This window comes from Odocoileus virginianus, unplaced genomic scaffold (assembly GCF_023699985.2).
Source record: "Odocoileus virginianus isolate 20LAN1187 ecotype Illinois unplaced genomic scaffold, Ovbor_1.2 Unplaced_Scaffold_3, whole genome shotgun sequence".
Taxonomy (NCBI): Eukaryota; Metazoa; Chordata; class Mammalia; order Artiodactyla; family Cervidae; genus Odocoileus; species Odocoileus virginianus.
The window spans coordinates 3,400,034-3,544,212 of record NW_027224265.1 but is presented as its reverse complement, the minus strand read 5'-3'; the positions used below and the strand labels follow the sequence as shown (position 1 = coordinate 3,544,212).

At 39.5% G+C, this 144,179-nt stretch overlaps 2 protein-coding genes across 4 annotated transcripts; both read left to right on the top strand.

Moving 5' to 3' along the window:
- Positions 1-55,466: 55,466 nt before the first annotated feature.
- Positions 55,467-85,201, top strand: CCDC112 (coiled-coil domain containing 112). Of its 2 annotated transcripts, XR_011485945.1 has the most exons (11): positions 55,467-55,747; positions 65,019-65,140; positions 69,836-69,957; positions 73,907-73,996; positions 76,228-76,303; positions 76,704-77,094; positions 80,499-80,909; positions 82,276-82,371; positions 83,284-83,402; positions 83,635-83,801; positions 84,293-85,201. XR_011485945.1 is itself a non-coding variant. In XM_070462350.1 (10 exons), exons 1-10 carry the CDS (start codon positions 55,634-55,636, stop codon positions 83,663-83,665), a joined length of 1,572 nt encoding a protein of 523 aa, XP_070318451.1. In that variant the 5' UTR covers positions 55,467-55,633; the 3' UTR covers positions 83,666-85,201. The 2 variants fall into 2 exon arrangements, 1 of the variants encoding a protein (XP_070318451.1); XM_070462350.1 differs by having other exon boundaries at positions 83,635-85,201.
- On the top strand, positions 85,041-141,819 carry PGGT1B (protein geranylgeranyltransferase type I subunit beta). 2 transcript variants are annotated; one of them, XM_070462352.1, is made up of 10 exons: positions 85,041-85,113; positions 85,290-85,401; positions 99,543-99,661; positions 114,003-114,070; positions 118,713-118,864; positions 120,214-120,346; positions 127,676-127,721; positions 132,526-132,710; positions 137,299-137,407; positions 140,422-141,819. In XM_070462352.1, exons 3-10 carry the CDS (start codon positions 99,580-99,582, stop codon positions 140,601-140,603), a joined length of 957 nt encoding a protein of 318 aa, XP_070318453.1. In that variant the 5' UTR covers positions 85,041-85,113; positions 85,290-85,401; positions 99,543-99,579; the 3' UTR covers positions 140,604-141,819. The 2 variants fall into 2 exon arrangements, with proteins under 2 accessions (XP_070318453.1, XP_070318452.1); XM_070462351.1 differs by lacking the exons at positions 85,041-85,113; positions 85,290-85,401 and adding an exon at positions 88,692-88,858.
- The last annotated feature ends 2,360 nt before the right edge of the window (positions 141,820-144,179 follow it).

The window sequence follows — 144,179 nt, the reverse complement described above, 5'->3', positions numbered from 1 at the left end:
GGTTCATGCAAAAGTTAGAAGCAGAGGTAGAGATATTAGCAAAAATGTGTGCGTAAGCCAGAAACATTTTTTCTCCCTTGATATCTGTGAGAAGTGAAATTGTTTTTTTCTGCAAGAAAGATATGTTGTTCAAAGAGATTAGAAGCTCTTCTTGGAAATTTCATTGTACTTCTGAAATGATCATCTGTATGATCATGATGATGAATGACGAATGATGATCATTTCACTTAGGTGAAAGCAGGAAAATGGAAAGTCACTGAAACAGGTTGAGGCAGAGTTGATGGAGGGTTCAAGGAACCAGTATCTACCTTGGAAAAAAATCAAGTGGGTCAATTTTTTACTTTCAAAGACAATGCTGACTATGCAAGTCCAATCTCACTAGGCTCATGACTGCCTACCAACTTGGAGACGTAGGTCTGAATTTGTAATTGTGGAAGCTGCTTTCCTAGTAAATTACAAGACAGGGTAGAAAGAGAGTAGATCTCAAAACCTGAAAGTACAAGCTTTGCGTCTCAACTTAACACTTGTATCAGTTTGAACCAGGTCAGATGTGTTCTTCTGAGCCTCCATGTTCTCATTTATGAAGTAACAGTAACACCTGGCTTGCAGAGTTTGTGTGAATTCTCTCGCTTTCTCTCTCTCTCTCTCGCTGTCTCACACACACTCAGAGAACATTCTGTTTCTGCAGCCAGGCTTCTGCAAACACGAGTGAGCTCATACGTGGCTGGTACAGAGTGGAGCAGTGGTGGCCTCACGTGGAAGTCCTGATGGACTTCACCAGCACACTGTTTTCCTCCGCGGGTGCCAGCACCTCATCACAGGGTGTTTCTGTACAGCTAAACATGGCAAGTGTGAAGAATACAGCATTGTCCACGATGTCTAGTCACCCCTTATTTGGGGGGCTCCGTTCAATCCACTGCTCTGTTCCTAAAGTGTCCATAGTGTGGTTTTCCCCAGTCTTTGGACATGTTGCCCTTGCTGCCGTAACCCAGCAGCCTGAAATTCCCTTGTATCCCTTCCATCAAGAAGGGCAGTTCACTTTTCAGTTATTTTTAGGTAAAATTTTTAGATTTATTTTAGTACCTACCTGGTGGCTCAGATGGTAAAGCGTCTGCCTGCAGTGCGGGAGACCAGGTTCGATCCCTGGGTTGGGAAGATCCCCTGGAGAAGGAAATGGCAACCCACTCCAGTACTCTTGCTTGGAAAATTCCATGGACTGAGGAGCCTGGTGGCTACAGTCCATGGGGTCACAAAGAGTCGGACATGACTTAGCGACTTCACTTTCTTTATGAGGACTTTAACTTTTTTGCTGTACTTTTTATTAGGATTGTTATTATTTTTGTTAATAACCCCAGTTACAAATTTGTACAGATTTTAAGAGGGAGGCTCCTAATACTATTTTTCCTATAAGTTGTGTTAGTTTTAATATGAGTGCTAATTTTAGTATTAATTTTATAGAATGCTAGATTTATCAGGAAGGCAAATATTGCAATTAAGCAGAAATTATGTAATGTACCAGGGAAAAAGAGGAGAGAGGATAAATCTGGAGATTGGTATTGACATATACATGCTGCTAGACATAAAATATATAACTAATAAGAACCTACTGTGTAGAAGAAGGAATGCTACTCAATACTCTAGTGGCCTGTATGGGAAAATAATCTTAAAAAGTGGATATATGTACATGTATAACTAACTTTGCTATACCCCTGAAACTGACACATTATGGTAAATCAACTATACTCCAATAAAAATTAAAAATGAAATAAATGACCAAAAAGGAAAGGAATGGCATAATGCATGTATACACACATATACACTCATATAAATGTATATACACGTTTGGGTTCCTGGTAGCAGTGGTGAGCTCTTGTCACTCATTTTAATTTAAACTTCTGTTTTTTGGAGAAGTCACTCTTACCCTTATGACTTCGATGGGGACAAGGATTACCTGTCAGTATTGTGTCTGAAAACACTGGTAACTCATTTGCTCAGCCCCCTTGCAGCACAGACAAAGGCCCATCAGAGCCCAGCTATGCCAGGACTCTGATGTGAGAGGTAGTGACACTAAAACCCAGAGGCCAGGTGTGCTTGGTCATTTTTTGTGGCAATGATGTCAGTGATTTCCTCCTCAGAAGGGTCTTGGGCCATAGCTTTTGTCTTCTTAATTCCTGCTTAGCCTGGAGCTAGGTCTTCAGGGGTTCATATGAGACATGAGTTACCCACTGTGCTTTCAAAACACTTATCTGCTTAACTCAGTCAGAATTAGCTTCTGTTTATCACTATGAAAAACTCTAGCTGATATAGTAGTTGTTATTATAAGAATATGATTTTTTAAAAACATTTCCCACATTTACTATGCCTGAAGTGATACCCAAATCATCAAATTACCTCTCTGTTCCAGGTGTCTATTGTTGCATTTGGCACACCACCCTGAAATCTTAGTAGCTTAAAACAATAGTTTATCTTACATGATTCTACGGGTTGACTGGTCCCAGGCAGGGCATTCAGTCTTGAAGTCTCTTACGTAGCTGTAATGAGAAAATGGCTGGCACCGGGGTTATTTTCTGAAGGATGGCCTGAGGTAATTGCCCAGGATGGTCTCTTCATTTGCATGTCTGGTTCCTTGTCCTCTTTTTACATGGTATCTCATCCTCTGAGGCCTCTCCTGGTGGTCTGGGGCTTTTCGCAGCATATTAATCTCAGAGCAGTTATGCTTGGTAGCTGGATTTCAAGAAGCAGTAAGTTAGCACTTTAAGGGTAACACTTGGAATTGACATGATGTCACTTAGTATTCTGTTGAAGTAGTCACAGGGCCTACCCAGGTCCAGGGGGGTGGAGAAATGGAAAAGTGAACTCTAGTTCTTTTTTTTCATTCATTTTTATTAGTTGGAGGCTAATTACTTTATAATATTGTAATGGTTTTTGCCATACATTGACATGAATCAGCCATGGATTTACATGTGTTCCCCATCCTGAACTCCCCTCCCGCCTCCCTCCCCATCCCATCCCTCTGGGTCATCCCAGTGCACCAGCCCTGAGCACTTGTCTCATGCATCCAACCTGGACTGGCGATCTGTTTCACACTTGATAGTATTCTTGTTTCAATGCTATTCTCTCAGATCATCCCACCCTTGCCTTCTCCCATAGAGTCCAAAAGTATGCTCTATACATCTGTTATTGTGAAACCCTTTCTCTTTTAACAATAGGGTTATTGTTACCATCTTTCTAAATTCCACATATATGCGTTAGTATACTGTGTTGGTGTTTATCTTTCTGGCTTACTTCACTGTGTATAATGGGCTCCAGTTTCATCCATCTCATGTTCTAATCAGTTCTATGATTCAAATGTATTCTTTTTAATGGCTGAGTAATATTCCATTGTGTATATGTACCACGGCTTTCTTATCCATTCATCTGCTAATGGGCATCTAGGTTGCTTCCATGTCCTGGCTATTATAAACAGTGCTGTGATGAACATTGGTGGACACATGTCTCTTTCAGTTCTAGTATCCTCGGTGTATATGCCCAGGAGCGGGATTGCTGGGTCATATTGCAGTTTTATTTTCAGTTTTTTAGGGAATCTCCACACTGTTCCCCATAGTGGCTGTACTAGTTTGCATTCCCACCAACAGTGTAAGAGGGTTCCCTTTTCTCCGCATCCTCTCCAGCATTTATTGCTTGTAGACTTTTGGATAGCAGCCATTCTGACTGGCATGTAATGGTACCTCATTGAGGTTTTGATTTGCATTTCTCTGATAATGAGTGATGTTGAGCATCTTTTCATGTGTTTGTTAGCCATCTGTATGTCTTCTTTGGAGAAATGTCTGTTTAGATCTTTGGCCCATTTTTTGATTGGGTCATTTATTTTTCTGGAATTGAGCTGCAGGAGTTGCTTGTATATTTTTGAGATTAATCCTTTGTCTGTTGCTTCGTTTGCTATTATTTTCTCCCATTCTGAAGGCTGTCTTTTCACTTTGCTTGTAGTATCCTTTGTTGTGCAGAAGCTTTTAAGTTTAATTAGGTCCCATTTGTTTATTTTTGCTTTTGTTTCCAATATTCTTGGAGGTGGGTATAGAGGATCTTGCTGTGATTTATGTCAGAGAGTGTTTTGTCTATGTTCTCCTCTAGGAGTTTTATAGTTTCTGGTCTTACATTTAGATCTTTAATCCATTTTGAGTTTATTTTTGTGTACGGTGTTAGAAAGTGTTCTAGTTTCATTCTTTTACAGGTGGTTGACCAGTTTTCCCAGAACCACTTGTTAAAGAGATTGTCTTTTCTCCATTGTACATTCTTGCTTCCTTTGTCAAAGATAAGGTGTCCATAGGTATGTGGATTTATCTCTGGGCTTTCTATTTTGTTCCATTGATCTATATGTCTGTCTTTGTGGCAGTACCATACTGTTGCTTTGGCTATTCGAGGTTTTTTGTATTTCCATACAAATTGTGAAATTATTTGTTCTAGTTCTCTGAAAAATATCGTTGGTAGCTTGATAGGGATTGCATTGAATCTATAGATTGCTTTGGGTAGTATACTCATTTTCACTATATTGATTCTTCCAATTCATGAACACGGTATATTTCTCCATCTATTTGTGTCCTCTTTGATTTCTTTCATCAGTGTTTTATAGTTTTCTATATATAGGTCTTTTGTTTCTTTAGGTAGATATACTCCTAAGTATTTTATTCTTTTTGTTGCAATGGTGAATGGTATTGTTTCCTTAATTTCTCTTTCTGTTTTCTCATTGTTAGTGTATAGGAATGCAAGGGATTTCTGTGTGTTAATTTTATATCCTGCAACTTTACTATATTCATTGACTAGCTCTAGTAATTTTCTGGTAGAGTCTTTAGGGTTTTCTATGTAGAGGATCATGCCATCTGCAAACAATGAGAGTTTTACTTCTTCTTTTCCAATCTGGATTCCTTTTATTTCTTTTTCTGCTCTGATTGCTGTGGCCAACACTTCCAAAACTATGTTGAATAGTAGTGGTGAGAGTGGGCACCCTTGTCTTGTTCCTGATTTTAGGGGAAATGCTTTCAATTTTTTACCATTGAGGATAATGTTTGCTGTGGGTTTGTCATATATAGCTTTTATTATGTTGAGGTATGTTCCTTCTATTCCTGCTTTCTGGAGAGTTTTTATCATAAATGGATGTTGAATTTTGTCAAAGGCTTTTTCTGCATTTACTGAGATAATCATATGGTTTTTATCTTTCAATTTGTTAATGTGGTGTATTACATTGATTGATTTGCAGATATTAAAGAATCCTTGCATTCCTGGGATAAAGCCCACTTGGTCATGATGTATGATCTTTTTTTTTTTTATTGTCCCATCATTTTATTTTTTTTTTTCCATTTATTTTTATTAGTTGGAGGCTAATTACTTTACAACATTGCAGTGGTTTTTGTCATACATTGAAATGAATTAGCCATGGATTTACATGTATTCCCCATCCTGGTCCCCCCTCCCACCTCCCTCTCCACCCGATCCCTCTGGGTCTTCCCAGTGCACCAGGCCAGAGCACTTGTCTCATGCATCCAACCTGGGCTGGTGATCTGTTTCACCCTAGATAATATACATGTTTTGATGCTGTTCTCTTGGAACATCCCACCCTCGCCTTCTCCCACAGATGATCTTTTTAATATGTTGTTGGATTTTGTTTGCTAGAATTTTGTTAAGGATTTTTGCATCTATGTTCATCAGTGATATTGGCCTGTAGTTTTCTCTTTTTGTGGCATGTTTGTCTAGTTTTGGTATTAGGGTGATCGTGGCCTCATAGAATGAGTTTGGAAGTTTACCTTCTTTTGCAATTTTCTGGAAGAATTTGAGTAAGGTGGGTGTTAGCTCTTCTCTAAATTTTTGGTAGAATTCAGCTGTGAAGCCATCTGGTCCTGGGCTTTTGTTTGCTGGAAGATTTCTGATTACAGTTTCGATTTCCTTGCTTGTGATGGGTCTGTTAAGATCTTCTGTTTCTTCCTGGTTCAGTTTTGAAAAGTTATACTTTTCTAAGAATTTGTCCATTTCTTCCAAGTTGTCCATTTTATTGGCATAGAGCTGCTGGTAGTAGTCTCTTCATGATCCTTTGTATTTCAGTGTTGTCTGTTGTGATCTCTCCCATTTTCATTTCTAACTTTGTTGATTTGATTCTTCTCCTTTTGTTTCTTGATGAGTCTGGCTAACGGTTTGTCAGTTTTATTTATCTTTTAAAAAAACCCAGCTTTTAGCTTTGTTGATTTTTGCTATGGTCTCTTTTGTTTCTTTTGCATTTATTTCTGCCCTAATTTTTAAGATTTCTTTCCTTCTGCTAACACTGGGGTTCTTCATTTTTTCCTTGTCTAGTTGCTTTAGATGTAGAGTTAGGTTATTTATTTGACTTTTTTCTTGTTTCTTGAGGTAAGCCTGTATTGCTATGAACCTTCCCCTTAGCACTGCTTTTACAGTGTCCCATAGATTTGGGGTTGTTGTGTTTTCATTTTTATTCATTTCTATGCATATTTTGATTTCTTTTTTGATTTCTTCTATGATTTGTTGGTTATTCAGAAGCGTGTTATTTAGCCTCCATATGTTTGAATTTCGTTAATAGTTTTTTTCCTGTAATTGAGATCTAATCTTACTGCATTGTGGTCAGAAAAGATGACTGGAATGATTTCAGTTTTTTTGAATTTCCCAAGGCTAGATTTATGGCCCAGGATGTGATCTATTCTGGAGAAGGTTCCGTGTGCACTTGAGAAAAAGGTGAAATTGATTGTTTTGGGGTGAAATGTCCTATAGATATCAATTAGGTCTAGCTGGTCCATTGTGTCCTTTAAAGTTTGTGTTTCCTTGTTAATTTTCTGTTTAGTTGATCTATCCATAGGTGTGAGTGGGATATTAAAGTCTCCCGCTATTATTGTGTTATTTTTAATTTCCCCTTTCATACTTGTTAGCATTTTCCTTACATATTGTGGTGCTCCTGTGTTGGGTGCATATATATTTATAATTGTTATATCTTCTTCTTGGATTGATCCTTTGATCATTATGTAATGTCTTTCTTTGTCTCTTTTCACAGCCTTTATTTTAAAGTCTATTTTATCTGATATGAGTATTGTGACTCCTGCTTTCTTTTGGTCTCCGTTTGCGTGAAGTATTTTTTCCAGCCCTTCACTTTCAGTCTGTATGTGTCCTTTGTTTTGAGGTGGGTCTCTTGTAGACAACATATATAGGGGTCTTGTTTTTGTATCCATTCAGCCAGTCTTTGTCTTTTGGTTGGGGCATTCAACCCATTTACATTTAAGGTAATTATTGATAAGAATGGTCCCGTTGTCATTTACTTTGTTGTTTTGGGTTCACGTTTATACAACCTTTCTGCATTTCCTGTCTAGAGAAGATCCTTTAGCATTTGTTGAAGAGCTGGTTTGGTGGTGCTGAATTCTCTCAGCTTTTGCTTGTCTGTAAAGCTTTTGAATTCTCCTTCATATCTGAATGAGATCCTTGCTGGGTACAGTAATCTGGGTTGTAGGTTATTCTCTTTCATTACTTTAAGTATGTCTTGCCATTCCCTTCTGGCCTGAAGAGTTTCTATTGAAAGATCAGCTGTTATCCTTATGGGAATCCCCTTGTGTGTTATTTGTTGTTTCTCCCTTGCTGCTTTTAATATTTGTTCTTTGTGTTTGATCTTTGTTAATTTGACTAATATGTGTCTTGGGGTGTTTCACCTTGGGTTTATCCTGTTTGGGACTCTGGGTTTCTTGGACTTGTGTGACTGTTTCCTTTCCCATGAACTCTAGTTCTTAAAGTGAGGCTGGCAAGGTCAGGATGCTATGGCTGGGGATATTTTTGTGGTCATCTTTAGAAAGTGCAGTCTGTCATGCTACATGCAAGGGAATAGTTACTGTCCAGAGAATAATCTGGAAAACAGTCAGCAGTATGTTTTTTTTTTTTTTCATTGATGTATAGTTGATCTATGATGTCTTAAGTCTACAGGAACGTGACTCAGTTATACATTTGCTGTTGCTTTTAGTCACAAGTCATGTCCAACTCTTTAGAGGAGCCTGGCAGACTACAGTCCATGGGGATGCATAAGAGTCAGACATGACTGAATGACTGTCCATGCGCAACCAGTAATGTTGAGAATCTTGTTGGCCATCTGTGTGTCTTCTTTGCAAAAGTACCTGTTTAGGTCTTCTGCCCATTTTTAATTGGGTTATGTTTCTTTGATATTGAGGTGCATGAGCTGTTTGTGTCAACAGTGTGGTTTTTAAAAGGTAAAGCACCCTTTCTTAAGGGGTAATACTGTGCTGTGCTTAGTCGCTCAGTCATATCCACCTCTTTGTGACCGCATGGACTGTAGCCTGCCAGGCTCCTCTGTCCATGGGGATTCTCCAGACAAGAACACTGGAGTGGGTTGCCATGCCCTCCTCCAGGGAATCTTCCCAACCCAGGGGTCAAGCCTAGGTCTTCCACATTGCAGGTGGATTGTTTACTGTCTGAGCCACCAGGGGGTAATAGTAGCTGTGAATAACACAGAAAATATGCAGTAGTGTCGTCTTTAAAGAAAGTATTAACTTCCCAGTGGAGAGAGCCCCCCTGTCCATTTCACATGAGGTACTGCTCTTTATTTCATGGCCAATAATATGGTGTAATTTGGAGACCTTTTAGAGTTTCAGAATTTAACAGAAAAGCACTCTTCCAGTTATTGACTCGTTTCATTACTTGGGAAAATCTATCAGGTGAAGAAATTGGTCAGTAGTCTTCTAGCTAGTAAAGCTTTGGAATTGAGTGTTTAAACAAAAAGTAAATGAAAGAGATGGTAAACAAACTGCTGAGTGGCAAGCATTTTCCTAGGGTGCCTGATACATGAGTGTGCCGTTAAGGCAGAGGGACAGCACTTCTGATTTCACTCTGATGGGCAGAAGCTGAGAATGTGTCTAAACACAACTTGATTTACCATAATGCTGCCCAGATAGTAGTCTGTTTACCTTCATGCTAAGCAGTCTCTCCTTATGGCTGTGCTTCAGGGATATATAATAAAGCGTTCATTGTCTCTGATCTCTAATACGTCTGACTCTTACAGATAGTTTTTCCGATTTACTATTTTGACATCATTGCTTAGGGCAACATACATGCTTAGTAGCAAGTACCTAACAGAAATAAAGGTTCATACAGTCAAAGCTATGGTTCTTCTAGTAGTCATGTGTGGATATGAGAGTTGGATCATAAAGAAAGCTGAGTGCCAAAGAATTGATGTTTTTGAATTGTGCTCCTGTACACGACTCTTGAGTCCCTTGGACTGCAAGGAGATCAAACCAGTCAATCCTAAAGGAAATCAGTCCTGAATATTCATTGGAAGGACTGATGCTGAAGCTGAAGTTCCAATACTTTGGCCACCTGATGTGAAGAGCCAACTCATTGGAAAAGACCCTGATGCTGGGAAAGATTGAAGGCAGGAGGAGAAGGGGGTGACAGAGGATGAGATGGTTGGATGGCATCACCGACTCAATGGACATGAGTTTGAGCAAACTCTGGGAGATAGTGAAGGACAGGGAAGCCTGGCGTGCTGCAGTCCATGGGATTGGAAAGAGTCAGACATGACTTAGTGACTTAAAAACAACAGAAATACCACTCATGGTTGCACAAAGCTTCTGAGTCTAGCTTTAAAAAAATAATAGTTTATTCATCCTGGGGCTTTTCCAAGCTTGACTAGGAAAGTGTCCTGCTGTTCTGGAGCATTAAGGTCTGATGTGTAGTTTCTATTTCATAGACCTCATTGGGACTAAGGTTCTTTCCATTTGATTAACAGAATGAGCCAAAAGTTCTCAGTGGTGTTTCCCTGGATCTTGGTTCACTAATTTCTGCTTTGCTTCTGTCAAGATTATATATAACAAGGTTCCTATCAGGTCCGTAGAGTCTTAAGTTCGAATATTATGCTCCTCCTTCACATAAAGTTTCATGGTCTTCTTCCCATTGTTGTTGTTCAGTTGCTCAGTCATGTCCAGCTCTTCATGACCCCATGAACTGCAGCACGCCAGGCTTCCCTGTCCATCACCAACTCCTGGAGCTTGCTTAAACTCATGTCCATCGAGTCAGTGATGCCATCCAACCATCTCATCCTCTGTCATCCTTTTCTCCTGCCTTTAGTCTCTCTCAGCATCAGGGCCTTTTCCAGTGAGTCAGAGCTATGCATCAGGTGGCCAAAGTATTAGAGCTTCAGCTTCAGCACCAGTCCTTCCAATGAATATTCAGGGTTGATTTCCTTTAGGATTGACTGCTTTGATCCCCTTGCAAGGGACTCTCAAGAGTCTTCGCTAGCAGCACAGTTTGAAAACATCAGTTCTTCAGTGCTCAGTGTGGTTTATGGTCCAACTCTTACATTCATACATGACTATTGGAAAAAACATAGCTTTGACTATACGAAACTTTGTCAGCAAAGTAATGTCTCTGCTTTTAAATGCACTGTCTAGGTTGGTCATAGCTTTCCTTCCAAGGAGCAAATGTCTTTTAATTTCATGGCTGCAGTCACCATCTGCAGTGATTTTGGAGCCCAAGAAAATAAAGTCTGTCACTGTTTCCATTGTTTCTCCATCTATTTGCCATGAAGTGATGGGACCAGATGCCATGATCTTAGTTTTTTGAATGCTGAGTTTTAAGCCAGCTTTTTCACTCTCCTCTTTCACCTTTATCAAGAGGCTCTTTAGTTCCTCTTCACTTTCTGCCATAAGGGTGGTGTCATCTGCATATCTGAGGTTATTGATATTTCTCCTGGCAATCTTGATTCCAGCTTGTGCTTCATCCAGCCTGGCATTTCACATGATGTACTCTGCATATAAGTTAAATAAGCAGAGTGACAATATATAGCCTTGATGTACTCCTTTCCCAATTTTGAACCAGTCTGTTGTTCTCCCTATTATCTTTGCCTTTACATTATTATCAGCACTATCCTTTGTATGAGTTAGTTGTTTCTTAGTTTCAAGTGACATAGGACCAAACTTAATTTGGCTTATGGCTTCCCTGGTAGCTCAGCTGGTGAAGAATCTGCCTGCAATGCAGGAGACCCTGGTTCAATTCCTGGGTCAGGAAGATCCCCTGGAGAAGGGATAGGCTACCCACTCCAGTATTCTTGGGCTTCCCTGGTAGCTCAGACAGTAAAGAATCTGCCTGTAATGTGGGAGACCTGGGTTCAATCCTGGGTCAGGAAGATCCCCTGGAGGCAGGCATGGCAACCCACTCCAGTATTCTTGCCTGGAGAATCCCCATGGACAGAGGAGCCTGGTGGGCCACAGTCCATGGGGTTGCAGAGTCAGACACAACTGAGTGACTAAGTACATTTAGTACTAATAAAGTACATTTATTTGCGCAGGAAGGTCAGAGGCCCAGGGGCTGTGCTGATTTCAGACAAGGCTGGATTTAAGGACTCAGTTTCTGTCTGTTTCTTTACTTTGCTACCTACTATTCTGACTTTTAAGTCTGAATTTGGCAATAAGGAGTTCATGATCTGAGCCACAGTCAGTTCCCAGTCTTGTTTTTGCTGACTGTATAGAGCTTCTCCATCTTTGGCTGCAAAGAATATAATCAATCTGATTTTGGTGTTGGCCATCTGGTGATATCCATGTGTAGAGTCTTCTCTTGTGTTGTTGGAAGAGGGTGTTTGCTATGACCAGTGTGTTCTCTTGGCAAAATTCTGTTAGCCTTTGCCCTGCTTCATTCCGTACTCCAAGGCCAAATTTGCCTGTTACTCCAGGTGTTTCTTGACTTCCTACTTTTGCATTCCAGTCCCCTGTAATGAAAAGGACATTTTTTTGGGTGTTAGTTCTAAAAGATCTTGTAGATCTTCATAGAACCGCTCAACTTCAGCTTCTTCAGCATTACTGGTTGGGGCACAGACTTGGATTACCATGATATTGAATGGTTTGCCTTGGAAACGAACAGATCATTCTGTTGTTTTTGAGACTGCATCCAAGTACTGCATTTCAGACTCTTTTGTTGACTGTGATGGCTACTCCATTTCTTCTAAGGGATTCCTGCCCACAGTAGTAGATATAATGGTCATCTGAGTTAAATTCACCCATTCCAGTCCATTTTAGTTTGCTGATTCCTAGAATGTCAACATTCACTCTTGCCATCTCCTGTTTGACCACTTCCAATTTGCCTTGATTCACGGACATAACATTCCAGGTTCCTATGCAGTAAGCATTGGACCTTGCTTCTATCACCAGTCCCATCCACAACTGGGTATTGTTTTTGCTTTGGCTCCATCCCTTCCTTCTTTCTGGAGTTATTTCTCCACTGATCTCCAGTAGCATATCGGGGACCTACCGACCTGGGGAGTTCCTCTTTCAGTATCCTATGATTTTGCCTTCTCATACTGTTCATGGGGTTCTCAAGGAAAGAATACTGAAGTGGTTTGCCATTCCCTTCTCCAGTGGACCACATTCTGTCAGACCTCTCCACCATGACCCGACCGTCTTGGGTGGCCCCACACGGCATGGCTTAGTTTCAGTGAGTTAGACAAGGCTGTGGTCCGTGTGATCAGATTGGCTAGTTTTCTGTGATTATGGTTTTAGTGTGTCTGCCCTCTGATGCCCTCTCACAACACCTAACCGTCTTACTTGGGTTTCTCTTACCTTGGACATGGGGTATCTCTTCACGGCTGCTCCAGCAAAGCACAGCCGCTGCTCCTTACCTTGGACGAGGGGTATCTTCTCACGGCCACCCCTCCTGACCTTGAACATGGAGTAGCTCCTCTCAGCCCTGTGAATTATTGCCAAATTCAGACTTAAACTGAAGAGAGTAGGGATAACCACTAGACCATTCAGGTATGACCTAAATCAAATCCCTTATGAATATACAGTGGAAGTGAGAAATAGATTTAAGGGACTAGATCTGATAGACAGAGTGCCTGATGAACTATGGACGGAGGTTTGTGACACTGTACAGGAGACAGGGATCAAGACCATCCCCATGGAAAAGAAATGCAAAAAGGCAAAATGGTTGTCTGAGGAGGTCTTACAAATAGCTGTGAAAAGAAGAGAAGCAAAAAGCAAAGGAGAAAAGGAAAGATATTCCCATTTGAATGCAGAGTTCCAAAGAATAGCCATAGCCAGGAGAGATAAAAAAGCCTTTCTCAGTGATCAATGCAAAGAAATAGAGGAAAACAACAGAATGGGAAAGACTAGAGATCTCTTCAAGAAAATTAGAGATACCAAGGGAACATTTCATGCAAAAATGGGCTCAATTAAGGACAGAAATGGTATGGACCTAACAGAAGCAGAAGATATTAAGAAGAGGTGGCAAGAAAACACAGAACTGTACAAAACAGATATTCATGACCCAGATAATCACAATGGTGTGATCACTCACCTAGAGCCAGACATCCTGGAATGTGAAGTCAAGTGGCCCTTAGAAACAATCACTACGAACAAAGCTAGTGGATGTGATGGAATTCCAGTTGAGCTATTTCAAATCCTGAAAGATGATGCTGTGAAAGTGCTGCACTCAATATGCTAGTAAATTTGGAAAACTCAGCAGTGGCCACAGGACTGGAAAAGGTCTGTTTTCATTCCAGTCCCTAAGAAAGGCAATCCCAAAGAATGCTCAAACTACCGCACAATTGCACTCATCTCACACACTAGTAAAGTAATGCTCAAAATTCTCCAAGCCAGGCTTCAGCAATATGTGAACTGTGAACTTCCAGATGTTCAAGCTGGATTTAGAAAAGGCAGAGGAACCAGAGATCAAATTGCCAACATCCGCTGGATCATCAAAAAAGCAAGAGAGTTCCAGAAAAACATCTATTTCTGCTTTATTGACTACGCCAAAGCCTTCGACTGTGTGGATCACAATAAACTGTAGAAAATTCTGAAGGAGATGGGAATACCAGACCACCTGACCTGCCTCTTGAGAAACCTGTATGCAGGTCAGGAAGCAATAGTTAGAACTGGACATGGAACAACAGACTGGTTCCAAATAGGAAAAGGAGTATGTCAAGGCTGTATATTGTCACCCTGCTTATTTAACTTATATGCAGAGTACATCATGAGAAACGCTGGGCTGGAAGAAGCACAAGCTGGAATTAAGATTGCCAGGAGAAATATCAATAACCTCAGACATGCAGATGACACCACCCTTATGGCAGAAAGTGAAGAGGAACTGAAAAGCCTCTTGATGAAAGTGAAAGAGGAGAGTGAAAAAATTGGCTTAAAGCTCAACATTCAGAAAACTAAGATCATGGCATCTGGTCCCATCACCTTATGGGAAATAAATGGGGAGACAGTGGAAGCAGTGTCAGACTTTATTTTTTTGGGCTCCAAAATCACTGCAGATGGTGATTGCAGCCATGAAATTAAAAGATGCTTACTCCTTGGAAGGAAAGTTATGACCAACCTAGATAGCATATTAAAAAGCAGAGACATTACTTTGCCAACAAAGGTCCATCTGGTCAAGGCTATGGTTTTTCCAGTGGTCATGTATGGATGTGAGAGTTGGACTGTGAAGAAAGCTGAGCGCCCGAAAAATTGATGCTTTTGAAAGGTGGTGTTGGAGAAGACTCTTGAGAGTCCCTTGGACTGCAAGGAGATCCAACCAGTCCATCCTAAAGGAGATCAGTCATGGGTGTTCACTGAAAGGACTGATGCTGAAGCTGAAACTCCTATACTTTGGCCACCTCATGCGAAGAGTTGACTCATTGGAAAAGACCCTGATGCTTGGAGGGTTTGGGGGCAGGAGGAGAAGGGGACGACAGAGGATGAGATGGCTGGATGGCATCAGTGACTCGATGGGCATGAGTTTGAGTAAACTCCGAGAGTTTGTGATGGACAGGAACGCCTGGCGTGGTGTGATTCATGGGGTCGCAAAGAGTCAGACACGACTGAGCGACTGAACTGAACTGAAGTGAACTGATTCTGACTTTATCCTCAGACACTGTTTAGCTCCAGGCTAAATAGTGACAAGATTGCTAGGGCAGCTCTAGCTTACATTTTCTCAGGTTCAAGTCCAGCTCCAAAGAGATCTTTTACAGTAGTTTCTGAATGAGTCTGGAAATGTGTTCCAGTTGGACCAGTTTAGGTCACGTGCTCATTGTGACAGAGGAATCGTTGTGGACAGAGGGATATGCAGTATATTCAGTGGCTTACGCTTCATCATGCATTCTGTCCTTAGAACCAAGGGAAGGGAGCTCACTGGGGAGGGGGCAGATCTGCAGTGGGAGTCAGGAGCTATTGTTGGAGGAGGCAAAATGAATTCTAGGGAGGTAATCCACAGCTGTGTATGTTCTATTATTAGCATAATTATTTTTAAGCTACCATTATTTATACTGTCGGTTTGGTCCCTAGTGCCTGGCACAGTAGCTGCATAATCCACGTTGAAGGAATGAGTTCTTTACTAGTGACAAACATGACGTCAGCCACCAGTCAGACGAGACAGGGCTGCTGAGAGTCAGGGGCATAAGTGGAGAGAACATTCTTCCCTTGAAGCATCAATAGTGTATCAGACTTTAAAGCAGTTCTTCAGATCTTTGTCATTAGATTGTTTTGATTACATAGGCAGCATTTGCACATGTTATAAAGTGAAGTACATGGTATATTGCTATATTTATATAGCGATGAATGGCTTTAAGTCTCTCCCTAAGTGAGTGAGTCTGATACACTTCACTTTCAGCCAGGTTGAAATGCATCCAAAACGTGCTTGCAGATGTTGCAAAGGCACCTCCATTCTGCTGCCTCCCTGTCTGAGCAAATGCCTTCCCACCCCTTGGATGGGGGAGGGCGGAGGCAGAAGAGAGAGGAGGAAATTGCCAAGTCAGCTTCAGCAGTGCAGAGGGATGGTTCTTTCTTTTGCATCTTTCCACTCCTACTGCTTGCTTTTTCTACCCTCTAAGCAGAGAAAGGCAGGACCAAGACTTTTGGTGGAGGACAGGACACAGAAGATTATGTAACAATTTCTAAATTCTCCCAAGAGTGGTACTGAAAATGACATATAGCTAGTACCATTGTGTATGCATAGAGATGAGGTAATTCATTACTAGCACCATTGTGTATGCATAGAACAGAATTCTTTCATTACATATAATGCATGTTTTAGAGCAGTAGAGAATAATTCTCTCATAGAACTCTGCTTGAGAAAGGCTGAGTTAGATCTTGGTAAATCATCATCTTTGTTTTATTTGAGCCCCCTATTGTCTGTTAAAGAAAAGGAGGTTCATTATTTCTCTGGCCATGAACAAGAATGCAAACTGGGAACTGCTAAGTACACACACATAGACACATGTATATATGTGTGCACATAGAGTATATAGGTACAATCCATATCGTGTTCAATATATATAACATATATAATATATATATATATATTATATATATAATATATATAACATATATATATAACATATATAATATATATCCAGTATCCAATATCCATTATACATTTCAAAATATATGAGTATATATATGTAATGTGTATACATACATGTGCACACACACGCGAGGTTCTTTTTCCACCTTGGGAAGGAAGGAGCAGTATGGCATCCTGAGTGTGAAGGAGAGAAAACCCCTCCTCAGTACCCAGGGATCCCCTTCAGAGATGCAGAAATTGCTGTTGAGGAGCCTCCCAGTGGCCCAGTGTTAGCAGGAACCTTCACCCCGCCCCGTCCGTGGACCCCCAGGTCTGCTCTGCGAAGGGCGGGTGTCTTCCCCTGGACAGCACTGTGTGGGCGCCCTGGGCTTTGGTCGCTGTGGTCGTGTCTCTGCTTGCTGAGGACAGCCGAGTGAGTCTTGTGGAGAAGCACCGTTCCTGTTGCCTCCTTTCTGCCCCACACGGCAGCGCTTCTGGGGGAAGAGGCCCCTCCCTTCTGCAGGAGGCTCAGCTTCGTCCCTGCCTTGCCCTTTTCCATGAAGTAAATGAAAAGATTCTTCTGACACATCTGTCTTCAATTTCAGTGCCTGGAATAAGAGCTCCGAAGAAGGGTATAGAACCGTGAGTCTTCTGACAGAGTTACAGACGGTGTCAGAACTGTGGGGCAGAGACAGAGGGGGCCTTCTGTGCCCTTGGTCATGGCTCCGAGCAGCAGCAAGCCCAGAGACTATGAAAGGCACAGCCATAACCCAGGTCAGAGATCCAGATGCAGCATCTAGGGTTAGAAGGAGCCTCCTGTCTTTTCTATGAAGCATGTAAAGTAAAGATCCTTTTTCGGTATGCACAGACCACATAAGAGTTGAATACCTTCAGTTTGGCATAATGCTTTTCATCTCGCTACTTCAAAACACTTCTTTGGAGAGAATTTCTAAACAGAGAAATGAGAAGAAAGTTGAAGCTTTATTGTCATAGCCTAACTCTGATTTTATAACATACTGAGCAGGAACAGTCTGTCATGTCACTTAATATTCCAGTGCTTTTTTTCCCCTTCTCTCTCCACTGACTGCTTCTCCGGGGTAATATAACAAGATCCAGTGGAGGATTTCATCAATCAGGGCTACATTATGAAATTTTGACTCACTGAAGGCAATTTGGTGGGCAACTTTTCAAAGCTGATTTTTCATTAGAAAGACGATGGGAAGTTGGGGATGAAGTGGGAACAAAACAACCTGGCAAGGATATGTATCACAGCTGTTAACTCAGACAGTGAGTCATCTGGGTTCGCCTCAGCTTTTCTCTGTGGAAGCTTCCCTGCCTGCGGACTCTGCTGCCTTTTTGTATTTGTAAAGTGCAAATAGGTTTTAAAACATTATTCTGATAAAGGCTGGATTCACTTTATTCTTGTTGCCTAAGGGCTGACCTAAGGATTGGACTTAGCAGTGCATTTCATTAATAAAAACTGTTCAAATATTTCATTTTTTAAGTATTTATTTAATCCTTCATTTTTAATTAAAATTCAACTGCCCTGTTTCACATAGCCTTAGCCTAGGAAAAAGTAAAGTTTACCTTTTATTCTGGCAGCATTAGTGTGAAATATTTGCTTCATCACAAAATAAACTGAAAGAGCAATTTGAAATCAGGTCAAATAAAATAAAAAGTCAGCTTGGATAATAGTCTTTTCCTCTATCCTTGCATTCTATTCCTGCAGGGTTAAATTTTTCATAAGAGAAAAAAAAATGTAGCAACAAAGAAAAAGGGCAAGAAATGAAAATAATGAAAACAGATTACTATGAAATTGTGTAGAACTTTCTATGACCAAATTACTGCTGGTGACAAGTGTATATGTATGGAAATACTGCACTTATGTCTTCATTAATTTGTTAAATATTTATAAAGTACCCAGTGTGCAACAGCTATAGAAGTGATTTTAAAAGGTCATGCTTCATAAACTCAATGGCCAAGAAATATAGATGAGTGATTGTGACCAAAGCAGTAAGGTTGACCAGGCAAACAGAAAATGCTTATTCAGTTTAAAACATTCATAATGAATTTAAAGATTACTCAGGACCTGCTGTGGTCTTTTAATTTTCCATCCCTGGATCATGGAAGAGAAAGTCAACTCTTACAGAAAATCTGTTATTTAGTTCTATTTATATTGAACCTTGCAGCTTTCCCTGGTGGCTCAGAAGGTTAAGAATCCACATGCAGTGTGGGAGACATGGGTTCAGTCTCTGGGGAAGGGAATAGCTACCCACTGTAGTATTCTTGCCTGGAGAATTCCGTGGACAGAGGAGCCTGGCAGGCTACAGTCCATAGGGTCACAAAGAGTTGGACATGGCTAAGCAACTTTCATTGCAGAATGAGTAAAACTCCCCCCCCCCCCACCAAAAAAGAAGAAGAGCAGGAAAGGGCATCCTAACCTGAGACGTCTCACAAGCACAAGCCTAACTGGCAGGGGAAAAGAGCCTTTGTGGGTAGGATGAGGTCTTGAACGCCTGTGTGAGGAGTTTGAACTTTATTTACTGTGTGTAGAATAGAATTTTTAGATCTGCTCCAAGTATCTCCTTTTCCCAGGTACCATGCTCAGAAATGTGGCTACCATTGCACCTGTCACTCTGGCTCAAACTTAAGAGCTACCATTTTTTACTTTCTTTTTCTCTCAGACCCCAGGAACAGAGTCATGTTTTGTGGAAATGAATCTCATAAATTGGTGATGGGTTCTCTTCAAGAGAAAGGCAATATAGCCAGGTGCAAATATGAGTATTTTGGATGGTCTGTGCAAGTGACAGGAAACCCACTTCTGTAGAATTTATATCAAAACCATCATTGGAATCTGCTGTCTCTATCTTGAAAAATACGTGTCCAAACCCAATTGCTTCTCCTGACGTCTACCACTTCTTCTCCAGACCAAGCAGCCGTCAGCTCTGGTATTTGTTGTTGCTGAGTCACTCAGTGTTGTCTGACTCTTTGTGGCCCCATGGACTGCAGCATGTCAGGCTTCCCTGTCCTTCACTGTCTCCCAGAGTTTGCTCAAACTCATGCCCATTGAGTCGGTGATGCCATCCAACCATCTCATCCTCTGTCGCTCTTTTCTCCTCCGACCCTCAATGTTTCCCGGCATCAGGCTCTTTTCTGATGAGTCAGCTCTTTGTATCAGGTGGCCATAGAACCCTACAATTCTGCCCCCCTAACTCGTCCCCCTGCTGACTCTCTTGCCCTGCTGCAGTCTATTCCAGACGCATCAGGCAGAATGTTCTTTTTAAAGTCTAGAGAAGATCACGTCATCTCTTTCCTGAAGATCCTTCAGTGACTATCTCCTGTACACAGTGTAAAATCCAGAGTCCTTCCTCTGGGTTTCGGGGTTCTAGTGGATAGCCTCTGCGTCCTTCTGGGGCAGCACCTTCTGCCACGCTCCCCACTGACCACTGCAACTGCACTGGCTTCCTGGCTGTTGCTTTAACAAGTCAACCACTCCACTGCCTCAGGGCCTGTGTATTTGTTTTTCCCTGTGCTTGGATCACCCTTCCCATAAATGTTTTCACATCCCTCCCATCGTTTTATGTAACCTTAGCTAGAATGTCACCTTCTGGTCGCCCTGTGTAAACTTACCACTCTTTAACCTCTACCCCTTTGCTCTCGCTTCATGGTCTTCATCACTGCTTACTTTATTACTGATTCTTCATGTTATTGTCTGTTGTCCCCAGTGCATGTAAACTCCGTGAAGGCAGAAATTTTATCTGTTTTCCCAAAGCCTAACAAAGTACCTGCCGCAGAGAATAGTGTAAAGCCTTCTCTGGAGATAGATGGGATTCTTCAAAGCCTCCATGATTTTTCAAACCCAGCATTTCCTTTTCAAAAAAATTTCAGGGATACCAAGAAGGAGGGCCAAAAGAAAAGAAATAGAAAGTGGAAAGATACCTTTAGGTGACCCACTTATTGAAATTATCAGGCACAAACTCTATATTAATACCTTTTTAAAAAGCCAGATTAAACATATGAGACATAATGAAAAGACAGATGCAATATGCTAAAAAGATCTAACATGAATGCAGTGGGACTTCTAGGGAAAAAAAGAAGAAATGGGCTAAAAATAATATTTGAAAAAATAATGGCCAAGAATCGTTCAAAAGTCATTAAAAAAAAAATAAAACACCTTGCCACGAATTCAATCAGTTCTCCAAGCCCCTAAAGGGTTAGTGTTAGTCGCTTAGTCGTGTCCAGCTCTTTGCGACCCCGTGGATTGTAGCCCACCAGGCTTCTCTGTCCATGCGATTCTCCAGGCAAGAATACTGGAGTGGGTTGCCATGCCCTTCTCCAGGGAACCTTCCCGACCCACAGATCGAACCAGGTCTGCTGCACTGCAGGCTAATTCTTTGCCGTCTGAACCACCACCCTAAAGGGATAAATACAGAGCATACCACAATGAGGCACATCATTGTAACACTGCTAAAGGTGACAAAGAGAATACCTTAAAGAAGGAGGAGAAGGGGAAAGGGAAAAAAGGGAAGGGGGAGAGGAAGGAGAAGAGGAAAAGGAAGTTAGAAAAATAGGCGCTCCCTTCAAAAGAATCACAAGACTGACAAATTAGGTCAGTTGGAAGATGTGGCAGAAGAGAGACGGTGGCGGTCAGAAGGCAGTGTGATGGCATCTTTAAAGTGCTAAAAGGAAGTACTTGTGCTCAGTCACCTCAGTCGTGTCCGACTCTCTGTGACCCTGTGGACCATGGCCTGCCAGGCTCCTCTGTCCATGGGATTCTCCAGGCAAGGATACTGGAGTGGATTGCTATTTCCTTCACCAGGAAAAGAAAATAGTTACCAAAAGGTAAAATTATGTTGCCTTTTCGGATCCACAGAAATGAGGTGATAACCTCCCTGTGATCGTCTCAGTGTGGAAACCAGGTCTTCCCAGGCCTGCTACCAACTCTGGCACGCTCGCTTGCTCTACCCAGAGCTCGCCTCGGGGCTCCCATCCAGGCCCCGCGCTCTCCGCACACCCCCACCCCCAGTTGCTGTCCTGTGCCCTTGCCTGCACTCCTTAGCGTTGCTTCCTGCTTGCCCAGCGACTGCAGACCAGCTCCAGGCTGGGAAAACCAGTGCCCCTCTCGACCATACAGTGGCCCGAGTTATGCCTCCCACAGGGTTTGAACGCCTGTGTTTGTCCTTTCTTGAGAATTCTCTCAAATTCTCAAATAATCTCCAAATCTCTCAAATTCTCAAACAAGGATGCCATCTAGAATTTCCTTATACTTTATAGTCACTCTTATCAGAGTGTAGTAATTCTTTATTGTCTGTTAATGTTATTAAGCATCTACTGTTTAAACCACTGATTGAACTCAGATTAATACAAAAGACTATGTCAAAATGATAAAGGGCCATTTCACCAAAGACACAGAGCAAATTCTAAATTTGAATTCAGCTAATAATACAAATTACACAAAACAAAAATGGACATAACTAAACAGAGAAGTGAATTAATGTATCAGCATAGAAATTTAATATCTTGCAGTAATTGATAGAAAAAAGCAGAAGATCTCTGTATTCCAAAATTGTTCTTTGTATAAACATCCTTGAAAAGGTGTCTCAGAACAGAAGCAGCTTGTGCCTCTATACATAAAACTTGCAGAAATTCAAGAGACCCTGTGGGAAGTTATCTCCCAACAGTTGTTTGGTGGTATATGGATAAAAGTTTAAATATTTTTCCTTAGCAGGCAAGTTTAATTTTTCTTGCTTAAAGTATTTGACTAGTATTTTTTAATGTGAGATTTGCAATATGTATAATATATTGGTGGAGAGCCAAATGTTCCTGGACCCTTATATAAGAAATATAAAGGCCCAAATATTCCAAATATAAGGGACCAAATGTTCCTGGGCCCTTTTTCTCTTTTTTTGGAGGAGAAAGAAAGAGTGGCTTTATTACTTTGCCAGGCAAAGGGGGAACACAGTAGGCTAGTGCCTCAAGACCTCTGCCCCCCGAGAAGTCTTAATAGATGAAATGAAACTTATTCTGTATCATTATCCATGTCCACTCTCAGTTAGGTGTTCACTAACTGGAGTGTGTTAAAAATAACACCGGTTAGTATAAATTCTTCCATATCCATGTAAAACCCAGCACAAGTCTCATCTACAACAAGATAATGTCTGGTCTTAAATGGACATTCAATGTCTTGGAAGAATATAGAAAAGGGGTTTGGGATTGTCTGGGAAAGGAGAGAAGGGCTAAGAATGTACAATAGGAAGAGCTACCTGTTTCTGTTGTTTAACCATACACAAAGAGAAAATTTTCTCCGAGTGCGTAGCAGCACTGCCCTCCCCTCAAGTATCATGACATAAGTTGAACTTCACTTCGTCATCTCTGGGTGAAGGATGCCAGCAGACTTTGGAGTCAGATGCTCCAGCCTCTGCGGCTGACTAGCTTCGAGAGTTGTGCACAAGTTTCATGTTTTTGCTGCTTAACTGGGAAGTAAATATAATAATAGCACTTACCTCATAGGGCCATTATGAAGAGTAAATTCTGAAAAGCGCTTGTGCAGAGCCTAGTATACATTGTCAGTAAATGGTAGCTCATATAGTTGTTGAAAGGACATTAATGATGATGGTCTTAATGACATATGGAAAAAAAACCATGTCTTGTCCTCTGTCCATCTTCCTCACATACATGAGACAAAAGCCATTCTGTACATCACCAACACATGGTGAGTGTAGACTCATCATCAGAATGAGGAGGCATCTCTGAGACTCAGTGCCACCTCCAGGCCACAGTGAGGTTTCTCTGGCTAATGATCATCTGTCCATTTCCTGGACTCTGTGCAGCCACAGAACTCCCAGAACCAGGAGTGGGTGCAGGGTGTGGTAGTTAAATTTACAGAATATTCAATATGTATTCTGGTTCCACTTCTTTTTTATATTGAGTTCACTTCTTTTTCATATTGAGTTATCCCTGGTGGCTCGGATGGTGAAAAATCTGCCTGCAATGCAGGAGACTTGGGTTCGATTGCTAGGTTGGGAAGATCCCCTGGAGAAGGGCACGGCAACCCACTCCAGTATTCTTGCCTGGAGAATCCCAAGGACAGAGGAGGCTGGCGGGCTACAGTCCATGGGATCACAAAGAGTTGGACATGATTGAGCAACTAACACTTTCACACTTACACATAGTTGATATACAATAGTCTGTAAGTTTCAGGTGTACAACATAGGGACTCATAATTTTCAAAGGTTATATTATAGTTATTATAAAACACTGGCTATGTTTCTTATGCTGCACAAATATACCCTTGTAGCTTGTTTATTTTATGCATAGTACTTTGTACCTCTTAATCACCTACCCCTATCTTTCCCCTCCTCCCCTCTCCCCCTCTCTACTAGTCTCTTCTTTGTATTTGTGAGTCTTTTTCTCTTTTCTTATATTCTCTAGTTTGTTTTATTTTTTAAATTCCACATATGTGATATCACACAGTATTTGTCTTTATCTGACTTATTTCACTAAGCATAATACCCTCCAGGTCCATCCATGTTGTTGCAAAGAGCAAAATTTCATTCTTTTTCTATATCTGAGTAATATTCCATTGTGTATGTATATGTGTGTGTATATATAATATTTTTAAATGAAAGAGAATACTACTTGCCAATCGTCTGGGGTCTAGAAGAAGCAGCTCTTGCAGCAAATCGGAAAGTCCTTAATTTTAGTGAGCATTAGAATCACTCAGGGAGCATGTCAAAAGTGCAAAATTCCCAGGCTCTACCCACAACATTTTTGAATGAATAAACCAGGTGGTGCCCAGTAGTATGCGTTTTTAGTAAGCTCCCTGGGGATTCTTCTGATGTTGGTGATGCATGGACCACCCTTTGAGAAATATTGCCTCAAATGTACCACACTGGTTGGGGCTCATTTATCCACCTGATATTAGTTATTTCTGTTTCTCTTTTACCATATTCCATCATAAAAATCTGCTTTTCAGCATGAGATGTAGAACATGGTGGAGAAGATCAACCAGGGCGAGGCAGGCAGCTCTTCTATTTCCACCCCAGAATCCTTATAGGGATATAAGGTATATAGGTATCCTTATAGGTATATAAGGATATACCTTGTGGTTATCAGGGCCTAGACTTGACACTGCAAATAAAAAGTGAATTTTCCCGTGATTGAGGGACTGTGTCTTGGTTTGAGAGAAGAGAAATGGAGGAATTTCTAACTTTAAGGGCACAGAAACACACAAAAGAAAAAGTTATCAAAGAATAAAGCAAACAGTGTTTATTAAATAAAAGGAACACTATCCATTAATGTGGTTGGTCAGTGAAGATTCAGGTTATTGTACAGATAAATTCAGAAGTGATGTTTCTGTTTTCAGTGACAAAAATGGACCCTCGGGTTATAGTTATGTTAATTAATATCTCCTGTACTTGAGAAAAATCATCTGAGGATAAAAGTGATGATAAACACTGTGTCCTCTTCCATGTTGTCATGTTGCAGGTGGAAAATACACGGTAGAGAGTGGCTGTCAGTTCTTCCCCACAGCGTAGGACTGGGGGCAAGGGGGTTATTGTGGTCTGTTCCCAGCTGGCTGTTTCTAAGGAATGAAGTATTTCTGTTACAGGACCCTGTGTTTCTTCAGGTGCTTTCCTGTTCATTATTCAAATCCATACAAATACCTGCTTCAGCAGCAGAAGTCCCTTTGCTAGAGTGGTGAGGTAGAAATAGTTCTGTTAGACTGAATGCCTAGATCATGTCATAATGTTGAGAACATTGGCATATAGCTGTGAATCAGGTTTCAAGCTGTTGTACCATTTCTTGGGGAAAAAAAAGAAGTGTACTTCTTTAATTAATCCCTCAAAGGTCTAATGAATTTAATTGCTCCTATTTTGAGCCTGGCTTCAAACAGTACACCCAATTAACCTGGCTATATTTAAAGGAGGAGGAACTATCATCAAATCAAAGAAAAATCCAACACCCAGAGATACAAAACTGAAAACAGTGTTACTCTTTCTTGAGTCATTTTTTGAGAGGAGTCAAGTGACCTCTTACACACTAGCAAAGTAATGCTCAAAATTCTCCAAGCTAGGCTTCAACAGTATGTGAACTGAGAACTTCCAGATGTTCAAGCTGGGTTTAGAAAAGGCAGAGGAACCAGAGATCAAATTGCCAACATCTATTGGATCATAGAAAAAGCAAGAGAATTCCAGAAAAACATTACTGCATCTTCACGATGTAGCACAGTTTTTGTGTGCATTTGGGAGAAGCACTGGGTTTGGGAAAACCAGACAAAAATAACCAGCTGATACTTTAGGGGTGCTTATCATGTGCCTTTGGCCTTGTTCTAATTTACTTAATCCCTACATCAGGCCATGCGTTTATTATATCCATTTTACAAAGAAGTGAATCAAGGAGGAGGAAGGGTCAGTGACTTGCTCAGGGTCACAGTGCACGAGGCTTGGAGCCAAGATTGGAACACGGGCTGTAGAATCTGCCTTTAGCCACTATGTAAACAGGAAGATTAACCAACAGTGTGCACTCAAGCCAAGCCCTGTTGTCCTGGCCAGACGTTAAGTGGGCCGTGTGACCTGGGGAAATAAAGGGGGAAGAGCCGGCGCTGCTGCCGTCACTCAGAGTGGAGAGGACCAGCCTGTCCGCAGCTGAGCACCTCCAGAGGAGGCTGCTGGCAGTGTTACGTGAGCCCCTCAGACCTGGGCTCTGGAAAATAGGCCTCCTTTCCTGAAGCTGCTAGCTCAGTTGGTGAAGAATCCACCTGCAATGCAGGAGACCTGGGTTCGATCCCTGGGTTGGGAAGACTCCTGGAGAAGGGAAAGGTTACTCACTCTAGTATCCTGGCCTGGAGAATTTCATGGATTGTATTTTCCTTGGGGTTGCAAAGAGTCGGACATGACTGAGTGACTTTTACTTCACTTCCTGAAGCCACAGGACTCTAAAGATCAGTTGACATTTCGCTGAACAGATGGTCTCTAAGGAAAGGGAGAAGTTTCATGTCCCCTTTAGGTGTCAAGATGTCCATCACCTGTGCTGGTGGGGAGGGAGGCTGCCATCTTTTGTCTTGACTCTGTATTCTTTTATCATTATTATTATTAATTTTTATTTATTTATTTGGTCACACCAGGTCTTGGTTGCCCCTGGGCACTCACAGAGAGACACTCATGGGCTTCTTTCCTGTAGTCCACTCACTGGGCAGCCCCTGGAGTGGCAGCCTAGTCCACTCCTGGATCAGGTTCCAAGTGCAAAAGAGTATGTCAGTTACACCTGTTTTAATTACTTCAGATATATATGTATGTGTATATGTATATATACACAAATGTAGAAAAATCTCTCGATGTTGTCTTCCTTTCTCTTTTTCTTTTCTTGTTTTTCTCCCACACGATTAAAGCACAGAGTATCTTCTGTAGTTTTGAACAGCAGTTCTCTTTGCTAATGTCCCCTCCACTGTTTTAATAATAGTGCAGTAATTTCTAAACTTCAATGCAATGAGAAGCTTGCTTGTCTTTGACAAGTAGAAAACCATTTTTACAGAAATAAAAGTGCGTACTTCTGTTTATGTATGTTTGCACTAACATGGAAAAAAGATGAAAAGAATACCCCCTGGGTCAGGAATATTGGTTATCTTGGAAAGGGGGATAATGGTGCCAGAGTTTATATTATTAAGGTTTTCTTTATATGTTTTTATTGTTTTACTTGTCAGATAAGCATTTTTTTTTTTGTAGACTAAGAGAACATTTTCAAAGGAAAAAGTGGACTTCCACTTCTAAAAGGATGGAGTAGAGTAGACACACTTTTCTTTACTCCTCCCACCAAGTGCAACTAATAACCCTACACATTTTATATAAAACAAAAATAAAAATACTCCAAAAGGTAGAGAGAGAAGGCACACCATCATCGGCCAGAGGACTCCATGGAACAACTTGGTATTTAATTCTCTGGGTTTTTCCTTCTGCCTTCTTTATTCCTGACTTTGAGCTAAAGAAGCTAGCCCCTCAGAAAAGCCAATGGATACAGACACAGATAAAGCCTAGCAAAAGCCTGCTGTCTGTAACCAAAGGACCCGGAAAGGGCATTTAGAAATGCCCTTTAGATAATAACCATTTAGATAATAACCACTCTCCTCCAGCCAGACACCCAGGGAAGGTTGGGTGGGGAGCCTAGACTTCTACCTGGGGGACCTGGCCTTCCACACCCTGCAGGGTCAGCACCAGCTGGCATCAGGGCAGTCACCAACGGCAAGGAGACACCCGCCCTCCCAGGCAGTGTCCATGCGGCAGTGACAAGGGGCTTCCGGCTCCTCCCAGCGGGGGAGCACCCACGGAGGCCTCGTGAGGAGCCACCACAGCCCCCGCCCCCACTGTAACATCTGTCACCAATCTCTAAAAGCTGTGAGACTCAGAATAAGCACAGAGTGGTATCTTTACTTGACCAGTGAACTACTAATTAGCAATTTATTAAATATGTTCCTTGATATTTGAAATACCTGGTTTCCTCTCTGTTCTCAAAACTTTAAAGTTTAAAAAATTTATATAATATACAAATATATTCTAATTTGTTTTAAGAGTTTAAAGTGTATAGAAGTATATAGAAGAAGACAGTCATGGCTAGCAGTTTGATGTATACCCTTCCAGAAAATTTTATATCCATTTATGTAAATATACACATACATATTTATAGATCTATGGATAGAAAAATAGTCATTGAAAATTTTAACATAAGTGGAATTAGGCTGATGTGTTGTTTTACTTTTTAAAAACTTATAAATTAAAAAAAAACTTAGCACAATATCATGGAACCCTTTACATGATAATACATACTGTACATGATATTTACCTGACAGTACACACTTTTTTCTCCACTGTTGTGTATCTGTTACATGCATATATCATAATGCCAACATTACCATAATGAATATCTTTGTATATTCATACAAAGATTCATATATGTATATACATATATATATATGTATATTCATACATATATATGTATTTTTCTAAGGAAATTCTCTAGAAATGAAATTTCTTGTTTGAAAATCATGGCATTTTTGTTTTGTTTTGTTTTAGACTTTTTATCTTCTTTTTTTTTCCATTTATTTTTATTAGTTGGAGGCTAATTACTTTACAACATTGCAGTGGTTTTTGTCATACATTGACATGAATTAGCCATGGATTTACATGTATCCCCCATCCCGGTCCCCCCTCCCACCTCCCTCTCCACCCGATCCCCCTGGGTCTTCCCAGTGCACCAGGCCCGAGCACTTGTCTAATGCACCCAACCTGGGCTGGTGATCTGTTTCACCCTAGATAATATACATGTTTCAATGCTGTTCTCTTGAAACATCCCACCCTCACCTTCTCCCAGAGTCCATAAGTCTGTTCTATACATCTGTGTCTCTTTTTCTGTTTTGCATATAGGGTTATCGTTACCATCTTTCTAAATTCCATATATATATGTTAGTATACTGTAATGGTCTTTATCTTTCTGGCTTACTTCACTCTGTATAATGGGCTCATTAAAATGTTGACCCATCCCACCGCATTGTCATCATTGAAGCATGTACCAGTATCTCCTCCCAACAGTGAGGGAGCCTCATGCCTCTGTATCTGGAACCCAGCAGCTTCCAGATACAAGACCCGGGGGTACTTGGCAGAACAGACCCTCGCCTGCAGCAGCCTTCTCCAACAGTGTCCTCGCTCAGCCCACTTCTTGCTGTCTCTCAGGGAATTTTCAAAACATCTGTTAGTGGCAGTCCTTGTTTTCTAGCGTTGCTTTATTATTTTTAAAATATGAATCTTGTTAATTGAAAGGATTTGAAGAGGTAGGCATTTGGGCTCTGACATCTCATTCTGATCTTTCAGCTCTGCACAAAGGGAAGATGAGTGATTCACAGTTGTCACAGGAAAAAGACTTACTAAGAACCTTTACATAGAAACTCTCTAGGAAATTTTCCTCTTTTGGAAATCTCTGACCTTGAAATCTGCCAGTGGGCTCTGTGAAACATCATCTGTCGTGCCAGTTTTTTTGTCGTTGAATGTCTCGCACTGTGGCTCATGGGGGCAGAAAATGTTAGATTTTTATATCATCCTGATGAATTGATGGCTCGAAACCATATCCTGGCAGAGTATCAAAGACTTACATCAGAAACACAAGGGTGAAAGTTCTGTCTCTTGAAACTGTATAATTTGGGAGTTGTTGTAAATGTAGAATATATTTATCATTTTCTTTTCATCTAAGAAATCAAAAGAAAACCACATGGTACCAAAGTAAGAAAGCAAGCCTCCACAGAACGCAAAATAATTTTGGAAGCAGTAAAATCTACTTTAAAAGATTTGCTCATTTTGAAGAGCAGCTCAGTGACCTCATGTTTTGTATCGAGTTTCTGAAGTCTGGACAGTCATCTTCTATTCTCTGTGTAAAAGTCCCTTTCCAGCGTCCAAGCACTGCTTTATCCAGCTGCGCTGTGCCTTGAGCTATCTCTGCTGTTTTACAGGATTTCACCCTCTTCAGGTGACAGGAAGGTTTCTGGCCACAAACTCCACACTCAGGGCTGGATCTCTGCAACACTGTCAAGTCAAGAAATTCTCTTTTTAACCCCTGGCTTGCTAGTTTGAACAGCCTTTTTCTTCTTCCTCTGCATTTTCTTCTGCCTCCTGGCTATTATAAACCTTTGGTTCTTTGTTAGGTTTAAGTGCAGATAACTGTCAGTAGCTTAAACTTTCACCCCTTTAAAAGTGCCTGCCTCTGATCCTCGACGCTGTAGCCGTGACACCCTGGCATCAGCGAGTAGGTGAGGGGCTGCTGACACAGGCCTTGGGGCACCAGCCCTTCACCCGCTCGCGGGCTGCCGCGTCTGTCCTCGGGACTCTCACCTCCTTGCGGCCAGCAGTGTCCGCGCCTCTCGTGTTCAGAGTCTGGAGTCAGCAGGGCTTCGAACGGTCACCGTCAGTGTGAGCCCCTCAGAGGCCTCCTGGGGAGGAAGCTGGTGAGGGCAGGTGGGACTCCAGTCCCTCCCTAAACCTGTGCTTCAACCAAAGCAATTCTTAGTTTTTCCTTTTCCTCAGTGTAAAATGTTTCAAAAGGGGGTTCTATGGCCACAGGAAAAATTTAAAAAAGGAAAGAGTTGTCTGGAATGGGAAAGATCTGGGCTCTAACTCCAGCTTCCTGGAGCGCAGGTGAGTTCAGTATACAGCGGTATGTTGATGAATATACATGTCAGAATATCCATGTATGAGTGGGCAGATTTAACTCAGATGACCGTTATATCTACTACTGCAGGGCAAGAATTCCTTAGAAGAAATGGAGTAGCCATCATAGTCAACAAAAGAGTCCAAAATGCAGTACATGGGTACAGTCTCAAAAATGACAGAATGATCTCTGTTCATTTCCAAGGCAAATCATTCAATATCACAGTAATCCAAGTCTATGCCCCAACCAGTAATGCTGAAGAAGCTGAAGTTGAATGGTTCTATGAAGACCTACAAGACCTTCTAGAACTAACACCCCAAAAAGATGTCCTTTTCATTATAGGGGACTGGAATATAAAACTAGGAAGTCAAGAGATATCTGGAGTAACAGGCAAATTTGGTCTTAGAGTGCAAAAGGAAGCAGTGCAAAGGCTAACAGAGCTTTGCCAAGAGAATGCACTGGTCATAGCAAACACCCTCTTCCAAGAACACAAGAGAAGACTCTACACATGGACATCCCCATATGGTCAACAGTGAAATCAGATTGATTATATACTTTGCAGTCAAAGATGGAGATGCTCTATAGAGTCAGCAAAAACAAGACCAGGAGTTGACTGTGGCTCAGATCATGAACTCCTTATTGCCAAATTCAGACTTAAATTGAAGAAAGTAGGGAAAATCACTAGATCATTCAGGTATGACCTAAATCAAATCCCTTACAATTATACAGTGGAAGTGACAAACAGATTCAAGGGATTAGATCTGATAGACAGAGTGCCTGAAGAACTATGGACAGAGGTTCATAACATTGTACAGGAGGCAGTGATCAAGACCATCCCCAAGAAAAGAAATGCAAAAAGGTAAAATGGTTGTCTGAGGAAGCCTTACAAATAGCTGAGAAGAGAAGCAAAAGGCAAAGGAGAAAAGGAAAGATATACATGTTTGAATGCAGAGTTTCACAGAATAGCAAGGAAAGATAAGAAAGTCTTCTTCAGTGATCAATGCAGAGAAATAGAGGAAAACAATAGAATGGGAAAGACTAGACATCTCTGCAAGAAAATTAGTGATACTAAGGGAACATTTCATGCAAAGACAGTCAATAATGGACAGAAATGGTATGGACCTAACAGAAGCAGAAGATATTAAGAAGAGGTGGCAAGAATACACAGAATAACTATACAAAAAAGATCTTAATGACCCAGATAACCATGATGGTGTGATCACTCACCTAGAATCAGACATCCTGGAATGTGAAGTCAAGTGGGCCTTAGGAAGCATCACTACAGTGGAGATGATGGAATTCCAGTTGAGCTATTTCAAATCCTGAAAGATGATGCTGTGAAAGTGCTGCACTCAATATGCCAGCGAATTTGGAAAACTCAGCAGTGGCTGCAGGACTGGAAGAGGTCAGTTTTCATTCCAATCCCAGAGAAAGCCAAATGCCAAAGAATGCTCAAACTACCACACAATTGCACTCTAGTAAAGTAATGCTCAAAATTCTCCAAGCCAGGCTTCAACAGTATGTGAACCATGAACTTCCAGATGTTCAAGCTGGATTTAGAAAAGGCAGAGGAAACCAGAGATCAAATTGCCAACATCCGCTGGATCATCGAAAAAGCAAGAGAGTTCCAGAAAAACATCTACTTCTGCTTTATTGACTATGCCAAAGCCTTTGACTGTGTGGATCACCACAAACTGTGGAAAATTCTTCAAGAGATGGGAATACCAGGCCACCTTTCCTGTCTCCTGAGAAATCTGTGTGCAGGTCAAGAAGCAACAGTTAGAACTGGACATGGAACAACAGACTGGTTCCAAATAGGGAAAGGAGTACATCAAGGTTGTATGTTGTCACCCTGCTTGTTTAACTTATATGCAGAGTACATCATGAGAAACGCTGGGCTGGATGAAGCACAAGCTGGAATCAAGATTGCCAGGAGAAATATCAATAACCTCAGATATGCAGATGACACCACCTTTATGGCAGAAAGTGAAGAAGAACTAAAGAGCCTCTTGATGAAAGTGAAAGAGGAGAGTGAAAAAGTTGGCTTAAAGCTCAACATTCAGAAAACTAAGATCATGGCATCCTGTCCCATCACTTCATGGCAAATAGATGGAGAAACAGTGGAAACAATGAGAGACTTTATTTTTGGGGGCTCCAAAATTACTGCAGATGGTGACTGCAGCCATGAAATTAAAAGACTCTTGCTCCTTGGAAGAAAAGCTATGATCAACCTAGACAGCATATTAAAAAGCAGAGATATTACTTTGTCCACAAAGGTCCGTCTAGTCAAAGCTCTGGTTTTTCCAGTAGTCATGTGTGATGTGAGAGTTGGACTATAAAGAAAGCTGACTGCTGAAGAATTGATGCTTTTGAACTATGGTGTTGGAGAAGACTCTTGAGAGTCCCTTGGACTGCAAGGAGATCCAACCAGTCCATCCTAAAGGAAATCAGTCCTGAATATTCATTGGAAGGACTGATATTGAAGCTGAAACTCCATTACTTTGGCCACCTGATGTGAAGAACTGACTCATTGGAAAGGACCCTGATTCTGGGAAAGATTGAAGGCAGGAGGAGAAAGGGACATCAGAGGATGAGTTGGTTTGGTGGCATCCCCGACTTGATGGACATGAGTTTGAGCAGGATCCAGGAGTTGTTGATGGACAGGGAATCCTGGCATGCTGCAGTCCATGGAGTCACAAATAGTCAGACATGACTGAGCGACTAAACTGAACTGATATGAATGAGTCTCTGTGCCATACCTGTGCCCTATAGCTGCTGCCCAGCTCAGGCCACACACTTGTGGAGAGAGGACTTCTTCACTCCTCATTGGGACAGGAAAAGTGTTGTACATGAGGACATAACCAAAAACCGTCTGGTTTTTAGTAAACATGGAAAAGCAGACTGTTATAAGAGACATGTGATACTTTAACTGACTCTCCAAGCCTCAGTTTCCTCATCTGTAAAATGGGGATGATGGCAGTGACCTCATGGGGTTATTGTGAGGATTGAGTAGCGAGGAACATGCAAAGCAGCCTGCCTAGTGTTTGGCCCACAATCAGTATAAGTGCAGCTACTATCATTAAGTATATGCTGTTTTGTTTCTATCTCCCATCTCTTTATGTGGGACAGTGCGTCTGCCAGCTGGACAGGAAGTGGTTGGAAAATATCCTATGTTTTTAAACTCCTAATTCCCTACTACACCTAGCATGGTGTCTGGCATATCATGGATTCTCAACAAAAACTTGTCGGTTGAGTCATAAATATGGCAGCTGAGATCATGAACTCTTTTCTTCTGAAATCAGTGAAATTGTGTCACCTCGGCTGACCTCGTTTCTGTTTGTTCTTTATATATAGAACACTATGTTTCCTTCTAAGCGCTTTTTGATTTTTTTTCAGAAAGAAAAGTTTCTCCTATTTGACCTTTTGGTCTACCTACATGAAAATGTAAAGGAAAAGAAGGAATAAAAATCAGCTTCCTCTGTGTTTTTTTAAATGTACTTTTGAGTCAACTCAGTAAGAGCTTATATTTTCTGCTCTTAAACTATAGGACGTTGGAAGAATCTTTTGTTTTCATTTTGCTTTATATTCTTATCTTATAAAAAGACGAGAAAAATATGTTCCTGAGTCTTACAGAGACTGTCTTGTTTTTATAAGATTAGAGAGGAAAACATCAAGAAAGATCAAGTGCATAAAATGTGTTCAGTAATAGGGACATGAAGAGAAGAGGATTACATTCTCTTCCATCATTGGGTGGATTTTAAGTTAAAAACAGATCTAAGGTTAGGTTTGTAATTTATGAGGTGGAAAAATAATGACTTCATTAAGTTTTTTAAAATGTGTTGTTGTTCAGTCACTAAGTCATATCAGACTCTTTGTGACCCCATGGCCTGCAGCATGCCAGGCTTCCCTGTAATTTTAAGAATCACAGAGTAAATACTGTAGTTAATATTAGATAACAAAGGAGTTTTCTTACTTAACGTATGCTTTAAAAACAAATAGGAGTAAAGTGGTAAGAGTTACTCCAGAATACAGTTTGGTAGTCGTTACTACTAAACATGTACTTATCATATGACCCAGCAATTGCCCTTTGGGGGATTTATCCCAGAGAAATGAAAGCATATGTTTATGTAAAACTTGTACACAAATATTCACTGCAGCTGTATTCATTATAACCCCAAACTGGAAGCAACCCAGCTGTCCTTCAGTGCCTAAGAGGTTAAGCAAACTGTGGTCCATCCATTCTCAGCAATAAAAAGATGAACTATTAATATACACAACAGGAATTATGCTGAGTTAAAGAGCCAGTCTCAAAATATATGGTATTACATACTGTATGACTCCATTTGTGTAACATTCTTGAAGTAGCAACATTAGCACTATGGAGAACAGATTAGTGGTTGCCACGGTTTAAGCAGGGAGGGCATAGCTATAAAAGAGTAGCAGGAGGCAGCCTGGTGTTGATGACACAGTTCTGTGTCTTGATTGTGGTGGTGGTTACATTCATCTACACGTGGGATAAAGTTCCATAGAGCTGAACACACACACACACACATAAGGGTGTATGATACTGGTGCAACTGAATGAGCTCTGTGTGTTCCAGCGCCGTCAGACTCCAGGTGTTGGTATGGAACTAGCTATGCAGATGATACAGTTAGAATAAACTGGATGATGGGTATTTGAAACCTCCCCATGTATTTAACCCAGGTATGTTTATTAATCTCTTAAAAATCCAGGAGAGTTCCCCAGCATGCTTATCCATATATTTAGAGAAATAAAGCATAAAATGTCTCACTCTATGTATAGTCTATGCTACCGAATTTCTGTTATCCCAAAAATTCTTTATTCTCCACTATTCTCTGTATTTCTTTCCCATTTATTTGATCCTCACAATAATCAGAGGAATATGTAGGGGTAAAAACAGAAGTATAAAAATCTTGTGTGTATGCTCATCTGTGTCCGACTCTTTGCGAACCCATGGACTGTAGCCCACCAGGCTCCTCTGTTCATGGAATTTTTCAAGCAAGAACACTGGAAGGGGTTGCCATTTCCTCTTCTGGAGGATCTTCCAGACCCAGGGGTCAAACCTGTGTCTCCTGCATTGGCAGGCAGGTTCTTGACCATTGAGCCACCTGGGAAGTCCGGAGAACTCTTTGTTGTTGTTCAGATGCTCAGTTGAGTCCGACTGTTCGCGACTCCATGGACTGCTGCACACCAGGCTTCCCTATCCTTCACCATCTATCAGGACTTGCTCAAATTCATGTCCATTGAGTTAGTGATGCCATACAACTCATCCTCTGTCATCCCCTTCTCCTTCTGCCTTCAATCTTTCCCAGCATCAGGGTCTTTTCTAATGAGTCAGCTCTTCGTATCAGGTGGCCAAAGTATTGGAGCTTTAGCATCAGTCCTTCCAGTGAATATTCAGGATTGATTTCCTTTAGGATTGACTGGTTGGATCTCCTTGCAGTCCAAGAGACTCTCAAGAGTCTTCTCCAACACCACAGCTCAAAAGCATCAATTCTTTGGCATTCAGCCTTCTTTATGGCCCAACTCTCACATCCATACATGACTACTGGAAATAACCATAGCTTTGACTAGATGGACCTTTGTCGGCAAAGTAATGTCTCTGCTTTTTAATATGCTGTCTAGGTTTGTCATAGCTTTCCTTCTAAGGAGCAAGCATCTTTTAATTTCATGGCTACAGTCACCATCCACAGTGATTTTGGAGCCCAAGAAAATAAAGTCTGTCACTATTTCCATTGTTTCCCCATCTATTTGCCATGAAGTGATGGGACTGGATGCCATGATCTTAGTTTTTTGAATGTTGAGTTTTAAGCCAGCTTTTTCACTCTCCTCTTTCACCTTCATCAAGAGGCTCTTTAGTTCCTCTTCACTTTCTGCCATAAGGGTGGTGTCATCTGCATATCTGAGATTATTGATATTTCTCCCAGCAATCTTGATTCTAGCTTGTGCTTCATCCAGCCTGGCATTTCACATGATGTACTCTGCATGTAAGTTAAATAAGCAGGGTGACAATATACAGCCTTGATGTACTTCTTTCCCAATTTTGAACCAGTCGTTGTTCCATGTGGCTGCTAATATTATAGTTCTTCCATGAACTGCCAAGATGTTCACACATAACCCAGGCACAAGTGCCCCCAATAGCCCAGAGACTGCAGGTATCCCTCAAATATCACATCCAAAGGACACAGAAGTGTGTAGTGACTTGACAGGTCCTCCAAAGCACTGTGCTGATACAAGCATTGTGCTGTCTGGTTCATTACATTCCCCAAGATTTTGTTCTCTGACAGTCCTATGAGGTAGGCCTCTTAGAAAGAGTCCAGATAACCTGTAAAACTTGCTGATGGAGTCTGTAGATGGCTAAACCCAGGGCGATCCTGGTCATGCCACACTTGAGCTGACTCTGTGTTCAGTGCCCAGAGTCACGCTGTGTGGGTGTGACCTTCAGCTCTGGGGTATGTGCTGTGCCCTCTACACCACCTGTCTGTGCCACAGTTCATCTGTAAATTAAAGGGTATAATCGGAGTGCTTTGAAGATCAAGTAAGTTAATACGAGTAAGGCATCTAGATCAGGGGCCATCAAGCTGTGTCCTGTGGATCTCATCCAGCCCCACCCCTGTTTGGGAAAATTCAGTGTCGCTGGAAGACAGCCGTACCCGTTCCTTCCCTGTTACCTCTGGCTGCCTTCTCACTGCAGCAGCAGAATTGCGCTCCGCGTGCAACAAGACCATCTGGCCCACAAACTGAGAACGTTTTCTGTCTGGTCCTTTACAAAAGTTTGCCAACACCTGAGTTGGATGAATGCTTGGTGAAAACTCAGTGTTCAGGAAGTGGTGACTGTCGTTGTCACTGTTCCTGTTAAAGTTGACACACAGGTCTTGGAGCACAGTCTCGCCCCATCCACTGAGGGCCTAGTGCAGTTCAGACTTCAGGTAGTGTATCCTTCAGTCGTCATTCTGAAGCCTCACACTAAGGACACCCGTACAGTTGGCCAAGTTTTAGGCCTACGTTACAGGCCCGTGTCATGAGGACAGTAACCTGATGGAACGCCTGATGGAAAGTTCCTACTTTCAGAGGAAACTGCAGTCACTCTGATTAATTGAGTATAGCTGACCTGTCAACAATCCCTGGGTCCTGGCGGAGCTGCAGCATGGCTTTTCCAGGTCAGACAAACAAATGTGTTTGCTAGGAAAGCAAGAGGCAGTGGACTGCTTTTCCCCTTTACTAGATCACGATGGTCATGCCGTCTGGGGATGGGAAAGGTTATCACCTAGAAGGCCCTGCTACTTCTGGAGGTCAAGTCTAAAATAAGGAGAAAGAGAAACTCATCAAGATTTGCCAAAAACAGAAAATAAAAATAACAGCCCTTTCACTGACCCCAGGAGAACTCCTGGATGAATTGGTATCAGTCCAAAGCTAACACAGAACCATTTGTCACACAGCATGCCGCTCCATCTGTGAAGACTGTGAAGATTATGTCCCTCCTTTGACTAAAATCTTTCACCAACTTCTCATTTTAACCTAAAATCAGAATCCTTCGATCTGCCCTGCTACTGCTCTGACCTCAGTTTGCCACCCTCCTCCCTCCTGCTCACTGGGATCCGTGGCATCAGCCTCCTTTCCTCCCGGCAGGCGCCAGGCTGTCCTGCCCGAGCTGTGTGCTGCTCCCCTCGCCCTCGCCTGCCTGGCACGCCGTGTCCCCGCATCTCCACGGGGCTGCCGCGTCCCGCTTGTGTGGCGGATCTCAGCTCAGGGGGCACTTCCCCAACCCGTTTTCTCTCGAGATCTCCCACTCACGTCCTCCATTACGTCTTCCTCTTCCACTCTGTGCAGAGCGCTCACTACTGACTGAAATTATCTTATTTGCTTGTTTGATAAGCATCTTCCTCCATGAGTACATGAACTCTGTGAGACCCTAGAATTTCCCTGGTACATGATTGGTCCTTAGTAAGTAGTTGTTTGATGAAGAATCAATGAGGCGGCAAGGTTTTTACCTCACAATTTACCAAAAGTCTGATGTAAAGAACTGTAAAAGATAAAAAAGAACTTTCTAGGGAAAATTAATTTGGGTCAAAGAGCAAGGTGTCATTGGAGTGTTGTTAGTATAACGTGGCAGAGACTGTGTCAGGCGGAGCTCTCCTGGATGTGCTTCCAAAAGATCTTCGGATAGGCGCATCCTGTTTCCTGCCGCTTAGGCTGGACTTCCCTGCTCGAAAAGTCTATGGAAGTGTGTTTTAACTAGCAATTCCATTCCTCCTTGTTACTCTTCATCAAAGTGCCCTTAAGGCCAGCAGACAAATGAAATTTCCCTCAGTGCTGAGTTCACCAAAATGTCTGCAGGTAATTTTTTCCTTTCAGGTAGTTTTTCCTCTAGCAGCGTGGTCAAAAGGTCAGTCAAGTCCCTCTTTCAGAAGAGAACAAAAATCACTTATAAACACTTTTGAACTTTTGGTTAATGGTTCCATTTCCAGTTTAAAAAAAAAAGTGAAAAGTGATTAACGTATAAAAGCCCATTAAGGAAAATCATGTTGTATGTGAGAGTGTGTGCTCATTCGCTGTCATGTTTGACTCTGTGACCCCTTGAACTGTAGGCTCCTCTGTCCATGGAGTTTTCCTGGCAAGAATACTGGAGTGGGTTGCCATTTCCTACTCCAGAGGATCGTCCTGACCCAGGTATCAAACCCACATCTCTTACATCTCCTACATTGACAGGCAGATTCTTTACCACTATGCCATTTATGAAGCTACATATGCCAGAGTAGTTCTCTCATATTCTCACAAAAACTAAAACTGGATTTGTCATATGGAAGAAATGATGTCATTAACTCTTGGAAAGACCTCAACCGTAAGTTCTTTTGCACTATTACCAAAATTAGACAAATATTCCATACAGAATGTGAGATCTAAACAGCCCCTTAAATTATCTATACTGGCAAACTAAGACTACCATGAAAGCAGGCATCTGTTCTTCAGGAATGTCTCTCAGGAACAAACGTGTCTAATTCATTTGTCAATAGTATGTGGATATTGTCACTGAAAATGTATTTAAATCTGCATATAAGGTAAAATGTGCACAGTTCATACATGTGAAAAGTTCTAGATAAACTTTAGAAATCAAAAACAGGGAAGAGTTTAAAGTAATTTAATGAAAAAAAAAACTACATGTGATATTCTGTGTATTTAGATGAAAGAAGCTTAGCCTAGTACACATCTTATTTTCTAGCCCAGATAACTATTTTTTCAGTTGTGTGGCAAAAAGCTTACTGGTTCATTCACCATTCATTAATTCACTCAACAGTGACTTATTAAGTTCCTACTATGTACCAGGTGAGATTCTAGAATAAAACTTATATACTTGTGAAGGGAGACAGACAATTATCCAAAAGAAAAGAAAACCCACAGAACTTACATACTAGACAGTTATAAAAAAAAACAAGTAAATTCAATTCCATATTTAAATCCAGAAGTTTTAAATGTCAAGCAAATGATCTGAATATGTTATAGTCTTGACCAAGCTTTAATATTCTTCATGTAAATTATTGAATGTTGGTCTGAACAGACTTAAGAAATATTAACTCTAGCAAGAAATAGACACAGGTTCGAGTGAGAATTTCAAAGTGGGACAGATGAGCAGTGTGTCTTCTAGTAGGATTTTATTTTTAATGAACTGAAAAAGGATTGGCCCGTGATTTTACTGAAGCAAATTAAATATTGGGCATTTGCTCTAATCATGTAACAAAAGGCATTTTCTAAATGGAATTTATAAAATAAAAAAAGCTTTTCATCTATTTGGTGGCTTAGAAAGGCCAGTCTTTCCTGGAACCACACATTTTGCTTTCTCCACAGAGTGCTCCTCTGAGAAAGGTTTAAAGGGAAGCACGTGTGTGTAGGAAAACAGGGCCTGGGGCTCTGGGGCTCTTGCTGGGCTCTGCCAGGGTGCAGACGGCTCTACAACCTTGTTTAAACCATCACTGAATTTAAACCTCACAAACAACCCACCCAGACATGCAAAGGAAAATGACTGGAAACAGAGAGTTAAGTAATTTGTCCAGGGTTTGCACAGCTAGTGGGTCGATGGGAGAATCTAGGTTTGAATTTAGGTCTGACTCAAGAGTCCACCCTGGAGGAGAGCACAGCGATCCACTCCAGTGTTCTTGCCTGGAAAATCCCACGGACAGAGGAGCCTGGTGGGCTACAGTCCATAGCACCCCACAGAGTTGGCCATGACTGAAGTGACTTAGCATGCACGCACGCAAGCGAGTCCATAAACCCTCAACTGCTTCACTGGGACCTCTCTCAGTTGAGAAATATCTGGTGAACTTGAATTTGAATCGAGACAGCATTATGGGCCATTTGACTATTTCCCTAAAGTGAACTGCTCAAGTCCCCTGGATAAACTCCTGGCATTTGACAGGCTTGTTTTAATGATGCTGGTCAAAGATATTTTGTCCCAGTGCTTTTGTTTTTCACTGTGGATCTTCACTGTGGGTTTTGCCTTAAATTTTTTATTCTTACTTTAAGTGTGTTAATAAACCTTATCAAAAGGAAATTCATGACATAGTTAAATGCTGAGAGACCAGGGGACAAACGTAGGGCTGGAAATAGTGACCTGGTTTCTCTAGATATTACAGTAAAATTACTGATTTTTAGGCCACTGTTTTTTTTTGTACCAGAAGTGTTTGACTAAATTAGGTTACAGCCTGTAGGCCCTTCACCTGTCTCTCACATAAATAAAACTTCCCAAGAGTGGCCTCTCAGCCCTGCTCATTGGATGACTGACAGAAAAACATTTGAGCTAGTAAAAATTACGTTTTTTTTGTTTGTTTCAGGAGAAACTCAGTTCCCTCAAATGAGTGTGGGTATGATATGAAGATCTGCTCAAAGCCAAAGGTAAGTGATAAAATGTCTGTGAAAGGATCCTTCTATGCCTCAGACTCTTCGGTTATAGGATATGGAATTGAAATTAATGAGACATGTTTCACATAAATGAGCAGATCTAAGATTAGAAGTATATCATGATTTAAAGACAACTCCAAATTTATTTTTAGGCTACATGAATCTTTCAAGGTTCCAGAGTTAAAAAAAAAAAAACACATACTCTGGTTAGTTTAAGCAAAAAAAAAATTTTTTTTTGTTAAAGGTTTTAAGTAGTTCTCAGAATCTTAGTGAGGACAAGAGAATCAACCATGGATGCTCTGAGACCAGGAGCTATGCACAAGTTACCTAGGAGGATGGCTCTAGAAGATACCCCACTATCCCTGTCTCTCTAGGTCCAGACAGCCATCTCCCACCCCCAGTGCTAGAAACTAAAGGCTGCTGCTAGGGCCGCAGGCCACGGTCTCTAGAAGGTGCTGCTTCTCCGTCTACCTGTCATCATGGATTCTGTAAGGTACCGTGCTCACTTCCCCGAGTTCTCGGTTAGGTGGGTCTGATTGGCAGAATCTGGACCCTACATCCTCAAATCTAAGGTGCCAAAAGAGTTTATGACTTCTCTGGAGAGCAGACTCTTAAATTAGTACATTCTCCAAATACAAAATGAGCCCAAAGGTAATGAGTAGCCACGTAACATGACAAATGCCCACTTCAGTGAAGCAGTATGACCTCAGCTTCCCCTCCATGCCTGGGGAGACTGAGTCATGCCTTGCCAGGGTAGTTAATGCTCCACGGGGCAGACGCATGACCAGTGGGAAAATGAGGAGTGGGGACGAGCTAACAGATAAATTCCTTCCTTTTTCCGTCCCCTGATTGGCTGCCTTGAGATGCAGTAGCTTCTCTGGTCTTACTGGACACATCTCATGAGATGGAGCGTTAACTCTACGTGTTGCCAGCCACAGGCATACTCCAGCCTCCCTCACTGCCTGTCTCCTCACTGTTGCTTTCCTGACGGCATCTCCTTAGAAAGTGGCAGCTCATCGGCTTTTCCTGTAGGCTTCTTGCAACCCAGACTCCAAGAGCATCTCTTGCAGATGCAATACATTCTCACTAGAGTCAATTATTTTCTCTCGATAACTGGTAATAGCAGCTTGTGCTGATTTGTAAACCTGTGTTTCCTTTAACTGTCACTCATTTTGAAACTTTTCTATTATCTCTATTTTTTTTCTCATGTGCAAAAAAAAAAAGGAAATTATTCACTGGGTAGGGTTGGGCTGTGAGAGCGGCAGAGTACGAATTAACTGGCTTCTAGTTAACTGGCTTCTAGTTAACTGCCCTCTAGTTAACTGCCCTCTAGTTCCCTAAATGAGCCGTTGTGTCTCATTTCTCTGTGCCCTCTCTCAGATTATTTTCTCTTCTAAAAAGTTGTTTGCCCTTTCTTTGTCCTTGAAAACTGAGCTTGGCTGTCTCCTCTTTAAGAAAACTGTCTTGAGGACCTCTGATCCCAAATCTAATTTACACTGGGCTGGGTATTCCCATAATATACTGTATGTCGTATTTATGTGGGCCATGCCAGACGTTACTTGTTGGTTTTCCTTGAAAATCTGTCTTCCCTAAAGGGTCGTAAGCATTTTAGGGGCAAAGACATGTCTCATTTGGCATTGTAGCCCCAGCTTGAATCAGTGTAACTGGCACTTAATGATTAGTCAGTAAAACAGCTGCTGAATATGTGGTTAATACTTACGGGATGACTCATGGAATAATTCCATTCATGATCCCTGTGCCATGCTGTGGCAGTGCTTGGGAAAGCCCCCATCCAAGCCCTTTCCTGGCTGGAAGAGCTGCTCCACCCTTGCGCCCAGCTAAGAGGTGGTAATTGCATTGCAGCGTCCTACTTGACACACCCCAGTAGTTTCCCCAGGAAGGAAGAAAACCTTATGAAAGGATTTAGTGTCATATCTGTGCTTGATTCCTGAGTGAGTGAATGAGGGTGATAAAAAAATATAAGTGTAAATTCAGCTAGGATTAGCTTCATAAATGACCAGTGGTTTTGTTATCCACATACCACTTGGCCAGTGGACAAAAATAGTTGTTAAAAAAAAGACAGTTAATTGCTCTCGTATTTGGTAACTCTGTCTAAAGTTAGTCCTCATTTTGTATATGTGTCCGAATACGTTCTAATTTTCTGTTTAGAAGAAGAGGGAAACAGGAAGATGGACAGGGCCACAAAATGCAGGGTTTGTAGGTCATTTAATGAGTCTGGTCACACACAATAGGGAATAATAGGTTACCAAAGATGAACAAGATTATTGGTAAACTTCAAAAAGTTACAAGTCTCTAATCTTTTGGTTTACATTCTGAAATAAGTAGTTGAGTTTTTTAACTGTTTATATCATATAGAAATTAGTAGTATTAAAAACTATTCTAACAGTTTTCACTAAAAAGACCTCTTAGGTTTAGTATAAAATGTGGGAAAGTGAAATCTATTTGAGAGACTGAATGTCAGTTGACTGTATTTGAGAATCCGAATATGGGAGTGAATGTTTTTATTTTCCTGCCTGGGTTTTAACTGGTATGTGCCTTCATACCCTAAATGCTGGTATATCCTAAGAAGAACATTCTAACTTTCATGCATAAAAGATGAAAATATGTTCTTTTGTTAAGAATCAGTCTCTCTACTGTTGTTTATCGTTTCTCAGGTGCCATCTGGTGGATAAAAACTAAAATGCCGTTTTCTGTTGTTTAGGAATGAAACAAAGATGAGGTTCTCAAATTTCACTGGTAGGAAGTCATTAAAGAATACGAACTGAATTGGTTGAAGATTAATTTTGCTTACACTTTTGGTGTTCGATTTTCCACATTAAATAGACATTCTGGGGTCAGACGTAATGGAGAGGACACAGTAGTGCTCTCCTGGATTTGGTAGGCTTTGAGTTCTGCTCAAATCTCTCACAGTAAATAGCAAGATGATTTGCTTTTGTTTTTGCTTTTCTAAAGAGCTTCCAAGTTAAAGGACGAGATTAGCTATAGATAGAAAAGAATCAGATTGTTCCTGGACTTCTCAGTGGCAATACTGGATATAATAGAAAAGAGAACAATATCTTCAGTGTTTCTGAGGGAGAATTTCTCTATTTCTCTAGAGTACTGTACTGAGCCAAGCTCTCCTTCAGGTACGAGCAAAGTAAAAGCACTTTCAGACATACATGGGTAAGAAAGTTATCCTTTTGTATGAGTTCTCTCTAAAAGAGTTACTAATTTCAATGTCATCTTTATTAGGACCTGTGTTTCAGTTTAACTTTAGATATTTTCCTTTTTTGCTATTGCAATTTTGGTGTTTATTTCTTTTTTTTTCTTTTCTTCTTTTTTAAAATTGGCATGTCCATGATGTCTTCTGACTGGTTGTTTCTATGAATGAAGGCAGTTCATTTTTGCACACTAATCTGGTATCCATCCATCTCATAAATTCTCATATTGTTTATAACAGATTTTTAACTGAGTTTATTGGGTTTTGCAGGTATACAGTTATCTATGAATAATAATAATGTACCACTCTTCCAGTGTTTATACCTCTTATATATTTCTCTTGTCTAATTGCATTGGTTAAGCCTCTAGAGTTATGCTAAATAATAGTGGTGACTGTGGACGTAATTGTCTTGTTGTTTATTTTAATGGGAGTACTTCTAGTGTTTCCTAACTAAACATAAATACTGGCTTTTAAGAAATATGGATCTTTCCTATATTGTGAAGATTTTAAAAATTAATTATGGATGTTGAAATTCATCAAATGCCTTTCCAGCCCATTTGAAGAAAATTGTATACTTTTTCTCCCTTTTAACCTATTTTATCAGCCAGAGTTCACTTGCAGAAAAGTGAAAGGGAATTAATACAGGGAATAAACTGCTTATGAATCAGTGGAGAGCTAGAGGTGCAAGCTTCTCTGGGAATATCGCCCAAATCCACACTGAAGACCTGGCCCACCAGGAGACCCGCTCCCCCTGCCACAGTAGGAAGTCACGCCTCCACTCTTAGCTCCAAGAGCACACTGTCTTCATGTGGTCTGGGAACAAGAAGTTGCTATCAGAATTCTTGCCTGCAGGAACATACCTCTCTCTCTCATACCTCTGAATAAGGAAACTGATGCTAGAATTGGCAGCTGTGGGGTTTCACTGTGTCTGCCGTGACTGTCCTGGAAAAATGTGCCTCACCACCGTGCTTTCCCCTACTCAGTTGAGTTCTGAAATGGAATTCCACACAAATGCATCTGATTAGCAAAATAGATTTTACATTGTGAACCCTAACTACAAGGGAGCCTGGGAAATGAGGATTCTGAGCTTTTCAGTCTCTGCAGTATATAGATGCTGAGTGAGCCAATGAATGGTACCCAACCACTTCGTAACATAGGGAATAATATTGAAACGTTCTTATGATACTGGGTGGGGGCAAAGTAGTTTTCTTTTAATTCTTCCAATATGTTACTGGATTCTGTTTGCTGAAACTTGGTAAACATTTTCTGCAGCAATATTCATAGCTAATTTCTTTTTTGTGCTATTGCTGTCAGATTTTGGTAACAAACATATGCTGCTATTAGAATTTGGAAGTTTCCCACTCTTTATCTCTGCTCTGGAACAATTTAAAATGCATCAGAGGCTGTTTGTTCTGTTAAGTTTCATAATATCAGTCTGTGAAGTCCTCTGGGCCTGGTGCTCTTTGGGAGCCTACCATTTTAATATTTTTTCCTTTTTCTTAGGTTTTTAATATTTAATTTAGATTTTTAATTTTCCAACTTAGTAAATTGTATTTTCTTAGAGAAATGATCCATTTTATCTGGATTTTCAAATTTATTTGCAGACAGTTGTGAGCAAAGTTGCCTCCTGTGATTCTTTTTTTTTTTTTTTTCATTTTTCTTAATGTATGTTTAGTGGGGCTTTCTTGATTTTAATTCTTGATCAGGTTAGCCAGTGATTTATCTGTCCTAACTGGTTAAATTTATTCATTAGTATTGTCATTTCCCTGTTTTTTATTTTATTTTTTTTCATATTTCTTAATTCATTTCTCCTTTATTCCTGTTTTGATTATTGATTTTTCCCCCATCTTCTTGAGTTGAGTGGTTAGTTCATTTATTTTTATTCTTTCTTATTTATTAATATAACTACTGAAATTGCTTATTTTCTTCTGAGGATGGATTTAGCTGTATTCCATGTATGTTGGTTTATAGTGTTACCAATGTATTTAAATTAGATTGCAGTTTTAGTTTTCATATTTTCTTTGACTTGGGAGTCTTAAATATTTATGTAATAGAGTCTTTATGTGTTTCCACTTTTGTATATGTGTGTGTGTGATCAGAGGATTATATCTGCATTGTTTCTGCTTTTTGACATTTATTGAGGTTTTGCTGGCTGAAATATATGGTCGTTTTTGTGACAAAAATGACCCACTTCATGAGTGTTAAAAAAAAGTATAATCTATGTTTTCAATGAATACATTTCAGGATATGTCAATTAGAATTATCTTATCAATCTATCATCTAATCTACTCCATACTGGAAGCTCCTGTCTGTGCCCTTCTTCGTAGTCTCCCCATGGCCTGACAGCCTTAAAGAAAGAAAACAATTCTGCAACAGATGCCTGATAGCTACAGTCCCAAGCTCTGCCAAGTAAGTGAGCATCCCTGCCTCCCAAGCTAAGGACTAGCCTTTGCAGAAATATTGACAGACAGAGGAAGCAAATCTTATTCATTTACACTGACCAATAGCCAAGTCAAGCACACACTTGGCTGTACATATTTGTTCAAAACCAAAACCTTTCTTTTTTTTCTTTCTTTCTTTCTCTTTTGATTCCACTAAGGTTTCCACCAACTACTTCTGCAGTCAGATCTATATCACCCTCTGAGCAATCTTTCAGTGCTGCCTACTTCCTTGCCCAAGTCAGGGTGGGCTGTCCACTTCCCTTGTATTTTCCTGTCCTTGGAAGCCTGGTTTGATAGCTATAGTCTTTCATTGATAATGGCCCTCACACTTACTGATTTTCCTTCCAATGCGAGCAAGTCATATAGTGTCTTTGTGCTCCAAATTATGCCTATCACTAGACATTTCCTTTCTGTTATATGTTATAAGCACTGGAGAAGGAAATGTCAACCCACTCCAGTATTCTCGCCTGAAGACTCCCATGGACAGAGGAGCCTGACAGTCCATGGGATCGCAAAGAGTCTGACACCACTGATCATGCATGCATGCATAAGCACCATCTGAGGCTTCCCATATGGCTCAGCAATAAAGAATTCACCTGCAGTGCAGGAGACACAGAAGACGCAGGTTCAATCCCTGGGTCAGGAAGATCTCCTGGAGGAGGGCATGGCAACTCACTCCAGTATTCTTGCCAGAGGAGCCTGGTGGGCTATGGTCCATGGAGTTGCAAAGAGTCGGACATAACTGAAGCAACATAAGCACCAGCTAGTATTAAAATGTTAAGATTATCTCAGTCTGTGTTTAACAAAAATTCAAAAAACACTGGTTTAAAAAGTAGTTCTTTTTCTCACATAAAAAAGAAGCCCAGAGGTAGCCAGTATATAGCTGCTCAAATTAATATATGTAATTGTAAATAAACCTCAAACATTACAGAAGTCTCAACCACTCAGTAATATTTTCTTTATATTTTATATATATTTTAAATATATTTCTTTAATATTTTCTTTATCATTTTCATGATGTACAATTTCTTAACTTCTGCATTTATATAAAGAAATGTTTTTGATTTAAAATTTTCAAGTAAAAGTGAATATGTCACTGAAAATTTATTTTGTTCCTATGAGCTCGGAGTTCCTGACATTTTTTTTATAAATCCAAGGGAATATATGATATGATACATGAGTTTAATTTTCTATCCAACTATAGAAGAATGACCCTGTGACAGCTTCTGAAATTAATTTTTATTGGTAGGTTCATGTTCATCAGATGGGTTTGAATTTTCAGGGAAAAGTGCTCTATTGGGATTAAGGGGTATAATCATAAAACTGTCAACCATACTAAAGATTTTTCATTTCCTAAGGCTGATTTGAATGATGTAAACCTAGGACCCCCCCGAAAAAGAATAATCAATATCCATTCAAACATAAGTGGTTATCTTCTTTATTTTTACTTGTCTCCCAAGAAAAAAATATTTTTCAAAAGAAGAAAAGAGATTAGAGGTTTTTTCGTTTGTTTTTGTTTTTGCTTTAGGAAAATAAGTTAACTATTAAGTCAGATCCAAGTCAGATCCAGGCTTGATGCTTGGCTCTGCCATATTCTAGCTATATTATCTTAGAAAGTTTATTGACTACGATTCTCAAACTTCATTTATTTATAGCAAAGAGTAGTTGTCTGTGTTGATAAGAGTGTTTGGCATACAATAGGCCATCAAAAGTAAGGATTATTATTTCTAAAGTAAATATTTGCATTTTTCCCTTTTATCTAGACCTACTTTCAAATTGTCTTAACAGTTTCATTTGATGTAAAGATCCACTGTTGTTGCTTTGGCTATTGTTGTTGTTACTGTTCAACGGTAAATATTTTTGGCCCATCCCTAGGGAACTGACAGCCTGTTGAAGAGTATATGGTTAAGGAACTCTAACATTACCAAGGAACTATAAAAAAAGTGCTGAAATACTGGGAACTCTTTAAATCACTTTCTCTTTTCAGTGTCTAGAATTATAGCTGTTTAAACAATTGAACATTTTGCATGGGGATAATCATTTAAAAGTTTGTGGAAGGAGTTCAGCTGTTTTTATTTGAGAATGAATGAAAATTGTGGAGAAGTTATCATCTCTTACATAGGTAATAGGGCTTGCCTGGTGGCTCCGTGTTAAAGAATCTGCCCACAGTGCAGGAGACCCGGGTTCAGTTCCTGGGTTGGGAAGATCCCTTGGAGAAGGAAATGGCAACCCACTCCAGTATTCTTGCCTGGGAAATCCCATGGACAGAGGAGCCTGGTGGACTATAGTCTATGGGGTCACAGAGCTAGACACAACTGAGTGACTAACACTACATAGGTAATATCGGTTAGTTTATATTCTAATTTCTGAAGTCAATATGAAACAACCTTATTCTAGCCCCTGTCAGTTTATACTGATGAATTCTATAGCTCACCTTACAATTATCCATTTGTTAGTGTTTAACAAAGTAATAGATGGGGAAACAGTGGAAACAGTATCAGACTTTATTTTTTGGGGCTCCAAAATCACTGCAGATGATGATTGCAGCCATGAAATTAAAAGACGCTTACTCCTTGGAAGGAAAGTTATGACCAACCTAGATAGCATATTAAAAAGCAGAGACATTACTTTGCCAACAAAGGTCCGTCTAGTCAAGGCTGTGGTTTTTCCAGTGGTCATGTATGGATGTGAGAGTTGGACTGTGAAGAAAGCTGAGCACCGAGAAATTGATGCTTTTGAACTGTGGTGTTGGAGAAGACTCTTGAGAGTCCCTTGGACAGCAAGGAGATCCAACCAGTCCATCCTAAAGGAGATCAGTCCTGGGTTTTCATTGGAAGGACTGATGCTGAAGCTGAAGCTCCAGTACTTTGGCCACCTGATGTGAAGAGTTGACTCATTGGAAAAGACCCTGATGCTGGGGGGAATTGGGGGCAGGTGGCAAAGGGGACAACACAGGATGAGATGGCTGGATGGCATCACCAACTAGATGGACATGAGTTTGAGTAAACTCCGGGAGCTGGTGATGGATAGGGAGGCCTGGCGTGCTGTGATTCATGGGGTTGCAAAGAGTCAGACAGGACTGAGTGACTGAACTGGACTGAACTGAACTGAAGAAGGTAATACAAATATTTTGTTGCTAATTAAGCCTTATATAAAAGAATAAATCTGGTGCCCAGGCATAAGAGCATATGTGATTTTGCTTAACTGCCTGGAGCAGTTCCACACATTTTTAGCATATTATTCTGTGACTTTGGGATGGATCATAACTGTTTCATCATGCAATAGTGATCTCTACATAATTATTAAGACAAAACATTTGCCTCTTCTAAGTCCTTGTTTCATGATCTGACTTTGTGCTAGTTGCTTCAGTTGTGTCTGACTCTGTGCAACCCCATGGACTGTGGCCTGCCAGCTCCTCTGTCCATGGGATTCTCCAGGCAACAATACTGGAGTGGGTTGCCATGCCCTCCTCCAGGGGATCTTCCTGACCCTCAGGGATCGAACCCAGGTCTCTTATGTCTCCTGCTTTGGCAGGCAGGTTCTTTACCACTAGCCCCATCTGGGAAGGGGAACCCAAATTGACAGCCTTCTTCTGCTTTCCTGTCTGGAGTAAGTGTGAGAACTAGAAACAGATAACATGATCTCTATTTGCAGATAATGTAATTGTATAAAGGGAAACCCTAATGTAAAAATATAAAATTAAGAAATCATTCTTAATTGTACAACCAAAATTAACAGAATTAATTAAAGTAGCAATATAAAAAACTAACAAATAAAAATCAATAATGTTTATATATCCAAAGAATAACACTAGAGGCTATCAAGGGAGGGTAAATCACATCTGTAGTTAGAATAGAAAATTCTTAAAACCTAGGAATAAGTTTAAAATATTCTTTAAACATGCAAAAGTAGACTTGAACAAATGAAAGGCATACCTTTGTTCATGGGTAAGGCAACTCTACATAATATTTATGTAAATTCTTCCCAAGTTAAGAAAAAATTTAATGTAATTTCATTAAGAATATTGAGATTCTTCTCTTAAAATAGACTCTTGATTCTTTTGGGATCAGGAAAAGGTAGAAAAATCCCATAAAGAAGAGCAATGAGAGGAACTAGCCCTGTATGATATATGATACTAAAACATTTTATTGTTGCCCTGTAAATTAAAAAAAGCATGTTCACTGATACATAACTAGATATACAGAATGACAGACTAGAATAAAAAATTTAACATAGAACAGTTATATGGGAAAAGTGACGCTTAAATCACTGGTGAAAATATACTGTTTTTAATACACGTTTTTGGCATAACTAGATAGCCATTTGGGAAAAGTAAAATTGAATCCATATTTCACCCTGGATACCATAATGAAATCCAAATAATCCAGATATTTAAATGTAAAAAATAAAACTTCAAAAGAAAACAAAGATTCATTTCTTTATAAACTGGAAGTGAGAAAAACCTTTCCAACTATGATTATCAATCCAGAAGCACCAAAGAAAATACTAAAACACTGACAGACTTGACTCCATAAAAATAAACTTTTTCAAAGCAAAGGGGGGAAAAAAGCAAAAGCCACTAATCAAACTAAAATCCAGAAGAAAATATTTGCAATTTATATCACAAAATTAAATTACAATCACTTAAGTGATAAAGAGCTCTTAAAAACTGGAAAGAAAAAGACCAAATACCATTGAGGAAAGATATAAACAGAATTTAAAGAAAAAGCTGATGTCCTTCAACTTACAAAAAAGAGCTTCGTTCATACAAAGAGAAAGGCATATTAAAATTACTGACACATACTATTTCTCACCTTTTGAGATAGTCTAAAATACAAAAATCTGAAGAACTGTGATGGCAAATAATAATGAAACAGGCACCCTTAGGCAATGCTAGTGGGAGTGCAAAATGGTACAATTTTCTATGGAAGGGAATTTAGCAATGTCTAACTACATTGCCTTTGCCTTTATCATTTGACTCAGCAATTCCACTGAAGGTACACTTCCCCGAATATGAAATACTAATGATCATTTCTTGTGTGGGAGTTCAGGGCAGGCCACCCCAAAGTATGCTACTTTGACACATTGATTGTTTTGAATTCAAATTGAGAAACAGCCAGTGCAAGAAGGACATTCTGACCCTGCCCTCTTCCCCCTGAAATCAGGAAATAGATCTCCCATTCAAAAGGCAGCCTTTGAGCACCAGGGCATGGGACATCTTCATGTCCAGGGATAGAAAATTCAAGATGAGACGATTCCGTTTCTTCACTCATCATTACCCAAGCCTGAGTGTCTTTGTCAGCTCTTCACAGAGAAATTTATTGTTTCTTTGTCTAAACAATATAAAAGCTGCCTGCTTTAGTCATTTCTTTGAGTCTTAGTGAACTCCCATATGTATGGAGTTAAAATTTGACCATTTTCTGTTAATCTGTCTCATGTCAATTTAATTATTAGACTACAAGAAGAACCTAGAAAGTCAGAGGAAAAAAATTTCTTCCCCAACACTATAATTGCAAAAGATTGGACATAACCTATCCTCAGTTTGTCAATAGATGATTGAAAGTGAAAGTGTAGTTCCTCAGTTGTGCCCAGCTCTTTGCGACCCCATGGACTGTAGCCCGTCAGGCTCCTCTGTCCATGGGATTCTCCAGACAAGAATACTGGAGTGAGTTGCCATTCCCTTCTCCAGGGGATCTTCCCAACCCAGGGATCAAACCCAGGTCTCCTGCATTGAAGGCAGATTCTTTACTGTCTGAGCCGCCAGGGAAGCCAGACAGATGACTGACTGAGTAAAATAAGAGCATCGTGGTGGTTTTCAGTCACTAAGTCATGTCCGACTCTTTGTGACCCCATGCTCAAATTCATGTCCATTGAGTCTGTGATGCTATCTAACCATCTCTTCCTCTGCCACCCCCTTCTCATTTTGCCTTCAATCTTTTCTAGAATAAGAGTATTATGCATTCATTTTTTAAAATGAGGAAGATTTCTGTGAACTTACTTCAAGGAGTTACAGAATCAGTTCAGTCAATTCAGTCACTCAGTCGTGTCTGACTCTTTGCCACCCCATGGACTGCAGCACACCAGGCTTCCCTGTCCATCACCAACTCCCAGAGCTTACTCAAACTCATGTCCATTGAGTTGGTGATGCCATCCAACCATCTCATCCTCTGTCATCCTCTTCTCCTGCCTTCAGTCTTTCCCAGCATCAGGGTCTTTTCCAATCCAAGAGACTATCAAGAGTCTTCTCCAACACCACAGTTTAAAAGCGCTCAATTCTTTGGCACTCAGTTTTCTTTATAGAGTTACAGGATATATTAAGTTAAAAAGTGTAAGGTATAGAGTATTATATATGTGCTATGAATTGAATTGTGTCCTCTAAAGAGATATGCTGAAGTCCTAATGCCCAGTACCTCTGAATGCGACCTTATTTAGAAACCAGGTCTTTGCAGATGTAATCAAGTTAACATCAAGTCATATGGGATTAGAAAGAACCCTAATCCAATGACTGCCGCCCTTATCAGAAGAGGGAAGTTTGGACACAGAGACACACACACACAGGCGGAAGGCCATGCAAGCATACAGGCGAAGACTGGAGTAGTGTTTCCACAAGCCAAGAATAACACTTCAGGCGACCAGAGATGCTAGGAGAGAGGCACGGAACAGACTAACCCACTCTGAGTAGGGAGGAACTGAGGCACCAGGATCACAGCCTGGCTGAGATGGTGGAGGAGATCATGAAGATTCTTAATCGTTTTGTTTTGGGGAATTTTGCATCCTAACGAAACAGGAAAAATCTTAAAGCAGGTATTTTGCGCATTGTTACCATATTCCCTTAAGAGTATGCAGTGGCCTCACCATTGTCAAATCTAACCATCAGTTCTGTTTTCATGTCACTCAGCCTCTGGGCAGCAGACCACAGTTGATCATTCTCTCCTTCTTGAAATACTTCCTTCCATAGGATTGCGGACCTCCCCACCTTACAGACCTCTCCCACCGTCCGTGTCATCTGTGTTGGAGAGCTCTAGGCCTCACTTTCCAGACTTCAGTTTGTACTCTTCCTGAGCGGTCTCGTTTGGTTTTTTAAAATATTTTCTACATGGAGATGAAGACCAAATTCACATCTTTAGCTCCAGTCTTTGTCCAGGGTTCCAGAAGCATTTATTCATCTGCCTGTTTGACATTTCTACCCAGATGGTCTCTGGAGTCAGGCCACCCAAGCTTGTATTCCAGTTCCCACCTGTACGATCTCGTTACTTAACTATATCCATGAGATGAAAATGATAATAGTGCCTACTTCTCTAGATTATTTAGAACAGCGCTGGCACAAAGTAAATGTTCAGTAAATAGGCTGTTTACTTGTTTGAAGTCACTGCTAGAAGTTTGTAAAGGAGGAACCTTGTGTGTTCACCTGATTCAACAGTTAATTTTCCAGGGCTGGCAGCTGGATATTGATTGAATGAATGATTTGATGAATGGATGAATCCATTACTTTAAAGGGAGAAAATGCAAGGCATTCACAAACTAGCTGAATTGCAAATGGTTGCCCACACCTTGACTGGAGAAGTCATCTCTGCCTTTTTCCCCACCTTCCCAACACTGTATCTTTGGAATTTCTCTTCTGTTTAGCCAAGTCCTTGGAGTGGGTCATTCCTGCTTCTGGTATCTGAAGGTGTGGGGCATGCTCTGTTTTGTTTGTTTGAAAATGTGAAATACCATTTATTGTTCAGGCTCATCAATTATGTTTTTTCATTTATACTGTTTCACCGGAACTTAGTAGAAACCTAGAAAAAGTTCTTTTATGTAAAGTATCTATCTTTGTTTTTTTGTGAAGTTGCTCAATCGTATCCAACTGCGATCCTGTGGACTGTAGCCTACCAGGCTTCTCTGTCCATGGAATTTTCCACTCAAGAGTGGGTTGCCATTTCCTTCTCCAGGGGAATCTTCCAGACCCAGGGGTCGAACCCAGGTCTCCCACATTGCAGGCAGACGCTTTACCGTCCGAATCACCAGGGAAGCCCAAAGCACCTATATCTATGAATATATAGATATCTATATATATAACATATATATGACGTGAATAAATTTAAGTATGACAGTGAAAGACAGTCAATTTTCCTGGCAGTTAGGGAATCGGGGTCGGGGAGAAATACTTTTGCCAAGTAAGAGAAGACACAAGGAAGGTGATAGCAATACCACCCCGCCATACAGCCCCGCCCAGCCCAGCCCAGCCCAGCCCCCCCAGCCCCCGCCGCGTCCACCCCGCGCTGCGACCCCGCCCCGCCGCGCCCCGCACTCCGGCCCCCGCCCCGGCCCCCGCTCCGCGTTCTGGCCCCACCCCTGCCGTGCGCTCCGGCTCCGGCTCCGGCTCAGGCCCCGCCCCCGCCCCGCCCTGGTTCCGACCCCGCCCCGCCTCGCCCCGCGGCCCGGCTCCGCCCCGCATCTCCGCCGCGCTCGGCATCCCGGTTGAGGAGCCCCGCCGCCCGGGCAGAACCCGGATCTCCACACGCCCGAAGCTCTCCACCCCAGGCGCGGGTGGCCGCCGTTGGAGCGCGCAGCGCGGCGTGAAAAGATGGCCGCCCTGACGACGGTCGTGGTGGCGGCGGCGGCCACCGCCGTAGCCGGGGCTGTGGCGGGGGCGGGCGCGGCCCCGGGAACCGGCGTGGGAGCCGCGGCGCCGCAACAGGTAAATAAATGGAGGAGGCAGAGGTGGGCCTGAGGGGGCTGCGGGCCCCGGAGGCGCGGGACGGGTCCCCGGCTGAACAGGTGTCCCCTGCAGCGCGGCCGGGAGGCGGGAGCCGCGGCCGTTAGCCTCCCTTCGCGCGGGGCCTGGCTCTTGCCATCTTTGTGCTTTGTGGCTCCTGCATTTTTAACTGCTGTTACGTGAGCCCCCTCCCTGGCGGTTTGGGAGTGGAAGAAGGTCTGAGTGGAAACCCTGGCTCTGCCTCCGTGATAGGAACACACTTAACCTCTCGTGACTCCATTTCTTGCGCCTTGTCTGGGAAGCCCCTGGTACAGTGCTTGCTTAGAGAGAGAGTCAGTGCCCAGTGACTCTGTTATTGTGTCAGCGCCGGGAACACGAGGAGGAGTCAAACTGGGATGGTCTCCGAGGCAGATGTGTTTCCAAAGATCTCTTTGGGACCCCTTTCTCTGCAGTAAGGACCAGGGGATTCCCGGAGGAGAATCCTTGGAGCCAGCAGCTCTGTCAAAGATCTCGGCTCCTCCGCATTCTCTCACAGCCCACACCCAAAGCACAGGCAATTCCTGTCTGCTCTACCTTCATAATAAGTCAAGAATCCCACTTAAAGCATTACTACCCATATCCACACCATCATTTCTCCCTTAGCAGAAACACTTTGCTAGTTGGTTTATGTTCACCCACCTTTGCCTTCCTGACATATTCACAACAACCAGACCATTCAGGAATGACACTTGTCTGCCCAGATCCCGCAGAGTAAAAGCAAACGTTTTCACCATGTCCCACACCTTCCTTAGTCTGTACAGGGCCTCTGAGCTGTCCCCAAGATCGCTCCCTGTCGCCTCATCGCCAGTCCCCTGCTCTGGATCTGCTGCAGCCATACCGACTTCCTGTAGTCCTTCAGACAGGCGAGCACACTCCTGCCTCAGGAGCTTTGCAATCGCTGTTCCCTCTGCTTGGAATGCCCTTCCTTCCTGGTCTCCTGGCCAGCACCATCTCCACCTGCAGATATCTCTGTTCAAATGCAATCAGCTCAGTGATCCTTTCCTTGACCTCACCAAACTGAATCCCCTTACTTAGCACACCGTTCTCTTTTTAGGTTTTTTCTATAGCACTTATTATCCTTTAATATAATACATGTTTTATATTCATTTTTTTGTGTTGTCTTTCTCCACTCCATCTAGGAATGTAAACCCTGCCCTCTATGAGGGAAGAAACTTCTGGAAATTTTATTCACTGTTAATCCCCAGCACCAAAAACTGTGCTGCTTTAGTCCAGAAACATAGTAGACACTCCTTAAATATTTGTGGATTAGTCCAAACCTGAAGGAAGGCTGTTAGGAGCTGAGGACAGCTTCCATCATTTTCTTCCTCTAAGGAGCTTCCTCTAAGGAGCATCTTTATGTATTTCCAGAAATTCCACCTCATCCTGGTTTGCATTTCTCACAAGTTGCTTAATATTGTTACTGACTCACACTCTTGCCCACTACGGTGGTTCTCAAGAGGTCTGCCTTCCTCAGTGTTGGATCAGAATCACCTGTGGCGCTGTTTCAACTGTTCCATCAGTCCTTCACATTTAGCAATGGCTGGAGACATTTGGGTTGTCACAACTGCAGGTGGACTGTGGAGAAGGTTGTGGTGTTACTAGCGTCTAGCCCGTACAGGCTGAGGGACAGCCCCCCACAACAAAAAGTTCCCTGATTCAAAATGTCAGTAGGGCTGAGGTTGAGACACCCGATTTTATATGCTCTCACCAGTTTAGAGAAGGCAGAGCCTCATGGTTGACTGTCATGGCAGTAGCGAGGTAGAATTTCTCAAGAGTGTTTGGGTTTTAAAAAAGAATCTCTAGCATATTGTGACTTTTGAGGAGTTTATGTCTTATCCCTCTTTGTAATCCCAATAACATACCATATATATATATATACACACACATGTACATGTACAAACACATGCACATTATAGACTCAGATTCTGTAGCCCAGCACTGGGCTTCAATACTTGTCATAGGATTTCGTGAATCTATGACCCTGACAGTGAAACCAGCTAACGTTTTCCTGAGAAGAGATCATTTTCCTTGTGACAACCTCATGATATTAGCGATATCTGTCAAAATATCTAAGGTTCCTAGATTAGCCTGCCCAGGCTTCCGTAACAAAATACCACAGACTGAGTGATTTAGATTACAGAAATATATATATATATTTTACACTTTGGGAAGCTGAAAAGATCCAGCCGAGATCTTGTTCAAGATGAGGGAGCTGTCGGGCTTGGTTTTTGGCTTGTAGACAGTTGCCGTCTTGCTGTGTCCTCACATGGCCTTTCGTCTGTGCACGTGCAGAGAGAGAGTTCTCTGGTGTTCCTCTTCTTACAAGGACACCAGTCCTGATGGATTAGGACCCTATCCTTATGAGCTTATTTAACCTTAATTACTTCCTTAAAGGCCCCATCTCCAAATCTAGGGCCTCCACATGTGAATTTAGGGAGTGGTAATTCAGTCTATAACATTCTCTTAAATTATTTTGGAACAATTATCTTTGAAGTTTTAGAATTATTTATATTGTATTTTATTTTATTTTACAGCCTCCATAGAGTGTGAAATCTTCTCATTCATCATTAGGAAAAATAATAATGTGCCCTATCTATGTACTTTAATGTTTGTATGTTATTTGTTCATAATTCCTCTCAGCCATTGCCTTTCAAGGCCAAAGACTACACATTTCTTGATTCCCCTCTTAGATGCCATTTCCCTCTTGGCCTTTTCAGCACGTTGGATTATGACTGTTTGGAGTCTCCCTAGCTGTATCACACGAGTGTATGTCCTGGTTTGTTCCAGAGCAGGGCTGTGTCCTCTCTTTGCGTCTAGTGAGCTCTCTGTGATGACCTGCATTTAATGGTGTTTGGCTGACTGGAGTGGTCCTTCAGTAATAACCACACTACTTTTCTGACTTTACATAGTTACTCAAAATGGATTTCCTCTAGGAAATCACACAAATGAATAGGGCTGTGTATATATCCAGATGTGGCAGAGTGAAGAATTCCCCGCCCCCACCTTTTCTTTGGTCTTCTTCTGACATTTCCTTTAATGTTGTTATACAGCAAACACAAATAATACATAATAAACACAAATAGGGGAGGGGGAATCCTTTGTTATTAATGTATTTTTACAAGCAAGCCTGTCCCAGACAGCTGCTTGGACAATCCTTCTCCTCTACCCCATGTCAGTCATTCATTTCTATCTGCCTCAGACACAGTGGATTTTAAGTCAGTGTGCATCCTCACGGTATCACCATGTTCCCTCAAGGATAGTCACATCCTAACCCCCAGCACCTGTGAACGTGTGACCTCATGTAATAAAGGGAACTTTGCAAATGTGATTAAGTTGAGGCTCTTCAGGTGGGGAGTTTATGCGGGATTGTCTGGGTGGGCCAGTGTATTCACAAGAGTCCTTGTTAAGAGGGAAGCAGGAGGCTTAGGACCAAGAGGGGATGTAACAATGGAAGCAAGAGGGTAATGTGATGTGAGGAGGGGGCCATGAGCCAAGGAAGGAAGGTGGCCACTAGAAGCTTAAAAAAGGTAAGGGAGTAAATTCTCTGGATCTTCAGAAAGAATGCCATCTTTTCAACACCTTAATTTTACTTGACCTCCAAAACAGTAAAAGAATAAATTTGTGTTGTTTAAGTCTCTTAAATTTGTGGTAAACTAATTTTTTTGGTAAGTTTGTTATAGTAGTGATAGGAAATGAATACAGCCAGAGAAAGCCTAAGATGGCCTGAGCTCTCATCTTTGGCTGACCTTGAAACTGTGCAACAGCAAGTGAAGGCTGAAGTGGAGTTGTAAACTGCTTGCCCCAGTACTGATGCCATGTTCCAGCTTGCACACAGACCCCCTCAGCAAAGTGTGGGGACTTACAGGTTCAAGACATGGAAGAAAACCTTTGACCAACCAATCATTCACTGACAACTAAGCTAACGAAGCAGAGATTTCAGTGCTACGCAAAGAATCCAGAGTTTACCGAGTTAGTTCAGAAAAATGACTGAAAAAAACCCAGCAACAACAGCAGACCTTAGAAAGAGGACAAATAATCTCATTTTTAGTGTTGCCACATTAGGTATTATTTAAAGTGTTGAGTTGCTGACAAATTATGAGATATGCAAAGAAATAAGAAAATATGGTCCACACACAGAAGAATTAAAAAAAAAGAACAGTAAAAAGAAACTGTCCCTTAAGATGACCAACTGTTGGACATAATAGACAAAGATTTTAAATTATTGATTTAAACATGTTCAAAAAGCTAAAGAAAACCATTTCTAAACAAATAAAACAGTATGAGAATGGTGTCTCACCAAATAGAAAATATCTATAAAGAGACTGGAAAAGGTGAGTTTTCATTCCAATCCCAAAGAAAGGCAATGCCAAAGAATGCTCAAACTACCACACAATTGTACTCATCTCACACGCTAGCAAAGTAATGCTCAAAATTCTCCAAGCCAGGCTTCAACAGTATGTGAACCGTGAACTTCCAGATGTTCAAACTAGTTTTAGAAAAATGCAGAGAAACCAGAGATCAGATTGCCAGCATCTGCTGGATCATCAAAAAAGCAAGAGAGTTCCAGAAAAACATCTATTTCTGTTTTTATTGACTATGCCAAAGCCTTTGACTGTGTGGATCACAACACACAGTGGAAAATTCTTAAAGAGATAGGTATACCAGACTACCTGACCTGCCTCCTGAGAAATTTGTATGCAGGTCAAGAAGCAACAGTTAGAACTGGACATGGAACAACAGACTGGTTCCAAATCGGGAAAGGAGTACATCAAGGCTGTATATTGTCACCCTGCTTATTTAACTTATATGCAGAGTACATCATGAGAAATGCCAGGATGGATGAAGCACAAGCTGGAATCAAGATTGCTGGGAGAAATATCAATAACCTCAGATATGCAGATGACACCACCCTTATGGCAGAAAGTGAAGAAGAACTAAAGAGCCTCTTGATGAAAGTGAAAGAGAGTGAAAAAGTTGTTTTAAGACTCAGCATTCAGAAAACAAAGATCATGGCATCTGGTCCCATCACTTCATGGCAAATAGATGGGGAAACTGAGAGACTTTTATTTTGGGGGGCTCCAAAATCGCTCCAGGTAGTGACTGCAGCCATGAAATTAAAAGATGCTTGCTCCTTGGAAGAAAAGCTATGACCAGCCTAGACAGCATATTAAAAAGCAGAGACATTACTTTGCCAACAAAGGTCCATCTAGTCAAAGCTATGGTTTTTCTAGTAGTCATGTGAGAGTGGACTATAAAGAAAGCTGAGTGCCGAAGAATTGATGCATTTGAACTATGGTGTTGGAGAAGACTCTTAAAGAGTCCCTTGGACAGCAAGGAGATCCAACCAGCCCATCCTAAAGGAATTAAGTCCTGAATATTCATTGGAAGGACTGATGCTAAAGCAGAAACTCCAATACTTTGGCTCCCTGATGCGAAGAAGTGACTCATTTGAAAAGACCCTGATGCTGGGAAAGATAGAAGGCGGGAGGAGAAGGGAACAACAGAGGATGAGATGGTTGGATGACATCACCGACTCAATGGACATGAGTTTGAGTAAACTCAGGGAGTTGGTGATGGACAGGGAAGCCTGGCGTGCTGCAGTTCATGGGATTGCAAAGAGTCAGACACGACTGAGCGACTGAACCAAACTGACAAAGAGAGAAGTTATAGGAAAAGAATGGAATAGAAATTTTGGAGTTAAAAAGTACAAAAATGCAAATGAAAAATTCACTAGAGAGACTCACCACTACGTTTAGGCTGGCAGAAGAAGGTAGGTCAATTTAGATTATCCAGGATGAGGAATCTAAAGAAAAAAAGAATGAAGAAAAGGGAACAGAGCATTAAAGACCTGTGAAACACCATCAGATGCCACCGCTAATGAGAGACCCAAAAGGAGAGAGAGAGAAAAGCGGGGAAAGAATGTTTGAAGAAATGATGGCTGTAGTATTGATCTACGCATTGTTGGAATTTAGTGAACTTCAAGATCCATACCTAGACATGTCATAATCAAACTGTAAGAAAGAGACAAAAAGAAAATTCTGAAAGCACCAACAGAGAAATCAATTCAACACATATTAGGCTTTCTCAATAAGATTAACAACTGATTTCTCAACAGAAACCTTGGACTTCAAAAGTATCGGATAATACGTGTGCATGCTAAATTGCTTCAGTTGTGTCGACTTTTTGCAACGCTATGGACTGTAGCCTACCAGGCTCCTTTGTCCATGGGATTCTCCAGGCAAGAATACTGGAGTTGGTTGCTGTGCCCTCTTCCAGGGGATCTTGTGGACCCAGGAATCAAACCTGTGTCTGTGTCTCCTGTATTGGCCGGTGGGTTCTTTACCACTAGCATCTCCTGGGAAGCCCCATGGGATAACAGTCATAGTCAAAATGCTGAAAGAAAAGGACTGTTGACCAAGAATTCTGTGTCCAGTGAAATAATTATCTAAAGTTGAAGGAGGCTACATCAAACTGAAAAGATCCTTCTGCACAGTAAAGGGAATATCAGCAAAATGAAAAGATGACCTACTGAATGGGAGAAAAACATTTGCAAATCATATTTTTATAAGGACATCTAAAAATATAAAACTGTTAAAACTCAAAAAGACAACCCAGGTTTTACAATTGGAAAAGATATAAGTAGGTATTCCTTCAAGGAAATAGCCAATAAGTGTATGAAAAGATGCTCAGCGTCATTAGTCATTACGGGCTAATCAAAACCACTGTGAGATACTACTTCACATCCAGTAGGATGATTATAGTAAAAGAGAAATAGACAGTAGAAAATGTGGGTGAGGATGTGAAGAAACTGGAACTCCCATATCATGCTGAGGGCAATGTCAAATTATATAGTGATGCAGCCACTGTGGAAAACAGTTGGATAGTTCTTCAAAAGTTCAAAACTTCAAAACTTCTGTGCTTCAAAGGATATTATCAGGAAAGTGGAAAGAACTCAGAATTGGGGGAAATATTTGCAGGTCATTTATCTGATAAAGGACTTAGAGGAATGCTTCCACTGTAACAGTAAAAAATAACACAAATGGGAAAGTAAAGAATTAACCTGTGATCCAGAAATTCCACTGCTAGAAATACCCAAGAAAATTGAATTTATACTAAAACTTGTACATAAATGTTCTTAGTAACATTATTAATGGTGACCAAATAGTGAAAGTAACCCAATTGTCCGTCAGCTGATGAGTAGATAAACAAAATATGTTAGATTCTTGTGGAATATTACTTAGCCATGAAAAGGAATGAAGTACAGATTCATGGTACAACATGAATGAATCTTTAAAATATTATACTCAGTGAAAGAAGCCAGACACAGAAGGTTGTATATTGTATGATGCTGTTTATATTAGTTGTCCAGAACAGGCAAATCCACAGAATCAGAACAAAGATTAATGATTACCAGGAAGTGGGTGGAAAAAGGGTATGGGAAGTGACTGCTTAATGAGGGTGAGCTTTCTTTTGGGTATAATGGAAATATTCGGGTACTAGATAGTGTTGATGATTGCATGACTTTGTGAATATAGTAAAAAACACTGAACTGTAAACTTTTATGTGCACATTCTATGGTATGTGAAATAAATCTCAATTTTGCAAGTATTAACCTAAAATCATTACTTTATTCTTGCTTGCTCCTCAAAATTTGAAGGCTTGGTTCCTTTATTATTATTTTTTTTAATCTCTCAGGCTGTCAGCAATTCCTCTTGATTATACCTCCAAGATACATTTAGGCTTTTTACTTTTAGTCTCCACCACCACTCTGGTAGACCTGAACACCATCATTCTGTGTCTTTGTTGCTGCATCACCTGTCTCATTGGTTCTCCTGCTTCCAGCCTTGCCTCACCTCTTCCTCCACCTCCCCCAATTTATTCTTTAAAGACTAGAAAGATTTTCTTTAAAAATTAAATGTGTCATGGCATTCTCCTACTCTAAACCCTTCAGTAAAATCCAGACTCCTGTAGTGACTTAAAATGCTGGTGTGATATGCCACTTGCCTGGCTCCATACCCTCATCTCCTGCAAAGCTCTGCACTTCACTCATCTTAATGTCACAGTTTTCTTTGCTTTGCTTGAACCAGCCAAGCTTTTTTCCTGCTGGAGGGCTTTTGGACTTGCTGGTCCCTCTGCCTGGCACACCTTTCCCTGCAGCTTTTGGCCAGGTTGGTTCTGTTCTTCTTCAAACATCATCCCCTCAAATAGACCTCTGTGGCCATTCTAACTGAAAAGAAAAAAAAAACAAAAAAACCCTTGGCCCCATTATCTTCATCTCAGCACTGTTTATTTCCTTAATAGCACTGTTTATTTTCCTTAAAAAACCGTGTTGGTTTTTTAAAAAGTGTATCACTTATTTGCTCTTTTCTTTTTAAGTCTGTTTCCCTCTCTAGATTTTAAGGCAGAGGCCATATTGTCATGGGGACTTTTCCGGTGGCCCTAGTGGTAAAGAACTCGCCTACCAATGCCGGAGACATAGGAAATGTGGGCTCGATTCCTCGATCTTCTGGGTCCAGAAGATCCCCTAGACGAGGGCACGGCAACCCACTCCAGTATTCTTACCTGGAGAATCCCATGCACAGAGCAGCCTGGCGGGCTATGGTCCCTAGGGTCACAAAAGTCAGACACGACTGAAGCAACTTAGCATGCAGCACACACATGTTATCATGGACCACCTTTGTTTCCCTAGTGTCTAGGCCAGCACCTGTCACATCATAAGTGTTCAATGCATATTGGTAAATGAATGAATGAATGAAAGAATTAAGAGATTTTTATAAAAATCCCTGAAGACATTACATTTCTCACTAATTTAGCATTTTAAAACACATGTTCCTTCTTCCACAAGCTGTATTTTTAAAAATTAAATAAGATTGGCCCCAAAATTATCCCCTGAGAAACTCCATTATTGATATTTTATCCCTGGAAAAAGGGCTTCCCTGCTGGCTCAGACAGTAAAGAATCCACCTGCAATACAAGAGACCTGGTTTGATCCCTGGGTTGGGAAGATGCCCTGGAGGAGGGCATGGAAACCCACTCCAGTACTCTTGCCTGGAGAATCCCATGGACAGAGGAGCCTGGGGGGCTACAGTCCATGGGGCCACAGAGTCAGACACGACTGAGCAACTAGGGACAGCACACACTCTGGAAAGAATTTCACGTTCATCTCCCACCATTTTTATTACTGAAGATAAATTTGTTCTTGTTTTCTCTTCAGAATGATGGCTGTCTTGGTACTTCAGGTGGAATTCGTCCTTTTCATCTTCAAAACTGGAAGCAGAAAGTTAGTCGAACTAAGAAAGCAGAATTCATACGTACAGCTGAAAAATTTAAAAATCAGTAAGTATAAGAACATTATCTTCAAGGAACATTGCTCATCATTTTATTATGAACAATATAAAGTTAATTCTCCTCCACTCTATCTAATCCCATACCAAAGACTAGTCACTAACCTTTCAATTGTAAAACAAGGGACCTGTGAGAAGTGTGAAATATACAAATGATAGTAAACTATTTAATATAAAGTTAATTTTAAGTAGAGTTCTTTACATTTTAACTATTTTGAATCAGTGTATATCAAGGAGAATAAAAGATTTCTTTAGATCACATATATCAAGTAACAGATTGAATACATTTTGACAGCAAAGTAAGCACTTGGTAAATATTTTTGAGTGAATAATTTTAATGAAGAGTCCTGCTGTACTCTTGAGGTTTTTTTTTTTTATTGGCCTTTTAATTGGTCTCCCTTCCTTGGTCTCTATCTCTTTCAGATTCACCCTGTACATTATGACTAGACAAATTGAGAAGTTGGCATTTATTTTAAGCTTTAGTGTTTATGTATTTTTTAAATAACCAGTGATATTTACTGAAGATTCAGCATTGTTAGTCGCACCATGTGATTTAATAAATACAATGAGTAAAGGTAAAAGAACTAGAGCTCAGAGCAGCCAACCCTCTCCTATAGTTGGAGGCTTTATAAAACACTGCTCTGAATTTATGCAGTGTCAATTTGCTGAAGAACCAAGAGAAAAGAAAGCTTTTGTAAGAAATGATCTCTGGACCAGAATTAGTGGCAGTTATCTGCTTAGAAATTCTACCAGTAAATAGTATACTGTTTGAATTTTAACAAGTTATACCATAGTCCAGGCTTGTGAGACTGAATTCTGACTGTATTGGTTTAATTATTTAATTTTTAATATTCAGAGTTTGATAAACTACAATTTTTTTTTTAATTTATAAAATGCGTTATCTTAGATAGACTTGGACTCTAGGTTAAGATTTCTGGTTCATGTTTTTTTTCTAGATAAGATAATCTACCAGATGATTAATGTACATAAATATAGCAAGCCAGTTAGATTATGCCAGTATCGATAGGTTCCTTGCCTGTGTATGGGTTTTACAACTGTGATTAGGCTTTCTTCATCTGTTATAAGGTTTTGGAAAAACTCCTTGAAAGAGTGTTAGAAAAATCCATTGAAATTGAATCCAACAGTTCTCATTGAGTATAAAGGGAAGAACACCATTTGTAATATTTTTATTTTCAGAATAGATTATACATTCATATAATTCAATAATCAATTCATATCAAAGGACCCACAGTAGAAGGCTTTGTTTCACCTGTGACCGTATCACCTGTTTCCCTTCTCCCTAAACAACCACTATTTTTAGTTTCTTGGGTATCCTTCCACAGGTATTTTATATGCTTTTTTAAGGACATAAAAATGCATATTCAGATGGTTCCTTTTTTTTTTATAATGGTAGCATACTATATACATTGTTCTGCATCTTGTTTTGTATTTTTAACGAGTATATCCTAGATACCAAAAAATTACTGATTTTGTTCAGGCATGATAATGTTGTTATAGTTACACAAATCAAATGCTCACAATCTCTAGAAATGCACACTGACACATGTGGGGTGGAAGAACATAATGTAGTGGGTTTCCTTTAGCGTACTAAAGAAAAAAGGAAGAGGAAGGAGAAGAAAAGGTAGATGGAAGAGAGGAAAAAGACGGGTAAAGTTGTTGAGTTAGAGTGACATGAGGTATATATCATATGAAACGATATGAGGGGAATCAGTGTGCATTCTCTAGTATGTCTTAGCATCTTCATACAGAACCTTCGTTACAAAGGAGGGTGTCTTGGAGGTCTTCCCTTGTGAGAACATAGGCAGGCACCGCGCTGTGTCCCAGTGCGTGCGCGTGGCGCCGCCTACTTCCTCTGCCCCTTAGTGGTCGACACCAGGCTGCAGAGAACACTGAGTTACAGTGATAAATGCTGAATTAGCTGCAGCGTCCATGGAGGCTCATGTCGTTCTGCACATCTGTAAGTGTATCTTTAGGAAAAATTCCTACAAGTAGAAATGCTGGACCAAAGGTATATGAATTTGTGATTGTAATGAATAATTTCTGATTATTCATGATTGTGATGAATAGTGAATAATTTCTAAATTGTCCTTGATAGGCCATTTATGATTTCACCAACAATATACAAGAGGACCCATTTCCCCACAGTTTTATCATCAGAATATATTAAACTTTTTTTTTTTCCCCCCAGTCTAATAGATGTACCATGTTACCATGGTATAGTTTCAATTTTCTTTTCTCATGTTATAAGAGACGTTGAGCATCTTTTTTTATGTTTGGCAGTTTGTCTCCATTATTACATTTTGAGTATCTTTATGGGTTGACATAATCAGCAATATGTGAATCGAAAACTTCCAGATGTTCAAGCTGGTTTTAGAAAAGGCAGAGGAACCAGAAATCAAATTGCCAATATCCTCTGGATCATCCAAAAAGCAAGAGAGTTCCAGAAAAACATCTATTTCTGCTTTATTGACTACGCCAAAGCCTTTAACTGTGTAGATCACAATAAACTGTGGAAAATTCTGAAAGAGATGGGAATACCAGACTACCTGACCTGCCTCTTGAGAAACCTGTATGCAGGTCAGGAAGCAACAGTTAGAACTGGACATGGAACAATCAACTGGTTCCAAATAGGAAAAAGAGTACGTCAGGCTATATATTGTCACCCTGCTTATTCAACTTATATGCAGAGTACATCATGAGAAACACTGGGCCGGAAGAAGCACAAGCTGGAATCAAGATTCCCGGGAGAAATATCAATAACCTCAGACACGCAGATGACACCACCCTTATGGCAGAAAGTGAAGAGGAACTAAAGAGCCTCTTGATGAAAGTGAAAGAGGAGAGTGAAAAAGTTGGCTTAAAGCTCAACATTCAGAAAACTAAGATCATGTCATCTGGGTCCCATCACCTCATGGGAAATAGATGGGGAGACAGTGGAAACAGTGTCAGACTTTATTTTTGGGGGCTCCAAAATCACTGCAGATGGTGACTGCAGCCATGAAATTAAAAGACGCTTACTCCTTGGAAGGAAAGTTATGACCAACCTAGATAGCATATTAAAAAGCAGAGACATTACTTCGCCAACAAAGGTCCGTCTGGTCAAGGCTATGGTTTTTCCAGTGGTCATGTATGGATGTGAGAGTTGGACTGTGAAGAAAGCTGAGCACCGAAAAATTGATGCTTTTGAACTGTGGTGTTGGAGAAGACTCTTGAGAGTCCCTTGGACTGCAAGGAGATCCAACCAGTCCATCCTAAAGGAGATCAGCCCTGGGTGTTCATTGGAAGGACTGATGCTAAAGCTGAAACTCCAATACTTTGGCCACCTGATGCGAAGAATTGACTTATTGGAAAAGACCCTGATGCTGGGAGGGATTGGGGGCAGGAGGAGAAGGGGACAACAGAGGATGAGATGGCATGAGTTTGAGTAAACTCCGGGAGTTGGTGATGGACAGGGGGGCCTGGTGTGCTGCGATTCATGCGGTTGCAAAGAGTTGGACACAACTGAGCGACTGAACTGATGGGTTAATATTTCTAATCCAGAGTAGCAAAACATAACTTACTGTCATAGCGTAGCCTGTATCTGTGATGGGCATTTCTGTTTGATTTTAGTACCTTTCCCCACCCCAGCCAGAGTCGCGATGGGCTGGAGCTCTCAGTGCAGGACCCCGGGAGCTGCCCTCAGTCTGTCAGACTGACCTGCAGACTAAAATCTTTTTGATGTCTCTGTTCTCCTCCTTCCCTCCTCCCAACACAGATTGAAGTTATGACTCCCTCAACCTTGGGGCAGCCAGGTAGGGCCTGTGGCATTCTCATATATTTACCTCAGTGTGCCTTATATATTAAATTCTTTTCTTGGTGTGGCAAGTGAAAAAGAATGGGAAACTCTGCCTAATATAGTTGCCTCTCAGAATAGAGGAAAGGAAATCAGTGACCAGAGATACTCCACCACTCATTAAATTCAGGATTAGTGGAGAAGTAGTTATATTAATTTCCACCTTGTGGGAGAAAGAAAACAGATGTTGAGAAAATAAATTTCTTTGTCCAACCAAAGAAGTTTCTTGATGGTAAATTGTTTTGTTTTTACCTCAGGTTCAAGCTAACATCAGAAATCCGTACTGATAGATGGATTAAGGCCAGGGAGCAAGGATGAGATGAAGGAAGCTTTGAAGTAAATGTAGACCATATCCCATAAAAGCACTAAAATCCCTGCCTTCATAGATTGTTTGCCTTTTGAAGCTTCAGTTTTACTAGTATTAATAACTTGCATTTCTATAGTGCATTTTGCTTCCCTGTGGCTCAGATGGTAAAGAATCTGCCTGCAGTGCAGGAGACCCAGGTTCGATCCCTGGGTTGGGAAGATTCCCTGGAGAAGGGAATGGCAACCCACTCCAGTATTCTTGCCTGGAGAATTCCATGAACAGAGGAGCCTGTCAGGCTATAGTCCATGGGGTCACAGAGTTGGACACGACTGAACGACTAGTATACACACACACACACAACACTTTCCTAACTACTGTTTTGATTCCATAGCCTTATTGATCCAAGTAATTTTATTTTGAATCCTTCGATGAATTAATACAAAGTACAGATTGTAAGTATATTTATATTTTAAACAATTTAAAATGTACTTAAATCATAGTTATGCTATTTGTTTCTTTCCCTAAAGGGTTATTAATCTAGAAAAAGACAAACACAGTCATTTCTACAACCAAAAAAGTGACTTCAGAATTGAACATAGTATGCTGGAAGAATTGGAAAATAAACTGATTAACAGCAGGAAAACAGAAAGTAAGTTGAGTTCATGATGAACAAAACTCATTGAGAGATACATAGTCATAGTTTTGCCCTGTGCCTTGTCCTTGGGCACTGACCGTTACAGTCTCTGTCATGATGCCGTCTAGTTGGTGTAATGAGTTTCTCTTGTAAGCATATGTATTTATTTTGGGGGGTCACTAGTCTGGATATTTATAATTGTATGTTTCCTGTGTATATTTCGTCTTAATAGGAAAAAGAGGGTTTTGTTTTCTGGTTTTCACATCAGTAATGAAACTACATTATTTTAAAATAAAGGAAGGGTGCCTTAAAGATCTGCACAGGCTGGGCTTGCAGAAGGATCAACACGCCTTTAGCTGGAGATGTACTATAGCCTTCCTTGGAAGAGGAACAGAAAAACTTAAAAAGACACAGCAGGTTCGGAGTCCAAATTCTTACTTTATGTATGTAAAATGTCCAGGTAGCTACAAATCTGGTTTACAGCCAGATTTACACCGTGGTGTTTGGTGTAGGTTATTCAACTGTTGTGCCAGCCAATAGGAGGAAATGCCAGACTCAGAAGGATGTTCATTTAGAAGAAGCAGTACTAATGAGCCACACAACTTCCTGAATCTGTGTCCTATCACAGAAAGCCTTTTCAGTTCAGCGAGTCCAGTATCTACCAAGATAATGTAATTATGTTTAATTTTCAAGGTTTGCAGCAATGCTCTCGTATTTTGGTGTCAGTTTTTAAATAAAGCTTTGATTATGGGCAACAAATTTAAAAAATAAAGGAAAACTAATTACTGGTGTCTTATCTTAGCTCATCACCAGGATCCTATTGACTGAATCCCACATTCAGTAAGCATCAACAGATTCAGAACCCGTATGACTGTTAAAGTGCTCAAGTCACATAGTTGCTTAAACCCGAGCTTACTTGTCTGTGATATGTTAATAAAACCTGCCATTTCTACCATAGGAGAGCTGTCTGTGCATCTGATGTGATAGTATTGGATAGGCTCAAAGCTTCGTTCGGGTTTTTCTGTACGATGTTATGGAAAAACCCAAATGAACCTTTTGGCCAACCTAATATATAAGAAAGTGTTAGAGATTGTACACTGAATATGTTCTACTGCTTGTTATGAATATTAATAATCATTAACTGTACTAAATGTTGGCCTTAAAAAAGAATTTTACAAGAACACCTTGTTTCCTTGTAGAGTAGATTTTTTTAAACTGCAAAGTCTTTATTTTATAGTAAAAACACTTCTTAACTTTGATTAAAGGAAAAGTAATGGTTTTCAGGGGCTTCCCAGGTTGGTGCTAGTGGTAAAGAACCTACCTGGCAATACAGGAGACATAAGAGATGTGTCTGATCCCTGGGTCAGAAAGATTCCCCTGGAGGAGGGTATGACAACCCACTCCAGTATTGCCTGGAGAATTCCGTGGACAGAGGAGCCTGGCAGGTTACTGTCCATAGGGTCGCAAAGAGTCAGGACAACTGAATCGACTTAGCACAGCACAACAGTGGTTATCAACCAGCTGAACTTTGTAAGATATTGAGACTTATTACATAGAGGTTATACTGCTCATGAGACACCTTTATAGTTAATTAAAAGAAATTTTTAGTAAGTTTCTCCTTTCAGAATATAAGATTGCAATATTTTAAAAAGTTATCTTTTGTCAGATGGTGGCAAGAATCATTCTCTCTCTTCTGTTGGAATGATGAGACCTAACATAAATGCCAGATTTCCAGTTGTTCTCTTTGATTTATAGAAGAATCTGAGTATCCCTTGTTTAATATTAATGTTTCTTAATACCCCTTAGTTCTTTTACAGACAAAAAGGCTGATCTTTCTGTCTCTCTATCATGCCATTAAGTAGAGTATCTCCATTCTGTGCATTTTAAGTCACTTGATTTTCTCCCTTTTAAGGCACTTTATTTTTATTTTCTAATTTCCCTTTGTCTACAGTTTTGCTTCTTTTTATTCACACTTTGTGTTTATCTTATCTTGGAGAAGGAATGCATTGCATTAGTATAAGGATATAGAAATTTCCCTTTCACATGTTTCAGCTCAAAAGCATTAAATAGCTATACTTTACCTCAAATATTATGTCACATTTTAGCATGCATTTATGTAATGTTGTACTTGAATGCTTTGCCTGTAGTGCAGAATCTCAGTTCCAAATGAATTAATAAAAGATATTTTCCCTGTAGTGGTATCATTGTAGCTGTTCAAACTATGGCAAATGTAAAACAACAGAAAACACTTTCCTGATTACTAGGGATGTTTCTTGACCTAAAATTCCAAAAATGAGTAGGTGCCTATAAAATACATTGGGTAAAGTTTCTACTTTTATAGAACTCTGGAATTTTAATAAAAAATGGAAAAAGCCAAAGTCATATATGCATATTTGGGTTTGTTTTGAATATAGCACTGGCTTCCAGCCTAGAGATAAACTTAAAAAAAAAATAATTGTTTTTAAAGACTTTTGAACAGAATCTTTTGGTGTTTCATGTTCATTTGTGGAAGAGTTGCAAAAAAAAAAGGGGGGGAGGAGGTGCATAATACCCAAAGATGATGATCAAATATTATTACATGAATGTGTATATAAATATAAATATTTGACTTTATCCTAATAATTTAAGTAAATATTACAGTAAGGTTACTACTTCAGAAGGGAAATATGAAAGAAGAATCCAGTCTTCCTGCTGATGATACAGAACATCTGAAAATGATTTTGAGACCTTTTGTTCTTCAGGCTTTTATTGTGGGCCTAGCATGGCAACCCACTCCAGTATTCTTGCCTGGAAAATCCCATGGTCAGAGGAGCCTGATAGGTTACAGTCCATGGGGTCGCAAAGAGTTGGACACGACTAAGCGACTTCACTTTCTTTCTTTTAGCACCTTACTTTAGCCTGGTCCTTTGGCTGTGCTTGGCAACCTGTAGCATAACAGGAGCAGTGTCAGTCGCGGAGACGTGTCCAACTCTTTGCAACCCCACAAACTGTAGCCCACCAGGCTCCTCTGTCCATGGGGATTCTCCAGGCAAGAATACTAGAGTGGGTTGCCATTCCCTTCTCCAGAGGATCTTCCTGACCCAGGGATGGAACCCAGGTCTCCTGCATTGCAGGCAGATTCTTTACCATCTGCACTACAGGGAAACCTATAGCATGCTGCTGCTGCTGCTAAGTCACTTCAGTCGTGTCCGACTCTCTGCGACTCCAAAGATGGCAACCCTGCAGGCTCCCCCGTCCCTGGGATTCTCCGGGCAAGAACACTGGAGTAGGTTGCCATTTCTTTCTCCAGTGCATGAAAGTGAAAAGTGAAAGTGAAGTTGCTCAGTCATGTCTGACTCTTGGCGACCTCATGGACTGCAGCCCACCAGGCTCCTCCATCCATGAGGTTTTCCGGGCAAGCATAGACACCAGTAAATGGCATCCTGAGACATCTCCTCACGGCCATTACTGTGACACCAGTGGGTGTCCCCAGCCTGTCTTCGATGGTGTGGTCAGATAAAGTAAATTGTCACTGGGCAGTTTGTCGGTATTCATAGCATTAATATTGGCTATACAGTTTTAGTATTCTAACAATAGTTGAGATCAACTCTATGTCCGTAAATTATAGCAAAAAGGAAAAAACTGTTAAAGAATAAAACATGACTAAAATGATGCTTCTGATCCATGTATGAGTGTCCAATAATTCAGTCTCCAGAGTTAAAAAAATATTTCTAAGGATATTTCCCTGGCACAGGTTATAATAAGACTTAACCTATTGTGCCTTAAAATATTAGACGAAATTAGATGCTTTGTTTAGAGCAAGAGTTGGTTCAGGCTATTTTAACACTCATAAACCATCTTTTGTTCTTTAATTGTTCTTCACGTAATTTACTAGGTGAGGGTGATCAGTCTTCTGTGAAGAATCCTGAGTTGGTAACCACATTTGTCATAGACTTATTTTACAGTACATCCTTCTTCCTTACAGGAGCAAAAATCCAGCAACAATTGGCCAAAATATACAGCAATGTAAAGAAACTTCAGCATCAGTTAAAAGATGCGAAGCCTACACCTGATTGTAAGTAAATTTACATTTTTTTATTTTTTCTTATGTATTAGTTTTCTCTATTGTTCATTAGAAAAATATATACTTTTTAAATAAATTTTTCTATTTGGCATTAATGAAGGAACTAAACCCTACTTTTTGTTAGGTATTAATAAGGAAACATAGGAAAACTGTAATATCTGCTGTTTATGTATTTTTTTTAATCTTTAAAATACTATCAAACTCTTATAAATTACGAAGTAGAACAGACGTTAATGTCATATATAGGATGAATAGGGCTTCCCAGGTGACAGTAGTGGTAAAGAACCCGCCTGCCAGTACAAGAGACATAAGAGATACAGGTTCGATCCTTGAGTCGAGAAGATCCCCTGGAGGAGGGCATGGCAGCCCACTCCAGTATTCTTGCCTGGAGCATCCCATGGACAGAGGAGCCTGGTGGGCTACACTCCCTGGGGTCGCAAGAGTCAGACACGACAGGGACTTAGCTGCAGCAGCAGCTTCAGATGAAGAATCTGTGGTATGCAAAGATTCAGGTTCAGCTGATGAAGTGAAAAAGATTCTTGATTCTTTGCTTAGTATTTTCCCATCATTTGCGTTTTGAAATTATTGCCTTTCAGAGGCATTTTAAATGCCTGAGGGAATGGCTAGGTAGTGTTAGGGCAAATTTTAGTCGTTTGTGAAAGACAGAATTGTGTCCTTATTCTTTCCTTACACCAACACTCATTGCTGAGAGAGCAGAGCAGTACAGTAAACCCAAAGCGTACAGTGAAGGGCTCGGGTGTATGGGCTTCAGGTCAGACACGCGCTGGGTCAAGTCCTTGAATTGTCAGGTAAGCGGTTTCAGGCAGGTTACTCAGTCTGTTTGAACTTCCACTTACTGAGCTCTGAAGTGGAGAGAATCGTTCAGCCTTACTCAGGGCTGCGGGGATGAAGTGAGCCTGCATGTGAGCACGTTGTGCACCGCTTATAGCATAATAAGCACTAAAAATCGTAAGTATCCGAAACCATTAAAAATATTAGAAAAGAACATGGATTAATATTTTTATGATTATATTATAATTTATAAGAATGAAAAAAGTCAGAAATCATAAAAATGGACATAATTGACTATTCAAAAATACCTCAAACTTATAAGCAAAGTTGAAATACAAATTAGGATAATAGCAATATATATGTAACTTAGAAAGCTAATATGCATAATGTGTAAAGAGTGTCTACAAATTCGAGCAACAAAGGTAACAGAACAAGAGAATGGGCAAAGATTATAAGTTGCATATTATAGCCAAAGAAACCGAAAACACATATGGAAAAGGGCTCAGGCTTATTAATTATTATGAAAATGTCAGTTAAATCAGTGACAATAAATTTCTGATCATTTTGGAAATGGCTGGAATTACGTGAGAAGGAGCGCTCTCAGGAGCTGAAAAGAGGTCGAGCCTCTTTGAAGGATGGTGTGACAGTGTTTGCATACTGTAAGGTGGGCATGCTTTTTAATTCAGCACTTAAAGTTATCAGTTATCCTCTGAAAATACTTATTTGAGGGGGGAGGGATAGATCGGGAGTTGGGCATTGACATGTACGTACTGCAAAATAAATAGGCAACAAGGACCTACTGTATAGCACAGGGAACTCTGTTTGATATTATATAATAACCTGAATATGAAAAGAATTTGAAAAAGAATAGATACATGTATATGTGTAACTGAATCACTTTGTTGTACACCTGAAACTAGCACAACATTGTTAATCAATGATACTCCAATATAAAATAAAAATTAAAAAATAAAATAAAAATATTTATTTGAGCATGCAAAAATATGCAAAGATAGTTACTACATCATTGCATCTATTTAAAGGTTCATCAGTTGGAGAATTAATGATTCAGGGTAGCATTAGACAATGAAATGCCATGTAGCCATACAAAGAATGAAATACCATATGTACGTTGATGTAGAAAGTTAATTACAACATATTGTTAAAGAAAAAGTGCAAGTCACAGAAAACATACATGATGTAGAAGCTTTTTGGAAAAAAAATAATATTTAAGGTATGTATGCTTAGGAAAAAATCTGTTCAAAAAATCGCAATCATAAAAATTTACTTTTTAAAAGTACATTTTTTTCTTATCCTTTAGGCTGAGAAATGGTTTTTAATTAAGAGAACATTCTAATTTTCTAACTAATTTTTAGTTCTTAGTCATAATAAAATATGACATAATTTTCCCCCCCCTTTTTTTTTTACAGTTGTTGAAAAGCTCAGAGAAATGATGGAGGAAATTGAAAATGCAATTAACACTTTTAAGGAAGAGCAGAGGTTGATGTATGTTTTAAACACATTTTAATTTAAAGTTATTTACCTTTATTTTTCAATAACTCTTTATTAGATGGTTATATGTAAACTATTTTATTGTTACAAATTTAATACTAGTCTTACACAAAAGCAGTATAATATCTCTCTTTTGCTTTAGGTTTTAGACTGCTTTGCATGTTTAAAGTGAATTTTCATTTATATTTGGAGTCTATAAACTCTCAAATAAGAGTTTGAAAGATTGTTTTTTCCTCTGAGGAAACTCTTTGAAGGCTTAGATTTATAGATGTTAATATTGTGAAGTGGAGAAGATATCAAAAGAGTTGGGAATAATAAAATTTGAAGGAAAACAAAGGGTTAATATGGATTGGTTTGTATCTTATTTTTCAAACTTTTATTTTTAAAATTTTAGATATGAAGAGCTTATTAAGGAAGAGAAAACAACTAATAATGAGTTGAGTGCCATATCAAGAAAACTTGACACATGGGCTTTGGGTGATCCAGGAACAGAGAAGGCTTTCAGAGCAGCATCGGCCAAAGTTCCTGTGGACAGAGTCACACCAAGTGCTCTTCCAGAAGCCGTGGCAGAGTTTGAAAGGTTCCTTCAGCTGACAGGAGGGCGCCAGGGGGGCTGGGACGATTATGACCACCAGAACTTTGTGAAGACGAGAAACAAGCATAAAGGGAAGCCAGCGTTCATGGGAGAAGTTCTAGAGCACCTTCCCGGAAGAACGCAGGATGAAGTTCAACAGCATGAGAAATGGTATCAAAATTTTCTGGCCCTAGAAGAAAGAAAAAAAGAGGTAATAAGAATTGTAATAGCTATTATTTACTGTATATATTTGTGTTCTAGGACTGTACTACACACTAACGTATATTATTAATTAAGTTCAGCCCTGTGAGATATGTTAACAGTTTCCCCCGTCTCATAGCAGGTGAAACTGAGGCATTGAGAAGTTAAGTCATTTTAGTGGAAGTATAGTTGACATACTCAACATCCAGCATAATCTACTGTGAGAAATAATACAGTGAGTCAGAAAACATCTGACAGTGGTCAACATCCTGTGTCCACTGGAAATGGGAAATTCAGATTTAGCCAGGCTTTTGATAAAAGTCATCTTACTAGTGAAGTCCACATAATTTTCAATAGAAAATAAAGGGGGCAGTAGGAAAAAAAGTTGTTTGACTCAAAAGTTTCTAAATAGTTTTGGAACTTTAGTTTCTCTACTTATTTTAAAAGACTCAAAAGTTTTGGCAACCCCAGAGTAAAGAGTAACTCTTAATTGTAGCAAATACCTAAAAGGTCCCGTTTTCACAAAAATATTATTCTGACTCTGGTTGAGATTAGGATTTCTCAACACTGGCATTGTTGACTGTTTGGACTGGCTAATTCTTTACTGTGAGGGCTGTCCTGGGCACTGTAGGATGGTTAGCAGTGCCCTTGACGTCCACACAGTAGATACTAGTACCACCACCTTAAATATGATGATCAAAAATATCTCCAGACATTACCAGATGTCCTCTGGACAGTAAAAATTGCCCCTGGTCAAGAACCATAGGCTTAGATAGTCCTAAGTTTTGTTTTGTTTTTTTGTAGACTTGAGCGCAGTAAATTTTAATTCAATTGGTTTGACAAGAAAGGTGTGACAGTTCAGCAGGCAACATACCCAAAAAGGAGCATTAGAGAAATACTTGATTCTGCACATAAAGTATTAGAGGAAATAGCTGGTGGTTTCTTGTTGCTATTGTTTCTCTCCAAAATAAGGTCAGTGTTCATAAAGTCGACACTTAAAACTTTAAGAAAAAATTTGAAACATAAGTCATTTTTAAAATCTCAAATTAACAATCTAGTAAGAATTATTTGGACTTCCCTGGTGGCTTAGACGGTTAAGTGTCTGCCTACAATGCAGGAGACCCGGGTTCAATCCCTGGGTCGGGAAGATCTAGAGAAGGAAATGGCAACCTACTCCAGTATTCTTGCCTGGAAAATCCCATGGACGGAGAGCCTGGTAGGCTGCAGTCCATGGGGTTGCAAAGAGTCGGACATGACTGAGTGACTTCACACACAAGAATTATTTGGGATTTTTTTTTCCAGCTGCCAGCAAAGTCAGCATCACCTGGGAACTTGTTAGAATTTAGCAGGGTCCAACCCCAGACCTAGTCTGAACCCAGGGAGTGGGGCCCCAAAATCTGAGTTTAAATAAAGCCTCTAGATTATTCTGTTAACAAGCTCAAGTTTCAGAGCCACCTGTCTAGGGTGGAGGAACAGGCACTGTCTCTTAACTGTGCTTCTTGCAAAAAAAGTAAACCACCTAGATTCTGGCTTTCTCTTCTTGTTCCCAGCCACTCTGTTTCCTGATCCCTGATGATTGATTGGATGTAGGGGTGATAGAGGAAAGAGTGTGAAAGAGGAGATGTCATTTATTGAAGCAGGACATGTTCGAGGAGAAGTGGGAAGTTTGGGGGTACAACATCAGGAATGCAATTTCGTATTTTGGGGTTTTTTTGGCCACGCCCCGCAGCATGCAGGATATTAAGTTCCCTGAGCAGGGACCTAACCCATGCCCCCTGTGGTGAAAGCATGGAGTCTTAGCCACTGGATGGCCAGGCAAGTCCAGGAATGCATTTTAAATCTGTTGAGTTGAGAAGGTTGAGTAGAAAACTTACCATTCTTACCTCCCCCTTCCTTTAATATATCCTATGTTTTGTCTAAATGAACATACTTCTTTTCAGACATTCCATGAACTTTCTGGTCCACGTCCTCTTGCTTATCTTGTTCTCACTTTCTGGAACCGCCTTCTTTCTTACACTCTGCACTGCTAACTTACCTACATCTGCCCAGATCATATGCTGCTTCCTTTTGCCTACTCACCCCTCAGAATGTCAGTAGCATTTATTTAATATGTCTTGTGTGATGTGCGATGGCACGTTCTAAAATATATTCTAGTATTTATGCATATGTCTTATCGCACCTAGAGCAGTGCTGGTCAAACTCGGTCCATGGACTAGATGTTAGTTTGCAAACTATTTCGGGTCTTCAATGAGTTACCATGATTATACCAGAATCAACTACCCAGTAAGCATGCTATTTAGTTCAAGTGACTGTTATTTCATAGAAAACTTCCTCGTTGAAAGAAGAAGTACGTTGATTTACGTTCTGGCATGAATTGCTGATATTGTTGTGGACTGGTACTTGGAGTAGCACTGGAATAGATGGCGTTGGTATTATTTTAATCACCTGTGGTCTACTCACATTGTGTTGCATATAGTACACATAGCATAAGGATGTATTTCATGAAAATGAATGATACACCATGAGGAACTTCAGGGGAAAATAATTCAGTTTCCTTTATGGAATAGAAAAGGCTGCTAGAATTTTAAATAATCTTTACATACCCACATGTAAAGATATGAAGCTATTTTACTTTTTTATTTTTATACTTTTGAAGCACTACATGCCGGGCACTGACTCATTTAAACTTCAGAACAACCCTGTTTGAGAAATGCTACCTACCACTTACAAATGAGCAAAACGAGAACAGAGACATGTAACGACTCATCCAAGGTCACATCTAGTAAATGCAAAGCCAGGATTTGGTCCCAGATACCTGGCTTTAGAGCTCATATCCTCACCTACCTCACTTTTAACTCCTTTTCTGAGTTTGACCAGAGATGGGTCACTCAGAAAGGATTCTAAGCCTAGAAAGAGAATTCGGAAGCAGAAGTGAAATGATCAGAGGAAAGGACTGTTTCCCTCTGAATATGAAGGAAGAGATAAAGGGGAAGAGGAGACTTCATGAGGTGCAGTCCTTGTGTACCTGCTGATTCAAAGAGGACGAGAAAGGCCAATGGAGTAGCCAGTATTTAGTGTTTTAAAAGATACGTTAAATTTTTTACAAAGATAAGTAGAAAAAAATTGCATTGATTTAAAAAACCACTTTTCAAACCTAAGCAACAAGGATACTGCAGTCACTATGTAGAAAGAGATATGGATTTGAGGTTGTATTTTAAAATGCTTTTGGCTGGAATTCCCTGGCAGTCCAGTGGTGAGGACTTGGTGCTTTCACTGTCAAGGCCCAGGTTCAGTCACTGGTTGGGGAACTAAGATCCCACATGCTTCACAGTGCAGCCAAATAAAAATAAAACATAAAACGCTTTTGGTTACTAAAATATTTTTTCTTGTTTTCATTGCTTTTTAACCACGTAGTCTATTCAGCATTGGAAAACCAAAAAGCAGCAAAAAATGGAGGAAATTTTCAAATTAAAGGAAAAAGACAGCATACAAGTACTTTCTCATAATAAACAGGAAGATAATCAAAAACAAAAAGAAGAACAAAGAAAGAAGCAAAAATTGGCCATTGAAGCTTGGAAAAAACAGAGAAGTATAGAAATGTCAACGAAAAACGCTTCCCAGTTAAAAGAGGAGGAAGAGAGAGAAAAGCAGCAGCAGAGAGCACGTCAGCGCCAGTGTAAACTAAAGCTGCTGCTGGAAACCTACACCCAACAGAAGAAAGAGCAGGCAGAGTTCTTGAGACTTGAAAAGGAGATACGGGAAAAGACAGAAAAGGCAGAAAGAAGGAAAACTGCTGCTGATGAAATTTCCAGGTTTCAAGAAAGAGTGAGTAAATACATTTCCTGAATAATTTTTCAGTGAAACACATGGAGGTATTACTTCCAGGCTCAATTCAGCAAAAATTAATTGAATGCTTCTTGTGTATCTGTCCTGGACCTCGTATTAGTGCACTGAAATAAGGAGGCTGCGCTCCCTGCTTTCTAGTAGGTTAGAGTCTGGCGGGAATGGCTGGTGTGCAAACGGGACTTCAGCGTGCTGCTGGAGGTGCCGACGGACAGGTGTGGGGGGTGCATTGCAAGGAGGGAAGGTACCACAGCTGTGTGAGACGGAAGGTGGTAGTTGAGTCTTGGAAGGGAAGAGGAAGGGAAGGGGAGAACTTTCCTAGCAGAGCGAGCAGCATGAATGGGCAGCTTGGAGGAGCGTAACAGTAGCTTATGGGGGAACTGTAAACACTGCAGTATTCCAGGGGAGACGGAAACCAGCAGGAGCAAGACGGGAAAGGCAGCCGCAGGCCAGGCCCTGAAGGTCTTGCCCGCTCCTCCAGACCGGCTGCGTTACTTGGTCGCTGTCCATCTTCCTACCGTAGTGTAAGCTCCATGAAGGCAGGGGTTTTGTCCTTTTTGTTCATGCTTTACCCTAGGGTCTAGCACATTATACTCAGTATATACTTAAAGGAATCAAGTTATTGCTGAGAGATAGGATTATAGTGATTTTAAACAAATGTATACAAGAAAAATCCTAATCAAAGAAAGAAGTTGCAGTCTCATCAGATAGGGTGGAATTCAGTCCAAATATATTTAAAAAGACAAGGAAGGGTACTTTAAAATGAAAAAGAGTACAAATGAGAGATAACTTATGATTGCATCAAAATATACATGCAAATACGGGCAACACTCATAAAGCAAAAAATAAGGGAAGTACAAAGAAAAATAATAAAAAAATAATAGGCAAAAACACATTACTAATGGTATTTCTTTTATATAAAAATAAAAGTCTCCCTACACAACCAAAGATCCATTCCCCAAAAAGGCAAGCAAGTCACATAATAAAAGACTTAGAAAAAAAGAAAACCCTGTATTATACAGAAAGTATAATGCAAGAGATCTAAAACTAGACATCTCTGTATTGATAATTGAAAATCTTACCCATTAAAAGAAAGGAAGTTTTAGATTGACCCATAAAATAAAACAAGAAGCAGTTCAGAGAAAGTGATTCAGAAAGGATGTGCATGTGTTACATTGATATTCAGAGAAAATAAAGCTCTTAGGTTTTCTTTTTTGGAAAAGTTGATATTACAGGTATATTGCTATTTAAGCAATTTAATTTTAAAAATTAATTTAATTTTACATGCAACAAATTCTAGCTAATTTTACTTCTTAATGTTATCTTTTTGTTGGTATATGTCTTTTAGGATTTACATAAACTTGAATTGAAAATTCTGAATAGACAATTAAAGGAAGATGAGAAGGCAGAAAAACAAAGAAAACTGGCAAAATTAAAAGAAAAGGTACTCTACACTGAGATTAATTTACTTTCATTGTTATTATCATAATTCTTTGATTTGTAAGGATACAAACATAAAATCCAATTCTCTTTTATCTCCAACTCCTTTATTTCATACTTACTTATTTACCAACTACAAAGCAACTGCTTTAATTCTACCATTTCACATTATAAGCACCTCGGTTTCCTTTACCCTAAATTCCTTCTCTCTTCCTGCTCTTTGTCCTTTTCTTCCTTCTTCCTATGTGAAAAAAAAGTGAAAGTGTTAATTGCTCATTCATGTGTAACTCTTTGCCACCCCATGGGCTGTGGCCCTCAGGGCTCCTCTGTTCATGGAATTCTCCAGGCAAGAACACTGGAGTGGGTAGCCTTTCCCTTCTCCAGGGGATCTTCCCAACCCAGAGATCGAACCCAGGTCTTCTGCATTGCAGGCAGATTCTTTATCAACTGAGATACCAGAGAAGTCCCCATTCTTCCTATATGAGCCTGTATTTTAGATCTATAGCAGCTATGAGCATTGTTTAATTTCATTGGTGATAGATACTAGTGACTCTCACAGATGAAACAAAGGACTACTTACTGGTGATTATTTATCTTAAATTTATTGTCTGTCATACTTTGCTGTGTTATATTTCCCTCATGAGAGAAATAGAAAAAAATATAACAGCGGAAGTAGAATAAAGTAACTAGAAAAAATAAATTAACATTTTATTAGTAGATTGATGTAATCCAAATTTTATTTTAGCTGTATGAGCACAATCAGAAGTTTACTGAAGAAGTTATTAACAAGTTTTATTTCTGTCTAGTGAATATCAAATAGTTTTCTTAAACCTGCTTTCTGTTACTAAGGATCTTACAAGTACAAACCAAATAGTTCATATAAATTAACTGGCACTCATTCTACTTCCCATTACAGGTTGAAAACAATGTTAGTAGAGATCCATCTAGACTTTACAAACCTACCAAAGGTTGGGAAGAACGGACCAAAAAGATAGGACCAACAGGCTCTGGGCCACTTCTACATATCCCACATAGGTAAAGAAGGAGTTAGAATGGGTGTTCACTATATAATAATCTAATAAACTGTATATGAAATGTATATATTTTATGTAATTTATATATTATATTTTATAATAAAAAGTTTATTATAAACTTTTAAAAGAGTGTATAGATTAAAAAACATCTATATACTTTTTAAAAGTTAACATTTAATCAAGACTTTAAAAAAATACCCTATATATTTATACTCTTTTCTTCTTCTCCTTAGGGCTATTCCAACCTGGAGACAAGGAGTTTAGAAAATATGGGATCATGAAATTCTCCTTTAGTTGATGAGAATGTTAGCATATGGAGTTATAGGAGGAGAGAATGACCATGTCCTTAAAATTTATTAGCCTCTTCAGATTGATTATTGTGTTGCATGTGAATTGGCAGGTATTAAGTTCTACAACGCATTGTCATTAGTATTTCCTGTTTATCCTAAGAGGGTAATTAATATATGTTGGCCTATTGATGTAAAAGTTCTTTGAATAAGTTTATGTTAGAAACAGTATTTTATTTAAATATTTAAAACATTTGAAAGATTTTTTTTTTTTTTGTCATGGCATGGAAAAATAAATTGAGACAATCATAGAGTGACATTTTTAAACCAAGATTTTGTACCATTTATAACTTGGAACTAAATTAACTTGAGTAACAGAAATTTAAAGTTTCTTCTTTTGAGTTATGAAATAAGTTAGAACTTTTTCTAAGTTTAACAATTGGTAATTTGTCAGTTACTACATTTTTGTGTAACAAATATTTTGTATTTGTTTGAAGCATGCTTTGTTTTATAAGGAAAATATTTATTTTAAAAATACACCTCTCACCTCATATATATTCTGTTATTTGCATTACTGATACACAGTCTTACTGGTCTCCTTTAGCTGTTCCCGTCTCTGTTCAGCCTTCTTGGGGCCCACACTGTGGTTTATAAACTCTGTGTCCTTCACATCTTCTTGACTGATGCACTTTTCTTTGGTGCTTTGTTTGCCTCAAGATATGAAAGTTTTGTTTTGTAACAACATCGGAAGTAAGCTGACTTTAAAGGACTATGATATTTCTTAGTGATATTTAAAATGTTTTAAAATTGCTAGACTAATATATTTGGTCAAAAGAGTCAGTTTTAAAATTCCAAACTTTTATAAATGAAAACACAATTTAACTTCACTCAACTCAACTTTATGGAAAAAATTTTTTAAAATCTTAGTTCCTAACTTTAAGTAGTTCCCAGCTTAACACGAAAGGCATCATATACATGATAAATATAAGAAATTTCATTTCTTATAACTTTTATCTCAGAGTATTTTAATTATAATTTGATCATTTAAGTCAAATGATTTAGATACAAATTTACTAGGAGTAGCGTTTAAAACCTTTTCTTATTTCACAGTTAATATTCAAAGTAGATGGCTTCCAGATTTTTGAAACTGAATTCTATTTATATAATTCTTGGTGCAAAAAGAGAATTAATATAAAACACTGTTACTCAGGAATGCCCATTTTATTTGTTGCACTTGTTCTTCTTAACTTTTTTAAATGATTTGAGGTGGTTTAGAAATAAAATATAAAGAATAGGACAAAATAATTTAAAAACAGAATTGAATAACAACAAGATAGAGCAAAGTAAAGGTTTCTTATGCATTGCTTTCTAACATGTTGCTTTTTTGTTGTACACAAATACAGCTTTCTGTTTCCTGTATTTAAGGTAAGCCTATTGTATTGAGTGAAGTGATTCTTACAGTTTTTGTTTAATTTTTTTTTTAATAAAAGAAAGTATAGTTATTTTGAAGAAACTTGTCCTTGTAGTTGTATCTGAAATAAATAAGGAATTTATCATATGGATCCTTTGCATGAAGGATATAAACATAATGATGTCTTCAGTTACAGGCTGATGGAAGAGATGTCAAATATTTCTTATACTGGATTAAGAAATTGAGAAAAAAACACTAAAGGAAAAATGTTATAAAGCACCCACAATTCTACTACTATAAAGGTAACTTCTGAAAATATAACTACAGAATTTAAATAGCTAGTGTTAGAGTACATTTTAGATACTATACTATTATCACTTAGCATTACGTCACGTACATTTTTCTGTGTTCCTATATAATTCAAACATTATCATTGAATAGCTAAATAACATTCAGTTTTATAGATACTCTGTCATTCCTATACCTTGAGGACTTGTGCTCTACATTTTTAGCTAATGTGCAGTGACATTCTGTGTGAGGGGTTAGATTCTGTCATATGTATGTCAGAATTCTTGTGTGGTCAGAATCACCCATGAAAACGTGGGTGATTACTTACCTAGGAAGTGTATTCTGTCTCAGCGAGTCCACCATAGAAATATTTTCTCCTTCTGGATCATATTAGTGATTCTTGAGCTGAGAATCAGATGAAATATTTGGCTTCCCTCTAAGAGCCAGGTTGAATAGATTGTCTTTCTATCTGAGCTTTGAATAGCTTCAGCCATTTGGTGGTGTATATGTGCATATTAAAAAGCAGAGACATTACTTTGCCAACAAAGGTCCGTCTAGTCAAGGCTATGGTTTTTCCAGTAGTCATGTATGGATGTGAGAGTTGGACTATAAAAAAAGCTGAGTGCCAAAGAATTGATGCTTTTGAACTGTGGTGTTGGAGAAGACTCTTGAGAGTCCCTTGGACTGCAAGGAGATCCAACCAGTCCATCCTAAAGGAGATCAGTCCTGGGTGTTCATTGGAAGGACTGATGTTGAAGCTGAAACTCAATACTTTGGCCACTTGATGCGAAGAACTGACTCATTTGAAAGACCCTGATGCTGGGAAAGATTGAGGGCAGGAGGAGAAGGGGACGACAGAGGATGAGATGGTTGGATGGCATCACCAACTTGATGGACATGGGTTTGGGTGGACTCCGGGAGTTGGTGATGGACAGGGAGGCCTGGCGTGCTGCAGTTCATGGGGTCGCAAAGAGTTGGACATGACTGAGTGGCTGAACTGAACTGAACTGATGTGCAAGTGAGAAAAATCTTCATTTTAATAATGGAATGAAAGCTCCTCTAGACTGAGCATACCTATGGACAATGACTGTTGGCCTCCATATTTGTACAGAAGCACCAAAGACAGCCCTCTGCCCATACCTGGCAGTTTGTTAATGCAGTATTTGTTAAAGACATGTAGGAATACCTTGAATAATTAGTAACTAGTACCTAACATTATGCAGGGTGCTTTGGACTGGTAAAAACTCCAGCCCACATGGTATGCTTTTTAAGAAATACATTTTCTAAGAAGGCTAACAAAATTATGCCCAAACTTCTATTAGCTGACTGTAAAAACCAAGTTCAGACCAGATCCTTGTTTGGATATTTTCCCCTAAGACTACCTCATAAACTTTTAAAGGGAAGACTGTATGGCTGAAGCAACGGAAATCACTCTTTTTGAAGAAAATTAAAGAAGCTTATGCTATTTCATTTTCTAGCATATGCATACTTGGAGAACACCTTGTGTTTACTTTCTGTTGCAAATTGATGCATTACTGATGCTGGATGACACACTGACGTAGAGTAAAATCTCTGGTCTCCTAAAGAAAATGATACCAACCCTCGTATGCAAATCAACAGTGGGGTGTGTGTGACACAACCCTTGTATGCAAATCAACTGTGGGGTGTGGGGGTGTGTGCGCATGCACATGCAATTCCTGGTATTCTAGAGGACTAGAAACATCTCTTTTGTAGCATCGATAATGATTTAATCATCATTTCAGTTCAGTTCAGTCACTCAGTCGTGTCCGACTCTTGCGACCCCATGAACTGCAGCACACCAGGCCTCCCTGTCCATCACCAACTCCTGGAGTCCACCCAAACCCATGTCCATTGAGTCGATGATGCCATCCAACCATCTCATCCTCTGTCGTCCCCTTCTCCTGCCCTCAATCTTTCCCAACATCACGGTCTTTTCCAATGAGTCAGCCCTTCGCATCAGGTGGCCAAAGTATTGGAGTTTCAGCTTCAACATCAGTCCTTCCAATGAACACCCAGGACTGATTGGTCTCTTTTAGGATGGACTGGTTGGATCTCCTTGCAGTCCAAGGGACTCTCAAGAGTCTTCTCCAACACCGCAGTTCAAAAGCATCAATTCTTTCGGTGCTCAACTTTCTTTATAGTCCAACTCTCACATCCATACATGATCACTGGAAAAACCATAGCCTTGTCTAGACAGACCTTTGTTGGCAGTGTAATGCCTCTGCTTTTTAATATGCTGTCTAGGTTGGTCATGACTTTCCTTTCAAGGAGTAAGTGTCTTTTAATTTCATTGCTGCAGTCACTGTCTGCAGTGATTTTGGAGCCCAGAAAAAATAAAGTCAGCCACTGTTTCCACTGTTTCCCCATCTATTTGCCATGAAGTGATGGGCCTGGATGCCATGATCTTAGTTTTCTGAATGTTGAGCTTTAAGCCAACTTTTTCACTCTCCTCTTTCACCTTCATCAAGAGACTCTTTAGTTCTTCCTCACTTTCTACTATAAGGGTGGTGTCATCTGCATATCTGAGATTATTGATATTTCTCCCTGCAATCTTGATTCCAGCTTGTGCTTTCTCCAGCCCAGCGTTTCTCATGATGTACTCTGCATATAAGTTAAATAAGCAGGGTGACAATATACAGCCTTGACGTACTACTCCTTTTCCTATTTGGAACCAGTCTGTTGTTCCATGTCCAGTTCTAACTGTTGCTTCCTGACCTGCATATAGGTTTCTCAAGAGGCAGGTCAGGTGGTCTGGTATTCCCATCTCTTTAAGAATTTTCCACAGTTTATTGTGATCCACACAGTCAAAGGCTTTGGCATAGTAGTTATCTCCATATTAGTTTTGTGGATTTTCTCCATTCAGCTTAAAACTGTGGCCCTCCAAAAATGAATCTGTCGGCAACTTTACACTGACCTATTTCGTACATACCATCTTCATGTTGTTTAGGGCCCTAATTGTTTCAAAACGACCTTGAAGCTATTGATCTTGCACTTCTTCCCAAGTATCGAACGAAGATAAAAGTTCTGGAAGGATTTGTGGGCTGAATTTTACAGGGTTTGAGAGGTGTTTCCAAAGCTTTGGGCTTAGAGTACAAAAGGGCAAGATCGTGCGCCACCAACGGGGAAATCTGAGGGAGAAATTGCCGCGTAAGGCCTTCGGTTGACAGCGTGCGGTTTTAATCGCCAACTGGGGCGGGGGCGGACACACGCCCCCTCCCCACACTCGCCACCCGGGTGTCGCCTCTCGGGTTTCCTTCGAGTCGCGCGCCAACTGCTTCCGGGTCGCCGCGGACGTCGTTTCCGTAGCAGTATGGCGACCACGGAGGATGAGCGGCCGGCGGGGAGCGGAGAGGGAGAGCGGCTGGATTTCCTGCGAGACCGGCACGTGCGGTTCTTCCAGCGCTGCCTCCAGGTTTTGCCTGAGCGCTACTCTTCGCTCGAGACCAGCAGGTAATTGGTAGCTCACAGTCAGCGGGGCCGACACGGGGCCCGGTCCCCCGAAAGGCGCTGTGGAGCTTGACGGCTTAGTGGGCGCCCGCAGGGAGCTGCGCCGCCGCCCACTGGGCACTGTCTTCCTTCCTGGGCCATGGTGCGGTCTCCATTGCTCCCGCGAGCTGCGGCCAGAGGGCTGGGACAAGCTGGAAGTCGCGGGCTTTTGGAATCTTCAGGTTCCGCCCTTTTTCACTTCCCAACCATTTTTTCGTACCAACTCTGAGCTGCTTCCGCGAGCCTGTGAGTCACTTGGCCTCACTTCTGAGTATAAAAAGAGCGTTTGTCATCGTATTTTAACTGATAATCTCTCCAGTGTTTCCCTTGCCTCCGTAAGGTCATTTAACTTTTCATTGAATGCCTGTATGGCATTCAGTGTATAGAAGCGGCAGAGAGCCTCTAAGGTTTCTGTAGATAAGAACTTTCCAGGAATTATAAATCTAGTGATAGGATTGGCGTAAAAGGTGCAGTGTTGGTTGGAGCAGCCTTGTTAAAGTTTTATTTGCAGTAGCATTGTGAGTTGAGGTCTGTGATCTAGCAGAGGCTAAGAAACTGAATTAGCCATTCAGAGTAGAAGTCTGGGGATGAGAAGAACGAGAGGAGGAGGCGATCTTTGCTCTGCATTGCTGTATTTCAAAGTGAGATTCCAGAGATGCCTTGGGCTGGCTTGGAAGAGAAAGCGTATTGGTTTTGCCCTGATCTCTTTCCGTATTTTCTTAAACTGAGCCTGCGGTTAAGCGGTTTGACCGTTTCATGACTGGGTCAGTTTTGGAAGTTTTTATAGATTACTTCTGCATGCACGGTCAAGAAATAATATATAGGTGCTGGAGGACAGCTGAACAAGACATGCAGGCAGTTTCAGTAGGGCTTTCAATACGTTCTTAAACCAGATTTCCTTAGACTTTCCCTAGTCACCCTTTCCTAAAGAGACTACTTCCAGTCACCACCTGAAATTATATATTAATTGATTGATTTAAAATCTTTCACACAGGATTGTGGACTTAAGGAAGGCACAGTTTTTGTCTTTCTTGTTTACTTCTATAACACCTGGGCTGCTTTATCCAATTCGGTAGCCACATTTGGATATTTAAATTTGAATTAAATAAAATTTAAAACTCACCTCCTCTGTTTGCAGTAGCTACCACACTTCAAGTGCTCAGTCACCACATTGGCCTATGGCTTTTGTTTGTATTTCAACATTTTGGTCATCTGAAAAAGTCCTACTGGACAGCATTGCACTAGATCCTTGACTAATCTGGCATAAAGGCAGGCAATAAGTGCATGATTTATTGAGTAATCATTCTGAGTTTAGCCCTGAAATATGAGCAGATTTTTGCTAAAGAAAGAGTGAAATATCATTTATATTCCTTTTTCCATCCATGTGTATTGATTGTAGAGCCCACGTCTTGACCTAAATTAAATTAGCATTTCCGAAACTCAGTCAATTGATTGTGACGGTATGGGATGTTTAGAAATACACTGGTAAATCACATTTATAGTTTATGATGATTAATTTTATGTGAATTTAAGGCATTTGAATAAAAACTATCATCTTGTTTTGACTGTTAAACAGTTGAACTTTGCTTGTAGCTATCACAGGTCTGTGGTTGCTTTTTCAAAATGCCGCTATGTTTGATCTCTTTAAAATTCAGCAAGGACAAAACCATATAGACTTTGTTGGCAGTGAACTCCAGTCTTCCTCATAGCATAAGTAAAGCAGCAAAAATTCTCTGATTAAACAATTAACAATTGATTTAATAACCATATAGCCTTAGAATTTACACCAGGCATTGTATATTAGATAACAGATATGTAATATCACTGCACTAGTAAAGAAGTATTAATTATATTTTTTATGCTTCATGTTTGTTATCTAATCATTTTGGATTTTTTTAAATGGCTCAGCTAATAACCACATTTAAGATACTCTGTGCATACTGGATTTTGTAGTGATTTTTTAGAAGTTTTTCAGTATTTCTTGATTCAAACTTGTTACTTTCCTTAGTTCAGTTTTAAATCCTTTTGTGGTGTATGTGATTCATAATTGACTTCAAGGTGCTTCTGCATGAAGCTTCAACTTTTTAAGCAAAGGTGACCCGTCACAAAATTTTTACTTAAGATTAAACAATGTGTTAACTAAAGTTGTAACTGTTAGCTGGTATTGTAGTTAAATTCCACAAGCATTTATTGAGGGGCTGCCATGTGTCTGGGTATGAGGATATGGTGTAAAGCAGCAGTGCCCAACCTATTTGGCACTCAGGGACCAGATTCGTGGAAGATGATTTTCCTTGAACGGAGGGGGGGGTGGGGGTGGGGGGGCCGCATTTCAGAGCAGGATTCAAGCACATTACATTTATTGTGCAATTTATTCCTATTAAGACATCAGCTTCAACTCACATCATCAGGCATTAGATCCTAGAGGTTGGGGACCCCCAGAAAGTAGTGATTCAGGTGTTCCTGTCCGTTTCTTTTTATTGATAGGTATGAAGCAGCTGACTCTTAGGGAGGCTACTATTGAACTAGACATTTAGACTCTTATTTGCTGACACATCATTTTAGCAAAATCATTTCTATCTCTCTTTTAGCCTGACCAATAGAATAATTTCATTTTTATTTTATTTTTCTAATAGTGGCTTTATGAAAATTAAAAGGTTCACCCAAGGTTTTTCTTCTATCTTCTGAAAAGTGGTAGTTACTAGTTAACTCAGGTGAATATAGACCTTGGATTGTGAGCTTTATCAGTGAGCAGGTTTCTTTTCATGAATAGTTTAGAGAGTTTTTTGGTTATATGATATTGTTGCCATTAGTGTTTGGGCAGTGGGCATTAGAATAGGCCTTTTTAAATTGAGAAGCAAAATATTGACCATTTTCTGTTATGTTATTTTTACAGACCCAGCTCTTCTAGAAGGGTTTAGACAATTTGTTTTGTTTCCAAGACATTTACAAAGTCTTTCTATTCTGGTGTCCTCCATATCCCCTGTGTATCCTGTGGTATAACCACTTAGCCACCCCCCAGCTGGCAACTTCTCTGTCCTTTGGTTCCTCCCTTATCTGAAGTATGTCACAGTCTGACAGCGTGTCTCAGTGCTGAGGGGTGCTTATAAAAATACGTACACCTGACATGAGACAAGTGCTCGGGCCTGGTGCACTGGGAAGACCCAGAGGGATCGGGTGGAGAGGGAGGTGGGAGGGGGGACTGGGATGGGGAATACATGTAAATCCATGGCTAATTCATTTCAATGTATAACAAAAACTACTGTAATGATGTAAAGTAATTAGCCTCCAACTAATTAAAAAAAAAAAAATACGTACACCTGAACCCCTCCCCAGATTTGTTGCATCGGACTTTCTGCTGGGCTTGGGAGTCTAGCAGCATGGTCAGCATCCCAGGTGGCTGTCAGGCCCACTAAAATCTGAGCCAGTTTGCCTAACAGGAGAAACAGAAGTACAGAGGATTACAGCAGTGCTCCCCAACTCTAACGTGCATGTGACTCACCTGGGGTCTTGTTAAAAGGCAGGTTATCAAGGTGTAGGTCTGGGCGGGGTCTGAGATGCTGCGGTTGCGACAGGCTCCCACGTGAGGCTGAGGCTGCCAGCCCCCCCTTGCTGACCCCTGCTGCCCCACTCTGAGTTTGCTTGCACAAAGGTTGTGATCGTCACAGGGCATTCTGGAAGCACCTCTGTAATTCAGCCCAAAGAGAGACTCAGAAAAGTCTAGTCTGAGGTTTCTTGGGAAAAAGTAACCCTGGAGCTAAATATTAAACGATGTGTTGAGTTTTCATGTAGGTGGGTGGATAATAGGCAAAAGGACGATAAAGACAATAAAGATAGACAGGCGAGTGTTGAGCAGAGCATCATCAGTCAGTTCTCTTAATCGTGGTTCAAACGGTAAGGCCGGTGTGGTCAGAATTTAGTATGAAGGGGTAGGCGTGGACTTTGCCATATCAAGAAACTGGGAACTAAATATCACGTGGGTGATGGGAAGTTGCCAAGCAGTGGGTCTTCCTGGTTAGATAAGCATTTCAGAGTGATCGTTAGACTTTAGATAGGTTATTCTCTTAAACGGGGCAAGAGCAGAACCAGAGTCATGGTAGTGACTGAAGCTGTTGCAGTCACCCAGGCGCCAGCTCCTGGGACAGCAGAGATAGGGATAGGAAGGAGAGGATGGAGAAGGAGGCAGGAACCCCAGAATTCTGGGGTTGGAACTGCCGACTAGAGAACAAGGGCAGAAGGGGCAGGTTTAGAAGGGAATGAGATGATGTCTGTAGTAGCGCTCACACCGTATAGCTGCTTAGTAATTTTCCCCGCAACTTTAACCTGCTTAAGTTTAGGATGTCTGTCTTCTTTAGTTTTGTCATACCACCAGTCTGTAGTGGTAAAGAATCTGCCTGCAATGCAGGAGACGTGGGCTCGATCCCTGGGTTGGGAAGATCCCCCTGGAGAAGGGAATGGCTACCCCCCCAGTATTCTGGCCTGGAGAATTTCATGCACTGTATATATAGTCCATGGAGTTGCAAAGAGTCAGACACGAATTTCACTTCTAGTCTGTAGTGGATATTCAGTAAACATTTATTATTAAAATTTAGTTTGCAGGAGAAATTTTATTTTGCATGTTAAATAATTCCCCAAATGTGTGACTGTTCTTGAAAATATTTATAGACTGAGTCAGCTGTTTCAAGATATTATGAATGAAGAATAGGCTTAAAATTCTGGAAATCATGAATCTTTTCACTATTCATTCCAAATTATTTATTGGTGCTTCTATGTACTGTGTATTTTAACTTCATGATTCCTTCTAATGTGTACTATAAGACTCCATTTCCACTGTTAATTTTATCCAGCAGCTGTGCTTCTACTTCTTAATGTAACTATTTGTTATAATTTTAGAACTCTTTTGCAATATGATTTTGGCCATGTTGTCATCACTAATTTGTGTCTGACTCTTTTGTGATCCCATGGACTGTAGCCTGCCAGGCTCCTCTGTCCATGGGGTTTCCCAGGCAAGAATACTGGAGTGGGTTGCCATTTCCTTCTCCAGGGGATCTTCCCAACCCAGGGATCAAACCCAAGTCTCCTGCATTGGCAGGCAGGTTCTTTACCACTGAACCACCAGGGAAGCCCTGGTTTGGCCATAGCCCCACCTTAGATCTACGCAGGAATGCAGTCTATTGTTGAAGATGCTGGTAGATGTCAGTAAAGAAATTTGTGCTAAAAAGTAGCAGAGCAAGTGACCCCAAATTTGAGAATCTAGTCAACTCCCGTGAAAAGAAACTGAAAGTCGCTCAATCATGTCCAACTCTTTGTGAACTTGTGGGCTGTATACTCCATGGAATTCTCCAGGCCAGAATACGGGAGTGGGTAGCCTTTCCCTCCTCCAGGGGATCTTTCCCAACCCAGGGATTGAATCCAGATCTTCCACATTGCAGGTGGATTCTTTACCAGCTGAGCCACAAGAGAAGCCCAAGAATACTGGAGTGGGTAGCCTATCCCTTCTCCAGCAGATCTTCCTGATCTAGGAATCAAACCGGGTCTCCTGCGTTGCAGGCGGATTCTTTACCAACTGAGTTATTTGAGAAGCCCTGATCCCTAACCCCCATAAGTCAGTGTTCCTGTTATACCCCAAATGATCATTCACTTGCTCTGACCTGATGGTACAATACTCAGATAATAGCATAGGAATATCATGTCACAACTGATCCTTGAGCAACTTGGGTCGGGGCCCAGGATATGCAATGGAATATCAGAGGTCAGGCTCTCCTTACCAGAAGTTCCACAACTTCAGATTGTGTGTAGTATACTGTAGTACATACTTACTGGGGAAAAAACCAACATGTAAGTGGACCCATGCAGTTCAAGCTTGTATTCAAGAGTCACACTATAGTATGGCTAGATTTTTTTTTCCCCCACTGCGCGGAATATTTTTCCTTTTTTCTTTTGGTTCTATTTAATTCTTATTTCTTTTGTGCTGTTTTCTAAGCCTGAAAACAGTTGTTCTTAAGTCTAAAAAATGTGAGGCCTTTTGGAAGCATCATTTAGTTTATGTCTCTTACATGCAAATTGGTCTGCTGGTGAAGGAACTTGATTGGGGTGGGGGATGGGGTGGAGATGTTACTTCTTCATCCATTTAAGATAAACTTTTTATATGTAATGTTGAGAGTAGGAGAAGGGGCTGGAAGACATGGCTTAGTTTGGTTTTTCAGGCTACAGACTCAGGTTCAATTCTAGGGGAAAGAAGAAAGGAAGAAAACAGACAGATGTACTCTGAAGAAGTAGTAAAGTGAAAATCCCTTCACTGGCCTCATCTCATGCACAGTCTCCCTCTAGATGCCTGTACCAAGACAGGTGGCCTGACGGTCTCTACCCTAGGCACCATAAAACCTCACATTATTTCTCCCAGAGGCCCCCAGCCAGAATTCCTTTTTATTCCTTAGGAAATATTTACTTCTCTTGCTCTCAGAGGTTTAGGGCTACTTGAGAACTCTAGTGTGGTCCAAAAAGGAATGTTTTCTTATTATCTTATCTTAGAGAAAGGCTGGATATTTGCTCCAAAAACTTCTTGGTTCTCTTCTGCCAGCCACTGCTGGATGCTAAATTTGATAAAAAAATTTTCACTATAGTATTGTCAAGCCTATAAACCTTAGTCTAAACTGCTATGGGTTGAAAATGCTGGACTTTGAGAAGCTTTTAATAATTAAGTATACAAGGTTTTAAAATAGTTTACCATCAGATGACTGATTTCCATATCATAGTACGTACTAAGTATAATTTAAAAAGAAAGATCATTCAGTTAACACTTGCATACAGATAACAGTGTGATTTGAGAGCAGAGTCTCTAGACCTCAGCACTTTTGACATTTTGGTCCAGATACTTCTTTGTTGGACGCTGCTGTCTCGTGCATCATAGCAGCATACCTCACTTTTGCCAGCTATATATAGCGAGGAGCACCCTTGTCTAATGAAAACCAAAATTGTCTTCGGAATGGCCACTTGGGAGCAGTATTGCCCCAGTGGAACATCACTGTGCTTCTGTAAGCCTTGCTGCCCACTAGAATCACCTGGGAAGCTCACTACTTCCCATCCCCACTCACCCAAACCCCAGGTTCCAGACCCTGCCTTCCATCTAGAATTTCTGATTTCTTTGCTGTGTAGTGAGGTCTTGGCCTCTAGGTTTTGCTGGTGGTGTATTGTTTGTCTTTAAGCCAATTCTAATTGCGCCATACTTGAGACATATACCCTTTTGACTCAGAGCCTCTTCAGTAGTTTCTGTTGGTTATCTAGCATTGAAATCTGAAGGAAGTTACTTGAGTTCTTTGGATTTTATTATCTTGAGCTAGAAAACTAAAGAGGTGAACTGGATGACTTCAGCTTTTAATTTAAAAAGTAACACCTATTTATTTTTACAGCCCCTTGTTTATGTTTTTCTGGAGCATATTTTAGTAATGGGAAGATCATTGTTTTCTCAACATCTTCATGTTGTCTGTCACTTATCTCTTCATCTTGCTTAGAGATTCCGCCAGCAATGCGGGCTAGGCGGGATCAGTCCCTGGGTCTGGAAGATCCCCTGGAGGAGGGCATGGCAGCCCACTCCAGTATTCTTGCCTGGAGAATCCCATGGACAGAGGAGCCTGGTGAGCTATGTATATGTAGTCCATGGGGTCACAAAGAGCTGGATACGACTGAAGTGCTTGAGCACATAGTAATGATTTTTTTTTTTTTTTGGGGTACCAAATTACTTTATTTGATTTAATAAATTTAATGATTTAATAAACTAAATTACTCACTTTATAGATTTCAGCAAAACTGAACCCAGTGATAGCTCTCCAGGAAGGTTAGATGTAATATTGCAGGTCCTTTATTTGTTAGTTAATTCTGTAAATTATTTGACTGCATACCATGCACAAGGCAGACCTCAGCTCATGAAACATAATTTTCATCAAGAGAAGTGACTTTCAAATGTGGATACTGTTAGGTAGAAATTTTCCCCATGTCTAAAACATTTTGTTTTAGAGAAGAGTGGTTGGAGGTGAGGGGATGGTGGAGACTGCCAACCAATGAAAAGGCCTGTGTTAGTGCTGTCCCTTCAAATCAGGAAATACCAATAGTAATAGCTTCCATTTAATTAGTGCTTGCTTGTGAGCAGCTAAGCACAATAACTGTGTGAAGTATAATGATTCACAGGTAAGGAAGCTGATTTAGAAAAGAATTAGAAAGGATTAGGTAACTTAACCAGATTACAGATGGATAGAAATTGGCCAACTGAGGATTTAAAGCTAGCTCATTTGACTGCAGATCTGAGCTCTCAGCTACTGCTTCCCACCTAAAGGGATTCCACTCCCCTTTGTTTATTCCTGATCTTACTCAGATAAATCACCTCTCTAATTCAAGTGGATTTCAGTGACTTGTTGGAATTAAACTGAGATAATGAGAAAATTTTTAGGTCAGTGCCTGCTGCTGCTGCTAAATCGCTTTAGTCGTGTCCGACTCTGTGCAGCCCCATAGATGGCAGCCCACCAGGCTCCTCTGTCCCTGGGATTCTCCAGGCAAGAATACTGGAGTGGGTTGCCATTTCCTTCTCCAGTGCATGCATGCATGCTAAGTCGCTTCAGTTGTGTCCGACTCTGTGCAACCCCATAGACGGCAGCCCACCAGGCTCCTCCATCCACAGATTCTCCAGGCAAGAATACTGGAGTGGGTTGCCATTTCCTTCTCCAGGTCATTGACTATACATAATAATAATCTCTCAATGGCCTTCCCGTGTGGCTCAGCTGGTAAAGAATCCACCTGTAATGCGGGAGACCTGGGTTCAAGTTTGGGTTGGGAAGATCCCCTGGAGAAGGGAACACTACCCACTCCAGTATTCTGGCCTGGAGAATTCCATGGACTGTATAGTCCATGGGTTCGCAAAGAGTCAGACGTGACTGAGCGACTTTCACTTTCCACTTTCCAATCTCTCGATAACGTAAGTCTTCCAGGATGTTTTCTTGAGTATACCAGTATGTCACTAGTTTTAATTTTTGCCTTTAAGCTTTAGTTGAAATTAAATTGCTCTGTGATTTCGCCTCCTGTTATCTAATGGGTGCCAGCCTTTTCAACCAGGGATTAGAGAGAGAATTATACCCTTTAAAAAAAATGACTATTTTTCCTTTCTCGTAAAGTTGGTAATACCATTCTAAATGCAGAGAAGAGAAGTTAATTATATATAGTGATTGCCTTCGTGCATTAAGGCTTAATTTTCTCTTGGAATCTCTATTTAAAAGGTTATAGAATGCATTGAGTGGCCTGCGAGATGACTTTAGACCAGACAATTTGAAGTACTAGTTTGTCAGTATTAGTCATAGGAGTTACTAGAATGTGGAAATGAGATAGCCATGTTCAATCAGACAACACTGTAGGATGCATCTCAGCAGGAAAGGAACTGCAACAAACTCTCCATGTAAAAGCGACTACTCAGGGACTGGTCTTTGTGTGAAAGCACAGACTTAGCTTTCTGAGTTAGCACACAGTCGTGGAGGGGGGGATTTCGCTTTAGACTGTTCCATTTCATCAAAGAGTATTCATTTCCAGGAAATGGGAATTAAAATACTTTTGCATTTTTAGTGTTCTTTATCCCTCCCTTTTTCCCCAAGGGGTCACATTATTTATAAACAAATTTGAATAATGATAGATTTATTCTAACATCGTTAAAAATTGAGCACCAGGTTTAAGCATAACTGCAGATGGTGACTGCAGCCATGAAATTAAAAGATGCTTGCTCCTTGGAAGAAAAGCTATGACCAACCTAGACAGCATATTAAAAAGCAGAGACATTACTTTGCCAACAAATGTCTGTCTAGTCAAAGCTATGGTTTTCCAGTAGTCATGTATGGATGTGAGAGTTGGACTATAAAGAAAACTGAGCACCAAAGAATTGATGCTTTTGAACTGTGGTGTTGGAGAAGATTCTTGAGAGTCCCTTGGACTGCAAGGAGATCAAACCAGTCAGTCCTAAAGGAAGTCAGTCCTGAATATTCATTGGAAGGACTGATGCTGAAGCTGAAACTCCAATACTTTGGCCACCTGATGTGAAGAACTGACTCCTTGGAAAAGACCCTGATGCTGGGAAAGATTGAAGGCAGGAGAAGGGGATGACAGAGGATAAGATGGTTGGATGGCATCACCGACTCGATGGACATGAGTTTGAGTAAGCTCCAGGAGCAATGGACAGGGAAGCCTGGTGTGCTGCTTTCCATGGGGTGGCAAAGAGTCAGACATGACTGAGCTACTGAACTGATAAATTGCTCTTGGTGAATCAGTGAAAATTGAGATTTGTATATATTTTCCATCCTTTTGGCCTTATGTATACTGATTAGGTGCATGGAATTCTTTCTCAATTCTACTTTTAGCCTTTAGGTTGCTTATAACCTGGCTTCAGTGAATTCACATGTACTTCAGATGAGTAGGATTGAGTTCTTAAGCCTTAAATGTCCCTATATTAGAAATTAAAGGTTTGATTGATATTATTAAATTATAAGAATAAATTGGGTTTTTTTGTTTTACAAGTTGGGGCTATTGTTTAAGTTATTGTAAAGTTAGATGAGTTTATTATTTTTCTGAAACAGAATTCATTGGTTTGATAAGATGGAATTTTGTGTTTTTTTCTTTTTAGGTTGACTATTGCATTTTTTGCACTCTCTGGGCTGGATATGTTGGACTCCTTAGATGTGGTGAACAAGGATGATATAATAGAGTGGATTTACTCCCTGCAGGTCCTTCCCACAGAAGACAGTGAGTGAGTTTTTAGCATTTTATTTTTAGTGTGACTGTTTGTACCTAGCGTAACACATATGTTGGACTTGGAAATCTTCGTGTATTCACAAACCATTAGCATATTGGGTTGGCTGAAAAGTTCGTTCGGGTTTTTCGTAACATCTTACAGAAAAACACGAACAAACTTTTCGGCCAACCCAGTATTTTATTCATCTGCGTTTTCCTTGTAATGCGACACTCCCTTTCTGTTTGAGCAAGGAGCTGACCAAAGGTAGGCGCCGTTCCTGGAGAAGACGGCTCTGAGGTTGCTGGGGACTCACAGTCTCGCCCCGCGCTGCCGTGCACGCCCACCCTGACAGCTGCTGCTTGATGACTTGTATTCCTCCTTTATGTCTGAGTAGTTTTGGAGCATTCGCTGTTTTCCATTCTCAGCCATTCTTTTTGTCTCTTCACTGAAAAACTCGCCATCAAAAAATTTCATTCCAGTCTCTCATCCATTTTCCGCGCTAATGTTCCATTAGTGTTTCTTTAATGGTTTCTTAAACTCTTGGTTATACTTCAGTCATTTTTATGATTCTTAAAACTTTATATATTTTGATCAATTAAATAACTTCTCATAATTCATAAATTACTGATCAGCTAAATACACACAAGTTTTATAAATTCTGTTGTTCACTCCATTAAGTTTAAAATATCGAATATTGATTTAACTTATAAATGTTAGAAATTCTAACACTGAGTTGAATTAGATCAAGCCCAAATAAACTCCCAGAAAGTCATGTACTTCTTATGTGTGATCACTGCTACCATTCTTTTATGAGTCAGCATTTATAATTTAATAATGTAGTTCATTGGTTGGAGTAATCTCACCCAGGTAAGCTTTGTGGAAATAATAAACCAAAGCTTTATTTAGAAAGAAAGAGCTTTGATCTATTAGCAGATGCCATTGGACATAGTTTGAGCTTTCTACTTTATTATATTTGAAGTTTGTAGTATTTGTTTATAATTTTAAAAAGTCTTTGCCTATTAATGAATTCTTGTTAGAAAGTGATTAAGCAGTTTTAGATCTTTCCGAATTCTAATATAAATATCTAATCATTTTTCACCAATGACATGAAGCAGCATATGTGATATACTGATGAGTAGTTATATATTCTAACATGTTGGTAAGTAGTATTTATTGAATGTTCTGCTAAGAATACTCTGCTAAACTTGTACAGAGGGACTGTTGTAAATTATGAGATATGGTTTTCATTCTCTAGGAGCTTGTGGCTGAGGTGAGGTCAAGTTCTAGTCACCTGCAAAATGGAAATAATGTGTATTTTCCTTTTTAATCAGAATTTTTTTTTCCACTAGTCTGAGTGAAAGTCTATTAATATTAAACATATATAAGGTAGTTTTGTTACAGATTATGTGTAATTTTTGTTTGTTTACTAACAATGCATGTCCTAACTAAAATTGTTATTTCCTAAATGTATTTCATATAGTACAGATAGGAAATTATACACTGTGGTATATAGCAAAGCTATTCTGTAAGAAGTTCCTGCTAAAATGTATTACCTTCAGACATATGATATTCATTTCCTTGGAATAAAATAGCTATGGTCTCTCTAGAAATGTAGGAAACCCATGCTATAGGTTACAATTATCAGAACACTAGTCATTTTTTTCATTGTGCTTCCTACTTTCTTTTATATTTTTATCTCCCTTTAAGGACTGTTTGCTGGCTTCATGAGCTAATTAATACCATACTCTTTTTGAAGGCTTCTTACTTTTCTCATTATTTGATCTTTTGTTGCAAGAGCCTTGCCAACTGTCATCTGAAACTGTCACATTATCCCTAATAATTGTGTTAGCTGTGCACTCACCTGAATGACTGAAATGAGAGAGGTGGAAAGTAACAAATGTTGATGAGAATGTCGCACAACTGTAACTACTGTTTTATAGCTACTGTTTGGCAGTATTTCCTAAAACCGAACAAATATGCATTCTGTGACAGCAATTCTACTTCCTAGTATGTATCCAACCAGAAATGAAAAAAATGTGTTCTCCAAAAGATATGTACTAGAATGGTCATTCATAGCAGTATTTTTCACAGGAGCCCAGAGTAGGAATATGCGAACTCCCCATCATTGGTGTTGTAGATGAGTGCTGTATTGGAATTCACACACTGGAACACCGTACAGTGATGGGAAAGGACAATTTAGACCTGCATACAGAAATTTGGATGAATGTCACAAACATATTTTGTGATAAAGAAATATGTAGTATATTGTTCTGTTAATACAAAGTAAAAATCTCAGTAAAGCCAATCTGAGCTTTGGGGAGTGCCAAGAAGGAAGGCAGGACGTGCTTCTTGGGTGCTGGTCATGTACTTTTTCCTGAGCAGAGAGCTGCTTATACAGGTAAGTTTACTTTGAAGAAGTTCATTAAGCTGTTTATTATACTTTGATGAGAGTTAAAATTTTTTGAATTTGGGTGTATTTACCATCCCTTTTGAGATCTACCAGAGTTGTCTTTCCCATTGTACTTTCAAATCCGTGTACTTCATAGATTGAAGCCTATTGCTAATTTTTTACTTTTTCAGTCATTGCTGCTTAACTGTTGCTTAAAATATTTCTGCTTGTGTCTGAATTGTAGACTTCTGGAGGACAGTGAATGAATCTGTCTTGGATTTTTTTTTTTTTTTCTCTTTTCCTGTGTAGTGCATCATTGCGTATCAGCAGTTGTTGGACTGTAAATGACTTACACCTTTTCCTATTGTTTTTCTTTTCTGTATTTTCACATTTAGCCCACACCATCCTCTGGCTCCTCAAATATTTTCACATTTATAGGGCATTTGCAAGCTGAATAGAATGCTTTCTATAACTCATAACTCTCTATTTGTCCTACTTTGTGATAACACATAAAATCCTAGGCGACTTAAAAATCTTAAAAGTGTTAAACAGAACCCAGAGGCCATAAAGGAAAAATTTGGCAGATTTGATTAAATATTTTTCAATGTGACATAGGGAAAGACAAAGTTGGATAAATAACAGACTTAGAGGAAATTGTGCCATTGTATATACTAGACAAAATATTAATATCCAAACTGTAAGAAGTTGTTAAAAGATTGAGGAGAAGATGACACATTGCCATTTAGAAAATGACAAAATTTGTGAATAGATACTTCACAAAAGAAGTACATATAGTCATTAAATACATGAAAAGAGGATCAACTGATACTATAAATTAGGGAGATGTAATAGAAACAAGAATGTTAACATTATTTTTCGCTGCACATCAATTTACCAAAAAGTTTTTAAAAGTTGGTAAGAATGTAGGGAAAAGAGCACTTTAATACTCTTTTGGTGGAAGTAAAAATTGTTGTTACCTTTGGAAGGGCATTTTAGAAGTGTAACTTTTTCCCCTCACCTATCCTTGTGTGTGTTGTAGCTAGTGAAATAATGGTCCCCCAAAGGCATATGCACCCAGAACTTCAGAGGGTGACTACATTTGGAAGGAGGGTCTTGGCAAGCATTAAGGCTTTCAAGAAGAGTGACTGGTGTCCTTCAGAGAGAAAGGACAGGCCAGGTGAAGACAGACGCAGAACTCAGGGGTGGGTCCACGTGGTAAAGAGCATCAGGAGTGCCCTCCAGAAGCTGAGAGTGGGTACAAACTGGTTTTTCCCTCAGAGCCTTTGGAAGAACCAGCCTGCTGACACCCTGATTTTGACCTCTTGGGCTCTCCAGCTATGAGAGAATACATTTCTGTTGTTAATACATTTCCGTTGTTTAAAGCCGCCACGTTAATGGTAACCAATACATGTGCACAGAAGTCTGTGTAGAAGGATGTGTTGGCATTGTTTGTTAGAGTAATACGTCAGAAACAGTAAGTATCCACCAAAAGTGAAGCAGTTAAATAAGCTGTAGGCCAGTAAAGACTGCTACCCAGTAATAAGGTGATTGAGGTAGATCTGTACATGTTGTTACATGATAACTGTTCATCAAATGTAGTTAAATGATAAATACCAATGTGTACAGGGGTGTTTTGTTTTAGTAGTCTGTTAACACCAGTGTGTAGGAAAAGCTCCAAAAGCATCACAGAGCGCCTCTGTGGAGGGGAGGTAGATGAGAACAGAGGAAGGCGGCGGCTGGGTAAGGTACCTTAGTTTTATCTATATTTCTGCATTGTTTGAGTGCTGACAATAAATGTTCTGTATTTTTAAAATTTAAGTTAAACAATCTTTATCTCAGCGTCTCTTCAAAACACAACACAAATAAACAAAAACTCATCTCACACACTAGTAAAGTAATGCTCAAAATTCTCCAAGCCAGGCTTCAGCAATACATGAACTGTGAACTTCCAGATGTTCAAGCTGGTTTTAGAAAAGGCAGAGGAACCAGAGATCAAATTGCCAATATCCTCTGGATCATCAAAAAAGCAAGAGAGTTCCAGAAAAACATCTATTTCTGCTTTATTGACTACGCCAAAGTCTTTGACTGTGTGGATCACAATAAACTGTGGAAAATTCTGAAAGAGATGGGAATACCAGACCACCTGACCTGCCTCTTGAGAAACCTGTATGCAGGTCAGGAAGCAACAGTTAGAACTGGACATGGAACAGCAGACTGGTTCCAAATAGGAAAAGGAGTATGTCAAGGCTGTATATTGTCACCCTGCTTATTTAACTTACATGCAGAGTACATCATGAGAAACGCTGGGCTAGATGAAGCACAAGCTGGAATCAAGATTGCTAGGAGAAATATCAGTAATCTCAGATATGCAGATGACACCACCCTTCTGGCAGAAAGTGAAGAGGAACTAAAAAGCCTCTTGATGAAGGTGAAAGAGGAGAGTGAAAAAGTTGGCTTAAAGCTCAACATTCAGAAAGCTAAGATCATGGCATCTGGTCCCATCACCTCATGGGAAATAGATGGGGAGACAGTGGAAAGTGTCAGACTTTATTTTTGGGGGCTCCAAAATCACTGCAGATGGTGACTGCAGCCATGAAATTAAAAGATGCTTGCTCCTTGGAAGGAAAGTTATGACCAACCTAGATAGCATATTAAAAAGCAGAGACATTACTTTGCCAACAAAGGTCGGTCTGGTCAAGGCTATGATTTTTCCAGTGGTCATGTATGGATGTGAGAGTTGGACTGTGAAGAAAGTTGAGTGCCGAAAAATTGATGCTTTTGAACTGTGGTGGTGAAGAAGACTCTTGAGAGTCCCTTGGACTGCAAGGAGAGCCAACCAGTCCATCCTAAAGGAAATCAGTCCTAGGTGTTCACTGGAAGGACTGATGTTGAAGCTGAAACTCCAGTACTTTGGCCACCTGATGCGAAGAGTTGACTCATTGGAAAAGACCCTGATGCTGGAGGGGTTGGGGGCAGGAGGAGAAGGGGATGACAGAGGATGAGATGGCTGGATGGCATCACCGACTTGATGGGCATGAGTTTGAGTAAACTCTGGGAGCTGGTGATGGACAGGGAGGCCTGGCGTGCTGTGATCCATGGGGTCACAAAGAGTCGGACATGACTGAGCAACTGAACTGAACTGAAGCCAATTTATATGATTATATACAAATATTGACATTTTGCTAATGGCAGGAACAATTGAGTGCATTATTTAATAGTAGTTTTCAAATACATCACATTTGTTCTTCCCTCAGTCTGCCTTTCACGAAGTGGGGCAGACATTGAGAGGAAGAGTGAGTGAGGGGCCTGCCTGAGGTCACGCACAGATGTCAGTGACAGAGCCGACTGGAATCCCCGGCTTCTGACTCCAGGTCCCATGCTGCTGTACTGGGAAAGTATATAGTCCCTTGTGGAAACTGTCCCGTGTGGCAGTTAAATACATTGTAAATATTTAATCACAATTATCCCTGGCCTTCCATTTAATCTAAGGTTGTAAAGACCCCAGTGGTATCCTAGTAATAAGTGTGCGGTCAGACCGTTGGAGGGTTGGGGCCCTTCTCATCAATATCAGGAAGCATTTAGGAGACACCAGGGATCAGCCTGGGGGCTTTGTTCCCCTCTCTGACCAGGAGCACAAGCAGACAATTGTGGAGCTAGAACAAAACAAGGAATATTATAGTCCCCCAGTTTACAAGTCGATGTTAAGATCCAGAGAGAGCAATCATCTGTGCACAGTAACATAACTAGTTAATGTTAGAGCAGAGTTAGAGCACAGCCTTCTGCTCCTCACTCTCAGTTTCCCAACACCGGTCCCATGCATCGAGTGCTCTTCTTATCATGTATGTTTTTCTGTGACATACGGATTTTTTTCATGAAAACTCTGAGGCTGTCTTACGTGTCTCGAGGAAAATTAATCTGGTATCTCTTCCTTAATAGAGCTCATAAAAATTAGAATTAAGTGTTTGGAAATGTAGATAAAGTGGTTTAATATTAAAAGGTAAAATGTTCAATGATTTCAATTTTTTAGTAGACTTTCAATGAGTTTGCTTCCTTTTTGTTTTAAACAACATGCTGGAAATGTAAGTATAGTATCATGTGGCTAAACTGAGCGTTAAAAATTTTGGAAATTATAGAACACTTGTTTTGGGAGGCATTGTAGATCAAGAATTTTATGTAAAGATAAACCCAGTCATGGGTTGCTTTGTGTCCCCAGCAGCTCTTAGTCACATATCGGGTATGCTATGCCACAGTCTTTTCACAGCCCACCTGCAGTTCCAGATTCTCAACTTACTGTTCTGTTGGATGAAATGCTATTAAATTTCAAATCTCTAAGAAAGAAAATCCCCCACCTGCCTTCTGTTTAACTGGTCTAGGTCCTATTCTAAAACTAATCTCTGGAATTTAGGAAATAGATACAAAAAACATTTTTTAAGCTATGTAGTATTTTATTTACCTTGTGTGGATCTTTCTTGACATCCTGAAACAGGAGTCATATAAGATATGTTCTTTTACTAGGAAACTTTGTGTTTCTTGAGACCTGTGAGAAATTATTTCTATAGCCATAAAACGTAAATGTCTACTTTTACTTGAAAAAAATCACCACATTTACTTGAATGCTTTTTGCATAGTGCAATAACATAACTTTGAAAATGAAAATGAGAAAGTTAAGAACATAACCAAAACAAGTTTTGGATTATATTTAAGCAGCACAACCACCACTAGTAATGTGGTGATATTTTAGCTCAAGTAATCTTTTATTGGAAGCATTAAATATATTTTTTGTATTTTTGTTTTGTCTCCAAAAAATTTTCTCTTTAAAGAGGGCAAATGCATTTTCTTATGAAAAGCAAAGTAATTCTGCTGACTAAAATAAATCTTTTTAAACTCTCATTAAAGTTTTACATTCTGTAAGTTTCTTTGCTTTTTAGAGAATATCTAAATGCATTGTCTTTATGATGCTTGGCATGTGGCTGGTGTTTGTATGAGTTTAGTAGTCAGATGCTTTGTAGCTTAATACTTATCTTTCATGTGCAAGCATGCAGATAAAGGGATTTTTTTTCTTTATGGTTAATAGCTAAACATGTTTTATTCTTTAATACATCTCTCTACATACTTGGCCTTCCTTGGTGACTGAGTGGTAAAGAACCTACCTGCCAATGCAGGAGACATAGGTTCGATCCCTGGGTCAGGAAGATTCCCTGAAGGAAGAAATGGCAACCCACTCCAAAATTTTCACCTGGAGAATCCCATGGACAGAGGAGCCTGGTGGGCTACAATCCATGGGGTTGCAAAAGAGTTGGACATGACTTAGTGACTAGACATCAACTACATCAGTTCAGTTCAGTTCAGTCGCTCAGTCGTGTCCGACTCTTTGCGACCCCATGAATCGCAGCATGCCAGGCCTCCCTGTCCATCACAAACTCCCAGAGTTTACTCAAACACATGTCCATCGAGTCGGTGATGCCATCCAGCCATCTCATCCTCTGTCATCCCCTTCTCCTCCTGCCCCCAACCCCTCCAGCATCAGGGTCTTTTCCAATGAGTCAGCTCTTGCATGAGGTGGCCAAAGTACTGGAGTTTCAGGTTCAACATCAGTCCCTCCAGTGAGCACCCAGGACTGATCTCCTTTAGGACGGACTGGTTGGATCTCCTTGCAGTCCACAGGACTCTCGAATCTTCTCCAACACCACAGTTCAAAAGCATCAATTTTTCTGCACTCAACTTTCTTCACAGTCCAACTCTCACATCCATACATGACCGCTGGAAAAATCATAGCCTTGACCAGACAGACCTTTGTTGGCAAAGTAATGTCTCTGCTTTTTAATATGCTATCTAGGTTGGTCATAACTTTCCTTCCAAGGAGCAAGCATCTTTTAATTTCATGGCTGCAGTCACCATCTGCAGTGATTTTGGAGCCCCCAAAAATAAAGCCTGACACTTTCCACTGTCTCCCCATCTATTTCCCATGAGGTGATGGGACCAGATGCCATGATCTTAGCTTTCTGAATGTTGAGCTTTAAGCCAACTTTTTCACTCTCCTCTTTCACCTTCATCAAGAGGCTTTTTAGTTCCTCTTCACTTTCTGCCAGAAGGGTGGTGTCATCTGCATATCTGAGATTACTGATATTTCTCCTAGCAATCTTGATTCCACTTGTGCTTCATCTAGCCCAGCGTTTCTCATGATGTACCTGCATATAAATTAAATAAGCAGGGTGATAATATACAGCCTTGACATACTCCTTTTCCTATTTGGAACCAGTCTGCTGTTCCATGTCCAGTTCTAACTGTTGCTTCCTGACCTGCATACAGGTTTCTCAAGAGGCAGGTCAGATGGTCTGGTATGCCGTTCTCTTTCAGAATTTTCCACAGTTTATTGTGATCCACACAGTCAAAGGCTTTGGCATAGTCAATAAGCAGAAATATACGTTTTTCTGGAACTCTCTTGCTTTTTCAGTGATCCAACGGATGTTGGCAATTTGATCTCTGGTTCCTCTGTCTTTTCTAACTGCACACTCACACATAAATACCGGTGTGTATATTATACCCATTCATATGCCCATTTTTGCTGCTGCTCCTTTTTCTTTCCATTGACCCAGTTTCATTTTTTAAGTAATCTGGGTTTTTATGATACATAAGCTGTCTAAGCTACTTCCATATAACAAGGTAAACTGGTTTAACTTTATGGCTGTATTCACCAAGTCAGTGGTTCTCAATTCTGACTGTGTTATCAGTCAGGGATTATTTTTCTTTCTTATATGTGTTAGTTCAGGCCCTACTCTGAGGGTTTTGATGTGGGCCAAGGTTAGGACTCAAAAGCATCTACATTTTTCCTAACTAGACTTAATGTTCATCAGCCAGACCACATTTTCTTTGCTAGTACTGAATGGGAACACTGGAGGGCGCTATCTAAAATCCTCCAAAGAAGTTTAAACTTTATCCTGAATATGTATTCAGTTGTAAATTTGGAATAAATTTCATGTTTTTACTTGAATAGTTATCATAAATAGGTAAGCTGACTATCATTGTAAAAGAATTCACAATAGCAGACAGATCGTGAGAGGAACCAGAAAGAATGGCCTGATGAATTTTTTAAGATGATGATGTGTACTCCGTTTTGAAAATGGAAGATAGGATATTTTTATTTTAAAGAAACTTTCCTTTCTCAAGCCCCTACTATATGTCAGCCTCGATATGAAACTGACTTAGTGGGGGCTCTAGAAGGAATCAGATCTTTCTTTCATCAAAAGTAGAAATAGGATTTGATTTTCTTAGAGAACTGTCAGCAGATCAGTAGCTTGAAAGGATAACTTTTAAAAAGGCAATCCAAAGGCTGATTGCAAAAATTTAGGTAATAATAGTAAAACATTTTAGGGTTCAGATAAAATACAGGACCTAGGAAAATATATCGTTTAACATTACCCCTCACCCAATTCAAGATGGATTAAAACAAGTGACACTAAAAGGATAAAGGCACTCGTGGCTTGGTAAGGAAGGGATAATTTATTTTTAATTAAAAAAATACAATGTTACATCCAGTTTGGAGTATGGAAAGAGTATTAGGCAGAATTCTGAAGATGTCACCTCCTCTCCCTCCATAATTCCTGTTGCCTAGTGTTTCAGTCAAGCACTAATCTGGGTACTACAGATGCTGCAGATGAAGTTAAGGGTACTGAATCGCTGATCTTAAAATATGGAGGTTGTCCTGTGGTTGTTATACATACAGTCACAGTATAACCACAGAAGCCCTTATTACAGGAGACAAAAGAGAGAGAGAAAAGTGCAGGGAAGGAGGACGAGAGAGATGCTGCAGAACGGGGAAACTAGGGCGAGTCTAAGCATAAGGATCTGGGCCCCATTGCTGTATTCTGAGACACAGGGGCCCAGACGCAGGAAGTGGCAAGAGTGCCCTCTGGGGGGTGAGGGCGTGCCCTAGCTGACATCTGGCAAGGGAATAGAGACCTTAGTCTTCCAACTGCAGGGAACTTACTTCTGCCCAGAGGCAGGTTTGTTCCCCAGAACCTGCAATAAGGAATGTAGCCCTACCATCACGTAGATATTTTAGCCTAGGGAGACCTACCTTGGACTTCTGACCTTACAGAACTGTGGGACAATAAATGAGTGTTGTTTTAAGTTGCTAAGTTTGTGGTAATTTGTGATGACAACAATGACAAATAAAGACAACATTCAGCTTTGTTCATATCCCACAAAATACTGTATTTATTCCCTTTGAAGCTTTGATGATAAGTACACTTCACCTAATTATAAACATAGTGCCCATATATTTTTGTATCCTGCTTTTCTCTTAATCATATTTATTTCTCTGTGTTACTATGCAGTTTTCCCAAATCATTGCTTTTAATAGAGTAGATATATTGCTTTTCTTTGAATAGATACAATATGTTATATATTGAACCCATTGGACTTATGTGTCGCTTCAAAATTTTTACCATCAAAATACTATCCTGAGTGTTTCTGTGCATATGATGATCTCATATTTGAAGTTACTGGAGCAGATATTCATGTGCATCGTTACCAAGTCAAAGGGTACCAGCCTTTTTATGACTCAACGATGTATTAGCAAGTCTTAAATGGCTTAGCAATTTAAAAGTCTTTAGCAAAAAGTAAGAGAACCGTGTTCATCAAAATCATCACCATTAGATAGTATTCATTTTTAAGTTAATTTTTTTTTGTTGTTAATGAAGGAAGATTCTTGGTGCAGAGTTTTAAATTTAGGGAAGAAGTTTCCTAAATTACCTAGAGAATTAATATATAAGCTACTATTCTAAGTATTTCAGAGATATAAAACTGAATAGTGTGAAAGGGAGAGTCGCCAGTCGTGTTTGACTCTTTGCGACCCCATGGACTATATAGCCCGTGGAATTCTCCAGGCCAGAACACTGGAGTGGGTAGCCTTTCCCTTCTCCAGGGGATTGAACCCAGGTCTCTTGCATTGCAAGTGGATTCTTTACCCTCTGAGCCACAAGGGAAGCCCAAGAATACTGAGGTGGGTAACCTATCCCTTCTCCAGCAGATCTTCTCAACCCAGGAATCAAACCAGGGTCTCCTGCATTGCAGGCGGATTTTTTACCAACAGATATATCAGGGAAGCCCTGTTATAGTGTCTGGTACCTGAAAACCAATTATGATTAGTCATGTACCAGTCATAGGGATGTGAAGCTAGTTCCTCACCTCAGAACCAGTGTTTAAACTCACCTATTTTTAATTGAAGGAAAATCGCTTCACAATATTGTGTTCGTCTCTGCCATACGTCAGCATGAAGCAGCCACAGGTGTGCGTGTGTCCCAGCCCTCTGGAGCCTTCCCCCCCTTCCCCACCTGTGTCCCGGAGCCCCGGTTTGAGCTCCCTGAGGCATGCAGCACATGCCCACTGGTTATCTGCTTTACACATGGAGTGTCTGTGTTTCCATGCTCCTCTCTCCATTCGTCCTGCCCTCTCCTCCTCCCCCAGTCCATGTCCATGAGTCTCCTCTCCATGTCTGCATCTCCACTGTTGCCCGATGAATAGGTTCATCAGTACCATCTTTCTAGATTCCATATATATGCATTAATATACAGTATTTGTTTTTCTCTTTCTGACTTACTTCACTCTGTATAATAGGCTCTAGGTTCATCCACCTCATTAGAACTGACTCAAATGTGTTCCTTTTTATGGCTGAGTAATATTCCATTGTGTATATGTACCACAACTTCTTTATCCATTCATCTGTTGATGGACATCTAGGTTGCTTCCATGTTCTAGCTATTGTAAATAGTTTGTCAGCTTGATTTTTTTTTTTTAATAGCAATGCATATACAGTCTGTTGTTACTACATTCCTACCTTCTATTTCTGTCATGCTGATTTTCTAATAGTTCTTAAAACCACACTTATATTTTTAATGTGGGTATGACCTTTTTTTTTGGTTTATACTTTTGAATTACTTTCCAACACTTTGGAGATACTACTGACATATATGTAAGTTTAAGATGTACAGCCTGATTATTTGATGTACATATACACTGTGAAATGATTACCACAATAAGTCTAGTTAGCAGCTCCATTCCCCTCAGAATTACTTTTTTGTGTGTGTGGTGATAAAGTTTTAAGTTCTGCTACTGAAGGTCTTATTAACTTACAAGGATACAATATAGTATTGTTCAGTACAATCACCATGCTATACATACATTAGATCCCCAGAACCTATTCACCTTACAGTTCAGAGTTTGTACCCTTTGGCCAGCATCTTCCCTGCCAGCCCTGACAACTACTCTTTTCCTGTCTCTGAGTTCAGCTTGTTTGAATTACTATGTGTAAGTAAGAACATGCACTGTATGTCTTTCTCTGTCTGGTTTATTTCACTTAGTGTGATGCCTTTTTCATGCTGTTTATGGGGTTCTCAAGGCATTACTTTGCCAACAAGATCTGTCTAGTCAACGCTATGGTTTTTCCAGTGGTCATGTATGAATGTGAGAGTTGGACTATAAAGAAAGCTGAGTGCTGAATGCTTTTCGAACTGTGGTGTTGGAGAAGACTCTTGAGAGTCCCTTGGACTGCAAGGAGATCCAACCAGTCCATCCTAAAGGAAATCAGTCCTGAATATTCATTGAAAGGACTGATGCTGAAGCTGAAACTCCAATACTTTGGCCACCTAATGGGAAGAGCTGACTCATTTGAAAAGACCCTGATGCTGGGAAAGATTGAGGGCAGGAGGAGAAGGGGACAACAGAGAATGAGATGGTTGGATGGCATCACTGACTCAATGGGCATGAGTTTGAGTAAACTCTGGGAGTTGGTGATGGACAGGGAGGCCTGGCGTGCTGCGATTCATGGGGTCGCAAAGAGTCGAACACGACTGAGTGACTGAACTGAACTGAATGCCCTTTAGGCTCATCCATACTGTTGCAAGAAACAAAATTTCCATCTTTTGATGGCTGAGTCACACTCCCTGTGTGTTTGTGTGTGATATATATATATATATATATATGTATGTGTATATATATATACACTTGTCTATAGATACCTCACATTTTTTCTATCCATTCCTTCATAGTTGGACACTTAATGTTGTTTCCATGTCTGGGGTATTGTGAATAATGCAATGAACATGGGAGTACAGATAATTTGTTTGATATAATGATGCCATTTTTAAAAATACATATATACCCAAAAGTGAAATTGCTGGATCACATGGTGGTTCTAGTCTTAATTTTTTGAGTGGCTACAACAGTTTACATTCCCATCAGTAGTGCACAAGAATTCCTTTCATGGATGCAGCTATTTTCTTTCTTAGGTTCCCAGTTATATTCCACTGATATCTTAAAAAATGAAAAATTTTAGGTAGGAAAAATATCTATGTGATTAAACATGCTCTGAATAAGCAGATACCAAGTTATTACTTCAGTGTTCTTTTGTACAAAGCAAAGTATTGTACTTAAAATGAAGGACTATCTAATACTAAAATGTAAAGTACATTTATTTTCTGCAGCTGTAGAACAGTTTATACCTAAACCTTTCTCCCCTGTGAAGAAGCTGTGAGTTAAAGTAAAAGACACTGGATGGGACTATTTGTGTTGCTAACCAGCTATTACTTTGAACATGTCACTTATTATCAGTGCTTCTGCTTTCAGTTCTATAGTATGAGAGGTTGAATATGTTGATCACATGAAAAATCGTCATTTAGAAATGGTAGGAAAACATTTTGGACTCAGTGACATAGGCTGAAATTAAAAGTATCTGGTAGGAAGTCATATTTTGGTTTGGACTGGTTTGGAAGTTAAATGAAGAAATCCGCGTAAAGCTCCTAGAGCAGACATTCAGCATTAGGTAGCATGAAAGTGGAGATAGAGATAGTGACAAAGCTTTGGTACTAAAATAACGCTTTTTCTGAGAGATTGTATAATTGAATTGCATTAGAATCTGTGTGAAAATAAGGTACACTTTAAAAGTACATGTTTTTACTTTCCAGGATCAAATCTAAATCGCTGTGGTTTCCGAGGCTCTTCTTACCTGGGTATTCCGTTCAATCCATCAAAGGTTAGTCCTGTTTGGATTAGAAGGAAAGAGGAGGGGGAGTGTATAGATTTTAGTAAGAAAGAAAACTAAGAAAGTATATAGAAAGAACCAGGTTTCCAAGTTTTAGTGTAGCTAAATAAATGTGTTTTACGAACTGTAACTTTTTAAGGGAAAGCTGTACCCACCCTACTTCCTGAAATAATGCACAGTATATAAGCCCACAGGAATTCCTGTTGTTACAAAAATTATGGTTTTGTTGCTATTGCGCCTGTGTGTGTATACAGATTATTGGTGATTTCCTGGAGAAAATGGAAATAAAGTACTGGAGTACATTTGTTCTCTAAGAAACGTTCCATGGGTTACAGTAGGACTTTATATTTGGTTCACGTTTCTTAGGAATGAAAGAAAACGTTCTTGCTAAGGCACTGATTCGAGGCCCAAGTAGTGATGAATTATGATGACCTTCATGACAGAGGCAGGTTGTCTCCAAGGTTTCAGGCAGGACTTTGGTACTAGTACATGCAGGTACAGAAAATCTGTGAGTCCTGACAAGCTTTTTTCCTTCTTCAAAGAGTTAGACCCCAAACAAGCTTTTTTAGGTATTTCTTCTGTGTGCAAAGTATTTTTCTACAATAGAAAGCAGAGAAAAGCTTCATCATTTTGTGGAAGAAGACCTCACAAAATAGAAATTTTTTCCTAGATGGGATCAGCCTGCTTATATAATGGTTACAAGCCAATATCTGGCTACACTGAGTGCATCAAGATTTGTATCTGGTTCCAAACTGAAGGTAAATGGCATGCTACCAGTTTTTCCATACTCTGCTTCAAAATTTTGGAATAAATAGCAGTGGTTTTGGAGGAGGTGACATGATTTGACAGAGGCATCACTTCAGCTTTCTTCCTTTGCCTTAAGCTGTAGACAAGCATGCCTATGTGAAACTCATATGACTTCACTAAAGTATCTCCAATCACGTATGCCCATTGATTTTATTAGATAATCTAGAAAAAAAGATCCATAAAAATTGTTCTTTCTATATGATGCATTAAATACTTTGCAACTTAAGACAGTGCTAAATAGAGATAGCTCTGCATTTAGTCATAATGGACAGGGTATCTATAAGTCACGACCCTGATAATAATGACCGTTACACCACACTATACCCTATACATATGTATACCTACACTTGTTGGAGTAAAACAGTTCTTTGAGAACATTACTTTAAGGAAGCAGCTTCCTTTTCCCCCTCACTCCTCTCCCAAAGCATATTTGAATTAACAAAAATAAAGTTTAAGAAGAAACTTTTTTGCCTTTGGTTCAGAGTCTCCTAAAACCCAATTATGGCTGAATTTAATTCATTGGTACCTAGGCGTTTTCTGGGGAAGCTGGGTCCCACTCCATTCTGTGTTGCGTTAATCTGAATGTTGAATGATAGAAGGAGCTAGAGGCTCTGGTGGACTCATAGGGGCCCACAGGAGTTGTCTGTTAGGGTGGTGGCTGAGAATCCAGGAGAGGGGTGAAACCAAGAGAACCTGAGGAAGCAATAAGATTTTCTAATATAGTATATAAATAAAATAATACCATCAGTTTTTCTTCTAAAACCACCTGTAGGCCATTGACTTACCTGAAAAATGCTCAGGGCCGCTAGTGACCATAGAACACTTTTTGAGAAACACTGATGGGTCCTCTCAACCCCCTTTTCTCACTGTTTTTCTTCCAACAAATCCCGTATTATCTTTGAAACTATGTACCATCCTTAACACATACTACATGGCCAGGATTTTTCCTTCTCTGCTTTACTTTTACTTTTTCTCCTACCTAAAGCCCCCTCTTCATCTGTACCTAACCAAGCTTCTCTCATCCTGCAGAAAAAAAATCTTTTATCCATGTATTGTTGTATTTCCATCATGACACTTATTGCATCCTATTTTGTACTGTACTTATTCAAATAGACCACTCTTCTGCCTTCAAGATTAAGGTACACGTTTGATTTATGTTTGGATTCGCCACAGTGCTTCTAACGTAGCAGATATTTAGCTTAAGTAAGCTCCAATACTTTGGCCAACTGATGCGAAGAGCTGTTTATTGGAAAAGACCCTGATGCTGGGAAAGATTAAGGGCAAGAGGAGAAGGGGGTGACAGGATGAGATGGCATCACTGACTTGTGGGCATTGAGTTTGATCAAACTCCAGGAGATGGTGAAGGACAGGGAAGCCTGGCATCTTGCAGTTCGTGGGGTTTCAGAGTCTGACATAACTTGGCAGCTGAACAACAACAGCAACCAAAAAATAATTCTAAGAAGTCAGTTATAAATGTGGAATAGAATATCCAGGCATATTAGAGCTTAAATTCTAGGGAGGAACTCAGAATGGAAGAATTACCACAATGAAGATTTGTTTGTCATATTTGTGAGACCATATAAAAAGTTGTATATGTAAGACTGGATAGGTGGGGTGAGTTCAGATTTAGAGGATATTTGAACACCTTGCAGACTTACTCTGTAAAGAATTATAGAAGGTCAGTGAGCAGGTAAGTGTTCTGATTAAGTCACTGGTGGTTCTAAGACCCTTGGGTCATGACTCCAAAGAAGTAGTGGCCCTTTTGATATTTGCCTTGCACTTGCATCATCATCAGTAAGATAACTAGCATCTGTATAGATAGTAACTTTATTTAATCTTCACAGTAACCCTGTGAAGTGGATACTAATACCTCCATTTTTCAGAATGAGGCAAGCCAGTGAGTAATAGAGCCAGGATTTGATGCCTTTCAGTAGTGTAGAGGTTAACATTTATTGTAGAAAGCAATGGAATCTATTTTAACCAAAATCTTTGTATAAGATTCATTTTAACTTTGTAGTATTTTGAGCAGTTACTCAGGTATTTGAAGCAGTTATTGATGAGCCCAACTAAAACAGGAGGAAAGCCTATGAGAAGGATGAATTTAAAAGGTACTCTTAGTCTGTCAAAATCAAAACTTTCTTAACAGAGATAAATTAGTACAATGTGAAATTTTGCATTTTTTAAGTGAAATTAGCTTTTTAAAATAACTAGTTAATAGGACTGGGTATTTGAAAATAATTATAAAACTAAGTGCTTTGTGTATGCAGTCTTGTTACTTGGCTTTACATTTTTACTTTTATTTTAACAAATTTTTAAGTTAATTTTATCTATGTCTGTGCCAGCTGGAGTCTACAGGGTTTCCTACAAGGAGTCACATTATTTTATAAACCTTAAGAGATTTTTTTTTTTTTTAATTTTTATTAGTTGGAGGCTAATTACTTTACATCATTACAGTAGTTTTTGTTATACATTGATATGAATTAGCCATGGATTTACATGTATTCCCCATCCCAGTCCCCCCTCCCACCTCCCTCTCCACCCGATCCCTCTGGGTCTTCCCAGTGCACCAGGCCCGAGCACTTGTCTCATGTACCCAACCTGAGCTGGTTATCCGTTTCACCCTAGATAATATACATGTTTCAATGCTGTTCTCCTGAAACATCCCACCCTCGCCTTCTCCCACAGAGTCCACAAGTCTGTTCCATACATCTGAGTCTCTTTTTCTGTTTTGCATATAGGGTTATCGTTACCATCTTTCTGAAGTCCATATATATGTGTTAGTATACTGTAATGGTCTTTATCTTTCTGGCTTACTTCACTCTGTATAATGGGCTCCAGTTTCATCCATCTCATTAGAACTGATTCAAATGAATTCTTTTTAATGGCTGAGTAGTATTCCATGGTGTATATGTACCACAGCTTCCTCATCCATTCGTCTGCTGATGGGCATCTGGGTTGCTTCCATGTCCTGGCTATTATAAACAGTGCTGCGATGAACATTGGGGTGCATGTGGCTCTTTCAGATCTGGTTTCCTTGGTGTGTATGCCCAGAAGTGGGATTGCTGGGTCATATGGCAGTTCTATTTCCAGCTTTTGATAACTTTTGTAGTTTTGTTGGAACCATGACATCAGTGAGACTAGTTCAGTACATGTTTTGGTAACATGAGTCTCCTAGTTTGACTCCCCAGCTCTGCTGGGCGATTACTAGTCTAACAGGCTTCACAAAACACTTTTTACAGTCAGTATTCATTTGCGATCTAAACTTTAAAAGTTAGATTATTTTATCCTAGAGAATTTTTCAATGTTAGTATCTTAAGCCTTTGCATTTTTTTGTTATTTGCTATTCTAAGTGTTAATGTTATTAGAAAGTCAAATAATTCAACTATATGAGAATAGGAAAAGATTTTTCAACTATATTGTTTTGTATTATTTTTAAATGGTAATTACTACTGTGGTATACTTCATTTGAATTTGTATGGCATAAAATAATTATTTCTACATGCCTTTTTAAGTATATAAGGCATAAATTATAATTGATCTGGTTGATCAAATAGAAAGTTTAAATAATTTGGTTTATTTGAATATCAAATCTACTTCCATAAAGCTTAAGGATAAATTTTAAAATTACGTGCCTGGATAGTATGCAGTAATACTTATGTTGAGACATACATGAAATTAAGTTTTATTTTTCTCTACCAGATGTCTATACAAGTCAGTAAAAACAACATTTGATTTTACTGTTTACCGAAACTTCTTGTCAAATTATATGATGGAGTAAGATTTCATTTCAGTTTTCTAATTAACATTATATTAATTTTGAATCTAGAATCCTGGAACTGCTCATCCTTACGATAGTGGCCACATAGCAATGACCTACACTGGCCTTTCATGCCTAGTTATTCTTGGAGACGACCTAAGCCGGGTAAATAAAGAAGCTTGCTTAGCAGGCTTGAGAGCCCTTCAGCTCGAAGATGGAAGGTACAGGTCATTTTTTGTTACTTGTCTCTCTCTCTCTTTGGTTTGTTTTTTTAAAGAAAAATCTTTTGAAACTAAAAATGAATATAGTACTATAGTAGACCTATAGAATTTGTCATAAATTCTTATTCCGGCCACCTGAAAGTTCACTGTATAATACGGTTTAAGTGCCTAATCAATGAAATATTTCTTATGTGAATGAAAATAAAAGTAATCAGAATAATAGGACTCCATTTTTATTTCATTTTTTTTTTAAAGGAGACAATAAGTGATCCATAAATAAGTGGTTTAATAGTTTCAGGATTAGGATCTACTTTAATTTACCTTCTGGGTAAAAAATTAACATTTTGAAGCAGACATACATTTAGTCTCAATGTTTTAAAAGTTTATTTAGTGTTAACTTTTATGCCTGAAGGTAGTTATAGGGGGAAAAAGGGATGAATGTTGAATATTATATTCTAGTGTAGATAGTTTCTATATTTTTAAAGGTTAGAAAAAGAAGTTAGTGAGTTCATTAATATTTGATGATTTGAGTCATGGGTCTAACAAAAAAATTTTAAGGTGAAACATTTTTTTAAATCTTGAAAGTAATAAAGCAGTAGTGATTCTGTCTAAAGAGAAAACTTGGCAAACAGATCCTGCCATGTTATATCTATGTTCTGTCTACCATTGTCTCTGTTTTCCTGTCATTATTTTAAAAACACTGCTCTTGATGAGGGGAAAATTAATGGAAACATGTAAGATAAATTGATGTTAATTGGAAATACTATAAAACTAAATACTTAACTCAGCAAGTACATGTCACTAATTTCTCAGTATTTCACTAAAGTCTTTGGTTACTGCTATCTTACCCTTGTTTATAATAAAAGAATAGACGTGAAACACTACTATATACTTCTCTAAAACTAATTACAGGTAAAAATTAAAACAATATGATCAGTTATCATATTGGTTATCTATATATACATTGAGAAGAAATTGTACATAGGCAAACCAACAGTTCCCAGTTTTCACCTGCTCCTGTTTCTGTCATGAATTCTCAGACCGCGGTGCCACAGCTTTCCGTGGCGGAGAGTGGTGGCTCCTGCGGAGGAGTAGCTGCCATCGCGGGTTAAGCTCCCCAGACGGCAGAACTTCGGAGCAGAGTGACGCTTTAGGGGTAGTTTTATAGCGTTCAAGTTAATAGTCCTGTTCTTCACTGAATAATACAAGTAGTATATGATTTTTAAATCCGATTGTTAGTTAGTGATAGGTTTTTCTGTGAGTGAAAACATGAAGTGGCTGTTTCTAAATAGCTCCCCGTACAAATAAACAAATTACAGTACAGTAAATCATGTTGTTCTTACTTTCAGTTTTTGTGCAGTCCCTGAAGGCAGTGAAAATGACATGCGATTTGTATACTGTGCTTCCTGTATCTGCTATATGCTCAACAACTGGTCTGGCATGGATATGAAAAAGGCTATCAGCTATATTAGAAGAAGTATGGTGAGTTATGTTGATAGTGACTCTCTCCTTTAGTTATTGTTGCTGATATAGGAGAGCTGGGAGGAGAAGGGGATGACAGAGGATGAAACGGTTGGATGGCATCACTGACTCGATGGACATGAGTTTGAGTAAGCTACGGGAGTTGGTGATGGGACAGGGAAGCCCGGCGTGGTGCAGTCCATGAGGTCGCAAAGAGTCGGACATGACTGATGAGAGCTGGGGCATGCCTCATCTCTTCTATTAATAGCAGTAATTTGGAAATAGGGTAATAAGATTGCTTTCTAGGCACATCATATATCAGAATAGCCATGTAAAAATAATCTTCAAGGACAGATTGACTCTAGCCATTAAATTTTAAATATAATCTGATTGTATCCAAAGAAACAGTGTCTTTAGTGGAAAGAAATTGGTCAGCCTTGGAAGCAAAAAATGGTAAAATCTCAAAGTAAATGTTGGTAGTCTATCCTAGTAGGGGTCCTTGAAGTCACAGCCAAACTTAAAGGAGAATTGTGGTTCCTTTGGTGAGATTTTTTCTTTGGAGAAGGAAATGGCAACCCACTCCAGTATTCTTGCCCGGAGAATCCCATGGATGGAGGACTGGTAGGCTACAGTCCATGGGGTCGCAAAGAGTTGGAAACAACTGAGCGACTTCACTTCACTTTACATGGTGAGTTTATTCCTATATATCGGGTGTGAGATGTGGGTTCCTTAAGCCATTTCAAGTAGCAAGATTGGGTTGACAATAGATTTTTGCATCACTTTTGGTTTCTAAATAGTTTTATGTGTGGGTTTTTTTTTTAATCTAAGGTTTAAGGAGAGTATCAAGTAGAAATTTATTCTTCCACACAATATAGTTAGTCTTTTTTTTTTTATCAACAATAGTAAGGAAACCTTAGTCTCAGCTGGAAATACCATTTGCTCTACTTTTTAGTCTTTTGTATAAAATCAGAGTAATAGAAGTGCTGCTTCCCAGGTTTATTTTACTTACTAAATATCAAATTTTTATTTTATAGATTAAAATATTTTAGGCTGTTAATTCAGCTTTTACTAGTCCATATTTCAGAGTGGAAATGTAAGTTCTTAGAGGAATAGAGTTATTTTTAATTAACTATGTAAATCAGAATTTTCAGAATATACAATAGCACAAATTTTTAAAAGCCTCGGGAGGCAGAAAGAGCAAACCTTTAAAGAAGTTTTAAGACAAAAGGAGTTTGATGTTATAGACAAAGATGGGTGATTGTTTTGCCAAAAGTTTTACTTTTGTTTTCAATTCAAAGGATTCGTTAGCCAAAGAAACCATTGTTACACACATAAACAATTTCAATTTTTTATAGAAGAAAGATAATTTGAAAAGAAATATAAACAATAGAGAGAAGTGACAGTGCATACATCACCAAATTGGGCTGAGCTACATCCAGACTTGAACAGCACTAGGAGGTCCCTTGTTAACAGCAGTCTGGAGGCCCAGCTGAGAAAGGGTCCAGGGAGGTGCGTCCGCCCACCAGTGAGGCTTCAAACCGTAGTTTCAGGGGCTCCTGCTTATAATCCTAGGCCACGAGCTGATAGCAGTATCAGTTTGTGTCAGTTTGTGTGCAAACATGCAGGTATGGTTTTACTTTAATCTTCCTACAATATGGAAAGATTTGTTTCACCTTAGGAGTTATAGAATTCCATTAGACCCTCTGGGGAGGGGGCTGGGGTTGCCAGACCATCAGGGGCTCAAGAATTTCAAGACGAACTCCCTTTCTTATCTAAAGTGCTGCCTGACTTGCTGTGCTTGCCAGCAGGCATGGAATCCAGGCAGTGTCCGCAGGTCAGAAGCAAGTCAGAGGCCTGCTCTCCTGCTTCTGAAGCCTGAACAAGACTTTCCCCTATTTCCCTAACAGTGATAGGCATTGTGGCATGATTATTGTAGAAGTAATACCACGTTCTTCTTAGTGCATTGTATTTGGAGGTACAACTTGTTGATACTCCTTATTGGTGATGTTAACTTTAATCACTTGGTTAAGCTGGTGTATGCCAGATGTTTCTCTATAAAGTTAGCGTTTTTTCCATTTGTGATCATATTTAGTATCTCATGGTAAGATACTTGGAGCCTATGTAAATTTCCTGTCCCTCATCAAACTTTTACCCTCTAGTGTTAGTGTGCATTGATTTTCTAGCTCTACCATTCATTCTGTAATTATCAGTTAAAATTCTGCTGCTACAAAAAGCTTTCCTTTCACCTTTATCTATTTATTTATTTAATTTCAACAGGAAATCTAGGTTCTTGTTTGATTCAGTGGGTTATTATCTGTAACTATCACTCATTTGAAAAGACCCTGATGCTGGGAAAGACTGAGGGCAGGAGGAGAAGGGGACGACAGGATGAGATGGTTGGATGGCATCACCAACTCAATGGACATGGGTTTGGGTGGACTCTGGGAGTTGGTGATGGACAGAGAGGCCTGGCATGCTGCAGTCCATGGGGTCGCAAAGAGTCGGACACGACTGAGCAACTGAACTGAACTGATGATCATTTATTTTGATACTGTCCCAGATTCAGCAAGCAAAAACCCCTTCACACAGGCTCTTATGCCCTTTTGACGTGTTCCGTTCATTTTTGAGCACGTCCTTGCTCTCTAGCACAAAATATTCCGGGTTCATAGTTTAATTTCCCAGCCTAAGTTCTAAAATTGGTGATTTCTTAAAGAAGTTCTGGTTCTTCTTTTTGAAGGGTGGTGTTTAGAAACCAGGATTTGGGCACAAAATGTGCTCATTGGTACTAGGATGTCATTGCTTCTAGCCCTTGTCTCAGAGGTAGGAAATGTATATATGTATGCACAGAAAGCCCCCTTACACACATCCACACATTTATATCTATTTATCAAAAACCATGAATTCATGCTAATGAAATGATGAAAGTTGCTTAGTCATGTCTGACTCTTTCTGACCTCATGGGCTTTAGCCTGCCAGGCTCCTCTGTCCATGGAATTCTCCAGGCAAGAATACAGGAGTGGGTATTCTCCACTGGAAGATCTCCAGGAGATCTTCCCCACCCAGGACTTGAACCCAGGTCCCCTGCATTGCAGGCAGATTCTTTACCGTCTGAGCCACCAGGGAAGCCCGCGTTCATACTAATACCTCATTTTAATCCAACACCATCTGTTCAGTCGCTAAGACCCTTTGCGGCCCCCATGGACTCTCACGCCAAGTTCCTCTGTCCTCCGGTATCACCCAGAGTTTGCTCAGATTCATATCCATTGAGTCAGTGGTGCTATCTAACCATCTCATTCTCTGCCATCTCTTCTTTTGCCTTCAATCTTTGCCAGCATCAGAATCTTTTCCAGTGAGTCCGCTTTTCTCATCAGGTGGCCAAAGTAATGGAGCTTCAGCTTCAACATGAGTCTTTCCAACAAATATTCAAATAGGATTGACTGGTTTGATCTCCTTGCATCCTAAGAGACTCTCGAGTCTTCTCCAGCACCACAGTTCAAAACCATCAATTACTTGGCATTCAGCCTTGTTTATGGTCCAACTCTCACATCTTATATGACTCCTGGAAAAAGCATAGGGTTGATTATACAGACCTTTGTAGGCAAAGTGAGGTGTCTCTGCTTTTTGACCTACTTATCTAGGTTTGTCATTAGCTTTTCTTCCAAGGAGCAAGCGTTTTTTAATTTTGTGGCTGAAGTAACCATCCTCAGTGATTTTTGTGGGCCCAAGAAAGGAAAATCTGTCACAGCTTTCACTTTTCCCAGATGCCATGATCTTTGTTTTTTAACTCCATTCAGTTCATTTTAATCTCCCCCTTTTCATCTGTGACTCCCTTCTTGGACAGTGACAAGCCTGACTCCTGTTATCCAGAATACATTGGTTCTTTTTGCTTAGAGCCCACGGGTATATTGCCAGAATGTTATATTTAAAAAACACTTGGGATTTTTTTTTTATTCCCTCCACGACCACCTTACCCCCAACCTTTAGTATGTTTATGTCATTTATTTGAAATAGAGTTGTTTGGATTCTACTTTAGGATCACCTCCCCCCCCAACTTTGTTGATTTTATTTCCTTAATATGTGATATATTAGTTTGCTTCTGAAAGTCAGAATTTAGGTTCAGAACTGTGTAACTCACAGGGGCTTCCCCTCTTTCCTGTCTCCTTCCTCTGCCTGACTCCTGTGTTTGCCGCCATGTATCCATTCACTCTGTAGGTGAGTGTTCTCATTAGTTTCTGGTTCCTCCTCCTTGCTCACTCAAAAGAGTACCTTTTTGCATTTTGGTTTTTTTTACTTAACAGTATAGCTTGAAAACCACCCTGTATCAGGTCAAAAAAATTTTCCTCATTTTTCATTTTTTTTTTTTTTTTTGCAGTTTTGTAGCACTCCATTATGTGCACATCATAGTTTTTTCCAACTATTCTATACATAGGGTATGTATTTTTTTCCTAAGGCGAACAGTGTTGAAACTAATCCTTTCTGCATGTTTGCTTATGTATTGTTGGGAATATATTTTCAAAATAAATTCCTAGAAGAAGAATTGCCTGATCAAAAAGTAAATGCATGCATAAATTTTCATTTTCACTCCTAAAATATGAACCAGTTTATATTCCCACCAGTGTGTGAGAGTGCCTGTGTCTACACAGGCTCACCAATAGAATGTTGTTGCAGTGTTTTTATTTTTACCAATCTGGTGGGTGAAAAATGATACCTTGGTATGTTTCCAAATTTGCATTTATTTTATTAAGAGTGAGATTGACTGTTCAGGGTTATACAAAACAAGCCTCAGGCCAGGTTTAGCCTGCAGGCTCCAGATTACTACTGACCCCTACTTGTAGTCCATTGTTTTTCCTTTTTCTTTAGGTACTGCAATTTTGTGTAATTTTCTTTCTTTGCTCATCTTTCATTTCAACCACTTTCTCTTCAACTCCTTTTACTTACTTCTTTATCTCATTTTTATTCTCTTGGTTGTTTTCAGCCTTTCTTACATGTCCCTTAGTGTCTTTTCCTGAAATCATTTAATTTTCTTTATTTCTTCCTACTGTTTATCCTTTTCATTTTTTAACTTTAAATCTCTTTTCATTTCCCAAGTGCTTATTTGAGGGTATACAGTTGAGTTTGGGTGCTTCACCCTAGTTTTCTTTTACTTTTCACCATACTTTGGAGGTGAAGGCAGATTTTCCTATACTGAGATATTTTCATTGTGACCACCATGTTTTCATCTCAGAGATTCAGAGTTCCTTTGTGTGGATTTGTCTTCTTCTGTTTAGTCATTAGTGGATTTTTTTTTTCTTACAAGAATTCCTAGTTTAGTAAGAGTGCCATCTTTTCAGTGCAGAGAAACAAAGTATGATTTTTTAAATTTAGAGCGTGTTTTTGTTTGTGTAGTGGTTGGGGAAGGATAGTGAGTTCTATGATTTTCTGCTAGGAGAGAGTTCTTTTTTGTTTCCTGGGTTTTTAAAGTTTGCTCCTTGGAGTTTTCCTTTGTTATCTGATCTTCAAAGGGCCCTTCTTTCTTCCTTTTTTTTCTGTCTTCACCGGAGTTCTGCCCTTTGGACGCCGCCACCTTGACCTGCATGCCCTCCTCAGCCCCTTTCCTGGGGTTAATGCTCAGTGTTAGCAGAACTCTGTATATAGTACAGGCATCCTCGCTCTGATTGGTCACACCAGACTGTCACGATGGTTGTGCTGGCTGAAACGATGCAAAGTGATCTTAATCATCAGTGGGAAGAATGACACTTGTTCTGTGACCTTTATAAATTTTTTGCCAAAACATTTAAAACTATTAATGTTACTGTCAGTTATAAATGTATAGAGAAATTTTCATGGTAAACCAATATTTGTTAGTACACTGTAATTTAAAACGTTAGCAATATTGAAAAAGTGTAGAAAATTCATAAGGAGTAGTTTGAACAGCATTCTTTGTCTTCCCATTATATAACTTACAGTACGGAGCAGGCATCTTTTCTGTCTCGGTAAATGATCATTTCTTAGTACCAACTTCCAGCATTTCGTCCTTTGCATTGCCATTGTTGTGAAATACCTGAGAATTCCTTTTATGTGAAGTTTTTGCCAACATCACTTCTCTAGAACATCTTCTTCCTTCTCATGATAGCCACTTTTTTCATTCATGTAGAAATTTCGCCTTCACTTAATTTTTCTGCCTTCATATCTAGTGTCAAACAACCAGCACTGTCATGATAACCATGTCTTCTCTTACTCTGTTTGATCTCAATTTCACTTTCAGTGCTACTGTTTTTCGTTTCTTCACTGCACTTTTATCTTTGGTGGCCAGTCTTTTCTTTGGTTACAACGTTTTGCAAGCATCATGTGGGTTATTCATTCTAATACAGAGAAACAGCACGACCATGTACGTTGCTGTGCTGAGCACCACACGGTGACCGGTCAGAGACTGTGTGCAAGGTGACTTGCGTGTCCACAGCTCATGATGCACTCTGTCAGTCAGTCATTCGTGGACGGAGGGGCTAGCAGCAAGCTTGTGCTGCATGCAGCTGCTCATAGTTACTGTACTGTTACTACTGAAATGTGAGGCATACTGTGCTATTGGAGTTTGTGTATAATTGGGAGAGTGCAAAACAAGGATTTTCTGTAATTTCACACTTAAGGAGGCCTTTCCTTTTGAGCCAGTAATTTTGGGTGATCTCAGACAGCCCTGCTCCTCTCTCTTCCTCACGATTTTTCATGAATTGCCCTCGCTCTCTGCAAAAGTGTATCAGGAGTATGAGATTTGTTGTTTCTTTTTCTGTAGACAGGTAATTTGAAGCTTCAGCATGTCTTCCAGCTTTGATAGGGTTTCAGTTCTATGTAGTTGTATTATTTTTTTAATTTATTTTTAATTGAAGGATAATTGCTTAGTTGTATTATTATTATCCTGTTTTGATTTTGTGGGATATGTGGGGAAATTCAAATTTTAGGTGGGGCACCATTATCCTCAGCTAACCAAAAGTCTCAAAACAGATTTGTATTTATAATGTTATATATATGAGTATGAAATCCTTATATAAGTTTTCCTTAAACTCATACCTCTTGCAAGTGGGAGAGGAATAAAGGTTGAGGCTTTTTACTGGGTAAAGATTAAATATGTAAGTGCCATCTTTGAACAGTCTCTTCTCAGAATGTGCCTAGTGTATATACATTTACTGATTCAGCTTGGTGAATAAGACAAGATCAGGGATTTGAAAATGCCTAGATGTATTTCATTATGGGAAAGAATACATGTTTTGAAAGATAAAAGGGAGAGATAAAATTAGCTCAAGAAGAAAAATTAGCATCATGACAGCATATTTATTTATTGTTATTTCAGTATTAACTGAATGTGTTTTTCTTTTTCAGTCCTATGACAATGGGTTGGCACAGGGAGCTGGACTTGAATCTCATGGTAAGGCACCTTAAAATCAGTGGGTGTGTGGTTTCTCTTGTTTCTTTAAATAACATCATGGTGTCTTCAACATGTAGGACCTCAGAAGTTTGTCCCGACCCTTGATGCAGCCTGGTTATCTTCTTTCCTACTTCTCCCTGTTGACACTGTTGTGCCAACTTGAGCCTCTTCTAGGTCAGTAATCATTCAGAGATTATTCAGACCAGAATGTTCAAACAGTATTTTCTACTAATCTTTTCAACTGTTAGCTGCATGAAAACATCTTGGGAGGATTTAAGAAATTGTTAGAAAACAGCAAGTTTTCTTTTTTGGTGTAATACTAAAAAGCTAGATACAGAATATTGAACATGAATCAATGAATCTGTGAAGAAGAAAAATTTTTCCACCTTCTTTAATGTAATTGTACTAAGTCATAGTGATAAAACGTTTTTCTGTATGGCACATATTCACTACATACACTAATACAGTCTCTCCCACATTTTCCCTCAATTTTGGCAGAACCAGAAGAGAGCAATAGTCAGTCTGTTAGCACATCAATAGCCTGAACTTTTTCCAGTGGAAAATTTTCATGTAGAAGAAAATATACTTCCATGCTCCTTAAAAAAAAAAGGCTCAGGTCAGGGAGACTTTCTGAATGAACTTACTTCCTCTCTCTCACAGCCATGCTTTTGTGCTCACTTGGTGTGTCCGTCCCTCTGCTAGCACAGCGGCGTGGACAGAACACATCCGCATCCAGGTCTCAGCCCTCGCACTGGGGGTGCGACTTAGGCTCCTCACCGAGTCCCTCAGAGGCTCTCGTCCTTCTTGGTCAGAGACACGAGGGGAGCTGGTTTGGAAAGCATGGAGCAGGCGTGAGAGCTTTTCACCCACGGTGCTTGTGCTTCCCCAGGGCCCGGCCTCCCTGCCACGTTCCCGCGCCCTCCTCCAGTGCTGGTGGCAGAGCGTGTGTCACTGAGGGGCGTGTGAAGCACTGGGGTTTTCCTCTGAAGCCACCCTGTAATTAGGACGTCTTAATTCTTGTGTGTGCCTGAGTCTGTACGAGATTGGGGTGGCAATGCAGTTGTCACTGGTCATCACCTCTTGGTGAGGAGGAATATGCTTATCGTTGCACAAAGAGGAAATCTGTCATCTGTCTGATGGAAAAAAAAGTCTTGCTGAGTCACACAAGTAGTGATTTTGAGTCCATTTGACTCAAGTATCCTCTCACCCAACAAGACCATCATTGATGAACTGTGGTTCATGCCTAAAAGCTTACATCTTCCTTTTTACTTGTCTTTTTGGGTTGGTAGGTTTCAGGACTAAAGCTGTAGAGGGAAGGGCTTCCTTGTCAGGGTGCCAAGGTACTGGATACGCTGCAGAAGGGTTATCGGCCTGCCAAGCTTGCCCCTTGCTCACTCAGCTTTTGGGCAGCCAAGACCTGGGTGTCTAGAGCTCCCCGGGGCACCACTGTGTCCGCCAGATGCCTTAATGTTCTTGTGTGCTGACGGGCTGAGAAGTACTGTTCTGGAAGGCTTCGGTATAGCCTCCCCTCCTTGTCTTATCCCTGGCTACACTGGCAAGAGAGACCTCTTTCTAAAAACTAGTACTGGAGCTTGGGCACTCTGTGAAGGCGTGCATGTTCTCCTTTCTTTCCATCAGCGTATCAGGTTTGAGCAGCCGTCTCCTTCACATCCTGGAAAACGTGCTCTCGTTTTCTGGTGTCTCTTCTACAAGTCTCCTGCACTGCTAAGCATCTCCTCAGCCACGGTGCCCACTAACGTCCTTCACAGTAGTGAGCTCAGACCCCGTCTTCTCAGATGTTTTTACAGATGCCAGCTTTCCTCTCTGTGCAGCTGTAAGCATATTCCACTTACTGAGCAGTGATGACCAGTGACACAGTTGCTATTGCCACCCCAGTCTTCACTTCACATTCTCCAGGTACTGGCTCAAACGGTGTTTTTGGATAAGCCCCCTATTTAAAATTGCAAACCAACCACAAACACAGCTCATTTTTAGAATTGCAAACCAACCATATATACATATCCCATTCTCTGTCTGGAAATCTTTCTCTTATTTGTTTGTGCCTTAATATTCTTTTACTGTTAATGCCTTCGATAAAGGAGGTTATTTATTTCTCAGCCTGTCTAACCTCACAGCGCACAAGAACATTCAAACATCTATCTGTAGGACACAGGTGCCCTGAGGAGCTCTAGACACCCAGGTCTTGGCTGCCCCAAAAGCTGAGTGAGCAAGGGGCAAGTGAGCAATAGCTTGGCCGGCCTATAACCCTTCTTCAACTCAGGCATAATGAACAAAGGTTAGAATTTGGACCATTATTATGAGAAGCAGTTCTTAAATTGTACTGTAATATAATGATGGGATGTTCTCGAAATTTTTTGAAGCTTGTAGGAATCATTGACCTAATTCTGTTAATTAGCCTTAAAAGCATATTCTGGTTGTGTTCTTGTGCCTGCCCTTTTAGTAATGTTTCTTAATATACTTATTGTCAGAATGTTACCTGTCTTTTCCTGTTTTTATGTCTGCCTCTAATACTCTTCTAACATGCTACTTTTAATCCAGGTTTTTAGAACTGGCTTTTTATGATTGTTTAGACAGGAACTTGTTAGGAATAAATGTTGATAAGTGGGTTTTAGCTTAAAGCATAGACTTTGTAATTATTGTTTGGCTGTTCAGAGTCCAAGCTTACTTCAGAAGTTGTTATTTTCAAAATTTGGTTGCTTGGGCAAAGTAAAGAGTGTTTTTATTTTGAATTGTTCTGGCTTGCTTTAAAAAATTCCAACAATTATTTTGGAGAGTAGCAATTAAATACCTCTTTATTTCTTGGTGTAGTTAGTTTTAAAAATTATGTACTTTCTGTTAGAGGCTTTATATTTAATGATGTGTAATACTTAAGTCATGGGCAGCTTCATAAAAGAGAAATTGAGACTAGTAGTCATTGAAGGAGGAATAAAACTAATAGTTGCTGAATAGAAATTAATCTAAAAGGTTATGATATATTTGTTTTACTTTTGTTTTAATACACTCATTGCTAACATAGATCTTCCTCTTTTTTTTCCCCATTGGGAAAAAAATCTGAAGACTAAATAGTTCTTACAGTGACCCTTTATTTATTTGTTTGTGTGTTTTTATATTTTGACAGTGACCATTTTAGTGTGATAGCAGCCTTACATTTTCTAGAGCGAATGCTCACTTTTCCTTTGCCAGAGAATATAGCCAAGATTTGTAACACCAAAAGGAGAGTTGCAAAATGAGGCATATTAGGGACAATCTTTTTAAAGAGCTAGAATTAATAAAAATCCGTAGATGAAGTTGTAATAAATTGGAAATATGGAGTATTTTCAGATTGTTTGGAGTTGACAACAGATAGTGCCAGTGAAAAGTGGTGGAATTTTTTTGTTTGTTTTTTCCTATGTGGAAAAGTACTGACTTTTCATTTCCTGAGGAAAGTAGTTACTTTTGTGACTGTATTGGTTCCTTTGATGCTATAACATTTTAATAAACTTAGGGGTGTAAGACAATGCAGATTTGTTCTCATAGCTCCAGAGGCCAGAAGTCTGGACTGCACCTTACAGGGCTTCAGATCAAGGTGTCAGCAGGGTGAGCTCTTTCTGGGGGCACCAGTGGGGGTCTGTTCCTTCGCCTTGTTCAGCCTCTGGGGACTGCTGGTGTTCTTTGGTGTGCCGTCACAGTACTTGAGTCTCTGTTTCCATCGCCTCCTTCTTGATTGTGGTTTAATCTCTGTCTATCTGTCTCTTACAGGGACACTTGTGGTTACATTTAGGGTGGCCCCCATCCAGAATAATCTCCCCATCTCAAATCCTTAACTTCCATCACGTTTTCATAGTCCCTTTTGTCGTATAAGGAAACGTGCCCGTATTCTAGGGATTAGGACCTGGGTATCACTGAGCCGTGGTGGAAGGCGGGTGGGGCGTTTTTCAGTCTAGCATAGTGAGCATGGATACGTATTGCGCATCTGCTTCCAGATAGAGTTTTCTTCTCCACCCCCAACACACACACTCTTTCGCTTTCCCTTTTCTATTCCTTTGTTGAAGGAACTTTTCTTCCTTAAGATAACTTAAGGCTTCCCCTAAGATAAACTTAAGGGCTTCCTTTGTGGCTCAGCTGGTAAAGAATCTGCCTACAGTGTGGGAGACCTGGGTTTGATCCCTGGGTTGGGAAGATCCACTAGAGAAGGGAAAGGTTACCCACTGCAGTATTCTGGCCTGGAGAATTCCATGGACTATATTATAATAATCCGTGGGGTTGCAAAGAGTCGAACACAACTGAGCGACTTTCACTTTTTCTTCCTTCAGTTTCTGAAGCTGACTGCATATAAGCCTCTAGTTTATGTTACATGTAAAAATTAGTCTGCAGCTTAGGCAGATGGGACCTTAGTTCGTAAACAGTACACTGTGATTTTTAAGGGAATTAAAATCAGACTCAGGTGTAAGAGTGGCAGACAGGAAATAGTAGTCCTAGACTTTAGTTTCAGCTCTTCCTATTAACCATAAAATTTTGAACTGCTTTCTAAATCTTATATTTTTCATTTAAAAAAATGATTCTTTTAAATTATTTAAAAAATTTTTCTGTTTCATCAAGTTTATATTGAAGACTTCAGTGCCTAGTGGTTATTTTAAATAGTGAATTTAAGTAAATAGTAATATAAAAGTAAAGCTATCTTTTAATTTTACTTTTCTTTCACTGCTTTCTAGAATTACTTAACCATTTTTTTTTCTTCAATCATTTCATATTACTTTCCTAGACATCTAATAAGTTTAAAGTACTGTGTGGTTTTAATTAACAGGAGGATCAACTTTTTGTGGCATTGCATCACTGTGCCTGATGGGTAAACTAGAAGAAGTTTTTTCAGAAAAAGAATTGAACAGGATAAAAAGGTGGTGTATAATGAGACAACAGAATGGTTATCATGGAAGGCCTAATAAGCCTGTTGACACCTGTTACTCTTTTTGGGTGGGAGCAACGCTAAAGGTAAGAGAAATAATAAAAATCAGAAACTTATACTCTTTGTTAATGAAAACTGTGCTTAAAGGGTTTGGTCTTTGTAATGTTCATTAAATATCGTTAGGTTAAAGCCAAAAAGGTTTTCCTGTTGCTTTGGCAAAGCTGGTCACTGTATGGTTTTTCCACAGAATTCAGTTATCTGTTGTACTACTTAAAAATTTTTATTCTTATAAAACTCTAGTGTCTAGAACCTATAGACGAAACTAGGTGTAGTGTTATAAAAAGCTTGTAACTGAAACTTACCAGTAGTCCCCCTAGATGGAAGATCTGTCTGAACATACCAGTAAAGGATTTATGGGAAAATACCTTAAAAGATAAACCATGGGTAATTCCTTTAAAAACTATTTAAAGTTTTCTGTTTTTTATTCATTTATTTGTATAAGCCTTCTGAAATGTATTCATTAATATGATCATTTTCCCCATCTCTGCTACCTTTTGATATGTGTAAATCCATAAGATTATTAGCCATTGAATACCCACAAGTTTTCTATATCCTAAAATTGCAAGTATCACCTAGGCCTGATATTCTGGAATCTAAAAAAAGTATATTTATCATCTATATAACATGTTAATTTTTTCTCTTAAAATTTATACATGTGGTTAAAATAAATAAAGAAAATAGAATGTTTTTTCTGTTCTCCTCACTTATAGTACCATTCATCTGATGCACCATTTTAATTTTTTTGATTATGGAAAATTTCAAACATAGTCTAAAGAGAAAATGGTGTATAATGAACACTTAATATGTTTAGTAGCCAATTTCGGCAGTTTTTATCTCAAAGCCAGCCTTCATTCATTCATACAGCTACTCACTTTTCTCCTCACTGTATTATTTTAAAGCAATTCTAGATAACCCCTTTTTACTTCATCTGGAAATTCTTCAGTACAATCATTAAACAAAGATAGCTTTTTAAAGAATGGAGATGTAATACTCTGTCTTCTAAAAATTCAGCCATAACTCCTTATTATCATTAAATATCAAGTCAGGATGATGTATATTTCCTATTGCATCACATCAGGAAGAATATAATATAATCAGTCTCTGGTTGTCTCTCCTTTTTGATCTAAGGGCTCCAGAGTTGTCAAAGCTGATTTATCCATTATAAAGTTCCCCATCAACCTGTTCTTCTTCCCTTTTTTTTATGGTGGTAAAATATATGTAATGTAATATTTATCAGTGTAACTATTTGTAAGTGTACAGATCAGTGTTGTGTAATCCTTACCATTATCTATACCCCAAACATTTTCATCACCCTAAACCTAAACTCCGCTCATCAAACAGTAGCTCTCCTTTCTCCCGTTCCTCCAGCCCCTGGCAACCCCTTTTCTGCTTTCTGTCTCTGTGAATTTGCTTATTCTAGCTACATCATGTAAGTAGAATTATGTAATATGTGTCCTGTGTCTGGCTTTTATTTCTCAAGATCCATCAATGTTGTCACATATATCACAATTTCATTCCTTTTTATGGTTGAGTAATATTCTGCTGTATGTATATACCACATTATGTGTATCTCTTCATCTGCTAAGGGACAGTTGGATTGTTTCCACCTTTTGGCTATTGTGAATAAGGTGGTTATGAGCATTGGTATAAAATATCTGTTCAAGTCCCTGCTTTCATTTTTTCTGGGTAATTAACTAGGAGTGGAATTGCTGGATTATACGGTAATTATGTGTTCAAATTTTTGAGGCACCAACAAGCTGTTTTTCACAGTGGCTGCACCATTTTACATCCCCCGGTGACGTGTAAAGGTTCCAGTTTCCCTACATCTTCACCAGTGCTTGTTTCTTCCATTTTTTATAATAGCCATCCTAATGGGCATGGACATGAATTTGAGCAAGTTCTGGGAGATGGTGAAGGACAGGGAACCCTGGCATGCTGCAGTCTGTGGGGTTGCAAAGAGTCGGACATGACTGAGTGACTGAACTGAACTGAATAATGAGTGATGCCAAGCATCTTTTGATGTGCTTATTGACCATCTTTATATCTTCTTTGGAGAAATGTCCAATTTATCTGTTTTTTGTTGTTGTTGCCGGGGCTTTTGGTTGTTATTCCATGAAATAATTGCCAAATCCAATATTATGAAGATTTTCCCCAATGTTTTATTGCAACAGTTTTTAGTTTTAACTCTTTTAAGTTTAGGTCTTTGATCCACTTCAAGTTAATTTTTGTAATGATATAAATCAAGGACTTCAGCTTCATCTTTTTACATGTGGATATCCAGCTTTCCTAGTACTGTTTATTGTAAAGACAGTTCTGTACCCATTAAGTGGTGTTGGCACCCTTGCTGAAAGTCACCTACCTGATGTTGTGTGCGAGAGTTTACTTCTGTGCTCTCCATTCTATCGCATTGGTCCTTACTATTTTAATTACCGTAGCATTCTAAGTTTCATCACCAAGAAGTATGAGTCCTCAACATTTTTCTTTTTAAATATTGTTTTGGCTCTTCAGCCAAAACAGCATTTTCCTTTTAAACATTGTTTTTGCAATTTCATACGAATTTTAGGATTGGCTTTCCCATTTCTTAGGAAAAAGGCTGTTCACATTTGTATGGAGAGTGCATTGAATCTACAGACTGCTTTGAGTAGTGTTGACATCTTAACACTGTCTTCCTAATCCATGATGATGGGATGCTTTTCCATTTATTTAGATCTTTAATCTCATTCACCAGTGTTTTACAGTATTTTGCGTACAAAGCTTTTACCTCCATGGATAAGTGTATTCTCAAGTATTTAGTGGCTTCTTTTAGAAGCGTTTTCAGTAGGATTGCTTTCTTAGTTTCCTTTTGGATTGTTTGTTGCTGGTGTGTAAAACCTTCGTCGTCTTCTTACAGAATGGCTTTAGTGGCCATTGAGCATCATTCCTTAGATCCATTATGTCATTGGGGGTTGTTAAATGGTGATATTCTATCATTCCCTGTAAATTTACTAACTAGTGTCCTTTTGTAAAGAATTTCTCTTTAAGATGTGGTTGTACAGAGAAAAACAGATGATTATTTAATTTGAATAGTGTTCATTCCATCCATTGAGTTGGTTCTCTAGCATCCTCTAAAGTTTTCCAATAAAATAATTGGGTTTTAGGGTTTTTTTCTTTTGTACCCTTTGAGTACCATTGTGAACTCATAGATTTTAATATGTTTTATCTGTTTTAGTCCATTACATTGTTCTTGTTAATGCTCAGATTGTCCCATCTCTAACCAGTAGGCGCCCCTTCAGGTTCGTTCTTGAGTCTTTGTATGATTTTGGTGGCCTTTGACAACTTTCTAGAGGCAACTTTTAAAAATTTTAATTCTTGCGGATAACTTTAAATAACGTTAAACATGCTGATTGCTTGACTTAACACATTTAGACATTATCTTTGATTCCCAGCAGTGAAAAATGAAGATTTTGGTCTTCCTTTTTTCCAGCAAATTGTTACTGGGTTTTTTGTTTTTGTTTTTTTTTTTTTTAAGTTCTGAACCTTTTCTCTTCCACTTCCTTCTAAATCTGTCAGTTTACCTTTATTTGTGTAATGTCAAGTTAGGTAACATTCGTATTTTGCTCAGTAACAATGATCAAATATTTTATGCTTTGCCTGTAGGTTGATTTTAAAATTTGAAAAACTAATAATCACTTATTAGAATTTTGTAAATATTCTTTATTGCTTAACCAAGTAAGATTATAGTTTCTTCTTTCTTCTTAATGACCCATGTGCCACTTGATACTAGAAAGTGTTTCTAGTATCAGGAGTCTAAAGAGTCACTGCTTATATTCTATTAAATAAATCAAAATGAATGAATAAGTTTGTTTCTTATTAGTACCATACTTTGTAATTGGTTTTATTTTGCTTTTTGAGACATGATACTGCTTTTTTAATTTTTTTTGTGGATCTTTGATTAATATTATTAACACACTTTCAGCTGCTTTGTGACTCTTGAGCTTTCTTATGTGCTCACCATCCCCTGACCCTCTTCTCTTCACAATTTGATTTATCCTTTATTTTTTCTATTTAATAGGATCTTGGGAGAAAGAACAATACATGTCGTGAATCTTTAAGCTACTTAATTTTTTATGCTAAAATTGTATTTGTCTCACCTTTTATCTTTCTTAATTAAAGAGCTTTAATTTTTTCCTATTCTCAAAATTGCCTTTAGCATGTGGTTAATAATTTTTATTGTCCTTTTTTAAAAAATGTTTTTACTTATCATTACTATAGTTCATAACTAACAGTTCAGAAATCTATTATTAAGAGTTAGAATGTGGATAAATAAAATTGCCCTTGTAAAAATAACTGGTGAAGTTGCACACTTTGGCAAGTTGTGTTTTGAATATGTTGCAGAGAAGTCATTTGGATCTGTTTCAAAAGAAAGAAATAGTGAGTGGGTCACGAAAATGAGAGTTGATGATTTTTTAAAAGTTAATGTGGTTGATAATTTTAAATGTTCCAAGTCCCTTAGCCTTGCTTTAAGAGCCTTAACTAGAGAAAAGTGTTTTTAGATTATATATATCTGAAAATTGAACCATGTGTTGATATGAAAGTTTTATGTCAATAAATTTATATTTGTTACTGTCGTTTCAGCTTCTGAAAATTTTCCAGTATACTAATTTTGAGAAAAATAGAAATTACATCTTATCAACTCAAGATCGCCTCGTTGGTGGATTTGCCAAGTGGCCAGATAGTCATCCAGGTAATTTATTTTTTGTGTAAATCTAGAGCAACCTTTGTTTTATTTATTGAATAGATCTTTAAGTGTTTGTCAGAAAGGGTATATGATAGAAAATATAGCCACAGTTATAAACTTACTTTAAGTAAGGTTTTTAAGAAGGTAAATTGTTTAAGTTTACAGTAGATTTAGGATCTTCAGGGTGTAAAGGAAGGGTTTAATTATCAAGATACTGGTATAGTTTGCCTTTTTTCCCAAGTATTTCACTTAGCAATGTATTATTTTATTGCAGACAGTAAGACAGGTGTGTCTGAATGGTCCCAATTCAAAGTAGAATAATTTGGTTCATCCAAAATCTTTAGGAGTCTTAGCTGTCACTTGAGCTATGTGTAGAATAAATTACTCTTAAATCCAAGAGAGAACTAATTCTTATTCTTTTCAGAAGTCATTCTCCAAGCTACTTCCCCCTCCCTCTTAGGTTTCACCTCCAGTAAAATGACCTATTTACAGCCTCCAAAATCTCAATTCAAGAGTTTGTTAAAAATAAGTCAGAATGCTGACACTTTTAATAATTAGATTGACAAAGTATTAGCTATAAATACATGAAACTAGATTTAAGAAATGATTGCTTTTACAACATTGCAATATCATGGTTTTTATTGTTAGCCTAGAACCTCTTTACTTCATCTCTTGTCATAGAACTGTTACAGTTAGAATATGTACCTGAATTGAAATACAAATAAAAGGGCTCATGGAATCATATTCTTGTACCTGAAGAGAGCAGGAATATTTCCTTATATCCATATTTACTTGTTTTTTCGTGCAAAATATATTAAAAAAGTACAATGCTTTTTATTTCCAAGTGTTAGAAAGTGTTAGTTGCTCAGTCATGTCCAACTTTTTGCGACCCCATGGACTGTAGCCCACCAGGCTCCTCTATCCACAGGATTTTCCAGGCAAGAATACTGGAGTGGGTTGCCATTTCCTACTCCAGGGGATCTTCCCAACCCAGGGATCAAACCCATGTCTCTTGCATCTCCTGCATTGGCAGGTGGATTCTTTACTACTAGCGCCACCTGGGAATATTTAGAATTTTTTGGCATCTATAACCCATAGCTGTAAATATGTTTTAAAAGTCCCTCAAGAAAACAGTTGTTTTGGTATCAATTCCATTGTTTTCAATCAGTACCTGGTACTATTTTAACAAATAATGAGAATAGGGAAATGACACTCTTGAAAAACATTTCTTATATAAACATATTGAGATACATTTTGATTTTTTACAATAGCTTTTTTAAAAGAAAATTTTTGGAGCTTTTTTGTAGAGGGTCAGTTGCCAAGTTTAGTATTTGTGTAAATAATTGGTTGTCATATCCTTTATGGGTATGTTGCAGTGTCTTCTAATCTTACACATTGCAGAGCATAGACATCGTCGTATGATGAATTGAATTTATGTGGAGAAAGATTTGTTTCCAGAGCTGTTATAAAAATTATTGTAATAGGATTTTTTTAATTAGCTTATTCTTGGTTCTAATAAATCAATCTATTGACAGATTTGACACAAAGAGATTTTACATACATTAACAGGAAAAACTTATGAAAGGAATTAAGTTTTACTATGAAGAAAATGTATATTTCTACATCTAAAGTGCTTGAATACATCACCACCTACAGATGAGATTATTATTTATTTTTAAGGTTTGAAATGTTTAACTTCTATTTCATTTTTTATAAATAAAAAATCCTTTTGAGGAATAAAAATTTATTTTTACATTACCTGGAACGTGTAAGATCCTATTTTACATTATTGAGTATATTTTCTGTTGCATTTTTTTCCTAGAAAAGTTTTCTCATTTCTAGACAATAAAATTTAATGTTGCTTTGTGCCTTTTGTAGTTTAACATAACTGCAAGAAAAATAGAATAGGAAAAATCAAATTTTTTTTTTGTGTGTGTGAAAATTAGAGGAAATTGAGCTAGAAGAAGTCTTAAGCATTCTCTGAAAAAAACATAAAAGGGGATTAACGTGGGCCTAACTGGTGAAATAACTTTTGCACAAATTACTCTGAATAAGTACAACTATCTGTCATTCCTTTTATGAAAACTAAATGATACTTATGTAAGTCAACCTTTCTCTTTAATTCTTTTGATACACTTTGACTTGGTAAGATGTTTTGAACCTTAATAGCCTATGAAGCTATAAATAATGACCAACTCAAAAATAGAAAAAAATTTTGACTAGTACAAAATCTGTTTTTTGTAAGTGTTCCCATAACAGCAGAACTCTGAGCACTTTTAGGACTCCATATAAGGCTGTCATGCAGGCAACAGCTGTGTGATTTCAGTGGTCATTTAATGGGAGAAAGTTAGTACCCCTGAAAGATGGGAAACTGTAGTAAGGCCAGTGCAGAAGAATCGTTCTGGTGTGAACAGTCACATTATTACAACCAAACAGAATGTCTGAGCTTGTTTTTATTATCAGGTCGGATATTTTTAGAGTGACTGACATTACTTGAAATAGGAAAATTAAATATAGTACAGCATTCCCGAATGGGTTATTTTGCCCAGGCTTCTTCCGTTTAACACAGTGTTGGCATTGTGTGGTTTAGGAATTGTCAGAGGTAATTCAGTGCTACTTAGATTCTGAGGTTTATTTTTCATTTTTAAGAAGAAAAGTTCCTTTTATGATAGAAACATCTTTGTTTCCATAGTCTGTTGTCAGCAAAAGAGAAAACCCATTAGAGTGAGGAATCTTTGCTAGTACTCTTCCTGTTTATTCTTCAGTCACAGAAGATGTTGGTGGACTCACTTCTTAAGCTAGGAACTGTTTTCCTTGTTAGTGATATTTTCTTGAATATCATCTGATTTGATCATCCAGTTTTTTAAAATTTGAGGTTTGAGACTTTGAGAAAGCAAATATTTCAAAACTATTTAGTATTTTTCTAAATTTATTTTTAATGTAGTGATGGGCTGGTAAGTAGCTAAATATTTTGTACAAATATACCTGTTGTGATAAAAAAAAAAATGTCTTATTTTCAGATGCTTTGCATGCATACTTTGGAATTTGTGGCCTGTCACTAATGGAGGAAAGTGGCATTTGTAAGGTTCATCCTGCCCTGAATGTAAGCACACGGACTTCTGAGCGCCTGCGAGATCTCCATCAGAGCTGGAAAACCAAGGACTCTAAACAGTGCTCAGAGAACGTACACATCTCCACATGACTAGCTTTAGATTGGGGGGTGGTGGGGAGGATTTGTAGCCTAACTGTAGCTCAAGGTTAAAAGCCATGTGTAACCAAGTGTTCTCTTTTCTAAGAGGTAGTCTTACAATCAGATGCTGATGTCACTTTGGGATATGGTCTTGAGCCAGTAACCTTTGTACTAGGTTTCAAGAAAATCTTTGTTGAAGTTTGAACCACAGTGGACTCCATCGTGGTTCTTAAATGTTTATACTGTATTTCTAAGTTCTTTGAGGCAAATTAACTGTATGTATGTAGGTTTTTTTTTTAAAAAACAAAAACAAAAAACTTCAGTACAGAATTGTATCATATTATAAAATGGACATGAATCTTCAAAAGAAGTTTACAGTTCACATAGCATTGGTAATCTTCAGGTGAGCACTTAGTGATCATTTAAAAAGCTTGACTGCTTATGGTGGAACATTGCTTTAATGAATTAAGTATCTGGGGTTATTCTCTGAAAACAGATGATCCCATAATTTTTAAAAGAAGAATGACTTATTTTGTCTTATTCTTAAATAAAATGTGCCAATTAAACTTCTGTGGGCTATATACAAATGAAATTAACTTCATAGCAAGAATGAATAGGCTTAACTAATACAGTAATTTCCTAAAGGGAGATTGTTATAAAAAGACTATTATGTAACTGAGGAGAAAGTAATTTAACTGTATGTGATTGTGAATGGGAAAGTTTTGTGCTGTGTGGGTCATCTGTTTTAGATGTTGCTGGGGTAAATAACAGTCATGTTTGATTTTAATCTCGAATCATTAGTTGCTTTTTTTTTTTTCCTTTTCTGCAGAGAAAGCCGTCTTACCCAGAGGGAAAAACATCTAGTGGTTTTGTTTCTTTTTCTGAGATAAATTGTAAACTGTATTTTTATAACTGAGTTATTTTTAAACATTTGGTTTGTTGTTGTTGTTGTTGCTCCCTGTGTTTTAGCTTTTCTGATTTCAAACTGATGATTTTCTAATTTTTTGAAGTTAAATAAGTAAACATTTAAGTGAAAAAAAAATAGCACCACTCAATTAAATTTAATGGTATAGCTCCATACACAGTCATTCATATTTTTGTAATATTTTCAGGTAAGTGGGAAGGTAATGTATCCCTTAGAGGTTAAGGACTGGGGTTTGCTTTTCATTGTTCTGTTTTCTTCATTCTGTAACCTACCTGAATTATAAAGAAGTGGTATAAAAACTTACCTTTATTAGTATTCAGCTTATCAATGAATCACACCCATCACCGTTTGCTCAGTGACAAAGTTACGAGAGCAGTTCTGAAACGGAGAAGGAAATCACTTCACCAGAAGGACTAGGTTCAAGTTAAAATCTTGGTGAAAATAGATGTTGGATTTTTAGGTTTACAAGTAAAGTATCAGGATAAAAACTAAATTACTAGTATCACTGTTTATGTATTATAATATCTAAATTTTTCCTTTTTTAGTGGTGAAAAAAAAGTACCCTTAAATAATGATCCCAGGGGAAACCTAGTATATACTTGACAAAATGATTCATTTATTATTCACATGCTTAGTTTAAAACTCAGTTTGCCAAAGTCAACTCTTTTTTTTTTTAATAGGAATAAAATCAGAGAACTGATGGTGGGGAAAAAAATAAACCTAACAACAGATGTCATCCTTCCATGAATTATTCCAGTTTTCACTGGCTTAAATACTGACAAATTAAGACACCTACATCTCAAACTAAGACATTTCTTAGACATCAGGAATTAAGATGGCATGTATGTAATGGCTTTAGAATTATATAAAAAGCCCCAATTTTTTTTTCCTGAATTGCCATTAGTGGTTGGAAGCTTAAAAAGTTAGTATCTATATTTGTATGAAGTAGAATTCCAAGGTCAGAGTGTTTCAGGAAGGGAGACCCCTTCCAGGGCCCGAAGCTGGGCTCTTGTCTAACACTCGGAAATGAATTGTCCGAGGAGACACATGCTGACAAAGCAAGAGATTTTATTGGGAAAGGGCACCCGGGTGGAGAGCAGTAGGTAAGGGAACCCAGGAGAACTGCTCTGCCACGTGGCTCGCAGTCTTGGGTTTTATGGTGATGGGATTAGTTTCCGGGTGGTCTTTGGCCAATCATTCTAATTCAGAGTCTTTCCTGGTGGCGCACGCATCGCTCAGCCAAGATGGATGCTAGCAAGAGGGATTCTGGGAAGTGGACAGACAGGCAGTGTCTCCTCTCGACCTTTCCCGAACTCTTCCGGCTGGTGGTGGCTTATTAGTTCCGTATTCCTTATCAGGATCTCCTGTCATAAAACAACTCATGCAAATGGTTACTATGGTGCCTGGCCAGGGTGGGTGGTTTCAATCAGTGTGCTTCCCCTAACAAGAGTATTTCATAAAACTGCTAAATATTTTCTAACTAACTCCTTGTGTAATTTAGTAGCATAAGATTATATATTACGGTGCGATTCTAATTAACGTGCTCTTGAGAGGTATTCTTAAGGAACTGTCGCCTAGCAATGTTCACCTTCCACAACAGCACATTGACCAAAAGAACCACCAGGTCACTGTGAATTGTGGAGAAGCTATTCCAAACTTTTTCTAAATAGTTACTTACAGGAAAGTATGAGTAAACTAAATTATAAGCACTATTTCATATGTATACTTGATCTTTAGCAGTGGTAATAGAACGAGAAGGGGGATTATGAAGTCTGTCAGTCTGTTCCCTATGCTCTTTCCCCACCTCCAGGATGGTATTTTTTTAAACTGTGATAGAACCCTTGTTTTGGGCATCTGCATGAAAACAAGGTTGATCAGGTTGTTAAAACACAATTCAACCTATTTATCATCTACAAGTGCTTTTAGACTTGACCTATAATATGTGTACATTTTAATTAGATCTTTAAACAATCATTTATAAATATTTAAACTCAGATAGAAATTTTTTCCAACAGGGGTACATCGTTTGAAACTATGTTTTGTTGGGTCTGATAACATTTGAGTGTCATTATCATAAAGAGGTGTTCTGGAGTCAGATGACTGGGGTTTAAGTCCCAGGTCTGCCAGTTCACCAGTGTCGTACTGGACCATAACTTCCCCTTTGATAAAGTGAGGTGAGCGGATCTAACAAGGTTTTCTGAAGGTCAGGTGCATGCGTGCTAAGTTGTTTCAGTCGTGTCCAACTCTGTGACCTTCATGGACTGTAGCCCGCCAGGCTCCTCTGTCCAGGGGATTCTCCAGGCACGAATACTGGAGTGGGTTGCCATTTCCTTCTCCAGAAGGTCAGATGAGATAATACATATTAAGTACTTAGCATACTACCTGAATACAGTAAACTCCTAATTATAATTTCTGTTAATAACCATCTTCAAATTGTTTTTAAAACCTCTTTCCTATAATAGAGCTCCCACAAAATTGAAACTCTAGAAAGACGATTTGCAGCAGTGTAGTTTCTGAATATTGTCATTCAACCCTAGAGTAACTAGCATCACCACAGATCCCATTTTACAAAACCAGATGACAGGGTGGCCCTGTGAACTTCAAAATACAGTGTTGGACAACCCACTGACCAGCATAGTTTCAGCATCTGTGTGGGAGGAAGT

What these genes read in the sequence shown, in the direction of transcription:
- CCDC112 (XM_070462350.1), top strand. Translation starts at nt 55,634, where the DNA reads ATGGCCGCCCTGACGACGGTCGTGGTGGCGGCGGCGGCCACCGCCGTA. An exon ending in GAGCCGCGGCGCCGCAACAG is followed by an intron (nt 55,748 to 65,018) that starts GTAAATAAATGG and finishes TTTTCTCTTCAG; the next exon opens with AATGATGGCTGTCTTGGTAC. An exon ending in TAGAAGAAAGAAAAAAAGAG is followed by an intron (nt 77,095 to 80,498) that starts GTAATAAGAATT and finishes TTAACCACGTAG; the next exon opens with TCTATTCAGCATTGGAAAAC.
- PGGT1B (XM_070462351.1), top strand. Translation starts at nt 88,719, where the DNA reads ATGGCGACCACGGAGGATGAGCGGCCGGCGGGGAGCGGAGAGGGAGAG. An exon ending in TCTTCGCTCGAGACCAGCAG is followed by an intron (nt 88,859 to 99,542) that starts GTAATTGGTAGC and finishes TTTTCTTTTTAG; the next exon opens with GTTGACTATTGCATTTTTTG. An exon ending in CTTCAGCTCGAAGATGGAAG is followed by an intron (nt 118,865 to 120,213) that starts GTACAGGTCATT and finishes TCTTACTTTCAG; the next exon opens with TTTTTGTGCAGTCCCTGAAG.